The sequence below is a fragment of the Leptonotus elevatus genome, chromosome 20, assembly GCF_054856555.1.
Source record: "Leptonotus elevatus isolate MCC_2025b chromosome 20, RoL_Lele_1.0, whole genome shotgun sequence".
In the NCBI taxonomy this organism is placed as follows: domain Eukaryota; kingdom Metazoa; phylum Chordata; class Actinopteri; order Syngnathiformes; family Syngnathidae; genus Leptonotus; species Leptonotus elevatus.
The window spans coordinates 13,129,412-13,253,390 of NC_141258.1; the positions used below are offsets into that span (position 1 = coordinate 13,129,412).

At 38.9% G+C, this 123,979-nt stretch overlaps 2 protein-coding genes across 11 annotated transcripts in view; one reads left to right on the forward strand and one right to left on the reverse strand.

Annotated features, from left to right (window-relative positions):
* Positions 1-22,522: 22,522 nt before the first annotated feature.
* shisa6b (shisa family member 6b) lies at positions 22,523-110,413 on the forward strand. Of its 6 annotated transcripts, XM_086063838.1 has the most exons (10): positions 22,523-22,640; positions 22,942-23,820; positions 25,507-25,667; positions 39,937-40,035; positions 79,641-79,679; positions 92,115-92,177; positions 94,896-94,916; positions 103,221-103,373; positions 106,338-106,441; positions 107,768-110,413. In XM_086063838.1, the coding sequence occupies exons 2-10, from the start codon at positions 23,291-23,293 to the stop codon at positions 108,620-108,622; spliced, it is 2,025 nt and encodes a 674-aa protein (XP_085919964.1). In that variant the 5' UTR covers positions 22,523-22,640; positions 22,942-23,290; the 3' UTR covers positions 108,623-110,413. The 6 variants fall into 6 exon arrangements, with proteins under 6 accessions (XP_085919964.1, XP_085919966.1, XP_085919965.1 ...); XM_086063840.1 differs by lacking the exon at positions 103,221-103,373; XM_086063839.1 differs by lacking the exon at positions 79,641-79,679.
* Positions 110,414-122,519: 12,106 nt separating this feature from the next.
* Positions 122,520-123,979, reverse strand: part of dnah9 (dynein, axonemal, heavy chain 9) — a 180,119-nt gene continuing 178,659 nt past the window's right edge. For all 5 annotated transcript variants that reach the window (XM_086064347.1, XM_086064346.1, XM_086064349.1 and 2 more), the window contains one exon: positions 122,520-123,633. In XM_086064347.1, the coding sequence (XP_085920473.1) occupies positions 123,406-123,633 (228 nt within the window). In that variant the 3' untranslated portion in view covers positions 122,520-123,405. The remainder of the gene's footprint in view (positions 123,634-123,979) is intronic.

The following is a 123,979-nucleotide window of genomic DNA, read 5'->3' on the forward strand; positions in this document are numbered from 1 at the left end:
GTTACTTGGGATTATTACGTATGAATCCGTCAGTTGTTTAATTTGATCTTCCAGGGCTTTTTCTAATTTTTGATCCTGTTTCTTTTTATAAGATGAATATGATTATTTTAATAATTTTACCTCTAATTACCGCTTTCCCAGCTTTCCAGAGAAGAGATGGAGATAAGTCTGGAGAGTCCTTTATTTCCAAAAAGTCTGCCCACTCTCTTCTTATAATTTTGTCAAACTCTGTGTCATTTAGCAGTGAGATAGGATGTATTTTTGTACCAATTTTATCAGCAATAGAAGCATTTGTAAGAAAAAGATAAATTCTTGAAAATGACCGGTGCACCGCGGAAAAGAAGGTAAAAATTCCTTCTTAAATCTCCAGCTGTCGACGAGGCCAAAATCATCCATATATTCCCCTATTACTTTAGTAGATTGTAATCTCCTTATACATGTTGTATTATTAGAACAATCTATTAATGGATTTAAGACTGTGTTAAAGTCTCCTTCAATAATAATAGAGTTCGCTGCTCAATCAAACAGCTGAGAGAAAAAAATCATGGAAAAAGGATCATCATTATTAGGGGCATATAAATTACCAAATGTATATATTTGATTGAATATAGTCACCTGCATAATAATGTATCGGCCCTCTGGGTCTGTTACTGTATTATTTAGAGTAAAGAATAAATTCTTATGTATGAGTATACAGACTCCTCTTTGTCTACTATTATAAAGGGGAGAGTACACTTGACTAAAATTCTTGTCAATAAGTAATTTTTCTTCAGATTTTTGTAGGTGGGTTTCTTGTAGGAGACAAATATCTGCTTTTAATTTTAAGAGATGGTCTAAATTTTTTATTCTTTTTGCCTGTGAGCGAGCGCCACACTCATTCCAGGAGTACCAGAAATAATTTATGCATACAAACAACATAAACTCAGTCCTATGTATATATCTGTATAGGCTACTTGTTAATATTGGCATGTTATAGGATAGAATCAAAGTTGTTAGGTGGTATATGTGATTTGTGTGAAATGAGAGGTGACGTGTAAGTGAATATAACAGTGAAAAAATGGGGAGGGAGGTGGGTGTGAAGGAAATTGGCGGGGGATTAAACATGTAACAATACACCAGTAAATAAGCAAGATTTTTTGTTTAAATATATTTTAGATATAGTTATGTATTAATATTATATTTGTAATATAGCCTATACATAATAAGTATTCATATTTTAGGTTTTAAAACCACATATATATGTATACATCTAATAATCAAACAAAGTTCAGTTCCACCATACCAATTAGAACAGCCAGGGAGTGGAGTTGGGATTCCGGAATAGTTAGCCATCGATGTATATCTTATCAACGACCATCGTAGTCTGTTTACCCTCCTGCCTATTTTGTCTCATTATGGGAAACAGTATCTTTCGCCGCTCATTAATCTCTCTCGGGAATTGGTGATTCATCCCGAAAGAGGTCCTTTTAAGCTCCCGTGCTTTACTTATATTCTTTCTGTTTAAAATGCTCAAACTTAGCGATAATAGGACGGGGTTTGTTGCCCCTACGGGCTCCAAGCCGATGTACACGGTGAAAAGAGATATTATTTACCGTCTCCTGAGGAATTTTTAACAATGTCGTCATATTTTTTTTTAAATCTCGGCCTCTGGATTGTCAGCGGTGTTCTCGAATATGCCTGAGAATATTAAATTCTCCCGCATGCTATGGGATTGGACATCCAGAACCGTTTCTTTTAGCGTTTTATTCTCCTTTTTTTGGACCAAAATTCCTGATACTAAATAATTCGGTAAGCGGGAAATGGCAAGGTCGTGGTAGAGCCCGGCACTAAAGACAATCCAAAATGCTCAATTGATGAGATCAGTCTGACTCAACGACAGTCTCCTACAGTACTCCTCAATGCCACCACTTGGACGCCATTTTAGGAAAAGCCATGGATTTGACGGCCTTTACGTGGGCCGTCTTCTGATTGTCACACGACGCTGACACACTGCCGTGGTGGCTCAGGTCAAAATGGCAGCCATGTTGCTGTCAAAGCCTTGGAGGAGTCACTTCGAGTTTGTAAACAGTCCCGGCTCAAGTTCGAAAAGCACTTTTGACAACATCCATCAATCCCTCTGCTTTGCAAGCCACAAACAAGATGGACGACAACTCGTCCAGAACATCCAAACAAAGAAATGGTGACAAAAAAAAGGACAACAGTGAAAATATGACAAAGAGACGGAAATAAAAAAAAAAGGGGAAATAAGTACTGAAACAACAGAACATTGAATTAATACTAAATGTATACTGAAAAAAAAGGTGAAATAATAACAAAAAACTGATAAGAATGGTAAAACTTTAAAATATACACATTTCTAAAAACTTTTTTGAAAAACGGTTCTTTTGTGATCAAAAGTATTGATTTGAATCTTTATTAAGCTATTTTGTCAATAATTTTCAAATAAACAAAAAATATAGAAACTTTTGATTAATCCATATCAATTTCAATCCTATTTTTTTTTCTAATTTCATACTAAAATAAAAATACAGGAACGTATTGATGTAAGCCACACCCATTTGTGTTAAGCCACGCCCACCTCTGGTTAAACACACTCATTTCCAGTTTATGCCACGCCCACTCCGAATACAGATATACATAATTTAGATGGTCGAACAGATACAGATACAGATTGTGCTGTACTCGCTCATACCTAATTTACACCATTATAAACAATTAATATACATTTATCGCTTTAATTTTATTATTACATAAATGTAGTTATTTGAAATCGGTAACTTCACATAAACACAGCATGATTTATTTTGTTTAGACTGCGTGAACCAGAACAACAAACAATTTATCGGAATCAGCCATAGTTTGCTATTTACATTGTTACAACTGTGACAATCTAAGTGGGAAAAGAGCACAACTTCTACCTTCTTCAAATGCAGCACACATACAAGCAAACTGATGAGAGGAAAACCAGGGGCCTCTTCGGATTATCGTTTTTGCCAAGGAAATATACTTTCCTATCCTATTCGAGTGAGATGAGCCAGAAGTAGGCTACTTGGAGAATAGGATAGTTCTACAAAATACAAATGCTTAGGAAAGGTGCTTGACTGCAACCTTTTGCAAAGGTTACTCCTATCCAACTTTAGAAAAGGATGTTACCCACAATTCTTTACCCCATCAATATTTAAAGCAACAGAGCACATACATAGTTGACAGACTAAAATATTTGCCGCAATCAATTGATGACGTCAGACAGGAAAAGTGGAATCGCATTCATTTGAACCATTGCTGTCCTTTCATGTGCACGTAAGGAAGCACCTTTTCATCTCCCCTTGACCTGATGATGCAATCCAACAAAGGTTAAGGAAAGGTGGCATAAAGGTTAAGAGATATGACTTTCCGAAGAGCACCCTGGACATGACACGAATGGCTGGAGGAGCTGATTGGAAGGCCGGGTTGACGAGCACAGGTGGGAACAAAAAAAGCTAACAAGCAGGACAAGACATGAACCACAAGAACACAAGACAAAACATGACACACAATTACATTTAATCTAAACAAAAAAACACAGATCATGGATGTACTATAATATTAAATTCATAATCATGTTTACTTGTTACAAAGCATGAAGTGTGGAGACATAAGGTTTCTACCTTAGCTCCAGGCACTAAATCTATTCTGTATATACCCTCCAGAATGCCAGAATGTCCATTTCAGCTGCTGTCAAATCTGTTCTGTAAATCTCTGCTATTTCTAATTGAAAAGTTCCTGGGGCTGGCCTAAAAATATAGTTATTATGAAAACCTTTATGACATCCATCCTCACTTGCAATCCCTGCTTGGTCATTGTGGTGACATCATTTTCTTCCCTTACATCAATAAATATCTCACATATTCTGAGATTAAGTATCACTTCTGAAATAAAACTGCAATCCATTTCGGTGGAAAGGTGGGGTAATTGGTTAATGTTTTTGCCTGACAGCAAAAACAAACTGACTTCAAATCTCAGCTGTGCTTTCGGTGAGGAGTTTGTATGTGCTCTTCAGGTTCATTTGGGATTATTCCCGCTTCATCCAACATTGCAAAAACATCCATGTCCATAAAATAATCGAAATAGCCTATAGCATCCATCCATTCATCTTCTGCCGCTTATCTGAGGTCGGGTCGCGGGGGCAGCAGCTTTAGCAGGGAAGCCCAGACTTCCCTCTCCCCAGCCATTTCAACCAGCTCCTCGTCCGCGTTCCCAGGCCAGCCAAGAGACTTAGTCTCTCCAGCGTGGCCTGGGTCGTCCCCGGGGCGTCAACTGGCTCCTCTCAATGTGGAGGAGCAGCGGCTTTACTCCGAGTCGCTGCCGGATGATATATATAGCAGAGATTCTCAAATTGTGGTCCCCAGATCCTGGGATCCTGTGAGCTGTAGTTTGAGGGCCCAGAAAATAATTTGAAATTAATGATTATGTTGTATAATTAAAAAAAATATACAATAAAGAAAACATACAAAACTAATTAATCATCCCTACCTTAATGTTCCTGCATGAGAATTATATATATTTTTTAGAGCAAGATGTGCATTGCTAGAGCTATAAAGTCATTTTTTTTCCAAGTACAAAGGATGTTTTTTTGAGAACATAATCCTATATTTTTTAGTGGAAAATAAAATAGAATTTTATATATATATATATATATATATATATATATATATATATATATATATATATATATATATATATATATATATATATATATATATAATTATTATTTTTTGGTTGTTACAATATAACTTTCTACCCTTGACAAAATACTTCTACTAATGTTTTTCTTGCCTGTCAATGAGTGCATGCTTACCTGATCCACCACACGAGCATCTACTGAAATTTAATAGAATATACTTCTCCCACTGGTTACTGAATCGGTGGATGCTGATATCTGTGGATCTCACTCTGCCTTATCTGTCCTTCCTTCCTTTCGTCTTTCCTCTGGTCTCTTGAGGTCTCCCTAATCTGTTAGAATTTAAAGGTTTCTGGTGTTGGTGAAAGATTCTGGTTTTGTAACCATGTGAGTGATAGGCAGTGTCTGGTTGATGCTGGATTTCACTTTGTTTCATCTTTCTTTCCTTTGACCCTTCCTCTGGTCTCCTGACAACTTCACGACTCTGGCGGGACTGAACTATGCAGTTAAGGTGAAGGGTATGGGATTTTTAATAAGTTTTCAGGTGAATTAAAGACACGCCTGCACGCTCTCTCACCCCCCCCCCCCACACACACACAAAAAGAACAATGATGATGACATGTTGAATCGGTAAGACTACCGAATGAACAATACTGAGCCTTAAAAAAAAACAAAAAACAAATAAAAACCTCTATGTCATAAATCAGTGAGGATCAATGCCTCTTGTTCTGAAGAAAAAGGTGGCAATTAATTCATTAGTGTTCCACTGTATGCTCATCTCAGGTGTCTGGTTCCTTCAAAAACCTCTTAATGGTACTCACGCATAAAACATGTTAGATTACCTATTCATATGGAATGAAATTGTGTATTTCAAGAGCGATCACAATTCAAGAAGATTATCATAATCTGCCAATGATTGCATGGCATTGCAAGGAAGCTTTCAATCTCAATAAGTGCGTAACATCCAGCAGACTCTTACACTTCACATCAACAGCAAATCATTCTATTCTACAAAGCGGCGGTGCACTACAGTAAGAATCATTCATAATCTTAACCGTACTCAGAATATATAACCTGATCAAAAGGCAACCAGGATCTTCAAACAGACTCATTCAGTTTGAAGTCTGGCTGTAAATTACGGAAACATTCCAGTGTCTAGTTGTTGGTTCCACCACTGGGACTCGATTTCCAACAAACAAGGTAGTTATGGAAATTGATGATGCCACCATGTTAACAAACCCAGCCCTTTATTTTACGGATGCAGTTGGCACGCATACAGCAGAAAGCTAAAATAAAATAAAATAAAGGATTAAAAATGTTGTGATGTAGCGCATTTAGGTCCATTTGGCACTGGCGCACCAAAGACTGTCCTAACTATGATCAAGAAGCATCACTTCATCTTGTCCCCTTTTCCATGTTAAGAAAAGCTTTGTATCCCCCCCCCCACCCCCCCCCCCCCCAGTCTGCTTGCTCAGAGCCATCGGCTATAATTTGTAGCCCTGTGGGCAAAAAACAAAGCATTATCAGAAATTCTTGACAAAGCACTTTATGGAGAGGAGTCAGCAGCACGCATAGTTAACTCAAGGGGGCAGTTTCTGTTAAAAGCTCTTGTACCAGTCAGAGCTTTTTCTGCAATTTGGGAAGCACAGTTTTCAAAAGAAATTGGGTCATGGTAATGGCAGAACACGGCATGTATAAAGGATTGGCCCCTGGAGAGAGAGCAAAAAGAGTCAAGAACAATGGTGGCCTGCTCAGGCGGGGCCCACTTCATTTGCTTTGTCAGTGCTGTTACAGCAAAGTGTTTCCCTGCCTCGAGTCCCCCTCTCATTCAGGTAATGTGTATCATCTCAGGGTAGCATTTGGGCATATAACTAATATAAACCCATTTAATTTGCTAACTGTGCCCCATAGGCAACATAACGTCTCCAAAATGCTCCAAACATGAAGCATTTTCTGCCCATATATGCATAATAACAAGCTTGACGTTTTCTCTAGCCTCTAATGATTATGAGCTCCAGTGCTTTCTCTGGTGGTCATATGGAAATAGAAAAGCACTGTGAAAATGTCTCCACAGCCTTTATTCTGCATGACTTGTTATGATTGCTTGCTTAAAATTACTAAGAGGAAAAGTTCTAAGGCATTCAAAATTTTGTTAAAAGCCTTTATTCTGCTCAACTGGTCACCACAAAGTTGCACTAATGGCCCCACAAACACGAGCGCTCAAACTTGTTGTAGTACTTTGAATGTTACTTCTTAATGATAAACTGATCTTGTAAATGCATTACTAAAATAGTTGGCACACCCAAGACAAAATATAATTACCTCCATCCATCCACTCAATTTGCCAACAGTAAACAAATAGTCAACGGTAATGTATAACACAAAAATAACACCAGTAGGGATTACACCGGACAGCTGCTAAGCGCTACAAAGTCACAGAAGACACAACAATGTTGTAGTTGCTCAGCTCATAATTAAAAATAATGGCTAGATTCTGAAAGAAAGAAAAATGGTCCTACATGATAAACATAATGTACAAAGCCAGTTCCAGCTCCCACACACAACAAGCATTTTCAGCACAGCTGATGAAATGATGGGCAACTGCCCGATTTGGTCTCAAAACAAGTGGACAGTATAGGTAAAAGTGAAAATATTTAGAATATGTTCTTCCCCAAAATAAACGTATACACATAAATACTAATGCTGTGCACAAATGTGTGATAATTTGGACATTTGATTCGAGTGTGCGTGGCAAATTAATAATTGAATTGTAATTTGGAGACTGGCCCAAATGGTGTGACAACACCAGAACTGAGGTTTTGTTTGCATGGTAACTTAAAGGGGAAGTAACCCCCTCCACAAAAAAATATTGACAATAAGCAGCCCCACTAGTCTAAATACGGTATTTTGATTAATATTGCGTTTGTGGAATATGAGTTAAGCAGAAAAATTCAGCAGTTTTTATCGATATCACAAGGCAGCCATTTTGTCACTTGCCGTCAAATTAAAATTACATCACAGTTGCTCAGGTCTCAGGTAACAACCAATCACTGCTCAGCTTCAGAAAACAGGTGAGCTGTGATTGGTCGTTGCCTGAGCAACTGTGATGTCATCTTCAGTCGACAACAAGTGGCAAAATGGCCGCCCCCTGAGATGGATAAAAATGGCTGGATTTTGCTGCATAACTCATATTCCACTAACGCAATATTAACCAGAATGTCATGTTTAGACTAGTGAGGTCACATATAACATATTATTGTCAAGAAACGTTTAAGGTTGACTTCCCTTTAAGCACGAGTCCACTTTCTATGACAGTTACAGACATCACTTAAATCCTGTGCACAGCAAAATCGGCAGTGTTAGATTAACACTGAGCGTGTTAAATCTAATACTAGAAAAGTGTTTATTTGTGTCCTGACACTTTTCAAAATGTTACTTTTTTTGCACTTAACCAGTGCTACTCTAACACTGTATAGTGTTAAAAAATCTACAATGTTAAACAATGTGTAGTGTTGAAAGTACTGTACACTAGTGTCAGTGTTAAACATTGAATTCTGCCAAACTACAGTTTACTCTGGTGTTTAAACACTTATGAGTGTATTGCACTAGTGTCAGTGTTAAACATTTAACTCAAACTATACTTTACTCTGATAGATGGTACTTCATTTATACAGCTTTTTTCCCCTCTTTACAAGGCCCTCAAAGTGATTTACATTTCTACTGATGACACTGCATCAGAAGCAATTGGGGGTTCAGTATCTTTGTTCAAGGATACTTCAACATAGTCACACTGGCCTGGGATCAAACCCATGCTTTTAGGGTTGGGAGACGACCACTCTACCACTCATCCACGCTGCCCCAACTACGACAATTGGATGTATCGCTATTGAAATGTCGACAGCTTGCTCGAAAATGGAAAGTTTTACCGGAAATGAGGGTGTGGTCAATTCAACACTCAAGGTAGTGCTATTTAGGTTACACACATCATCCACAACAACACTCAAGGAAATGTACTCTGACAGTGTTAAAATAACACTGTGTAATGCATAATTGATCGAACACTGGAAATTTAACACTGACTGATTTGCTGTGTGGGAATGCTAGTTAACGCATCTTAAAAGAGAATTTGTAGTCCTTACACATGAAATCATACCTGATGTGTTGATCTCTGAGCTTTTTCTTAAAACGCCAACGGCGCAACAAGTTAGCAAGCTGCATAGGACATTTTGAAATGCATCGGGGGCTGCCGATCCTAAAGAAAAAGGAAGCAACTTGGAGAAAAACACATGGAAGATATGTGCTCATCAGCAAGCTCTTCAGAAACCTGATAATGATTTTTATGATATATTCAGTTGTGTTAGAGGAGGGGAAACCTCTAAAACATGCAGGACTGCGGCCCTCGAGGACCTAAGTTTGAGACCCATCCAAGCTAATACCTATGGTCTTCGCAGCTAGCTACTGTACCAAGTAGCATGAAGGCTAACCAATCCACTACTAGTATTCAGGATGTTTGCCTATGATGTTTGGACTGTTTCACAACACCAAAGTGTGCAATAACCGACCCGGATTCTACATGGGGAAGCATCTCTGTCGTGCCTGCTTAAAACACACAATATTGTACAATATATAATAAAAGAAGAATATAATATGAAAGGATTTGACAGGGTGCCAAGCTGTGATACTGCATGATGAAAATCTGAAGCGGCAGAGAATTATGTTCAACTAGTCCATGACATATGAGAACAGTAAGAAAGTGGTAAGGTGTGCCACTGGAGTGACAAAAGACTCCAAGGGGGAAGTAGGACTGGATCAAGGATTGGCTCTGAGACACTTCTTGTTTGCTAAGGTGACGGATAGATTGACAGATGAGGTCAGACAGGAGTCCTTGTGGGCTATGATGTTTGCTGATGACATTGTGATCTGCGGTGAGCAGGTGGAAGAGAACCTAGAAATGCACCGGAGAGACATGGAATAAAGGTCAGACGCAGCATGACAATGGTAAGTGTGTGACAGAAAGGGTTGTCCGTGGAATTGTGCGGTTAGAATGAGTGGAGGTGGAGAAAGTGCAAGGAGATAAAGTACTTGTGGTCAACTGTGCAGTAGGGAATGTGGAATAGGGTTGAAGAAAAGAATAGCCTACAGGCGGGATGGAGCAGATGGAAGAAAGTGTCAGGTGTGATCTTTATTGAAAGAGCAAAAGCTAAAGTGAAAGGAAAGATTTATGGGGCGGTAATGTGACCAGTCATGTGGTATGGTTTGGAGACGGTAGCAATGACCAAAAGTCAGGAAACAGAGCTGGAGGTGCTGAGATTGTCTTCTGGTGAGAGGAGGATGGACAGAGTCAGAAATGAGCTCATCAGAAGGACAGCAAACATTGAAACACTTGGAGAAAAAGATTGGTTTAGACTTGCAGAGGAGCGACACCGAATATATTGGGTAAAGGATGCCGGAAATGTCTGAAGTGGAATCAATCTTCGTATTTGTAGATGAGTATCACAAAACAAACAGCAAAAAGTCAGCTAGCATCGATATAATCACCCAATAAATAAAACACTATCAACACTATCTCTGTGTTTGGGAATCCTGCTCTAGAATAACAAATATGCTAATGAAAACAAATACATTTTAAATAGCTACAATATATATTTTTTCTAAAGCTATTAGCAGGGGAAAGGTACCAGGCCAGCTCGAAAATATCATAAATCTGTGTACTGTTTAATTCACACCCTTTGGAATGCATGTATAGTTCTATGGATGGATGTGATAGACTCCATAACAAAGTTGCTGTTTTTATAACATGACCGTAATTATGATACAATGATGATGATGATGATGCGTTGTCAATAACAAAGATACTTTCACCCCAGTCACAATTTTAGCCGTTTTCAATGTTAATATGGGGTTTAAATAGTATATCGGTGTGTGACTTGCGGAAGGCATAACTCACATTAGCGGTGTAGCGGGCTAGCAACTAAATCCGCTGTAGCAGGAATCCGCATGACTCTGACAGGTCAAATTATTGTTTGTAAATGTTATTTAAAGTGGAAGCCAACCTTAAATATCTCTTGACAATAATATGTTATATGTGACCTCACTAGTCTAAACATGACATTCTGATTAATATGACATTTTTGGAATATGAGTTATGAAGGAAAATCCAGCCATTTTTATCTATCAGGGGCGGCCTTTTTGCCACTTGTGTTAATGCAGGGAGACATTGAAAAGAGGCAGGACAGCGGCTCTTGAGGACCAGGATTCCCTACCACTGCCTTAGACTAAGAAACTGCTAAGAACATTTACAATAAATTATTCTATAGAATAATGGTAGGAGTGATGATAAACCCAAAGGAGACAAAGAAAATATCCAGAAGGCAACATCTGTCATTTTGAATGCAGGGACACAAATGCATCTCAAACATTTATGGCACATTATCCCAGTTGGTTTAAAAGTGAACCCTGATGTGGACAATTCTGGCTAAAGAAAAAGGAAAAAGAAAAAAAGAGTGCGAAAGAGCGAGAGAGGGCGCGCACGCGAGAGAGAGAGAGAGAGAGAGAGAGAGAGAGAGAGAGAGAGAGAGAGAGACATCAGCCTTATCATTTAGAGTGGTTGTGTCCCCAATTTCTTGTAGCTCCTGAAACTTGCTCATAAATTGTTGAGTGACAACTGTTATAACGTATGTTGTGCACTGTACGGTATATATTTTTTTCTGCTGTATGTGTGCTATAGTTTGATGCCCCCCCCCCCCCCCAGCCCTGATCCAGATGTCCCCAAGCACATCCATATCTCATAGTGGAAATCCCGGAGAATGGTTCTGTCATGAGTTTGAATTTTTCATTACAACGAGTAGGATAGCATCATAAAACGTGGTAACCAAGCAACTGCTCCTCAGCTTCCCAATCAGCATCGTTGTTGGTTTGCGATTCAGACACAAATATCATCACACTCTCTTTAGCTGCTCAGCGTGTCACTCGCTACTCACAATCTAATCCAAGTGAATGAATTTGGGATGTATTTAATCGTCAGGGGTGGGGACATACAGTGCTGCTCAAAAGTTTGTGAACCTCTCGAGCAATTTGGACTTTCCAATTGTTTCAACCTGATTTTGCTGCTCAATCTGAACCATTACATTTTATATGAAATAACAGGTGTAGGTTTATCAATTCAATGCATTGATCTTTTTTATTATTATTATTTATCAATTGTGTGGTCTAAACTTAATTAAAAATAATTTTTGGTAAATTTGTGTAAAAGTAAAAGTAAGTGAACACTGAGCTGCATTGCTTAAAACAGGCAGTCAAGTAGGATCAGGTAGGACCAATTGGTAGCTAAACTAACCACTGAACTGGACAAATGAAATGAGAAGTTTAGCTAAGAAATTGTGCATCACTGACTGAAACAGAGACAAAACCACATCACCTTAGTCTTACCCAGCTGAACCCAAACAGGTCAGTCATGCTGAGAGGAAGAGAAATCTCAGGGGACCTCAGGAAACGGGTAGTGACAGCACATCTGTCTGGGGAAAGCTAAAGTCATCTAAAAAAAATTTAGCTTCATCATTCCACTGTGAAGCAGATAATCTGCAACTAGAGAACACTGGAAATTACTACAATCCAGCCTAGAAGTGGACAACCATCTAAAATACCCCACAAGAAAAATTATAATTCAGGTTAAAAAGCCAACTTGAAATCACATCAAGGAATTTGCAGACCTCTTTCACTGCATCTGGGACACATATGCATGCTTCACCAATCAGAAGAAAAGTCAATCGACGAGGCTTTCATGGAGGGCTTGCTAGGTAGAAGCCACTGCTCACAAAAAAAGATCAAAGATGCCCATCTCAACTTTGCCAGAGAGTTCCTGGACAACACTGAAGCAATTTGGAAGTCCCTTCTGTGGACAGATGACTCCAAAATTGAACTGTTTGGTCACAACTAAAACAGTCATGTTTGGTGAAAAATCAACACTGCATACCAGCAAAAGAACCTTCACCCTACAGTGAAGCAGGGTGGTGAGAATGTTAAATTCTGGGCTGGCTTTTCATCCTCAGGACCTGGACAACTCCACATAGTCCAAGGAATCATGAATTGAGAGGAATATTGTGGAAACCTGGATCATAACCTGAAGCCGGGCGGCACGGTGACTGACTGCTTAGCACGTCCACCTCCCAGTGAAGAGGATGTGAGATCGAGTCCGGGCTTCCTGGGTGGAGTTTGCATGTTCTCCGCGTGCTTGCGTGGGTTTTCTCCGGGTACTCCGGTTTCCTCCCACATTCCAAAGACATGCATGGCAGGTTATTTGAGCACTCCAAATTGTCCATAGGTGTGATTGTGAGTGTAGATGGTTGTTTGTCTCTGTGTGCCCTGCGATTGGCTGGCAACCAGTTCAGGGTGTACCCCACCTACTGCCCCAAGCCAGCTGGGATAGGCTCCAGCGACCCCCGCGAAGAAAGAAAATGGATGGATAGATGGATAACCTGAAGCCGTCCTTTGTGAAGTTACAGCCTGGTAGACAATGGATCATGTAACATGACAATAATCTAAAGCATTCCAGCAATACAACCAAGGAATGGCTGAAGAACAACAACATTTATGTTCTGGATGTGCCCGGTCAAAATCCAGACTTAAATTCTTTCAAAATACTGTGGCGGAACCTGAAGCGGGCAGTTTACGCTAGACGCCCATCCAACCTCTCTCAACTGGATGCATTTTGGAAGGAAGAGTGTCAAAGATTCCCCCAAAGTAGATGTGAAAGACTGATAAGTCACTATAGAAAGTGTTTGGATGAAGTTCTCATTGCAAAAGGATGTGCAATGTCTGATTAAGTGAGAGGTTCACATACTGAAATCGGAGTTTTTCTTAAATCAACAACTTTTGTTCAACAATGAATGACAATATTATCATTCTTTTTGTTCAAGCCCATTATTTTTAATGTCAGCATTGTAGATTTAGGTATAACTAAACATTTAATAAGGTTATTTTAATATTTTATACAAAAAATCTGACCATGCCTGCAGGGTTCACAAACTTTTGAGCAGCACTGCAACTTTCAATGTGATCTCCTGAGGGACAAATCCCTTTCTGAAGTCCATCTATCATCTTGATTCTGATGTGCTAAGGACACAGCATAAAGCATTCAGGTAAATCTTATAAGAGAATATTTAACTTTAAACAAGGACCCACTACCCCAAATAACTGCAGTCATCATACCACTGGTGGAAAACAAAGATACTAATTCTTACTCTGTCTATTTTGTCTCTTTTCCAAACAAACCAGACTGTGGAAAGGTACATATTTCCTCGAAAACAACACAGACACAACAACTGCAATGCTTTTAGGCACTAATGACTCAGTGGTCATGTGTCTAGACTAGTTGCCATGCACGTCGTGGTTATGTAATGTTTAAAGTGGACAAACTGCTCCAAGCAGGAAAACATATTTGTGGTTCACTAAGGGTACTCTTGTCATGTCCTTCCATAATCCTGATGATAATCCTAATTCAGAGCCTACAACAGTAAAATAATGATGATAATAATGAATTTTTAGCAGATGCTTGATACACAATTTACATTTTTTAAGTAAGAAAAAAGTATTTAGAAATTACAAGAGATTTAATTGAATCTCTGTTGATACAATTTTAGGCCAATCAAATAAACATGATAAAGTGCTACAGGTAAACACTCTTGGATGTTTTTAATCTCGTATTGATACTTCTTCTGACTAGTGATGTAGAAATAAACCCTGGGCTTCAATCTTTAACTGGACTAGCCCCACAGCTAGCCAGACCACTCTTAGTACCATTTGGATCACTTCCTCTGTTAGCTGGGCTGATACCTCTGCCAACTGGGATTTTACCTCTGCTAGCTCAATTTCCACCTTTCCTAGTTGGGCTAACTCCACTATTGGCAGGACCTACAACACTGCCAGCTAGGTCTCCACCTCTGCCAGCTGGGCCTCCACCACTGCTAGCTGGGCCTCCAACTCTGCCAGCTGGGTCTTCACCTCTACTATCTGGACCTCCACCCCTGCCAGCTGGGCCTCCACCACTGCTAGCTGGGCCTCCAACTCTGCCAGCTGGGTCTTCACCTCTACTATCTGGACCTCCACCCCTGCCAGCTGGGTCTCTACCTCTACTAGGTGGATGTCATCCACCTTTTGCTAACTGGCATTCAAACTCATTTAGCCAGGCCTACACCCCTGCTAGCTGGTCCTTCATTATTGCTAATTGGGCTTTCACTACAATTAGCTGGGCCTCCCTCATTGCTAACTGTGTTTCCACCTCAGTTATGCGGGCCTCCATCTCTGCTACCTGGACTTCCACCATTGCTAACTGGGCTTCTACCTCAATTAGCTGGGCCTCCATCTCTGCTAACTGGGCTCCCACCTCTGATAGCTGGACCTCCATTTCTGCTAGCTCAGCCTCCACCATTGCCAACTGGTCTTTTACCTTAGTTAGCTGGGCTGCCACCTCTGCTAACTGGGCTATCACCTCTGCTAGCTGGGCCTCCAACTCTTCCGGCTGGGTCCTCACCTCTGCCAGCTGGGTCTCCACCTCTACTATCTGGATCTCCACCCCTGCCAGCTGGGCCTTTACCTCTACTAGGTGGGTCTTCACCCCTGCCAGCTGGGCTTCCATTTTTGCCAGACAGGCCTTCACCTCTGCTAGCTGGACATCTGTCTCAGCCAGATGGGCCGCCACCTCTGCCAGATTGGCCTCCACCTCTGCCAGCTGGGCCTCCACCTCTACTGTTTGGACCTCCACCCCTGCCAGCTAAGCCTCCACCTCTACTAGCTGGGTCTTAACCCCTGCCAGCCGGGCTTCCATTTCTGCCAGACGGCTCTTCACCTCTGCAAGCTGGACATCTGCCTCTGCCTGCTGGCCCTCTTCTGTGCGGGCTAGGTTTAGACCTTTACTAGCTGAACCGCTGGCTCTACCAGCTGGACCTCCACCTCTGCAAGCTGGGCCCCTACCACTGCTAACTGGGCCTCCAGACCTGCTGGAGGTTTCCCAACCTGACCTAGTACCATGTGAGTTTGGAAGAACGACTGGCATTAGGAATCTACCTACAGCATGGACTGAAGCCGACGTAGCACCTTCGTTGACAGGAGCGGTGGCTTTGCCAAAATCTGGCTACCGGTCTATTTCAACATTGATAAGTAAAGACAAAGCTGCATATTCTCTTTCTACTAAGTCTGAGAACCGCACAATAGCTGACTGTCACTTAATTTGGGGGAAATAGTGTCAAGCTAACTGCTACAACAATCAATAAGTGTGACAGGAAATGCCTAAATAATGAAACACAGGAAGTTGAAAGTGTTTCAGACAGTTAATGGTTCTAAACTAGTTTGGGACCCAAAGACAAAACCAAGTAGAATCCTATGTGGCCACTTACACATACGTAGTTTTAAGTCAAAAAGGGACCACATTCACCATCTTCTTACTGACGAAAATATTGACTTCTTCTGTCTCTGTGAAACATGGCTTCATGAATTTTCAGCTCCAGCAACATTGTCTATACCTGGCTATAAAGTATTTTGAAAAGATAGGCGGTGCTCTATGGAGGACCAAAAGTGCCTAAATTAAATAAATGAATACACCATGAAATAATTAAATAAATGTGTCATGAAATAATTAAATGTGTCATTTATTAATTAAATACGGAATTAAATAAACCAATAATTAAATAAATGTGTCATTAATTAATTAAATTACATATATATAATTATTTCTGTATTTATTTATTTCATAGTCCTGTGTTGCAGTGTTTCATGAATTTATTTTATCTGTCAAACTTGCCCGTCAAAGTTAGTGGGCAGGGCTAAAGGCTGAATCTCAAATCTTGTCTAATCGACTGCTTCGGCTTGAAGAGAAAATGGTGGCTATGGTGATGGATTTGGCTGATATAGAGTGATCGAGGCTTGTTATTGTGCAAAACCAACATAAAAATAAAAGCGAAATTTCTACTATTTGGCTAACGTACAGTTTTGACTTGTAGGTGATTCCATTGAAGAGTTATTTGCTTCTGAGGCGTAGTTCTCGTAATGTCCTGCCTCGACTCTCGTGAGATCTCGCAGTGCTTGTCGTCGGTCACGTCACGCTAACGCTCCTCATGCAACGTCACGAGAATAAATAGTATGGGTGTATGGAGTTGCGGCAACCTTGGCTCAATAAGACTTGTTGTCCCCTCAGGAAGCAATTCCGACACAAAAGCAAGTGGCCCTGTACTTCCTTTTCTTCCTTCCGGGTGGGGTCACATGACTACAGGAAATGCGAAAAAAAGTGACTTCCATTTCATGAGAGCGTAAATCTGAGTCTAATGGTAACGCACCTATTGAGGTCAATATTGCCATCCAGCCTATCGAATTGTGTTTACTAGCTTATCATTATTCTGAAATTGATTTGCCCTGACTTGGTGAGCAGGGTGACCATTTAGGTGTTAGGACCTGTCCACCAAACTTTGATGGGTGAGTTTGACAGATAAAATAAATTCATGAAACGCCGCAACACAGTGACCATGAAATAATTAATTAAATCGAGAAATAACTCTCTCTCTCTCTCTCTCTCTCTCTCTCTCTCTCTCTCTCTCTCTCTCTCTATATATATATATATATATATATATGCACACACACAAATAATCATAGGTAATTTCATTAATTAATGACACATTTAATAACACATTGATTTATTGAATTCCCTATTTAATTAATAAATGAACAATTTAATTAATTAATTACACATTTATTTAATTATTTAATGGTGTATTCATTTATTTAATTTTGGCACTTTTGGTCCTCCATAGGGCTCAAAGCACACTTTTAATTGTAATGCAATACATGTGGCACATGAAAATGGACTAGAATTTATTTGTATTAGCCACCTTAATTATTGTTTAACAAGTTAGTCTTAGGCCTCAACTAGCACAATGGAACCAGTCGGAATATTGTATAAGCAAGCCATCAAGGTTTTGGATTTAAAAAAAACAAGTCACTACCATCATGTAATATATTAGACAAATGTGGTTTTCTAAACTGGACTGACCTTCGTAAATTTGCAGACTTATGCTTGATTTATAAGATTACTCAAAATTTAGCTACAGCTCCATTATCCAAATTTACCATTCAGAGAAATAACTGACCGTGTGACGAGAGAATCTACGAGAGGAGACTTTGTTCAGATTAGATATTTAATAACATATAAGGCTTTTGCTAAACATTTGAAAAAGTGGCTTATTGATTCATATACTTGCCAACACTAAAAGACACTGAATCTGTTATGTGTATTTGTAATGTACTGTATTGTTTCTATTCTTAACAACATTGTGTGTCTGTGCTGTACTTATATATATATATATCTATATATAATTATTATTATTTTCTTAACATCATGGCCTTCATTGACCTCACTAAATCATTGAATGCCATTGACCATGCAATTCCATTTCATAAATTAATAAACCTGTTAAGATTTGACAATACGTCACCCAAATTGCTTCATTTATACCTGTTGACAGACTTAGGCTGTTGTTGCTGATGGTACTCAATCAATTATAATCACAAATGGGGTGCCTCAGTGACGTATCCTTGGACCATTGCTGTTTACCCGATACATAAACACAGTTTCTTCCTAACCAGTGCTTTAATGTCTTTTTTTTTTTGCTGAGGATTTCAATTTATATGCCCCATCCTCATGTTCAGACTACTTCAGAATCAAAATTGATTATTTATAAAGCATTGTCGTCCAATTATCTTTCTCATCCATTCTTGATTATGATGGTATCGTGTACTGACATTACCAATTCAACAGTTAAACCCAGTCCATAATGGTGCATTACATCACTTATGACAATTTTCTTATGCATCACTGTACACTGTATGAAAATGTCGAGTGGCCCTCTCTACACTCCAGAAGAAATATTTATCATGTTATTCATCTACAAGGCACTTTTTTAATATACTTCCGAATGACCTTACTTATTTGCGCTCACCTACCGAACACGATCCAGTGGCTATCAGATATTGAACCTATACGCACCATAATTGTTCCATAAATCCAGCTGTATTTATTATGCGCCATTCAAATAAAAGAAATTACAATCCCTCGAATTTGACTCAAGCATTAATCCAGGAGAGTTTAAATCGCTTTTGTTAGATTTGTCACTGCTAATTTTCTGTTTATTTCTGTTGTTATGTTCCCCATCTGCTGTTGTAAATATTTATCGTTCCCAATTTTGTATGGTAAAAGAGATTTTAATCTCAATGAGACCACATGGTGTAAAAAAGAAAAATGTATTGGTTAACATGCCTGCCTTTCTGTCAAGGGTTAGAATCTCGTCTCACAGTTTGCATGCTCTTCCAGTCCATTTCTCTGAATATTCTGGCTTCTTCCCACATTCCTAAAACATGAGGTATGTTAATTAAAATAATTTTTCATAGATTGAATTTGAGAGTTGTTTGAGTGTTCCTTGTGAGTGATAGAGAAGAGCAGTTCTTTAGGCTCGATTGCCTTAAAAGAGCCAGCTCTATTGGCTCCCAAGTGCCTCCTCATTTTTGTGCATGTCCAAATTTGACTTTTTACAATTTTTACTAGTTTTTTTATGCAGATTTTTTTCACCCTAGATAGTCGCTCACTAAGTACAAGCTCCCTCATTCTAGTTTCAATGTGCTGTGTGTCTACAACCTCCCCCTTCTTCCCCTTCTGCTTCGTGTGGACACTCAGTCACAATCACAAGTAGCTGTAATGGAAAAAAGATAGCATACATAATTTTCAAAAAATATAACCAAATATGATTCTTTGCCCCACAAATGGTGAAAGAATGCTCAATTGTCGGGTCACATTGGATCAATTATTGAAGCTCGGTAAATAGACTTGAAAGATTACTTTATTGCAAAAAAACATATCCTCATAAGACTGGCAAAATAAATGCAGCATTCTTTTTTGTGTCTAGTTTATGCTTTCTTTTGTTCACATCTGACAGGAGAACATATCTACAAACATGCTGTTGCTGCAGGTTAAAGAGATCCGTGAGGGTTTTTAACCTTAAAATAAGACAACACCTAAAAAAAAAAAGAAGATAAAAAGCACGATTGAGCCAGGTGAAATACAAAAACATTTGATAAACTTAAATTTTTTGCAGAAGGCAGCTCCATACTTTTGTGGTTGTGTTTGATTCCTGCCTTTCAGTAATGATCATACTGACCTCAAATTGTCAAACAACAAACTTCGCTACTGAGAAGACAACCGGTTAGTCAGCACTCCAGGCAAGCCTGAATCCCAAATGGGGTTTGCTGTGCAGAGGATACAAAGTCTAGCTCAGGGACATTTGTTGCCATTTTTTGGGGAGGCTGTTATTGTTTTTAATCGCCCTTCGGCATTTTCTAAAAATTTTTTTTTTTACATGTATCAGAATATTATTACAAGAATTAGGACAACACTGAAAAATAAAGATAACAGGCCCTGTTTTTGTGCACAAACCAAGTCTAGCACGAAGCACAGTTTAAGTGTGTGCCTGGGTGGAGTTTTCTTTCTTTTGGTATTTTTCTCGGCTTTGCACAGGTAGAATTGGGCGATACAGGGTGTTTGCGCCATTGTGGGATGAAATGCTACTGACTTCCGGCCAATCAAAGCAGCTCCCCTCATTCCCATTAAAATCAGGGAGGTGGGAGCACACAGCGCTTGGCATCACTTTACACAACCTGCGCCACAAGGTAGACCTCAGTTTACCGAGTCTAGTCTACCAAATTCACAAAGGAAACTAGGCTTGTCGCGGAATGAAAATGACAATGCGCCTGCCTGTGAAAATAGAGCATTTGGTATTCCCTATTTCCTCTGCTGGGTCCCTTCTCTCTAATACTTGGCTGAACTGTTGTTTATTGTATTGTTCTTCCTCCTATGTTCATCCTGCCTGTCAAAAACATCGTAAATAAGACCTATTGTGCACGATTGCCATTATGTTGCATGTTTTCTCTAACAAGGTGGCGAACCGCAGTTGAAGATGCCACTCTGATCCCGCATCTTTCACACTTCTCAGGCACTAACTGCTGACCGCCACACACCCTTAGTGTGCTGCCTTCTTGAAGTGTTGATTGCAAATCAAAAAGAGTGCACTGCACTTTCTCCTCAGCAACTGCATTTTGTTGCAGTCCCATGCAATGAAGCTGTATGATTTCATCTGCCAAAACAATGCTGCCTTTTCTGTTTGTTGGTTACAAACACTTGCTTTTTACTCTCTCATAAGCACAAATCAGCACAGAGGTCTTTTAATGGTCTCTATTTGGCTTTCAAAGATTAAAGGCCAATTATATGCAAAACTCTGTCCCTCCCCAATTTTATACAAACTTCAAATGAAGAAGAGCAACTTGCAAGTAACTCAGCACAGATATGTTCCAGCCTAGATTTTAATCACATTACATGACCTGATTTGTGGTCATCAAGAGAAACAGAAAATTATATATTGATGAGATAAGATCACTGGTACTGCATGTTCACTCACATAGATTTTTTTTTTTAAAGCTATAATAAACTTGCATTTACTCTTGTACCATTTTCACTTGCATCATGTCCATTCACTCCAAAAACACAGTACAAAGAGCCCTGACTGTTTTACTCTGACTGCACCTATAAGCTTTTATCTTCCCTTTATAGTAGAGTGTGTGGACCAGCACACTCCACAATTTTTGGGGGGAGGGGCAGAGTTTTTCTTACCTCATTTGAAGTCACGTCTTCCTTTGTCAACTGTGGCTGTCGCTTTAAGATCGTGCACATACTCGTACGCGCACCATGAACGAGCCTGACACAGATGATGCAGTTACACTTTGGGCCAGAGGTGGCAGTCGTGAGTAAAAAAGTGAGAAACTGCACAAAGAACCTTTAAATAACTCAAAAAGTTGGGTGGGTCCATTCTTGACCTTATTTGGGTTATTTTTGACCAAACTGTTTTTAGAGTGTATATTAGTTCTGCATCCTTCCATCAGTACATTGCAGTGCCAACGGGTGTCAAACCAAATTTTCAGACAATGCCTTTATAGCCTACTTACATGGCAAATGGTCTTTCACTTGTATAGCACTTTTCCACCTACAAGGCACTCAAAGTGCTTCAACACTGGCTCTTCATTAACCTACTGATGACGCAACATCAGGAGCAGCTGGAGGTCAATAAAGATGATATTTTTTTGCCTTGACCCTGGCGGCAAATATTTAAATCCAAGCTTAAGCGACACAAGAGAGTCAAGACACAGCTCTCACAACGATTGCAATAACAACAACATCAAAACATACTGCACTATTATTACCACTTTGACAGCATCAATCAACACATTAGCTTTAATAAGTCAAAATTGCTAATGCTGTACTGCATGCCATCAGGCTGTGTGAATGGTCATAAGTAGCTACTCTGTGTATTTAGCCACTGAAGATGAGCATACTGTGTTTTTCAATGCAGCAGTGCTGAAATTGACTTCTGCATTGCCCCATCATTTCTACTTAATGCCGCGGCTGCTCTGACTTGGCTGCAGACCAGACATAGAGAGCACAGTCAATTATGTATTCATCCTGCAAATGATGCATGTATAGAGGCGTGGGTCTCAGTGATAATGATGCGTGGCTTTCAAAAAAAGGTCGAGGAAAATTGTGAATGTAAATAAACATGCATGTGGTTGCTACCATGCAGCGGACAGTCAGCATCCTGACAAGCCATTTCATTTGGAAGTGTCAATGCAAATAAGCCGGCTTGCGAGAATGGATGGTGGTGCTTTGTTGCAGAATGGTGGGGGTCTAAATGAGGTGGTTGTGTGCAATTTGCCGACACTTGGCTGAGTTCTGACGCCACGCAGTGATGTAAGAGACTGGGGGGAGGGAGATGAGAGAAGTAGAGAGAAAAGGAGGTGGTCTGCTTCGCAGCTCTGTCGGTCTGCTTTACTTGCGGACCCAGACACAGAAGGACTCACATCGGGTCTTTTTTTATTTTATTTGTATTTTTTAGCAGAGGTAGGCTGGCTTTCCGCACCCACCATTTATAAATGCGTAAATTCAATGATTTTAATCAATTTGATAAAATTTACATAAATGATTGAGAATATCTGTCGGCTGTTAACCACGTGGATACTTTCAAACGCATTAGGAAAAAGTGTTTTATGTGCGGGTTAAAACGGTTCTAGTCGCGATTATAGCAAGTTGGATGCCTGCTTTTGTAGAATAATGTCATAATTAATGCATGACGTGCCGCTGACGTGGTGATCATACCAAATGAGCTCTACTTATGTCTCCCGTCTAACTTTGACTTGAGCAGAACGAACCCGAGCCCCCAGTCGTCAGCACCTCGGACAGCGAATCAGCGCCAAAGCACGCGAAGGGCGCTCCCGAACCTGGGCGTCCACAGGCGAGACTCCCCCCCAGCTCTGGATATGCGGCTGTCCCCCCGCCCTCGCATCATCATGGGCTGCAGCGGGCTTTAGTTCACTTCATGAGCAATGACAGCTAAGATATGCCCTTGAGTTACATTGAGCATGAAGGCTGCGAACGGGACTGAGCGAGTAGGCGAACGCTCGATGGCAAAACTTCCGTAGGACTGAATCTTCCGCAAAGCTTAATCAGAGTTGCCTTTAGAAAACCCCTAGTCTTGTTTTGTTCCGCGCACCATGGGGATAAGGCACCTTTTGTTACTTCTCATTTATCTGGATCCGCTGAGCGTGCTGAGCGCGGCTACGGGTGGGAAAAAGTCCAAACAGACGACCAGGAAGGTCCCCAAAGCCACATCGGCGGCGCCCACGGTGGCCCCGCAGCCGAAGACGCCGCAGCCCGCTCCGGCCAGCAACCACGACACCTGCCTGGGTTATTACGACGTCAGCGGTCAGTATGACAAAATGTTCGAATGCAACAACACGAACCATCGCTACTGCTGCGGGACTTGCTTCCTGCGCTTCTGCTGCGAGTATAAGAAAGACAGACTGGATCAAAAAGCGTGCAAGAACTACCAAACACCGGTGTGGGTGCAGACGGCCGCCCCGTCCCCGGTACCGACGGGGGAGACTTTTGAAGGCATGGACCAGACCAACACGGCGGTCTACATCACCTGTGGGATCATAGCCTTCATCATAGTGATGGGAGTGTCGGCCAAAGTTGCTTATGATAAAGCTACAGAACCGCCGCAAGAGATGAATATACACAGGTAAGCCTCATAAAATGTAATGACCATTTGAACAGTAACGCTATCTATAATCATATTCACGTTTGACTGACATAATCATGGCTGTAGTCTGCAGTGGTGTAAAACTGAATTCCATGACACTGAAAACGATCCTTAAATGAAACAAAGTGTTAGATTTGAGTAGATAACTCTCAATATGCTGCAGTCCATTTTTACATCACTAAAAATGGGAACAACTTCTAGCACATAATACTTCTCCGATAGCAGCCATTCTGAGCAAAAAACATGTTCTTTTTACTTTTAGTGCTTTGAAACACGTTTTCACAGTTAAAAATAAAATAAGTTCAAATTAGACTTTAGAATGTCAAAATAGTGTTACAGTCTGGCTTATTTTTTGTCCTTCTACAGTAATTTTTGGCTCCTCAGCTAAATGTATATTTCCAGAGCCAAAATAGGACATTTATCATCCATTTTGTAAGAAAAAACCCCATTGTACATGTACATCAATGTACTTAATATTGAAATGTAATATTTTAAGAAAAGTCCAATAAAAAAAAAAAGACTAATCTGAGTCATCATTTCAAAAATAAAAAATCTGTAAAGTGACTGAATGATTGATTTCAAATAACACGTGCCTTTCACATCAGATTCTATTAGCAGATGTTCCCCCCTAAAAGAAGTGTGTCAGAATGGAAGCCTAAAATAATTACAGCCTCAAAAGAAGCTCATTACTCAGACAGTTCTATTTGAATGTGCGTGCGAGTGTGTCTGTGTGGGAATAATCCTTGATAGTTTACACTGCAGTCAAACCCGTGCTGCATTTCCACCAATAACAGGCCGCATATTTGACTCAAGCTGTCAAATGTCACACCTTGAACCTCCTGCATATGACTGCGGTGTGCAGGGCAATTGGCATGAATGCTTAGCAGAGATGGGATACATATATGGCCAATGACCACATTTGATCCCCTCAGCTGGCTCCTGCATGCTCCTGCGGCTTTTCCATGTGAGAGTTATCATACATGAGTGGGCTGCAGACTGCGCCCACATCTGAAAACAAATGCTGACACACATTATTTCCTCAAGATTGAATGGTTTTATGCATTATTCAACACTTGAGCAGTCTTAAGACTGTGAATAATGGATACTGTTAATGTTGGGGTTGTACTAAGGTCGTGTGACATGCATGCACCAATGCACATTGAATCAAGAACAGGAAGACAAGGGGAGCGGAAATATTCATTTAAAAGCAAAAGGTTACCCCCAATGTTATATTTGATATACAAGAGCTTTGAGCCGGTGCAGCCGTGCAAAAGTAGTTTGATTTCCCCTTTCAAAGCGATGCCAGAACAACCAAACAAACACTTTTTGAACTTTCTTTCATCGCGGTTGCTTCTGCTTTTCTTGCTCGCTCCCTCTTGAGGGATTCATGTGCACCTGGCGCGGTGTAAAAAAACATTCCAATTCAACCTAATTAGATGAGATGCTCACACATGCAATGTTATTTCCCATTCATCATCTTCCCAGGCTTTTTAAAAACACACAAAACAGAGAAGCCCCAAATTATCCGTAATAGCACAACACTGTCTTAACAATTAGACGCTATTTAGTGTGCAGGAAACAGACGCATTATTGCCTCATATTTAAATCTGCACACGGAAGATGCTTGGAGTAGAATAACGTTTGCTCTTGACTTTTAATTCTCAGGGCCCTTGCTGACATCCTGAGGCAACAGGGGCCCATTCCCATTTCTCAATATGATTGTGAGAACTTTGCGGCGATGAACGGCTCGTCCAAAGACAACACACCAGTCAGAACCTCATCCAAGAACCACTACACGCCTGTTCACGCCTCAAAATCCAACCACGGTAAGAGCTTTCTTTTCATTTCACTCCAATACCCACTGGGTCAGGGATGGGCAACTGGTGGCCTGAGGGCGGCACGTGGCCTCCGACGACACTGATCAATTTTTGGGGAAAAAAATAAAAAATATGAAAAAAGTTTTATAAACACAAAAAATTCTTGAAAAAAAGCTGATGAATATTCATCCGATGTTTTTCAGGGAAAACGGGATGCAATTGGAGAATTCAATTACAATTTCAATTATTACACTTCACAATGACAAAATCGGCATAATCGTAAACAAAAATAAAAGATTATTAATACTAATTTTGAGTTGTTTAAATGTATATATTTACACCTTTTTTATTTTATACTTACTAATTAAAAAAATATTTTTTGATACAAAAGGAACTTGCATAATTATAGTGTTTCGAAGAAATGTATTTGTCTTAATATTTTTTACATGTTTAAACATTTTCTTTTTTTTTGTACCAAAAAAAAGATGGTCCTAATCGGGACTGCAATTATTACGAAATTAATCGTGATTAATATATTCTTTTATTTCCTCCCCTTCAAATTTTTCGTCATAATTAAGCAGTCCTAATATATATATATATATATATATATATACACACGGATGCGTATTGCAAATAAATTACACAATGGAACCAGAAACGATTGACGTGTTCTTTCCATATTAAGAACAATTTATTTTTAAACAAGAAGTAAATTGCGAACTCCTGTATATGTGCCCACAAATATATGCAGTATAATGTAATGTATTACTGCTAAATTGTGTATTAGTGACTCCTTTTCACAACGTTGAATGCTTTTACTTTGTTAAGTTCTCGGATGCGCTGTGACGCCGCTCTACTGCAAGCAAACACATCAACACTTTCACTTTAACCCATATGAGCTATTTTGTGGAGTTGCTGAGTAAAACATGCTTCACATCTAAAGATCAAGTGGCTTGGGGTCACCCCAAGTGAGAAGATGGTGTCCTTTCGGCTTGGCTCACAGGGGTGAGAGCCCATGGAGATAGAGCTGGAGCAATGGTTAGCTCGTTGCTAACGGCTAACCGAGTGCGTTCTTTCAAAGCAGGGAACGGGTGGAAGTGCTACGCAGTCCAAATGCCTCCTCCACGCTAACATTCTGCCCCTTAAACATTGTGTGTTTTAGCTGTAGTGCATTTATTTTGGGTAGTTTTGACGTTGACGTTTCTGCTACGTCGTGACTGGAATTCCCTTAGTTGAGGCTTTCCAAATAAGAGGCGGTCGTTAATCGAGCGTTTAAAAAATTAGTGCCGTTAAAGGCATTTTAAGTTAACAAGATATTAATTAGATAATTTTGACACCCATAATCTCTCTCTCTCTCTCTCTCTCTCTCTCTCTCTCTCTCTCTCTCTCTCTCTCTCTCTCTCTCTCTCTCTCTCTATATATATATATATCCATCCATCCACACTGGGCCGGCCTACGAATAACAAAGAACCCACGTATAAATGAAAGCAACTATAAACCCCCCAAAATTCTTCAAAAAACACTGATAAACATTGAATATAACATTTAATGTCTTATTTCTTAGAGCCGATCAAAGACATCATTGATCGATCGGGCAATTAAGACATTACAACCGATTCTGCATTAAATGCAAAATATCAGCCGATCCCGACGCAGCCGATCAGATCGATGTAAAGTCAAATTTTGTCAATATTTAAAATGGCATTTTTGTCATACATCTTGTTAGGAAGTGTGTGCCCCCCAGTTGACCTTATGAAAAATTGTGGCCCGCACCAGCATTAAAGTTGCCCACCCCTCCGCTAGTTGGTCAAATACAGCTGGAGGCAAATTCCAACAGTATGCAATTTTCCTCCATCCCTCCTAACATTGTGATATTTTAATTTTTAGCATTATGTTGTGCGTTTTCCGCCAAAGAGCGCCCACTGTGCTAAACCTTTCAGCTGCATAATCTCCAATGTTAACAACCTGTAATCATCACATTTGAGCAAGAGAGTGTGAGGGAGAGCGTAACAGAGGGAAAGGAAGCCAGCAACAGCAGATAATTACAGGCTGGCAAGGTAGCGCAGCCCTGCAGTTTCTTGACAGGATGGAAGTTGTGACCTCGCAGGCACACAGTGGGTGAAGGATCCGCTAACAACGTGTGATTTTATGTGACTATTCATAAAGTGGATGGCAGGTAAATCAGTACATTTGGTGAACATAGACATTTAAACCAGAGGAGAAAAATCAACTGGAGCCATAGCTACCTGTAAGGACCCAGATGTCGGGACCAGGATAATTGTTTGCCCCCTCAGACTTCTTTATGTGTCACTGTGTGCATGAATGGGCAGACTAGAGTAGTCATTATGTGTACAAGGCTCAATTTTTTATAGTATTTTTTTGCAGAGCACTTTTGCGAATCAATGATTTCATTTGAGCAACTTTCTAATTTTTGGGAGTTTTTTTTTTTTTCAGGTTAATCCCAGGGACCTAAAGCAAGGGTTTCATTAAAGGGATACCTTAACTCATTGAGCCATTTTCCGCAGTAAAAAGTTCATATTCTGTCCAGGATTAATTTGATAACTTTTGTACAATTAATATGTTGAAAAACACATTTTTCCACTTGCTGTCGACTAAAGATGACATCACCTGTGCTGAGGTAGTAGATAACGACCAATCATGTCTCAGTTTGCTGATCAAACCCAGAAAACAGATAAGCCTTTTCTGGGTCGTGCAAATGTGTTTTTGCAAAATTAATGTACAAAGTATTTTGATGTAAATAATATAGACTTTAACTGGGAAATCCGACTTAAGTTGAAAGTCGGGTTACATCGCCAGCATAGGAACGGAACTCTGCTGTAACTTGAGGACTCCGTGTAATTCCGGTATTAAACGCGCTAGCGTCAGTTTTAGGCTATCCTAGCAATTAGCATGGCTTTCCCATCTTTCCTCATCATCCCTTTGTGAGAATGATACTTGTTAGAAGAGAAGTGTAGCTTATTTACGGTCACGAACGTGATGATTACTGATTTAGAAGTGATTCTGCAACATATTTAGCCATAGCAATAGGCAGCCAAAGCTCGTTGCTACTTGTTGGCTAGTTGTTGCGCCGTGGTAAGTAGCTCCACTTTAACGCGTGCGTGTCCGGTCTAGCGAAATTGTCTGGACGTTTGATTCTCAGTTTTGCAATTCAGTGTGTTTTGATGTGGCACAAAATGCAAAATTTTCCTCGCAAACTGCGATATGACAGACTGATGCACAGTCATGAATCTGATGTTATTTTGAGCTCATTTTGCGGGAATTGTATGGAAGTTAATGTCATCCAGTTGGAAAAAAATCCTTTCAATGCTGATACAGTAACAATCAAATGATGCAGTACTCATATTTTGGAATTATTTCCTACTCAGCTGTTGTGCTCAATATACTTTAAATATTTTTGAGAAACCAGATTCCGGACAATTTGTAAAAAGCCAAATAAGGGCCAATGAAGTTCTGTCACAGCACAAAACTGCATGGCTTTGACATCCCCTGGATAGGACAAAAACATGCGCTATCGTGCATATTTTCAATATATTTTGGGTTTTCGTGTACATCATGTAAACTTGGTCTCTTTCTGCCACATTACAATCTGTCAGACATCTGCTTCCAGCATTTTCATTCTGCTTTTTGTGAACGCAGTCTGCAATCTTTCAGTTTTGCACTTCCTTCTCTTATTCGCTGCCTCTGTCCAGTTGTATGGTCAGTACGCACGCATATAAACTGATATGCAACTGTCTTCAGGGGTCACCTCAACTATGAATGTTGTAGGAGTGATCATTTAAAAAAAATTAAACAGAGAGATTTAATAACTTTTTAAATTAATTATAGCAAATCAAGTCCACGCCAAGCTCCCATCATCATTTAGCAGTCCCGACAGGGTTCAACATAAACGGCTATGAAACACGGTATGCAAATGGTGAGCTCCACAAGGGTCTATGTGGCACCCGCTTGCCTTCATAGAAAATTCATGTGCACCTACATGGCAATTGGGCAAAAAGGAAGGATGATGACGCTCTTAAAGCAAATTCCCATCAACTGAAGTTGACGCTTCAGGCGCTTTTTGTGCCACAGTCAAGTGTAGAGACCCATAAAAAAAAAAGTAGCTAAGTACTTCACTAACTTCTGTCAAGAGCGCCAGTTTTATTTAATTGTAAGAGCATTAATATATAATGATGCATAGCTGCTGTGTTATTCTAAAACCGAGAGCTCTATTTCAGTCTAGTGGCATGATGACTTATTTTCACATTACAGTCCTGTGATGACATTGTACCCTTGGTGCACTGCGAAATTCCCTGTGTTTTTGGAACAACATAATGTGTTTAAAAATATTGCGCTAGAAGCAAAAACTGTGCAGACAGCATAATATGATAGCATCGTTGGAAGTGCTGCTAGGCTTGTACACACACACACACATATATATATATATATATATATATATATATATATATATATATATATATATATATATATATATATATATATATATATATATATATATATAAATAAATGTGTGTGTGTGTATGTATAAGCCTAGCAGCATTTGGAAGACTTGATTCCCGATTCTAGATGCGAATGTAAACACTACACACCCTGCAGCCACAACATGGACTAGACCTTGAAAATGAGGAGCAGATACCTTTACAAGACTTTGCCTTCAGTCAAAATAAACAATAATCGCTTCTCTGAGTAATGCAGTTTTGCCGGCAGCTCTCTGAACTGAAGTTGATTTATTTAGCGCAGTCCAGAGGCAATGATTTAACTCTTTTTTTCCCCCTCTCCCTTGTTTCCCTCAATTGTTTTTCCTTCCTCATATGCAAAAAGATGAAATGTATAGTTTGCTAGCACTGGAAGTGTGAAGTACTGTATTTTACTTATTAAGTATGAAAGAAAAAATACAAGTAGTCTTACATAGCAGATTGCAAAAAGTATAATATGCAGATTATAAATATATATATTTCCATGCCTCTTCCTGAACATTTGGAGCTGTGCTATGTACTGTACTGTACTGTACTGTACTGTGCGTATGGAATCAACTGCCTGGGGAGGCACCCCAAAAAAATCAAGGTCATAAAAAATCATAATAATAGTAATTACATTATTATCAGCATGTAATATTTAAAATAAACGTTTGTGAAGCATAAATTGTGTGTTCCTCTTGCTTCGCCCAAATTAAGTGAAATTATTATTATTTTTGGACATACGCGCTTAAGTGGCGCTAAAGGCAAGTCGAGGCGAGAGCACCTGGAGGTGGGGAGTGAGAGCGTCTAGTGCACCGGATCGCTGGTTCGTCCCCCCGGGTAAATTTGCGATCCTCTCCTTGAGCCCATGTCGAGTGAAATTAAATAAATTCCTCCACGTACATGGAGCTAAAGGCAAATTGAAGCCTTGTGAAGCGGGGCAGAGAGCACCGTAGTCGGATCGATGGTTCTCCACTTGGGTAAATTTTCGGTCCTCCTTTGGAGCCTAAATTGGGTGAAATTAAATGTTTGTTTTTTTTAGGGAAACTTTCTGGTGCCATTAGGGAAGGTGAGAGTGCGCAAAATGTATTTTTTGACGTGATTTTGTTGCTTTTTCGGCCTAATTCCATGTTTTGCTCCCATGGTTGGCATTTACTGCGCCACACTGTAGTTAAAGGTGATATTGCATGGTTTAAAAAAAAAATGAAATTCATATCGTACAATCTATATATATATGAATCTATTGGTGAAGAAATTAGCTCATTACATATAATAATTACGGAGTTATGAATTACAAAAAATGTGTCCTGAAGTTTATGGCGAACCCTAATTATAAAGTGGTCTGGCTGTCATCAGCATCAATGGGGAAATTGCTCAGAAACTGTCATATGATGACCTGAAAGCTGATTTTGAAGCCTGGAAATGCAGACGTGTGCCTCTGTAGAACCTCTAACAACTGCTGCTTGAACTTTAAAATGTGTATTTAAAGATCCTTATTTAGGTTTATTTCCAGATGTTTATTTCTTAATAGTAGTGGCATTTCGTTTTTTATTTGGAATTTTTTAGTTTCATTTATTTGAATATTTGGTGCCATTGTTAGTCTTTTATAAAGACATAGTTATGATCATTTATCTATTATTTTTGTGAACGTTTTTGAAACATTAATATTGCCAATTTATTTTGTAAAATAAAGCAAAACTGACAAAACTGATGGTGTGGGGTGGGGGTGGGGGTGGCACCACAGAGCATTTACGCTTAGGGCATCTAAATGGCTATCGCTGGCCCTGACAGCAAGAGTAATAATAAATACAGAATTTTAACCAATGAAAATCAGATATTTATTTTGAATATCAAACATAATTATATATATTAAAAAATATCAAACATGCCTTGAGAAAAATGATTGTTCCCTTTTGTTCCACAACCTTTTGAAGGCAGTCACTGCAATCAAACATTTTGTTGTTGTTGAAACTTTCAGTGATGCCGATGAGCAAACCGTTCCTTTAGTCCTGATGACATATTTCAGCTACTTCCTCAGATGTTCAATAGAAAAATACTTCATATTAGTCCACCATTTTCCTCTTTGCCATTCTTGGGTGTTTTAGCTGTTTTTGGGTCATTATTCTGTTGCAAGATCTGTGACCAAGCTTACATATACTGGCCAGCACGTTTTTTGAAACCTTGAAAGTCTTGAATTTTCATTGCACCCGACACCGATTCCATACACTCTGTGCCAGATGCTTCATTTTTGGATCGGTGAGTATAGAGCTGATGAGCAAAAAGTTCCAGTTATTTCTCATCAAGCTTAGTGGCTTGTCAACACGCAGTTTGGCAAATTCCAGACTCACGTTTTTATGATATCAACAGTGGTGTCCTATTTGATCTCTCCCATGTAGACTGTTTTGGCTCAAATGACAATGAATGGTGCTGACATTGATGTAACTTGACCTTGGAGTTCACCTTTAACTTCTTTGTAGGTTGTTCTGGGCTTTTTGGTTATCAGTCGTATTATTGATGTCTTCAATTTGTCAACATTTTTTCTCCTGTGGCCACAACCATAGATGCTGCAGTCCTGTGGATCTTAATTTTCTGATGAATATGTGCAACTGCGGTTACAGGAACATCAAGCTGCTTGGAGATGGTCTTTTGGCCTTTACTTCTAAAATGCTTGTCTATAATTTTCCTACTTATCTACTGCGACAATTCTCCCACTAATTTCATCTGGTCCACGTTTAGTGTGGTGTACACAGTATAACCAAACCTCACAATGACTAGTTGTCACCCTTTAAATAGGCTGACTAATAACACAATTGAAGACACTTGTGATACTAATTAGACATCACACCTTGGTTGAACATGTCACTTTATTCATTTATTGACAGTTTTAATTTTCAGAGGGATACAAACAATTTGGTCCATTTATGAATTTGTGAGACTAATTTATTTATTTGTAAGTCTCTCTCTCTCTCTCTCTCTCTGCCTCTCTCTCTCTCTCTCTGTCTCTCTTTCTCTCTCTCTTTAATTAAATTAATCAGTTTTTTTACTAACTAAATTGAAGTAATCTATTACTTTTCAATCAAGTACTGATGCTTTAGCCTGCAAAAGTGGTAACAATATATTTTGATATTGCTTACCATATTTGTGCCGTTATCAACTTAAAGGTCAGTTGTTTTCTTTTTCTTTTTTTTTTATATACAATCAGTGATCTCTATAATAGCTTTGCACCTTTCGTTACCCCCCCAGCTGCGTTGACCTTTAGGTTGACGTGATTTTGTTGTTTCTTTTTCCTTTTGCAGAAATGAAAAAAAGAGCTACTCTTTTCAAACTTTTAAAGTCACACGCATACAGTATGTTGCATAGTCATTTAATTGCATTGCACCCGTTTAATTGCTGCTCTCTAGTTGTTGACCGATAGACCAATCAATATGTGATGACTGAGAATCCAAATTGAGGTTAATGCAAGATGGTGCCGAGCCAGCACTTACCTTTACATAACAATAAAAAGGGTCCACTTGAACAGTCCAGGTCTGCACCAAGTCAATTAATTGTAATTTTTCCCTACATTTAATGGATCTGCCCTTGAGTTATAAATAACTGGCCCTTGGCCTAAGTTACACCCCTTCGCAAAGTTTCACGACAATCGTGCTGAGAGAGACAAAACAACAGACGTGGGTGAGACTATATAACCTCCTCAGTCAGAGGTAATTATCATAACACACTCTTAAACGCCCACACGCATGGCTGTAGCCACCCTGCAATTAATACTGTGTGCGGGCTTACCACTGACTCCCACTTGCCAATATAATCAGCAATTGCATGTTAAAAACAACATTTCTCAAGCATCATCATTTTTAATATAAGCTCTATCATGAGTGCACCTGTGTTAAGCCACAACATCTGAGGGTGGCACCACATGTATAAATTCATTTTCTTTTATCTAATGCCATTGGTGTCCCCTGTGGCTTGGTTCATGTTCTCATATAGTGACAATTTAAGCATTCCCAAATGCGTCACCAGAAACCTCGTGCTATCACTCTCTTCTTTTAGTGGTTAAAAAATAAAATGAAAAAGGAAAAAAGAAAGCTTGCAATGATAAGCAAATAATGCAATAAGAACACACGTTAATACAGTGGAACATCAAGTTTGAAGCCGAAAAATGATAAAGTACAGTGTTCCCTCGTTTTCCGCTGGGGTTAGGTTCCAAAAAATACCTGCTATGAATGCAATTTGCGAAGTAGTTAGCTTTATGATTTATATTTATTATAAATGTTTTAAGGCACTAAAACCCCTCACCACATATTTTATACACTTTTCTCATCGAGGCATTTACATGTTCTCACATTTCTCTCAGATTTAAACATTCTCAGTGTCCAAACCTTCATAAATTTGATAAAATAGGTACATTACTGTAAAAAAAAAAAAAGCATGCAAAATTGCACACACAAAAAATCTGCGATACAGCGAGGGAACACTGTAATCCAAATGTACCCCCTTGTGGTAGTTGGAGAAAGGATAATGGCATGCAACTTGTTGCACTCATGAAACATGTTAGCACTTCTTTTTTTCACCTCTGTTTTAATAAGATGCCATTGATAAGTGCTTTACAAAAAAACAACTGCACAGTAAATTCTGTAGAGTCAATTTGACTTTATTTAAAGTGGGACCAAATAGACTCAGTTTTAGAGTAGGCTAATTGTTAACACTTGGAAGAGAGTAAAATAAAGAATTGAACAAATAAATAAAAGTCATTCAAGGGTTGAGGAACAAACTCACAGCTTGTGATACTGCCACGCTATCACCTGAGCTATGCCCCTCCTACTGTTTGCTTATCGATGTTTTTGGTCTTGGTCTCTGCTCTTGGAGTTAGGAAGATTCCAGCTGACCTGAGCTAACACACATCAGGAACTGCGTGGCTCAGGAAGTAGATCGGCTGTCTTTCAAGCTGATGGTCGTGAGTTTGTTCCTCAACCCTTGAGTGACTTTTTAAATTTTATTTTTCAATTATTTATTTTACTCTCTTCCAAGTGTAAATATTACTCTAAAACCGAATCGATTTGGTCCCACTTAAAATAGAGCCAAATGTACTCTACAGAATTGACTGTGTGTACTGTACAAAAATATGTTGAGCTAGTGCCTGAGTAAACAATAGCCATAGTTATGAATAGATACGACACTTACGACGATGCTAAGCTAATGTCTATTTCCATTACCCAACATGGCTGCCACGTGTCCATGTCCATTGGCCGATTCTCAATTTCTTGTCTATTCTTACGTCTCTGTGATCTTGTGAAACGTCGTCAGTTACATTATTGTTCCAATTGAACGTACAAATAAACCAAGAATGTGCAGAATACCCGGATGTCGTTCTTGTTAGCTAACTTAAACTAAAGCTGCATCAGTTGATACTTGTGAAGGTGTGGCTAGTGAAATATCCCAGGATGCATATTACAGAAATACGTCAGAGTCGGAAGGGAAGTTAGCAAGTACACAGCCGTTCCAATTAGGAAGAACGTTCTTGTGTATATTCTTAGTAAGAATCATACTTGTAAGAATCGTACTTGTTCTTGAACGTGTTCTTCATGTTGAGAAACAGCCATTGACTTTGGTGAGACTGAGAACATCACCACTGACAACAAAGCCTCAACATTGATGCATGTATTATCTTGCACAGAACTACTTTAGAAGGTTCTTTTTGAGTGGACTGGAAACGATCTGAATCTTGGGTCTGTTGTTTCCGGGTCCATTAAATTGAGGTTCCACTGTAGGTTTCCCCAATCCTGCTCCTCGAGGGCCGAAGTCCTACAGGTTTGGCATTTTGCCGCCCTCCAATCTCAGGATCGTTTTCAGGCTTCTGAAGACCATGTTAAAGAGCTAATTCTAAGGAATCAGGTGTGTTGGAGTATGGCAACATCTAAAATCTGCAGGATTCCAGCCCTCGAGGACCAGGATTGGGGAAACCTGTTCCACTGTATATCTGAAATATCTATCAGGCTACGCTTTAAAACTCTATCATATTATCCTCATTCATTGAAAAGTTGTTCTAAAATCAGACATTCAATCAAAACCAGGCAGCAAATACTCTATTGAGCAACATGCAAAGCCAAAGACGTGTCTATTAAGTTACAGGTCTAATCTATTGATATGTCATTTGTAGTTATGTCACCATAATGATTTTTAACCATGGTGGAAGCTTATCAACACCCTGCTTCATCGTGTTAGCTGCTCATGCTATCGCTAATGTTGTCGCGCACGCTACATCATAGAAGATTATTAAGGCACTCATCTGTGATCTTTTTATAAAACATGCAAACTGCAGTACAGTAAGTTTGGAACCAATCTGAGATCACCTCTTGCAAATTGCAATTGATTTGGTGCATGCCGTGTTCACACCTGTCCAACTGAACGACACCAAAGGGGGAAACTAACTAGAGTACACAGCCTGAGAGGCCTCCACTAATTTGTTTCCCTTCCTAGATCTAATTATTGGTTCTTATTATACAGCGGGAGCTTTGGCCCGCTGAGTGTGCATGTGCAGCACTTCCTGCATTCGTTTTATTGGAAGACAATAGCAGGGTGGGCTTCCATGTCAATGATGCAAAACTTTGTGAACATTTTGTGCACGTTTGCATGTCCATCCCAGCAGATCTGCTCTAAAATCAGTAATCCATGTATATAGTATTCCCGCATTGCTGTGTTCAATCTTAAATCAACCTTGGAGTTTGGTATACCTCCCCAAGGACAGCCGCAGAGTACCCCAGCCAGCAGGGTTTATAAAAAAAAAAATGATATCAATACTCACATTTTCACTCTCTCAAAGGTATTACAGAGCTACGGGTGTCCTGCGTGGAATTCAGATGAAGTAAAACTATATGAAACCACAGAGCAGCCACTTCATGCACTGCATGCTCGATTTCATGGCATTGTTGAGGTGAAAATCGTGATTTCCTTTGTAGCAAGGGCATTGAATTCATAGTGCGTAGCCCCTTTTGCCGCAGGCACACCAAGCGGCCTCACCTTAATAAGATGAGAACACGCATAGTGGGATGAGGGGCATTCCTTTTGAAGGGTCTTTTAGATTCAAGCGCCGCCGTAGTGGGTCGTGCAGTAGCCTACCAATGATTTGGGTGACATACGCCAATGACAACCGCCATCACACAGGGGAGAATCGCACTGCAGGCTGTCATTTTAAAGCCTTTAAATGAATAACTGTGGTGGGAAGATTTGAGTTCAAAGTGCACAGGTGTGTGGGTGGGTGAAAGTAATTGCTTGGATGCCATGCAATTCTGCGTGGCCAAATGCATAGGGTAGCATATATTTTTTGTTTGTTAAGCGTGTCGGAGGATTTAATGGTCCTACTTTGTTTTTATTGAGGATTGTAGTGGGTGGTAAGCTTGTGCTAAAGTGCATGAATTTGCAAGTTGTTGTGCGTATCAAAAATAAAAACACCTGCACGCATGTCTACACCTTCCATCACAGATATGGTATTCTATACAGCCATTGCTGGTCAGGATATTTGAGAAACCTGCATTATCAATTATTGAATTCGTCGACAATTATTTTAGTAATTGAGTAACCGTTTTGAGCCATTGTTAAACTTAAAATGGTCGGAATTTTCTTATTACAGCCTCAATAGTTTTTCTCTAAATTCTATAATTTTCTGCGCCGTTGTGGGAGAGGTCAAAGCCAACTTCAATCATGGCCAGTCAAAGCAGCTAATGGAATGGAAATCCCAATGAGTACCGCCATTAACGTTAATTGACGTCAACTATTTTAATATGTGGAAAAGTGGCATAACGTTTTACCATAAGAAAAAGTAGCCTAACGTTACTACAGAGACTATGTTGTAGCGTTAGTTTGTAAATGTTTAGGCAATGGTTATTTTGCCGTATACCGGCAAATCTCCCGCAAACATTATTTTGCTGTGAATGTCTCATATTTGCCTTGAATGCTTGTAGACATTCACAAGTGGTTATGAATAACACCAAATGTGCACATTTAGGCCACTGCGCGGTCGCAACGTGAAAGCTGTCTCGTCGAGACCACTTAGCGGCCGGTTAGCATCACAATGTCAGGTCAACTAGGTGGCGAGTTGCAAATTAACCACTGCGGATTGTATCTTGACAAAACAATACGCAACCGCTTCATATTACCCAACCACCGTCTGCTTTATCATATCTGACCTCTTGTAACCAAACAACCTCCACACGACAAATGTAGCTCCCACTTTAGGCACTAAAAATACACCAGTAATATGGTAGAAGGTGCACATCTCTTATTAGAAAGGATAGGAAGGAAGGTTAAATCAAAAATGTTAAACTTACATCTTTCCCGTTTGCAGTCATGTCACACTGTTGGGACCGATCCATTATGTTTAAACGTGTTGCAAATCCAACTCTCAACAGGCTTTCACTAACAAACAGTCCTTTGAGAAATGATGTCGGTATACGTCCTTCAAAAATCAAATTAATTCACTGTCTTCTCAAAGACTTGGGACGAAGGAAGCAACCACTTTTTCCTGGTAATTGTTTCCCCTCTCCACGGAGCTTTTGCGAGCAGGGAGAGACGAAGAAAGAAGCAGCCAGCTTCTCGAATTTCAGTGGGCGTGACAAACCTCTACCAGAGGTGGTGCCACTAACCCGAGGGGGCTGGGTCGAGTGAACTTCCGTGTCTTTTTGACGTCACTAAGTCACGGGAGTTTAATCTGCCCGTTTGAAGCACACATTTTAGAAAGGAGGAGAAAGCTAAAGAAGTCACGGACGGACTTTGTTCATACCTGGTTGGATTGTAGACAGGCCGGGGATGCATACTATTGATAAAAAAAAAACCCCACTAAAGTGCATTTTCATACTATGGGACCTTTAAATCTAATTCACAGAGTGACACTCAACAAAAAATATTAGTGTCAAAGTCACTGTTGTGTAGAAAATGTATCTTTTCACAAAAAGCTAATTTTCTCCTTATTTTTTTAAATTTTCGCTTAATTGTCACTCAAATTACCTATTTTTAAGTGCTGATAACTAAAGAACAGAATTAGGTCATACTTTTTTTTCTAATGAGAGAATGGAATCCAATCTTTCATATGGCATCCACCATGTTTATGTAGTTATAGCACACAATATTCTGTTTGCCTTGAAAAATGAGTGAAAATGCTTGAAATTGGTTGGCACAGTAGGGGTTGTCTTTTTGGATAACGTTTGCGGGTAAAAGAGTTAAAGGGATACTTTACTCATTGAGCCATTTTCAACAGTAAGATCATTTATCTATAATTAACGTGATAAAGTCACTATTTTTCATGAACAATTAATACCCTTAAAAACTAATTTTGCCACTTGCTGTCGACTGAAGATGACATCACCTGTGCTCAGGAAACAGGTAACGACCAATCATGGCTCAGTTTGCTGACCAATCACAGAAAACAGGTGAGGCGTGATTGGTTGTTGCCTGTTTCCTTAGCACAGGTGATGTCATCTTCAGTTGACAGCAAGTGGAAAAACTTGTTTTTATAGGTATTAATTGTTATCAAGTTATCAAATTAATTCTAGATAATTTATTAACTTTTTATTGCTGAAAATGGCTTAATGAGTCAAGTATCCCTTGCTATTCACATATTTATGAATGAAATTCATCGTGGCAGACTAGCTGTTTACTTTACCCTGTGCTGGTTTTAGACATGGTCTGAGCAGGTGTAAGGTTTAGATCGACTCTCTGCCACCAAATTGTTATTCCGCCTGGCCCATCTCTAAGACACCGTTTTTTTTAGGTGTTTACGTACAGTAAATGGTTCCACATCTGTGTCCAAACAGGTCACTATGGCAAAGAGAGTGTGCGAAGCAGTGGTGGTGCAGACCTTCACAATTTCATCTCCTCTGGCTTTGTGACTTTGGGGCGAGGTCCTCAGAAAGGTAACTAACTTTCTTTTCTTTCTTTAAACTGTATTTAGAATACTGTACAGCCCATGCTCTAGGATTGTATATGTACCAACTGTATGGTTCAACAGTGAGACATTCAAGGAAGTGAAATGTTTCCTGATTCAATTTCCCTCCAGAATAATCCCCATCAATTGCTGCCACTGTTGTTCAATTAAATACCATGCTAACTAACACAACACACACACAACTGATGGGAGAGAAGGTGATGCAAAGTGTTGGACATCCTTTCCGCGTGCACGTATGAGCACACAGCCATTAGTGAGGGACCACAGTTATCCCTTGGGTAATACATTGATTAGTATGCAGCCATGTTGGCCAAGCTCTGATTTATTCCCATCCATTTTGGCTCCAACAAATCAAACGCCCTGTGTGTCACCACATGGAGGATTGCAAGGCAACAGCCCCTTTTGCTAGATCCTTTTTTGTTTTGTTTTGAGAGAGCTCAGTATTGTTCATTCGGTAATCTTACAGATTCGACATGTCATCATCGTTGTGCGTGAGTATGGGCATGTGCGGGTGTGTGTGTGCATATGTGCGTGCGTGTGAGTGTGTGCTCATTAATTCACCTAAAACCTATTAAAAATCCCATACCGTTAACCTAAACCGAATACTTCAGAATCCCGCTAGAGTTGTGAAGTTGTCAAGAGACCCGAGGAAGGATCAAAGAAAAGAAAGAAAAGTGAAATCCAGCACCGACCAGACATCACCTATTACCCACCGGGTTACCAACCAGAATCTTTCACCAACCCCAGAAACATCTAAATTCCAACAAATTAGGGAGACCTCAAGAGACCAAAGGAAAGACTGAGGAGAGGAAGAAAGGATAGATGAAGCAGAGTGAGATCCACAGACATCAGCCTCCACCAATTCAACGACCAGAGGAAGAAGCAGCTTGTGTTTGAATTTTGGTAGATGTTGGTGTGGTGGATCTGCCATGCATGAAAACCTCTACCAAAGAGGGGAGTTGTCGACCCCGGCCAGGACAGAGCAAGCACAACCCCCCAGGGCCCCCCAGGCCGCAGCAGCGCCAAGGCACAACCCCCGGGCCCCCGCAGGAGAGCAAACCCAGGAGTCCGGAGCGCCCCCCACCCCAACACGGCCCGCGCCCCAAGCCCAACACAGCAGAACGGGGCACGGCAGGCCCACCAGGCACCCTACCGGCCCACAGCCCCCACTCCCCCCGTTACCCCTCACCCCCACCCGCCAGCCACCACAACCCAGCCCCCGCCGCCCCCAAACCCCCAGACACCCACCCGCCCCCTTTTGCTTGAGCCTGTTTTCCAAGGTTTGTTTGGAAATGTTTGTGCCACAGTAAGACTGCAGGTAATGTTTCATTGGGGCTGACTGGTATTGGTATTGGTATAAAAAAATATATATATAACAACAAAACGTTTAGTTCCTCTCCTCTAAAAGGCGCAGCTATGTTTGTAATCTGACTCCTAACTATCAAACCTCCTGATTTTCTGTTCATCTCTCCAATTACAAGAGCTGATGATCTGTCTATGCTTTAATTGATCGTCTTTAATTTATTACGTGCAGCTTACCATTGGTAAACGACCATTGGGACTAATGTTGGAACTTAGATTTTTTGCTTCAGGCAGATTTGTATGACTGGAACTTTTTTCTTTTTTTTCTTTTCAAAAGTCATCAAGGGATGTATATGTGGAGTTCGGAATGCACACAGAGGAATAGTGATGTAAACCACAAGTCTGCTATTTTAAATCTTTTAAAATCAATATAATTTTTGCTATACAGGTGAATATAAATTCACTAAGGGTATCAAAATTAGTACATCAATTTTAAGATTTAAGATTCCTTTAATGCCACAAATTTTTTTAACGCGCAATTAATGACTGCCCCTTACTTGGAAAGCCTGTACTGGGGGAATTCCAGTTGCAGCAGATTTAGCAGTAATACATTTAATAATTTATTGTGCATATATTTGTGGAGACTGGGGTCAAGTTGTATTTTAAGATTTTTAAAATGTGCAGAATTTCACAAGTTAGTTCATGTTAAAGATTAGATAGCTCTTAATATGAAAAGAAAAATGCCCTGAGCTGTCGCCGTCTCACAGATGCAATTATGCCATCTAGTGGCAGAAAAATGACCTCAACACAAATCAATATCACACTCGTTTTTTTTTACAGTACAGTACATCTTTTTTATTTTAACTCAATTTGATGAATTATTATGACATTACAATGTCAATGACTAATAGATGCAGCCATATTTCTATTAGTTTAACATTTGTTTCCACTTTTATGTTAACAAGAGTATGAAAACTTTGAAAAAAGTATTTTATTGTACATTAAAAACGAATATAAAATTTGTGATTAATCGTGAGTTAACTGTTGAAGATAAATTACGATTAAAAAATGTAATCGCCTGACACCCCTAAAATTCACACATGATAAATCAAAAACAATAGTGAAAATATGCTAGACTATTAAATATGGATAGGAAATACAAAGAGTGATATTGGATAAGACACAAACAAGGCTGGACTAGCCTGTGTCTTTTGGGTTCGATGTGGTGCTATTCAATTATTATTTTTTTCCATTTTACCCCAATAGACTGGCCCACAATTTAGAAGGAGCAGTAAACATCAATGGTGGAGCTATGTGGTAGCCAAGGGTGGCCAGGAATCGGGCTGGGCCAGCAGGCCTAAGTAAAAATACCGGGGCCGATTACTTGTGCCAGTCCAGCCCGGGACACAAAGCGTACATGTAAATAGCTAATAAAAAAATATATATATTTTGATATGGGCACTAAATTATAACTAGGCAGTTGGGGTATGTTTATACATACACAGTTTTTAAAAAAGGCACCGCAATTACACACTGTGCTAGTATTGGCACCAACTTGTCCTCTCTCTTGTATCCAGAAGTGCACTTAAAAACAAAACAAAAAAACGTTACTTTGTGCATATTATGTAATATGCCCCCACTGCTCACAGTAACTACAAGTGTTATCAAGCTCATTATCTTGAGAGTGATTGTGATGTACTTTGGCATGTGTTAGTCTCCACTTTTCGAAAATATGTGTTTTGGCTCTCCAAAGCGCAGGTGGATAAACAAGCCAAATTTTTCTTTCTTTATTTTTTAAATAAAAACAGTTTCATGGTGATCTGCAGCATGTATACCGCCTGGGGAAAAAACGTTAAATGAATGTGTAAATGTAATCAAATTTTGCACTATATTGAGGAATAGAGGCATCCCAATGCACAGCCATGTACAAAAGCACAGTACAAAGGTTTTCCACTTAGTTTTTAACTACTTTTTTGAATTACTTTTTTGTGTTAATTTTAGAGATGTAATGATATCCAAATGTCACAATGCAATAGTTATCACGATATGAACCTAATACGATAAATATCAGAATATTGTGGGGAAGTTGGCACTATAAAAAAAGCCCATGATACGGAATAGAAACACACGAAATTGTAAAAAAGAAAAAGAAAAAAAAAGCTAATTTTGAAAGCTAATTTTGAAGAAAACAAAGCACAACATTATGTTGTGACAAAGACTATGTAGTTGACAATGCTGTGTTTGGCAGAAGTTAGTCTGTTTTTTACAACAGAGATGTTGACAAATATTTGCTGTTATGACCGATTTATGAGAGTCATAATGGCCGCACTATGTCCGGTTAGAAAATAGTTTTGTCCATGTGAGCAATTATCAGACCAGGTTTTCTCTTTGAACTGTTTAATTTGCTTGTGTGGGTGTGGTTTCTGTAGAACCAAAAATACAAAAAAACAAAAACAACATAAGCAATTGCATGGGTTAGGGTTGTCTATACAATGCTAATTAGCTGCAGACATAATACATGTAGTTGAAATAGTACAGGCAACATTAAACTCAATGAACATTAATGACCATTGAAGCACTTGCGTGCTAATTTACGCACACATTGTAAATCAAGCAGACTTGTTGGGTAACTCGCATTGGTCTTAAATGTAGGTGGCCAAAACATGCCTAGTTAAAATTAAAGCCCCCCCAAATCCATGCTTTTAATTTGGAAGGCTGCTCTATATTTCCATTTCCTGTTTCACTGTCTCCGTTCATCATTCATCTCCTAGCAGTGCAGTGTCAATGACGATATATTATATAATATACAAAGATCTGTATGCACTTCACAGCTAATTACATTGTTGAGTACTACTGAAGACTTATGTGCTCTCTTACCAGAGCCCCCTGTGGCGGTCAATAAATGCAAAATAACCATTTCAGCCTTTAGTCCCTGACCAAAAATCGGCCACAAGATTGGGGGCCGTTACCAGTATTGATTTCTGTCACGAGTACCGATACCGTGAAATGGGTTCCGGTATCAGTATTCGCTCATTCCTATTTAAAATGGTGCTTGTTTTGTCAAACAAAACAAAAAATGGACAATTACTTTCATCATAAGACTTTTTTTTGTCTCCAGACAAACGATACCCATTCAACTAAAAACAAACAAACAAACAAACACTTGAACACAATTTCAAATTAGGTACAGTATGAATCATTGGAGCTTTACCTTATTTTCATATGAAATTTGTTGCTTCTCATACGCAGGCAATAACAGAAGCGGGGGGGAAAAAGCCTGTTGTTTTTCTTTACACTCAAACCCTTCTACCAGGAATGAATAACAACACAAAAACATGATTACGCTGTATGAATCATGTTTGTTATAAAGAAATTCCTCCCTCGGTACACATAATACAAAAGCCAAACTCTGCTCTTGTCAGCAAGGGGCCCTTGTTAGCATTTAGCTTACAGTATGAGAAGCGAAATCTGCCAGTAGCCTTTGATTCTGCTTCACAAAAACAATAAAAGAAAAAAAAATGGTAATGTATTTTCTGGTGAAGAAAAGGATGTCAAGCTTTAGTAACAGCTTTCAGCTCTTTGGCTCTTCTGTGTAAGATCTTGCGCCTCAAGGCAGGTATGACTGGATTGAATCCTAAATCAATAAAAGACTCTTCTCATCTGTGTATCTGTTTCACTACATGCTGGAAGAGGGAAACACTTTAACAAAGTCTCTCCTCCACTTTGCTTTTTATTTCTCCTGTGACCGTCTAATCAAAAATAAAATCATTTATCTGCCTGAGTTTTATGATTTGGAAATTGTGTGTAAATGACTTTATCTGTCTCTGGGTTTATCCATTTATGCATCCAGATTAGGTTTAGGAATTCTATCATGCATCTATCCTATCAATGTGGGTTGACGTGGACAGTCGGTAAGAGATGAAGTCAGAATGAGGTGAGCACTAAGTAAGCAGTCAGGTTGAATATAAATCATAGTGGAGCTTCATTATTTTTTGAAGAGGTTTGCAGAGCTTGTTTTTCTCTGGCTGAGGCCAACAAAACTGGAAAGGCAAAAAAAAGCAACTGCATATCCAACGCCACAGAACCATACACTTCTTCTGCTTCCTCCAGTTTTTTTTAAGCATGTTATAGTGTTTATATTTGCCACACTGACAGAATCAGGTTTTGTAGGCATGATGTCTTCTTCTGGCTTAGTGTATGTTTGTTCTGTTAAATTATACAGGCTGATAGAGAATGTGTTTGGTGTGTGAGTGTGTGTGAGGCTAGATACCCCTCAGGGAGGACAGGTGAGGTCACCGGGTGTTCCGAAAGCATCATGACAGCTGGATGCTCCACATCTGCTTGCTGATATACAAAACTTGCACAGGATACTAAAAAAATAGGTTGAGTGCTGGTGAGGGGGTGGGGGGTGGGGGGTGGGAGATAACTCCAATTTCAAATCTGGGAGCTGCCTCCCTTTAGCTCCTGTCAGCCTTCCTGCAAGCATATCTCGTTTATTCTACTTCAAAAAGTTAGCTGTTCTCAAGGATGTTTCCCCAAAATCGTATTATATCACAAATAGGCAATACACTCTGTGGCTACACGTCGTGTTAATTTGGTTAACGAAAACTAAAAACTAAAATATTTTCGTCAACGCACATTTTTCACCGGACGAATACTAAACTAGCCTAAAACCCTCATTAATTAACAATAACCGGCTTCGTTCCTCAAACAAATCTCGTACACACCAAAGCATTTCAAGACTTGCTTGTGTCCAGAAGAAGACGCTGAGGACGTTTAACGGCTGTAATGCATATGCCAAGTCTGGAGTGGCGCTGTAGCGCAGCCACAAGGAGTTAAATGAAAGCGTAGAAGAAGAATCAGCGACAAACACTTTTTTTTCCTAACTTTATTGCAATCTACAGAACAAACATGGCTTTGCATGTATAAAAAAAAACATGAAAAAGACAAACACAGGAGAAGTAACAATGGCGGCTGATTCAAGTACAACACCGTGTGAACGTGGGAATAAAGAAGCAAAATATTTTGCTACAAAAGCAAAAAGCAAGCTAAGGAGGCTGCGTAAAACGACTACGACACGGCTATCCGCCATTGTTGTTGACAGAAAGGCGGTCACGCGGGAATTGGAGCATACGTCATCAAATAACGACAATGCGTCGTCATCGAGCTGCGACCATTACATCATCACTGGAGGAATATCCTGCATAAGGTGTCCAGGCGGACGCGTACGGGGCGCGTTTTGAAATCTTTCCACTCTGTAGACCGGTTTTAAAAGTGATCGGTTTCAAGCTCCGAAACCGCGCCATTGTGTGGACGAACGGCCTAAACGGTAAGAAACTTGTGAGGATACATTGAAACTGGCTTTCGTGTGGACGGGGCCTAAATTAGTATGCATTTCCGTTGACTAATGAAGACAAGACGGAAATGTACTTCACTTAACCCATTCAAACCATGAAACTATATTCTAATGCTAATTGCTGCAAAGACAGATACAAATATAGGTTTTTTTCTGATAAAAGAAGAGACTCTAATCCCTTTTTTTCATTCCTTGTTTTTATAGCAATAGAACAGAATATTCTGTGGGCCTTGCAAAATCAGTCCAATCCACTAAAACAGCCGTAAGCGAAGGGGCTTGCTTCAGTAAAAATGGCTAGGAGTGAATGAGTTAATAAAAAAGTAAAATCCATGGACATTTTAGTTCATGAACAAAGACGAGACGAAAATTATATGATTTTACAAAATCCTGTCTCTGAAAAAACACCCTTGGTTCTGCTGTTGACCAGTGTATGGCGAGGGATCCTGAAGGTTAAAGTAAAGTAAAAATGAAAACATTTCTGTAGGCTGAAGCGGCTGATCAAATTGTATTTTTCATTTTTTGGACTATGACGTGTTTTTGGGCAAAAGTACAATTAGTAATGCATTCAAATGGATTTGGTGGGTAAATGGTAAATTAATATGTGAACGTGCATATGTTGTACAAGTCCAGGAATTATTGTTCATTATTGTTGTTTTACACTTTCACTATTGAAACTGCTGCCTCGACATTGCGACGCCATTTTATTGTGTTGCTGCCTGGGCCACAAATTGCTCACAGAGTTGATGACATGATATTCCATATTCTATTCTATCACTAGCGTTTCATACATAATACTTTGTGTACTACTACCACTCATACAATTGAAGTTGGTACCTAACAAAAATGTGGCAGGAAATGTCACAGAACATTTTGGCAGCTGCAAAACTGCCTCATTCCAAACTGAGCTAAACTTTACTGCTTGGTAGACATGGACTTTGATAAAAGGCATCAAAGTTTGCATAAATTAATATTTTCCTTCTGTTTTAAGGAGGAATTAAAGGCAGTGCTTTTCGGGGATGGGTTAAATGCAGAGAAGCGGTTTTGCTGTACAATTTATATGTGAGATATACAGTAGGCTTACCTTACCTTTATATTTCAAAAATCACATCCTTCCACTATATTCAGTAGTTAAAAGCTACTCACAATTATATTAATATTGTATTTAATTTGCAGAACACCCTAGGGGGAAAAAATTAATTACCATTGAGTATTAATTTAAATGCACATTTTAGTTAACGAAAACCATTTGTTGGTCACAATTTCTATTTATGGGATAACAAAGTGCACATATTGCTGATGAATTGTCAGTTGATGCAAATCAAAAATTAATTCTAGCATTCAACAAATACAGTAGCTTGTCTTTGATCTGAAATGTGATATTTCATGGCTGCTGGCACAAAACTCCAGCAGAGATGTTAGCTGCATGACTCCTTTCAAAGCCACCTGCTACCGGCTAGTGTGACTTTATTATTATTATTTTTTTTTGGTGGCTTCGACCTGTGCTATAGGCTGTTTTTTTCCAAAGTGATACTATTAATTACGTAGAATTTTATTTTACATTTACAGCTATGTGCTTTGCTGTCCAGCAGTGTGGATGGGTATTCACCTCACCCCCACAAATAAATGTTAAAAAAAGAAGAAAACAAGAATAAAGAAGAACAAAAATATGGAAATATAGAAAAAAATAATGCAGTCTCTTAAAAAATAGAAACAGATAACACCTGTCTTACAAGGTGATGAATCGCACTACTCGTGTCTTACCCATTAAATGATTAGAACACATTATTGTGATTATTGGGGCTTTTTACTGTTTGGGATCCATCCCAGCACAATTATGGTAATTTAAGGTGTTTTAGTGAGCCAATACTTCAAACGTCTGGTCTACTGTGCTTCCCTTTAGAATTATCCGATAAGAAATTAGGTGCTGTAAGGGAAGAAGTTTAAACAAATGCCACAAAATTCTGGATCCACACTTCAAGGTTTTCATGAAGTTTCCTAGATGTTGCTTATGGAGATTAATCCTGAAAAAAAAGTAGTAGATAGAGACCTAGGTGATGTCATCTTAAACCTGCCTGCCTCACTCAAAAACAAACAAAACGAAACAAAAATCCTGATGTGCTTGACCATACCTGTTGATGGTGTTAATGCGCATTACAAAATAGTTGCCATTTGCCACACTTAGCTTGAGTGTCAGTTAAAATAAATAAATAAATAAATAATACTGTATGTACTTTAATTTTTTTTTAATGAAGTCTTATTTAGTAGGGCTGGGTATTGATTCTAATTCCCTCAATCAATCGGTTCGATTTCGATTCACTAGAGTTTGGTTCGATTCAATTTTGATTTATTTTTTTTTCTCCCCCCAATTTGATTCACTCCACTTCAATCGATATTGATTAATGATGGAACAACAATTCTTCTTAAATATCAAGGACATGATAAAAACACTACAAACATTAAATTCAAAATGTTTTGCAAAGGCAGTAACTGGTTAAATGATTTAGTTCATTAATGAAAGTAACTCGTCTTATAATCACTTAACTGTTACCCATGCATTGACATCAGCAAGGATAAGATACAAATGTTTTCATAATTGTAATTCAATAATTGTAAATATAAATTAAAAAGATTCTGAATAGTCTTAAAGTGCAATAAGTCAGGTATTTCATAAATGTAAGAAAATACTCAAGAAAATAGTCAAATAAAAAAAAAGCGGCCTTTAAAATCCTATTTTCTTATGAATTTATCATGGGCAAAAAAGATATATTAAAATAATAGATTCATGGTTTTATGAATTGATATCAGGCTCGAAAAGGAAAATTGATTCGATACTGATTAATTGATTTTTTTTTTTAAACCCAGCCATATTATTTAGTATTGGCAAAGAACAATTTTAATGACACAACCAACCACAAATAATGATCAAAATCTCTAACCTTGTGACTTTCATGTCTATATATATATATATATATATATAGTATAACTTTTTTCGGCAGTCCAAGTTCTCACTCACTTTATTTACTCTGTACATATGCAAACTAAAGCCCAATAGCGGGATTAAATTAATTGTTATTGTCACAGAGGAAGTGCAGTGTACTTTTGCATTCACTCACTGTCGAAAAGCGAGACTCTGCACTGTAAATCACTGTCACATTTGCACACATATTTCTCTGCCCTGCAGAGTGTTTAAAGAGAGCAAAGCTGTGTGTGCAGATGGATGGAGAGAGAATTCTTATGACGGATGTTGTTAGTTTCCAACTCGCATGCCCCTATTGATCAAATGTTTCTACCTTGGACACAGTGAAGAGTGGTTTGACAGCCAGCATGCAAATGTGTGTTTAAATATTCTGCTTGCCAGCTGTTATTGGTTGAATGTGTCCATTTTAATTATTTCCCCATGTGTCATTCTTGTTGATAGGGGAACAGTGCCAAGTTTTTACACTCTGAGAAGTGATTACTTTAGATAAAAGCTATTGTCCTTCACTTGGCATGTGCCACACTTCATTGCCTTGATAAGGCCAACTTTTTACCTGCTCACTAATTGGTTTGAATGGGTGGAATTAGTTTACTGTGCAATTTCAGCATTCAGTGACACTAATTGGTTTCTGTGCAGGATGTAACCAAATGACTAAAGGTAGTTTCAAGAAAAAATAATGCATCAAACAAAACACACATAAAGGTACTGTTATCTAGTGGCAGTTCCCGAGAAAAACAGTTTTCAATTTCATCTGCCCCTCTTGTTCACCATGTTGTTGAAATACTTGAGGTTTTTTTAATCAAGTAACAGTTGCCTTCTGCCATGTACCTCTAAACAGCAAGTCCAGTGCATGTAATCAACACTGCAGGCAGTAAAATGAGGAAGATGAAAACATTTGCCAATGTTGTATTGTCTAATTGGAGGGAGGGGGGCCAACCACAAGCAAGGACAACTAAAGTAGCCTTTTCCAAAGGCAATATCAGACAACATAAGCAATTTTAAGCTAATTTACACTAAATATTTATTTTTGCAATCAAGCAAACATTGCAGATTGACATAATTGTGTAGTCTGTCATTTAAAATGAAGCACAAGAACAAACACGAGGCAAAGATCAAGAACATTAAAACTTTCAAAGGACATTAAAATACCAATAAGGTGTGTACACGTTTATAATAATTTGACTCGGTAAGCCACTCGTGATATAACTTAGCTATGGCCATATTTACATTGTATGTCTCAATGAGATTATGTTCTTATTGGAATGAATACCTATATTGTTGTCCGTGTAGCTTATTCAAGTGGTAATTTGCAGAATGTTTATGATTTACCAATAGAGTGAAAGTATTTGGCTCACTGTTGGAGAATTTAGTGAACAACCAATTCTTAATAAATATAGTTTTTTACATTCACATTTAATTTGTACAGAAGTGTGGAACTACAATGTGGAATAAACATTCTTAACGGCAAATACATTTGGACGAATTTACAAAAACGTTCAAATGTACTTGTAGGCTGAATGCTAAAAATGTAAATTACAAACAAAAAATCCCATAATGCCACAGTGGATTGACTTGTGCATGCTCATATCCAGGTGGTATGGTTAAAAAAAATGCTGTTATAAATCACAAAAAATATGAATAAACAAACATATTGGTAGAATGTAGGCCAAATGCTAAATAAACAAACAAAAAAACCCTCTTTAACACCAATAGTAGTAAGTTTTAAGCATTTAGCCTACAAGTTTGTTCAAATGTATTTAATTCATTTGCTCCCAAAAATGTAAAAATATGTTCTATTTTAAATATTACCCGGCTCCAAAGACGTATTTATAAGTTTTTTGTTTTTTATGCTCGAGCAAACAGAAGGCTTTGATGCAGCCTCTGAACTGAAAAGAATGTTTGAAGCAATGGTAGTTATTACAAAAATGGCCAGCAGGTGGCAGCAGAGTATAAGAAACCAACCAAGTCAAACTGGGAAACAAGCCGTTTACCCCACTATTTGAAACAGATTTATGAATAATGATAAAACTTAGACTATATTCTAATGCTAACTAATTGCTGCATAACGTAAACAGATAGAAATATACTTGTTTTTCCTGATTAAAGAAGAGACTCTAATCTTTCTTTCTTTCTTTAAAACAGCCGGGAGTGAAGGGGGTTGCTTCAGTGAAAATGACTGGGAGTGAATGAGTTAAATGTCTTCGAATGTATTTGTAGATACATTTAAACGTATTCGTGAATATGTTAAAATATATTTGCCAGTCAAAAATGTTTATTACACACTGGCAGTTCAACGCTTCTGTATATTTAAGATGCTTTTCACCTTTAATATTGACTAAATTTCAAAAATGTAACCCACCAAACCTGATTTTATTTTTACGATATATTGGCCAGGACTCCCTTGGAAAATACGTTTTTAATCTCAATGGGACATTCCTGGTTAAATTGAAAAAACAACAACTATCATAGTCAATCTTGTAATGAACCGTGGCGTCTTACAGCTGGAACGATAGATGGGAGTAGATATGCGGTTTCACCCTCCATAAATTATTTTCAATATCTTGATAAGTCTTCATACCCGTACAAACCTGGTATTGCATCAGCAAGCCGCAGGGTTGCTAAAATCTGTTTCAAATACCGAAACATGGTCCAGTTGCTCACCTGGCTAATATTTTTGATTGGCAGCACACTACAATGGGGCACGCTATAGCAGCTCATACAAATGGATGGCAGGGTTTATAAGAGGTGGCCAGGTGACCTGCTGGCTCAGCATTCTGTGGAATAACCACTAAGGAAGTGCTAATAAGGTCCTGTTGAGAGCAAAACCAGGGTCATGGCATTCATTAGCAGAAACGAAAGATCAAGGCAGTTTTTACTAAAGCAAAATTTGAAAGAAAAGACAAGATTCTCTGGTCCTTGTGTCTCTGAAGCTCCGGCTACTGAATATGCAAGATAGATCAACAATTAGGATGAAGGTTAAAAGGGTGGGAGCAGCAGTTTTTCCTTGGTAAGCACGCGGCCTGTTCACTTGTAAGTGGGAAATATCAAGTAGGTTTATGTGGACTAAGTGGGCCTTAATAACCACCCCAACAGACCTACTCGCTGTTTCTCTTCATTCACACAGCTCATTAAGGAATCCTTGGTGTCCTTTAGCCGAGAACCGAGTTTGACAACTTCCCTGCCTTGCAAAATTAACACAAGCCTCGCAGCATTCTCTATAAAAGCTAACAGAGCACAAACGTGGAGGTCAGTGAATGACAAGTAACCCCACAATTCCTGACACGCCCCATGGGTATCCTGGGGAACAATAGCACTTCCAGACACACTCCAGTCAATTACAGTGATGTCAGATGTGTGGGAAGACAGAGGAAATGACAGTTCGGAGACAGCACTATTATCATTGTCCTTCTACAGTGGCCACTTTGAAATAAGTAGTTATTTGTCGGGATGCAAGCTGGAAGGAAGACGAAGAGGCCCTTCTGAATGGGACTAGATGGGAACGTAGCCAAGAATATCTGATTGCTGTAAAGCAAGCAAGCTGAAGGAGAAAAGCAGGTGCAGTCGAAGCTCTAAGGTCAGAACTATTCTGGGCCATTTTGGGATCGGTGTGACCTCCAAAAAATCAGTCAATATCATGAAACTGAACTGTTTAGGCAATATTTTAACTGTGGAGATTTGATATAGCGTTACTGTTTTCACCCAATAACATACTATGTGCACCTTCGTTATATGGCAAAAGTGCAAGTTATGTACTGTAGTTAGAATTACTTACACAGTAAATTTCAGAAAAATTTCAGAGAAAATTTTACTCTAAAAAAGACTATATTCGGTCCCACTCTAAACAGAGTAAATTTTTATACTTGGAAGAGAGTAAAATACAAAAAGAACAAAAACAACAACAAAACATTCAAGGGTTGAGGAACGATCTCACAACCTTCAGCATGGAAGACAGCCACTCTACCACTTGAGCTATGCTAGACTTATTGTTAGCTAACATATTGCTGATGTGTCCCAAAAAATACCAAAAAATGGAGGTATACGAGTATTCCACCTGACACCTGCGATATATTGACACCGAGTAGTAATGGCATGGGTCAGTGGTTGGGTTGGCTGTCTCCCAACTTGAACGTTCTGTGATTGTTCCTCAACAGTTTTTTTTCCTGGTGAACATTTGACTCTCTTCTGAGTATAAAGTTTACTATGTTTAGACTGGGACGAATTTAGTCTTTTTCAGAGTAAAATGTACTCTACAAAATTTACTGTGTAGCCTGCTTACTTACCCCTACCACGCCAGTGTAAATGTAGCTAGCTAGATATGCTACAACAGCTCAGTGTCATTACTTGAGTGTAATTTTTTGTGTGTAATTCAAGCTCCTATCATATGTTGCAACTCAAAGCACTCTGGTTATCTAACTACTGTGCTCTACTCTACATGTCTGTCATGTAAGTGGAGTCACAGGCTGGATAATGTGTGGCACCGCTTTTCTTGTCACTGTTATGTGGTCCCACGCACTGACAACACCAAGCGAGGAGGTGACACCAAGCGAGGAGGTGACGCCAGTTAGCTCACAAGCTAGCTGAAATAAGGGGCTATGGCTACATTTAACTTGCGACAGCAAACAAACACTGACAAGGATAATAAACCAACGAAGACTGAATGAAAGCAGGGGACTAAGGCATCGTCCACACGAAAGCCAGTTTCAATGTAGCCTCACAAGTTTCTTACCGTTTAAGCTGTTCGTCCACATGACGGAGCGGTTTCGGAGCTTGAAACCGATAACTTTTAAACCGGGCTCCAGAGTGAAAAGATTTCAATATGCGCCCCGTACCGTCCGTACCGTCACTTGCCTATGATGCAGGTTGGCGTGGGTTCGCTTCCCTGCCTGGGAGACCATGTTTGTATGTGTGCGAGTTTGTGTGTGTGAGTGCAAAAATTCTCGCGTGACTGAGCGTGAACCGTGAGTCTGTCAACAACAATGGCAGATATCCGTGTCATGTTCACTTTGCGCAGCCTCCTTAGCTTGCTTTTGCAGCAAAATATTTTGCTTCTTTATTTCCACGTTCAACAAGCGGTGTTGTACTTGAATCACCCGCCATTGTCACTTCTCCTGTGTTCGTCTTTTTAATGTTTCGATACACGCAAAGCCATGTTTGTTCTGTAGATTGCATAGTTTAAAAGCATTTTAATTTTATGTTTTGAATCTCTATTGGTTTATATTATTCATTCTGACCATAAATGACACTAGCTAATCGGGGGACCATATTACACAGGGGGGGAAAAAATGTTTTAATGGTGATTTGTGGTATTTGGGCGTATTATACACAGGTGCGTGTTCTTTATGGCATTTTACAGTAACTACTACCAGGAGTTATGTGTGATGGCAGTTCAAAATCCAATAATTTGCACAAAGTTGGAGGTGTGGGATGATTTCCAAATCATATGACGTGCGGGTGTTTTAGTTTTTGACAGTACAAAGGAGAGAGAAGAGGTAGTCCTCCGTGCATGCATGACACTGGGGACATTTCTTTAAAAGGCTGCTGTGGCGTACCGTTTGGGGCCTGTGGAAAGCTCTTAATGTGGAGCATCAATCAAGTTGCTTCCCGCCGCACAGCATGGGAACTTTTATCTTAGCTCATTAAAGTAAGTGCAGCTATTTTGTGCATCGGCTGGAATGCAGGGACTTTTTCCATGCTAATTCCCCACATTTAGATTTGTTATTAATCATCTTTGATCAGCAGGGTTCTGTACACTAATAAATTGGAATGGAGGCAGCGTGCCTGACGACTCTTGGACTCATTCCATGCTGAAGCATCAACAAACTTATGCAAGGTTGCAGCTGTTTCATGGAAATATATAGGGTGTCAAACCTTCCAACAGCTTTTCAACCTTAGAGTTAAATGAAGCACAGGATAAAGAAACTGTGCTATCCTATTAAACGCAGAGTCAACAGAAACAAATAGTGTGGAAATCAAGCTCGTCTTCCAGTTTTTTCCCCAATCTCAGCTAAAAAGAACATTTAGCATCTTTAAATACACTCCATCCATAACCCTCGTATACGACTGCTGAACAATGTAGTAACCCGCTCTGAAATAAAACGGATTTTGCCACAAATTGTCCGACACTATCGACTTCTATTTCCTCCGCATGGATCTGTAAACAACAATGACGCAAGATACAGACCTCCCTCAAGGCAGAGCAATCTTGATTAGACTAGTGCTGTCACTATCGATTAATCTATCGATTGTTCAATCGCTGTAATTCATTTAAATTTTGCATTAAACTGTATTACAAAAGCATTTTCCCCGCTGATGACTGTTTATTAACCAGTGGCTGGTGTTTATTTCGTACTTCGTATTCTTATAGTGCTAAAAAGGGTAAAGACTACAGAAATCAGTAAACAATTACTTTTGATATGCTGAAATCAGAGGATTTGGACCATTTTTTATTAAAAAATGCCTCCAAACAACTACTCGATTATTAAAATAGTCCATTAATTTGATAATCGAGTACTTGTCAATTAATCAATTAATTTTGACGGCTCTAGATTAGACACCATAACCAGCAAATCTTTTACCTATGTTACCATACGCACAAGATATATAAATCTGCAAACCTATTCATTATAACTCATTTGCTCCCAAAAACGTATTAAAACTTTCTATTTTAAATATTGCCATGGTCCCAAAAACGTATTTATACATTATTTTTTTTATTTTTTTTATGCTGGAGCATACAGACGGTTTTGATGCAGCCTCTGACCTGAAGAGGTTGCTTAAGGCAATGGTAGATAAAAAAAAACGACCAGCAGGTGCCAGCAGAGTATAAGAGATCAACAAGGGCCATGTTGCAAAAAGCTCTTTTCCCCAAGTGTTTTAAACAGGTTTGTGAATAATGATGAAACTTAGCTATATTCAAATCCTACATACTTTTTTTCCTGATGAAAGAAGAGACTTGAATCTTTATTTTGGTAGGTACCATGTTTTGTTGTTGTTGTTTTTTTTTTGTGTGTTTTTAGCAATAGACACAATATTTTGTGGGCCTTGCAAAGTAAGTCAAAATCCAGTAAAACAGCCGGAAGAGAAGGGGGTTGCTTCAGTGAAAATCGCTGGGAGTGAATGAGTTAAGCACCTTGATTAGTAACAGTTAGCTACTACCCAAAACTGAAAAAGCCCCACAAATGAATAGGCTGAAAGGAACAACCACTGTGGGTTGCAGAAGGGCCAAAGATCAAATTAGAGCACGGGGGAACTAAGTTTTTCTGCCGAAAGCTATCATGAGCTATGGTGGCCCATAAGTGATTTAATAAATAAATAGTCACCTAGGGCAATGGCACGGCAAACATTAAACTTTGATTTTTAACTAGGGGGTCACAAAATATCATCCTGCGGGCCGCAAATGGCCCCCAGGCCGTACGTTTGAAACAACTGAGTTAGAGCCAGCTAATATAAACTGGGACCTTGGAACGAAGGGAAAATACATAAAGAAAACAAACTACCCTCAGTAAATCACCATACCCAACAAAAAGGATGGCAAAACTCAGAAGAAAGTCAAAACATTTGTATTGTACTGTGGAGGAGAATCTATTCATCGAAGCAATTCATCATATTGAAAAGTCAAACTGTATATTAAACAGCCATGTCCTTGTTTGTTTGAGTGATAAATCATCTGTTATAAATAGTCCTGCAGGCATTTTTGAGGATGCCTCTGTAAGTGTTTTAGAGGGACTGGTAAAAGACTGATCTTGGCTCTGCCGTGTTGACCTCAAGCAGCTTTCTTTCTATCCACCTTCCCTGCAAGGCAAACTCTTGCTCTCATCTCTAATCTATAATTCATAACAAAGAGGCTCAGACGAAGACTGGCAAAGGCAGATAACTTGGTCACTTTTGCTCCTTCCTCCCCCAGCCGTGTGACTATTATCCAGGGGCCATTGTGCGGGAAAACAAATGGGAAAATTGCCTTTCTGTGTGTAGGGTATTAGGAATTGTGTATTCTGCGCGGAATTTAAATGTGGACTTGCCATTCAGAGCACAGGGTTTATGACCGTCTATTACACTGTGCAAATAATGAGGAATGGGAGGGATAAAATTCCAATTAATCATCTGTAGATTGGGATTTATCTCCAAAATCTAGTTCTAGTATTACAAATTAAAAGGGTTAGACTTTTTTTTCCTCCTTGCTTTTTGGTCTAATTTAAAGTGGCTGGGTGAGTCTTTTAAGGGGAGATGGGTGTTTAATATTAGTTCCATCTCCAGTCAAGATAATTTTATGGTGTAGTGGCTGATAAATGACTCCTGCTTTGGTGGTAATCTGTAATCGTTACCAATTTACAATGGGCAGTTGTTTACTAAGCACCCATTAATTTGCTAATTCCACATTTACAGATGATAAACTATGATGGGAAACCTTTCATTTGTTGTTCCCAGTGAATGAATGTTTCTATAATCGAATTCACTGAATCTAAACCTTCAAATGTCTTTTTATTAAAACCGTAATATATTTAACTACATCCCGTGTCTATCTGCGCCTGTCAATAAAGCAGGTGGCGGCTTCCCTGGGCTTCCATTTCACACTGTTGTTCACGCGGCACACAAGCTTGAGGAATGACAGATCAACACCTTGTCAAGCATACCATTAAGGTCCAATTTGGAAATTCTCGTGGGATGTGAAAGACTTGGCGTGCTGAGCGGAGCTTTGCTGGGCTGCTGAAGCCAGTCCGTGAGCAAGAACGCTCAGTCAGCCATGTCTACCACCTCTTTGCTGTCACTTACTTCACTTCATCACCATCGCCCACCGCACCTCCGGCTGGGTTATGAATTGTGCTGCAAATTGCCCCCGCATTGTTACCACTGCATCTTCAGTTAACCCCTTTCTTGAATTATTATTGATCAAGGTTATAGGTATTTAATCGACAATACCGGACCATGAGGTATAATTGAAAGAGCGATAACGAAATTACGTTTTCCAAGAGGCCATTAGTGGTTGGGAATGGGAGTATGTCAGGTGGTGGAAGGGATTCTTATACACAGCAATGCAGCCTGTTAGTACCCCGCAGAGAAAGGCCTGGAGGGACTATGTTACAGGTGTGACAACAGGAAGGGAGACACTCAAATAGCTTCATTACAAATCAACGAGAACTGGTCTGTGTGTGAAATAACTGTGATATTACACCTAAATGAAATGCTATAAACTATAGCTATCACTATTTTACTACTAAGGAAGATCACATTTTACACTCAAGAATGTCATCAACCCTTAACTCATTCACTCCCAGCCATTTTTACTGAAGCAACCTCCTTCGCTCCCGGCTGTGTTATTAAATTTTGACTGATTTTGCAAAGAATAGAGTCTCTTCTTTCATCAGGATTTTTTTTTTAATTTGTAGGCCTATCGGTTTCAGTTTTGCAGCAATTAGCATTAGAATATAGCTAAATGCTATCATTATTCACAAATCTGTTCAAAACAAAGGGGGAAATAGCTCTTTGCAACATGGCCCTGGTTGATCTCTTATACTCTGGTGCCACCTGCTGGCCGTTTTTGTAATAACAACCATTGCTTCATGCATTCTCTTCATTTCTGAGGCTGCATCAAAGCCTTCTGTATGCTCTAGCATAAAAATAATAATAATGAAAAAACATATAAATGCGTCTTTGGGAGCATTGTAATATTTAAAATAGAACATATTTATACGTTTTGGGGAGCAAATGAGTTAAGTAGTTTTTATATGGGTCCAGGGGGAAAAAATCTTAGAATCTGACCACGATCTAATTCAGGCTACGTTTATATGGTGATGAGACAGGAGAAACGAAAGTGGTGTCTCATCTCCACTTTTTTTTACGTTTACAAGAGCATTTATTAGAGAAACTATGCAGGCATATGGTCCCTTTTTCTCTGATCTGTGTTCTATGTCAATGATAAAACCAAAATGATGGTTACTTTTTTTAAAGCATTGCAATTTTTATTTTATTTAACAATTTTTTTTTTTTTTAATATTTTGTGAGTTTTCGTTAACTATAATAACCTTGCTTACTGAATACATGTTAGGTTTAGAATGTTAGCAGTTAGCATGTTAGCACATTAGCACGTTACAATTAGTATTTGATAAATTGCTTAAAATGTCTGGTGTGTTGTCCACATATAAAATAAATAAATAAATAAATACAAAGTTGAAGCCAAATTTTGCTCCATATGTTTATTATTCCTGTTTCACTTGCTAGTCTGTACGCTAAACATTCCAGTATTGTACTTTTTTGCAACCAATAAGAGAAAAGGGGAATGTCGCCCGGTTTGTCGTAATGAATTTGCTTGGATTGTGAAACTGACAATTGACCACCTTAAATAAAGGGTCAGACGTCTATCATTTAGTCATGTGGTACAATTTTGTAAACCCTTGTCAGGCTAGTGTCAAGTTTGAACTTTCATAAAGGGTACATTTAAAAACTTTTAAAGGCTGCACCAGTAATAGTGTTAATAGTAGTTTAAGTTTTGGTATCAGATTGAAGAAAATTATTTTCATTTAACTTTTCGTTTCCCCAAAGTTTCACAAGTCATTAGTACTGGATATGCACAAAGTAATTGTTACATATTTATAAAATAACTTTCAAATCAGGCCAAATTGGCCGCATGCTGCCACTGCTGACAGACAGGAGCTTTTATTGTTCTTCCCAGCTGAGTGGAACAGTTTCCATGTCTTAATTACCTCACTTTTGGCACAGTGCAGCACTGCAGAGCGAGCAGCCACCATAGGGATGATAAGGGGGTGGGCTCAGCTGAGACGGACAGCGGTTGGTGACAGAAGCTAGGGGAGAACGCAATGGAGAGAAGGCCCCCAGCTAGCATGCCTAGGATGACAGATGTGACAGTGGAGGGGGCCTTGAGATCCCTAAGGAGGAGCAGAAGAAAGAGCAAGATCTATCTCGGAGAAGTCCCGTATGCCGTATAGCGGAATTGAAAGAACTAAAAACCACATTGAAAAAAACGGAAGAATGCAGATTCAAATTCAGTCTGTGGCTCTCTATTTAAAGGTTTTGTTTACCGTCTGATCTATTTTGTTGCAAGTACATGCATTCCCCCAGGAATGGCACTTTTTAGATGTTTCTGACGTTATGCTGTAATGCATTACAATGTTACTGTCAGTTTGTCCTATAGACTATAGGTGCAATGAAAGAATCACATAAATAAATGAGTATACATGAATATATGAGAAGCTCTACTCTTCCAAAAATGCCCTACTTTCCTGGCCTGACAGGCATTATGACACTGTCACAGAGTGGGTACTTTAACATCCAATATGAGAGTTTCTGCAACTTTTTTTTTTTTTTTTTTGTACAGCAGCACGGACAGCAAAGCGATTCACGGCTGAAGTGTTAGTTTTTATTGTGTTTTGGTGTGAATGATGGAAAGCAAGACATTTTGCTCAGTGCAGTTCAAGACAGGAAGACTACCCCCTCTGGCTGGGCAAATTGATTAAAAGTCTGATATACATAAGAACATATTTTAAAAAGATTACAAACTTTTGCTTAACCCACTTGTTTACATGATAACTGTGTTTTGGAACACACACATTTAAAAATAGTTTCCAGGTGGAGGTTTCGGAACGTAACAGCTGAAAAACACAGAGGAAGCATTTGTTCCTATTATGGCTCTCCACAATTTACATCATAGCTCACTATGTGCTGCGTTTTGTCATTCTCAAGCGCACAATGTGAATGTGAATCATCCAGTTCAGTCTCTTTATTCTTGCGACATGGCATTGATCTGTCTGCTCGGGGCAGTCTCTGCCAGCCTGGCCAGCGTCATCAATATTGCATCAGGATTCAGTCTAAACAGTGCGGAACTCTTTAGCAGTCCATCAAGAAAAGCGTAAAATGGAGGTTTGTCTTTATTTCCTCAGCAGGGAACACCACATGCAGCTAGTATCAGCCTATAGCTCTGCGCTGAATAGAGCAGAATTTCGATAGCCTTCTTTTATTGTATATAGTACTATATATTAGCTCATTCACTCCCAGCCATTTTCACTGAAGCAACCCCCTTCGCTCCCGGCTGTTTTACTGGATTTTGACTGATTTTGCAAGGCCTACAGAATTTGTGTTCTATTGCTATAAAACATGGAACCTACCAAAAGAAAGATTAGAGTCTCTTCATTCATCAGAAAAAAAAGTAAATTGTAGCAGTTTCCCCTTTGCAGCAATTAGCATTAGAAAGTTTCATCACTATTCACAAACCTGTTGAAAACACTGGGGAAAAGAACTTGTTGCAACATGGCCCGAGTTGATCGTTTTTGGGAGCAAATGAGTTAATACACGTGCTATATAGATTCATGTAATTAAACACCTTAAGTATGTCGGCCAAGTAAATAAATGTCATTTTTGTACCTTAATTTGAAATTTTATTCTCACTAGAAATATGATAGGATTGTTGACTGATAGTTCTCTAAATTTAATACAAAGAAACTACATGAGGACTAAACAAATAATTCATATGTCATAGTACAGCATTGGATGTAACCACAGCAGAACTTTTAAAGGTCAACCCATTTCAGAAGACTGATTCCTTCTTAATTTTGAAACAGATTCCTGTAGAAAATAATGGGAACTGAAGTCACTTGGCTCCAAGTAAAAGTGTTTCCGTTATTCATTTTTCAACACACCATTTTAAGTAAAAGACCTGAAATTTCCATGTCTAATTTTTAAACTTGAGGGGTGGGTAGGAATTCCAGCGATCCAACTGTTTATTTACAAACAAGTCAATTTACCATAATTTGTCATGCCACACACACACACGCGCCCCCCCCCCCCCCACCCGCACACGTACACACACGCACACACACACACATCGGTGATAACACGGAAATGGCTTTTTCACAATCCAACAACTTTACCGTTGCATTGTGCGATAAAGTGGTCATTATCTGGCTCGCAGTATCCATGGAGAATTTAACAATGTGTAGTCCCGCAGCGTGACAGCATGATGACATTTCATGGTAGGGAATTTATTTAGTCCACAAAGCATCAATAAACACAATCACCAGTGAGCTCTGAAGGTGGAACCTGAGCAGAGACTCGATGTCTGGGACCCGTCTTGTGTCTTTGCTTGTGTATCTTGTAATCGCTATATCGCTTATATTACATACATGCTGACATATTTCAACATCGTCTTTCTGCTACGGCTACCCGAAGGAGAAGACTCAACGGGTTGACCGCCGCTTAGCTTCCACAGCTGGGGCCTTCCGGTGGTCGTTGCTGAGTCCTGTGATTCGAGCTGCCACCACTTATCCCCTTCTGCTTTGCTCTAACTATTTACTAGCTTCTCCCACGGGCCACTCTTGTTAGCTACTCTAGCTAGTTCTTGCTAGCCGCTACAGTTAGCTGCTCCAGTGAGTTCTTGCTAGCCACTCCCGCTAGCTCCTGCTCGCTGGACTGCTGGCTTGCTCACTCCAAATAAGTATTGGTAGTAATTGGTAGTAGGCTTGCAAAGTGTGGTCTCTCTGAGGCATTCTATTAGTTCACCACTAGATGGCACTAAATCCTACACACTGTCCCTATAAGTGTTTTGGGGTGTTGACAAAATCGTGATACAGATGTGTTTAACTGAATCACACACAAAAAATAAGGTAAATCCAACTTTGTTTGGAGTCTGGAATGGATTACAGGGAAACATCACCTTAAATTGCTAATGTTTTGGGTCAAAAATGGAATAAATTAAATCCATGCATACTGTACATAACGTTGAGTGCAAAAATTAAATTTCCCGTTTTATGGTTGTTGATTTATTTATTTTCTCTCAAGACTAAGTTACCAGATTGTTGGACCTTGAACAAACTTTTGGGGTTTTACTGTGTGATGCAGCTATACTCCCTTGGGTTTGATTTTATGTTTTAAATGCCGTTGCCTTTCAGTAAACATTTGCTACATGACACCATATGCACCAGGCCTAGAAAAGCAATTGAGTGGCTAACCCGAATAAATGATCAATCGCACATTTTGTCCTTTGAGTAAAATGTAACCTGTTCAGCAAGGATGCTGCTGTTAAGAGCATTAAAATGAGCGGAAAATCATACCAAGATTTTTTCACAATATCATCAATGTTTGTGCTCACATGTTGGTCCTTTCGGTGTGGTTAAGAGAAAATGGAATGCTTAAAAAGCGTGTATGAACAAATATTTACTGATTATAACTTCATTTGGATCATTTTCAGAAAAATCTCCACGGAGAAGTAAGCAAGATTTTGAACCAAACTCAATCAGACTTCATTGTTCCCTTGCAGCTCTCCCTTCACCACTGTGGACTGTGTGGCAGACACAGCAAATAAGAAGATATTAAATGAAACAAAAAGGAATTAGCTTTGCAGTTTCAGCAATGCCTCCTAGGAAATATACTGGTAAATGGAACATGTTTCAAGAGGGGGATATCTGCAGTGCTGGCAACTCATTGACTTTAGTCAGGCCTTTTAGCGCACTCATTAACCTTGCATGTAAGTTGTTTGCATATTTGCATGCATGGCCTTTTGGGCTTTGCGTTCGATTTTGGGTTAGAAGACAGGAAAGTATAATTAATTTACATTTTAAACTTTACATTTTATAATTTAAAGAATAATTTAAGTTTAGAGAACTTGTAATTAGAGTGTTTGCAGTATTTGAAATCATCTTATTAACTTGGCTTCAGGGCATAGGGCAGAGGTGGGCAATTAATTTTTCCAAAGGGGTATATGAGAAACTGGAACAGTTGTTAAGGGCCACATCATTCTAACCTCAATTGTATCTAATATGAATTTAGTTTAGCAAGAGTAAAGTGTATACTTTTAATAAGATGCCACTGTAGATATGGCATATGTTATAATTAGGAATTAAAATTCCATTCATCCATTTTCTATACCGTTTATCCTCATGATTGCCAGCCAATCGCAAAGAATAGTGTACGGCATCACTTTCAGTAAACCTTTAAAAACATAGCGAGATTGTCAAGAAAGAAGCAGGTCACCACAAATAAAGAGTGCGGCAGTGGTGCGTTGTTGTACCTTCCGCAGGGTTATCATTAAAAATATTCCCCTATATATATACTTTTGGGGAAAGGCATATTTTTCATAATACTGACCAGTGACCACTCTGAGTCTCTCTGTCTAATGCTTGGCAGCTGGGAAGAAGAGAAAAGCTCAATATGTGTTCTTGTACTTTTATGAAACATCATCAGTCGCGGCTCACGTACTGTTCCAATTGAAAGTACGCATAAAGCATCACCGTACGGAATACTCAAATGTTATTCTTGTCAGATAGCTTCAACTAAGGACGCATCAGTTGTTGCTTGTAAATGCTCAGCTATGGAATTATCCCAAGACTCCAGAGATTCCAGAGTTTGGGGGAAGTTAACAAGTACACAGCAGTCCCAATTTGCAAAGAAAATCAAAAACAAATAAAAAACAATGCATGTCTTGTTTTGACACATCAATAGTGGCCTAATGGTTTATTATGCAGGGTCTTGAAAGACATCAGAATTCCGGCGGCCCTTTTTTTGTTTGTTTAGCCACGAGAGCAAAAGGCACCAAACAAGGGCATGGCCTATTTCTTAGGGCTTTGTGGCTGAGCTAACTAATGATCTGATCAAATGCAATAATCTATGCTCTAACATTTGTAGGACACTAATTGAGAAAATGTGATCTCCCCTCCCCAATTCCTTAAGGCGTTTCAGTTTGATAGGTTTTGCACCTCCATATCAGAATAGGTTTTAAATAGACACGTAATACTGATTATCAGTTTATGATTTCACACAGGTATTCGAAAACTCAACATTTACTAGTAATGAATAAATCAAAGGTTAAATAATGTCTGATGGGAATTCAACTTTGAGAATTATAAATCACCTTTGAACTCATGGGTCACATTGGTCTAACAGGGTATTTAATCTTTTAATCTGTGTGTCAACGCTGCTGCATTCTTTATTACATCAACGGTTTAAAATGCTTGGTAGGACAAAAATAATTAACCAGGTGAATGCACAGTGCATGAATGTGAGTGTACAATAACATTAAATAAAGTTCACTTGCTCTGAATGTATTTCAAAAGCACCAAAGGAAAAGAGTATATTTTTCCCAAGAAAAACACAAGCACAGATAGCTCACATAAATGGAAAAATAAAGATGAAAAGGAAGATTTCAACAAGGAAATCCCACGATAGTCTAGGCCAAATCATCTTGCTGGGATTTTAAAATAACTTTTCATTACCTCAATCAGCATGTCTTCTTCTACTGCGCTGTCACAACCTAATCTGCACCTCTGTGGGAGATTTTTGATCATCATTAAAATATATATTATAAAAGAGGAATATACATCCACATTTAAGGGAGGGACTGTCCAATAATACATATCAATTATGATAAGCAATTCTAACTGTCTCTGATTTTTACATATTCATGGCTATCATATAAAAAAAAAATCTTTAATCACGGTCAAATTTATAACAGAAAAACTATTCGGTAAAAGTGTATCTTCTAGCACCAAGAGGACTGAAATTCTTTTGTCCTAACAAGATTTGTTGCAACAACCGGACAATTGGGACTTTTTTAAATTTTATTTTATTTTTTCTTTAGTCACTAAAACAAACACACACAGATACAAACATGGTCTCCCAGGCAGGGAAGTGAACCCACACCAACCTGCATCGTAGGCAAGTGATGGTACCACTCCGCCATCTGGAGCCCGACATTTGGGATTTAAAGGGACAGTAATGTGAAAAATCAACTTTTAGCCATGTTAAAATGCTAATTCATTACCAAAAACATCAACACAAGTGGTGTTTTCCTCCATTTGCCCCTCTATGAGAAATTCTAGGTCATTCTGCTCTCCAAGCACCAGCCCCTCCGAACCCGAGAAAAGGAGCGGGTACTCACTCTATGACATCATCAGGTGCGGACCCACCCCCGCACCGCCTATGCGGACTAAACACACATCCACTTTCTTTGAGACCTCCACGTTCGTGGGATAGTGATAAAAGTAGCATTAAACCGTAAACGTAAACGTTCTGTCCAAATGAATTCAAAGCAATCAATTATCCTTCACAATTGCAATGACAAAGTGCAATGCCAATTGGCCATCTTAAATTCCCAGGTTGTTGATGACACTTGTGTAAACTACAGGTAGAATTTCTACGTTTTTGAACATAACTGAACGAATAGTGCAGTGGTTAGCACGCTCACCCTGTAAGCAGAAGGTTAACTGTGAAGGGCTTAAAATACCGAGACACATTCCCTTTAACTATACGGTTTCGCACATAACATCAGGTAGTGAGACAAGTAATATAATAGTTTCTTATTTGAGTTCAAACTCTTGACAAAATGTTGAGCAAAATCATCCGTGCTAGATAATGTTTCTAAATATCATCATCTTCCATTGGCAGTAAATCATCATGTGCATAACAATAAACCGTATGAAGAACTGAATGATAAAACATCGATCTTATATTGAAAGACATGCTTGGCAACTTCAAGGTTCTGAGAGAGGCAATTTGCAGTGACGGCTGTTAAGATGTATTGCATGTCTATAATTGGCTAAAGCACCTCAATGAGGAGAAGGCTCTTTAGATCACATTATTTATCCCTGTAGATTTGAAGTTTATATGCTTGAAGGGACCCCCTTACCCCCCTCAAAGTTGGCACAGACGTCTCTCCCAAAATAACCTTCAGATTAGCCACAGTGACATCCAGGGGACAAGATTTGAGTGATATTTCTCAAAGTCTTCTGTCCTCTGTCAAAAATAGCTCAGCTGCCGTCCGTCCTTCAAGGCCGTATGGCACTCATAGGCTGATTGATTGGAATGTGCATAATCCATTATTTTGGCTCATTGATTGAGCCCAGCAATGAGAGATCAGTGTTATGGCTGGTAACCGGACCCTCCTATGAGATGTCTGTGTCACAGAGGCGCAAGCAGAGGTGTCAGCCACTGGCCTACTAATCACCCTATGCTGTGAGTAATGGCTATGAAAGCAATCGCAGGGGAAATGCATCATCTCTACACACCCTCGATCTATCAACCTGCCTCGCTTTCATTTGACTGAAATGCATGCCAATTTGAAATATGACACTTTGTAAGAGTCAGTGGGAGCATGTTGGCTCCAGAACCACAGAATGTAATAATTAAACACAACCATAAACATCTATTGTATTTCATCTATTGACGTGTACGTGTTGTGCGTTTCAAGTTGTTTCCCTGGGAGAACATTTCAAGCATGGCTTTGATGCATAATTACAAAAAATACATGCTTCACTGGTTTAGACAGAGTTACAATATACTACAGCAGTTATTTTCCACTTGACTCATCTTTCAATTTGTCACCCTACATGATATGAATCTGTGACTCACTTACACACCATCAGGAAACAGTTTGGCAAAAGTTTGATTTGTCACTTCTGCAAGGAACACAGTGAGTAGGTGTTCATGGGTAACTAATCTTTTTAGAAGTTGAAGTAGGAGGGATTCCCTGGTATTCTTTACAAATCCACAGTATTTGTAATTTCAACCAGTAGCTGATGCGTTTATACAAAGGACAATTTACAATTACCCTGTAATCTGATCTCTGCCTACCACTTCTCAGACATGCTTCTGCTTATAGAGCATGCTGCTAATACATTTCCTCAAAGAACACTACAACCCTTAGATCTGGTATAAATAAATGCAGTGAAATCTCGATTTAACGGACAGAAAATAGTGTCCAGTCAGTACAGAAGCTGTCAAAGTCTGTTAGCTATAGAACTAGCCACAATTAGCCACAGCATCGTTTCCTGATGCAATCAACAGACAGAGACTGATCCATGTGTTTCTGGGCTGTTGTCACAGATATATACATTAGTAGAATCAAGCAGGGTTACAGATGTGCCAATGTGGCGGTCATGTTGGTTGGGGCGACTATCCCATGGACATTAGCTTAGCATCGCCGTAGGCACGTACCTCAAAAGAAGCGTGTCATATCTACCTACCGTCATGTATGTGTCTCCTGAACATGTTATTTTTGGTACAGTTATACAGTTGTTTTTGTTGTCAAGCCCATGTCTATGGAATCCAGTCATAATAGAGGTGAAAAAAGGAAATGCTGTCACCCCCAAGCACCAGCGAGGTAAGTTTGTATAAACCTTAAATTGTGTCTAGATTTTTTAAATTCTTAATAAAATAATATATAATAAAACCTTTTGTAGTGGGAATTTGAAAAAAGTACAAAATAAAAAGTACTGGATTGGGATGGTTTTAGGTAACTTTGCTCTGCAAATTGAATTCTCGTGGTATTTGTGAGTTCACAAACTCCGGAGAATATATCTTGTACCAAGCTCGTTGATTTTCACCGATTCCATCCGATGCCCTAACAAAAACAAACTTGTGAATTTAGTGTGACTGCTCATCATTCAGAACAGTGATGGTACATAAAACCTTACATATACTGCTCACATTTCTTTTATGCAGACTTTTAAAATTCCAGTGAGCATTTGACATTTTCCCATTTTGAAATGGGCAATTTCAAAGTGGATTAACCTTGTATACCCAAATTTGATCCGGCTCAATGGGGTTTACTGTAAAGGACTAGCATCAGCACTAATCAAACTTAATCTAAAATACATAGACCAATGGCAAAATCCATTGCCCTTCAGTGATATGGTATATATATTTAAATATATTTAAATGCCTACATATGGTACGTTGAAGGTTCATCACGTTCACACACCCTAAAGCTGCCTCCAGTCTGATCTGGCAGGCCACAAAATTAATCACCATTGCTGCTGATGCGACCAGTGGCGCTTTTGTGAAATGTTAATAAAGCTGTACTGAATAAGTCCATAGCCTGTGGCTGCTCACTAAATTTCAATGACTTCATTAGCTCATCACCGTGAGTCATGGCACATGGTGCCAAAAGCAATTAAAACACAACAGAAAATACAGTCCATGGGCTTCTGCGTAGCTTGTGACACTAATACGCTCTGCTAGTTTTCACATAATAACTGACATATCAATAGGTGCAGGAGTGTGTTGAATCAATATGCAGATTTGTCACACCCATCTCAAACGTATAGCAAATTGTGCACACCTCATCAAGTCATGTAGGCTTTTGTGCCTATGTAGACACTCCCTTTAATGCTGATGTTGAGCAGGATATTATGGCAGTCAAGAATTAATTACCTGCCACAGATTTTTTTCCTCCACTAATAGCAACATAACCCTCTTTTCATATGTGTACACCTGGAAACATTATGAAACAAAGATGGAGATGGAGTGAAAACAGGAAAGGTCACCAGAATAGACTGCTTGGTATTCAACCAAATAATTAAAGGTTTTCTATTTCTCATTCAATCAAGAGGCCGAAGGAGACAGAAAAATGTTGAATGATGTCAGTATTTCATTCAATTCTCTGCTTTGTGTTGAAACATTTTCCATTCATGAAGTCATTCCTCCATATATGACACTGCGTACTCATGTTTCCTTTGTTAAACTCTACAATGGTAATTAAATTTAAAGTGTGGGCTTTTTCCCCCTATGTGCATTTAAAGAAACCTTTATCTTTGCAAATGAGTGACAGTTGATTGAAAACCTGCATTTCTGTCTCTCATTTCTGCATGAAGGCAAGTCCACCCACACATTCTCCTTATTGTTATAGCTCCATTATTAATGAGTTTTGAATTAACGGGCTGTGGAATGTCTTCAACTGGAGCCCTTGCTGAGTCTGATAGAATACATTTAATTGCAAATAAAGAACTTAAAGTGGCAGCAAGGAACAATTTTTTTTTCTTCCTCCATGGTGCCCTCATAGTTTGAACGTGTAATTTATGTTAAATACAAACTTTACAGAGGTAAACATAGAAGAAGCTACTATACAAAGTAATAGCTAAGACGGCTAATGAGGACAAGCAGTGTAGAAAACGGATGAATGGGTGGATATCTTAAAGAATTATCCATGGCTAGTAGATTATACATGGTTGCTGCGGCAACAACACAAGCACTGTTTTCCTTACCATTCTGTGTATAGTCATCAATTTATCCCTACATTTTCAGAGAGCGTACATGACATAACATGACATTCTGATTAATATTACATTTGTGGAATATCAGTTATGCAGTAAAATCCATCTGTTTTTATCACTCCCAGGGGGCGGCCATTTTGCCACTTGCTGTCGACTGAATGTGACATCACAGTTGCTCGGGGCTGAGGCATTGACCAATCACAGCTCACCTGTTTTCTGAAGCTGAACTGGGATTGGTTGAGCAACTGTGATGTCATCTTCAGTCAACAGCAAGTGGCGAAATGGCCGCCTTCTGATATTGATAGAAACTTTTTTGGGGGGTTGACTTACCCTTTAAAAAGATAACAGAAGGATGCTACCTTCAAACGTCAAGTAGTTGTAAATAAATTGTAACCTTTAAGGTTGTAAACAATCCATTTCAATATGCTGTTGGCATAAAAAATATATTTCCCCTTGGAAAATAATGGAAATTGAATGAATCTGTTCCAGATTCAAACTGTCAGCATCATAAAACCTTTATTAACCTGACAGACAATGCTTAAGCAGTTTTTCATTCTTACTACCCCAGAAAAGGAAAAAAGTAAATCGACTGTGCTTAAATAAAAAAAGCCAAAGTTAAACGCCTTTAACGTTGATGATTGGTCTACGAACATGTTGGACGAGTTTACTGCTTCACATAAAGACGACATACAGCTCACTTTCTGGTGAACATCTTGGTCATTTTTCTTTTATTATTATGGCTTATTGTAGTCTACCGTGCAGCAAGAACTGATATTTACACATCACTTTAATCCTTTGTCATATAAACTCTCTCTCTGCAATAATTTCCATTTATATGGATTTATGGCCATCATCACATAATGTAATTTGTCGCAAAAACACAGTACTTTCACAAGATTAGGCTCATGTCTCACATGACGTCAAGATAAAGGTAAATGCTCTCTTGCTTGTCACACATACAATGTACTGATTTTAATGCATGATGAGCAGTGGTCTGCAAATCTGTAGTGCACTGGGACCAAATTCAGATTTAGTTTCAGCACTGGTTGAAGGACGTGGTTGGAAAATAAGCAAACACACAAACAAATACACAACTAGCATTTAGAGAATCCAGAGAAAACTCATGTAGAACATGTTGGGATGTTGCGTCTTGGTGTAATGGTAGGTTATCTGGGTAACCGGGTGATTGCCCAGTGGGCCGCGATTCCAGCGTAAAAACAACAGAAGAAATATCATTATTAATTTCTTCTGGTTCATAGATTAGTTTTGAGAACAGCAAATACAGTGCTTTTGTGACGTTTACATAGAAATATACGACTAATACTTTAATTGATACTGGTAGGCCTTGTATTACTTACTGTAACTACATAGCTATATTACATCCTGTCTGTACAAAATAACAGTCACAAGTGCAAGAGCGCTAACAGAGATCTTGTAAGCACAATTAATTATAATTTTGATTTGTGATCAAATACAATATGAATATCGTTAAAGGAAATGGTAAGATATCTTACATTGCTACGCTAATAAGGCTAAAATAGTAAATTTTCATAAAAACTTTGTGAACTTAAGTGGGCTGGTCTGAGCCATGATACCCCAGGGTTGGTTATAAAATCACTGTTTTTAATTTTGTGTACACTACACTGTATTGTACAGTGTACTTTGAATTTAGTTCTTCCTTATGCTTTCTTTTTCTCTGTCCTAAAGCACAATTCTCTATAACAAGCTTGTGCACAGGAGATGAGATATGATTCTTGGAATTAAAACAGCATTTGCCCCTTTGATCATGTGGTACTATGGAACACTGAAATAAGACTCGCCCCTTCTTTATCGAATCTTTGCACTCGGTCTCATAATCTTGTTTCTCCTGTGCACGCTGCTCTAACTGTGCTTGGAGGATCGCTCTTTGCAATGACGAGTTAATGAAGAAAGCTTTTCTTCCTACAAGAAGGAAAAAAAGTCAGTCAACTTTGTACTCAGGCTTTGTTAATTGCGTCACAAATGGCTTCCATGCCCAACAATGCCAAATACCGAACCAGATCAGCATAAATATGTAACACAGATTAGTATGCTGCTTTACTCATTTATAACGTTGATTGAACAATTTCCACATTCATTTATTTTCATTGCACTATTTTATTGGAAAAATACTCTCACTCACTCACAAACGAGTATCCTGGCCCTCATAAACTGCAAGTGAGAAGCACCATTGTCAAATAGCCATGTTATCATCTAAAATAGAGGCCGACGTGGGATGGTGCTGCTGGCAGCGTGGTTATGTAAGCCGCTTTCTCAGGGACTGATAGCAATCCAATACACCCAGCAGGGGAGCAATGGTGTGTGTGCGTGTGTCTCAGTGTTGGGGATGTGAAACAAATCACACATTTGAGTATTACACCCAGTATTTTACCACAGGTACAGAATGATTCACTCCGTCGTGCCAATTGATTTGTTAATATGCTAATGTCACTGTGATTAGCGAAGCATACAACGCCGGCGAATCTTTGCTCAGTGAGGTGTTGATTAAAAGAAATCAAAACGTTGGGTGACATAGAAATTGTCTTCTAGGGGAATCAAAACTTTTCATAACGGCTGTAAAAAGACAACACAAATTTACACAATACTTATTATCACATACTGTAGGCCTATAATGTAAATACAAGGGCGTGTTACTCCTTCGTTAGGTTTGGATTTGGAATTATTTTTTGCCTTTAAATAAAATGTAGATTAATTTGTTAGAAAATACTACTAGGTTGCTAGTAGAAAATATTTATATTCAGCACCTGAAGAAGAAATATGTTAGCATGATATAATATGTAATCACACCACAGCAGAAAAGCAACTGCTAATGTATTTTCGTTGTAGGCTACTGCAGGCAGACTATATTTCTTTCATTATTGATATCTTAGTGAACTGTTACTTTTGTTTCCCACAGTAAAATAAATAAAAAAGCTGGGTGAGATAGAAATTGTCTTCAATGGTGAGGAATTAGCGGTTAAGAAAATGGATGGATGGAATCAATGCTTTCCACAATGGCTATAGAACACGACATACAATGTACACAATACTCACATACTGTATAAGGTGGATGAAGGTTCCTCCTTTGTTATCTTTGAATCCTGAGTTACTGTTTGACTTTAAATAAAACATAAATGGAATTAATATGTTGCTAAAGTTGCTAACTGAAAATGTCTAATAATTGACTGCTGAAGCTAACCATGTGTCTTTTAGTTGTACTGTCAGCACCATGTTGGCCTTTCATCACTGATACCTTTGTGAACTAAAAGACAACAAAAAGGCAGTTAGCTTTAGCTGCCAATTGTTTAACCTACTTACTTGCCCTACCATATGTTAGCATGTTTCGTCTTCAGATACTGGATATAAACATTTTATGCAAGCAACCTAATAGTATATACTAACAGATTATTTTATGAAAGGGAAATAAAATTGACACTATCAAAACAAAACAATCAAATACTGTAATAGGCTATATACTGTACAAGTTACCTTACATAATCATGATACTGTGGGACTTTGACTTTTTAATTGAAATTAAATTTACAATAGCTGACGGTTTTCTGTAAAGAAATAGCTATCCAATATTGGCAGTGTGAGGTGCATCCATACAACTTGATAAATTATGGAACCTATAAATGCAGACTGAAATAACTCTTTGGCTCATCGCATATCTTCATTTCCATTCACATACATACACAGATAGTGTAAACCAAAGCTACATCACTGCTCAGGGATGGAGTCACCCAATTTATTTTGCTGAATTTTCTGGTTCAGCAAACACACATACAGTACTGTACAGTTGTATACTGTATGGAATGGTACAATGGTACATAGACAAGATTGGCTAGCCTAGCAGATTCAATTTGTAAGGGAGAGGTTTATGAATATAGATGGAAATGCAGTAGCACCTTTAGGTTGGTCTGAGTGTCTTAGCTAATGTTTCCTATTTGAATGGCAACCTTAGAGACGAGTAGGCTTGCATTGGGTTAGGGAGTGCTCACTTGTTTGCTGCTCTTACAGTTGTCTATCCCTTTTTGTTATGCAGCAATGGGTGTCTCTGCTAAGGCAACAAGCCCACTATGTGAAGGTGCCTGTAACATCAAAGTGCTGTTCCAATTAAGGAGCACTACCAGGCTTGTTTACAGTGGAGCCTCCAATAAAATGTGTGCCATTTGTAACCCAGCCTCAGAAGTCTGAATTTTATGAATTTCATCCCTCTGCAGTCACCTTTGGATTTATCTCTACTCTCTGGCTTTCTGGAAAATTACATGTCAAAATAAACGACTGCTTTACGTGGCAGTCCTGTTGAAATGAGACGATTGTTTGTTTCTGCAGAATTAAAGTAAAATGTAGAATCTTCCTGCAGCGTATCTCAATAACAAGGAACTATTTGCTGAAACGACACACATTGCAAATATACTGTTTACTACTGAGATAGGAGGAAATGATTAATGTTTCTTATAGGCGTAATGTGAGTAATAGTGATGTGTCGCTCACGAACTATCTACTTCTTAGAGGAGGCTCTTGGAAGTGAACGATGGAGCAGTTTCTGGTTGAAAGCCAATTTGTTGGTTTGAATTGTCTTCTTTCTGGAAAAGCCTCATGATCGGTCAAGATGTGTGTCGACACAAAGCAGAAGGGCTAAGGGGAAGGTTACAGACACACAGCAGTCTGAGCACACAAAATGGAGCAAGAGAGAGAAAAAAGAGCACTGCTGAGACACTGCATGCTGCTAAGGTAAAAAAAAAAAAAGTGTCCAAATTTGGACATTTGGGCAAGACAACATTTTTGAATTTTTATAGACCAGTACAAAAAAAATTGTTAAAAAGCGTATATTGCAGCAGACACATTGAGGATCCAATTGGGAACTGAAAAAGTCAGCTCTTTTTAGACGGTCGAGCGTAAGGACAAAGTGTCGAAATTGACATCACTCTCTCTCTCGAAAAAAAAGAAAACTAAATTTATAATCAATAGTAAATACTGTAATGTGGTAAAATAATATGTAGAAGACAAAAACTGGATCAGTAAGTCATGTAGTCTGCTTAAATTTGGCATATTTTAGTTAGTACATATCCTATCCTATCCTATCCTGCAGGGATTCCCTGTCCCCTTTGTTCCTTTTGATAAAGCCACCAGAATTGAAGACGGAGCAAGCAAAGAATGCAGGAAATGGCAAGGTGTCTTCTGGGAAAACATTTTGCAACTATCAATACTTTATCCTTGTTCTAGTATTATATTATTTATATCATTTTTTTAAATCATAACAAGGCATGAATGGATTATTGGCTGGAATAGAATAACAAAGTGAATTTGCATTTTGGCTTGAGTTCTGCGTCAGTTGGCACTCTATTGTGTTTAAATGCAATTGATTCCAGGAAGCTGATATAGGTCCAGGACTTGCACCCCAAAGTAAGCTGGGATACTCTCCAGTTATCCATGTACCCTAAAGCGGACAAAGGCAATTAATGGATGGACAAAATTGAGAGCTCTATTTTTGTAGATCTGTATCGGGGTACAAATGCCAGCGCACTGTGATTTTCTTATAAGTACACGATTAATTTTGTGTGTTTTCCCATTTGGCAGACTGATCTCTGCCAAGCTGGGCGTGCCGCTTCAGCAGAGGGCATGTTGTTGGAGATGCGCCTGGCGGAGTGACAATTTGGTGGCAGAAAGTCAATCTAAACTGTATGACACATGAGACAAAATCACCCAAAAATAATGTATAAGAAAGAGTAGAAGTAAAGATAATTTCATAAGTTGCTCGATCTGTCTTTATTGTTTAATTGTAGGAGTCTCACAGTGCACAAAAGCCAAGGACATATAGTAGTATTTAATGCAGAAAAGTCACACAAAACATGCCTCATAATTTGATCAATCTTGTAGACATAGTACAGAGTCTGATTGTATTATACTGACAGCTAAGCTCAAATGGATATGTAGTGTAACAAATGAGGAGTGAGCTTTACCATCTTTAAGTGTTATGGATTGTCCGTATTTTGTTATTCATCTAATAACCAGTGTTACAACCGGTGCTGGTCGTTCATTAACAGTGAAGCTATCAGGTAGTAAATAGACGAGTCTTTCGCCAAACGTCTTGATGCTAACCACGACTGCTGTTATTCATATCAGACAGCGTTACACCCAGTATCCCTGAAATAATGCGTCACAGCTGTCACTGGTCAGTCATGAGCAGCGAAGCTAGCGAGAGTAGCATTGTTAGCTAATGGCCTGATGCTAACCTAACCACAGTGAGTGACTGCCATTCATATCAGACTGCAGAAAATAAGGAAAGTCCAAAGGTCCACTTTTTTAAATCCTGTCCGGGCGTACGGTGGGTTTTATACATTCATGAAATTGTCCGTTTTTCATTTCGCGACTTATTGGAGGTGGAGTGCACCGTGTTACCGCGACTGGTAGATCTCAAAGCCAAACTGAGTGTGACATACAGTGAGAAACAGCGAGAATGCCACTACGCAGATTTTGTGCAGGTAATTTAAAAATAATAAAATACTGATTATGTTTTGATTCGATGAGCTGTTCGTTTTCTCGTGTATATTGTATTGTTCACGAAAACATATTAAAATTCATCCTAGTTGTGTCTCTTACACTTTAAACCTGCTCAGACCACGTCTAAGTGCCGTCGCAGGATGGATCGCTAATCTAACGCAATTTTGTTGAATTTGATCGGGGTGCAAACAGATAATGAAGTCTTCAGAAATTTTTGGTGGGAGTCAAATGTATTTTATTCATAAATACGCGGACAGCAGGTGTCAAGGTTCCAACGTATTTCATAGGACATAAATATACCATTAAAGTGTATCAACAAGCACAGTATATTAGCAGTACTTGAAACACAAACACTAGCAAAACCTGTAACAACACATTGGTCACAGATTTAACTTGAATCTGACCAAACTAATAGTAGATTTTAAAAAATGTAATGAAAATTAACCAATGAAAATCTGATATTGCTTTTTATTTGTAATTCAAGCGAAATATTTTCAAAACACATGAAACAGGCCTGGACAAAAATGATGGTGCTCCTATAAAAGATTGAAAATAATTTGTCCGTAAGGACATGTTCATTCAAGGTGTGTCTAATTAGCATCACAGGTGTCTTCAAACTTGTAATCAGCCAGTCGGCCTATGAAGAGGATGACAAGCAGTCAGTAGTGGGGTTTCCATCCACCCATTTTTATTCAAATTTTCAAGAAATGCGAAAATAAAACTGAATGAAAACGTTAGAAATTTGAAAAAGGGACCAAAATTCGCAAAACAAGTTTTTACTAGAGGGGGTGGATTTTGAAGTGTATCGTAAAAAAGAAAATGCGAATTTTGGCTATGGAAACAGGTTTTGCGCTGACAAGCCCGGATACACACATTTTGACCTGATATTACGTCACCTGTACATTTGTAGTAACAAAGCAATGGCGGACGATAAAGTAAGGTATGTTTGGAGGGATGACGAAACATAAATCTTTTTTGAATTAATTAAATAAGCGAATATTAATGCAATTTTAGAAGGAAAAAAGCACAGAAACGCTGCGGTTTATCAAGAATTACAAAAGCAAACTCATACGACGTCATCGCACGGAGCAGTCGCTTCCTGCTTTTAGTACTGGTGGATCACATCTCTATGGTGTGTACCGCCACCTACAGCGGCGAAGTCCCCTCTCAATATTCACAAAAGAAGAACAGATGGAAACCGGCATAAATCGCATGTCTGTTTTGCGCATTTTCAGTAAATTCACATCAAATTTTTAAAACAATTGGATGGAAACCTGACTACTGTGCTGCGCTGACATGGTGTGTACTACACTAAACATGAAAAAGAGAGAAGGAGAGAGTTGTCTAGGGAGATTAGAAAGTAAATAGATTTAAAGATTTGTTTTTTATGAGTTAAATATGCCATTTTTATCCAAGAAAAAATTTATGCTCCTATGTGACTGTAATTGAGGTCTATAGCTGAATTGGAGGAAGATAAAGAGTGTATAGTTACATTACAGTACTCTCTTGGCATGCACCAATCCATTGTGTGCTTTTACATTAAAATGCTGACGTGCTGTTTGAATGTTTCTCTCACAAGGGATTCCATAAACCTCCCACTCTTATCAGTACACTCATGTGTAAAATCTGAAATTCATGCCTATTTGCAGCACTGCTTTAGTTTCTCAACACGCCTACCTCCTCTTGTCATTAATGTAGCAGTTTATTTGGTCAGTGGGTTTAAGGTGCGTATTGTTCGGAGCCGGTGTTTGGGAACGCCTCTCTTCTGTGTGGGAGGAAGGCAAAATGGAAAAACGTGATGGCTAATCGATAAAGACGGATCAAAGTACCGCATGGCTGGAGCCGTGTTGTGTCAGAAAGCATGGACGTCACTCACTTTAACACCGCCTCCATTTTCTTTGCGACTGTGTGTGTGGTAGGTGGGTTGGATAGGGAGAGAAGCGAGAGAGAGTAAGAGCGTGAGACGAGCTAGCAAGCAGAAGAAGTGTGTGCTTTTCGTTTCGTGAATAAGGATGGCCACTTGATGCTGTGTCATGGTGTCAAGTGGTATCGGCAAAATTAAATCTTCACATACAATCATCATCTGCATCACGCTCTTTTTACATATTCTGATTAAATGTACTTTACATAGGATTACTAAGGAGCACAAAATGTTCTTCAATATTTCTGTTACATTTCTGAAAACTTCCAATGGGAAATTTGGATTATTTTTTTTTTGGAATAACTGTTGAATGTTTGATGTGTTTGTTATTAGTTTTTGCTTATAAAAGATAAATACAATTCTTTTCAAATTTTTTTGTGCAATTGTGTTCCTTAACCCTGTTTTTAAATACTCTCTGTTAAATGTTATGATTGTAATTGCCTGTTTAATTATCGTACACACAGAATCATCTAATAGAAAAACGCTTGGTTCTGTTTTCTAGGAGAAAAACATTGGCCCGTCCGCTCCCAGAGTCAACATGGTAGGGATGGCTGTTCTTTGTTAAACGGTCAAAGTTGCCTCTAATCACTAACTATATACATTATTCTTGAATCTAGCCTAAAAGTGTTTAAAACTAAAATCCCCAACCTGAATTTGGGATTCAACCTTTTGAGAGTGTTTGGAGGCAGCTTATACCTGCAGTGTAAATTGTCGTGCATTGCCGCTAGCCTACTGTGTGTATTCCTAGCTCTCCTGTCTGTATGATAAGGATGAACATGTGAAAGCTTTGTCCCTGTGCTCTTGTTCTTGGGGTGTAACCGTACATACGCTACTAATAAAAACCCTTCACTGGCCATTTTCATTAGCAGAGGTTAAGCCAGAACCTATAATTCTTCTTACAGCTCAACACCATCTTATTACATGTCATTAGCAGTCCAGCCCACAGTACCTTTGTACTCCAAAAGGTTGACATATACTATAATAAAACATCAAATGACACACGTTTATCATCGCTGTCAGGTGGTCCAAATTTGATCAATTTCATATTCGATAGCGTTGGTCACGCTTTGGTTTAGCTACGTAAGTACATAATAGCTACCCATCCTAACGTATAATATACAATATATGGATATATTTTAATTAATATATTATTAATTACTCATAAATAAATATTGAATAAATAAATAAATAAATAGGAGAAATCGTCAGCGGCAACATTAAAAATATCTTACAAGTAATAGAGAAATGAGATGAATGACAGAATACAGAACTGCTATCAATGATTATGTGTAACCGCCATGAAATTAGTAAATTCAGTCCAGAGGTATAATTGGTCAAAAAAGCTACCTGTATTTCAAGAGGAAAAATGCATTATTGGTTGAAAAGTAAATCTACTACAAAAATGTTCATGTTAAAGTGACATTTTGAAGGTCAAACTGAATTCATTCAGTGACATTTGTCGCTTGCAATTGTTGTTTTCTCTAAAACAGAATGTCCTGTAGGAAATAAATTTCAGGGTGAAACGGCTATCGTATAACCTTCTATTGAGCGTACACTTTTAAGTAACATTACATCATCCTTAATGTCGGAGTATCAACAAAAGTTAATTCCTGTCAATTTTGTTCATGCAAAACAAAACACTACATCTTAACTTTTGAAATGGCATGGGGGAATGCAAAGGTGAGTTTCTTTGCAGTTGCACTTCATACATCACTTTATTTTTATTGGCACATAAGTATAAAAAGTTCACCACTGTTAATATTACATACTAAGTATAATACAATCTAATGGAGTCTTATGCAAATGCACGCACAAAGGCAACACTGCGGAATCATTTGGGGGGCAAAATCTGTTGAGTTAGATTGCTATGCTGATTAAAATGAAAAAATGGCATGTTATAGCAGAAAAACTTGACATAAATATAAATACTGAGATCCGTTTTGGATTTGGCACCCAAAAATCAGTTAAAATCAGCTGTCAGAACAAATTCAACAAAAACTGTGTTCCACAGTGTAGATGCTGTGTACTTTGCCTAGTTCTTGTGTTTTAGTGGACTGAACTCTGAAAACTGTGCAATATTTATTTTGCGCCAACATTCTGGTACAAATTATACAAAAGGTGATTGTCATTGTTGTTTTTAAACATGGAGTCTTTAATGACCTTGACAAATTTGATGTTTCTGCAGCCATCAAAGTAGACCACTGGACTGTTTGTATTTCCTGCCATTACTTTTGAAGTGATTGCAAATGTGCGCTGTTCACGCACTGTAATCTAAAATGCGTGCAAAGCGACAATGCTGTTCTTAAATACACATATGGTATGTACTGTTACACCACTATGAGGTTCTGTTTCAGTCAGTGACCTACTGATTCGGGCTTGTTTTGGAAAAAAAAACTTTGTGATGAATACCACCATAATAATTTGTGTTTGTTTCTGATAAAAAATGCCTTTGTGTAAGAGGCTAATTAAGAAGCATCTCACAAAACAGATAAATGAAATGCAAATAATACATTGTATCGCTTGATGTTTGTTGCAACTGGCCTACATTGTATTTTTTTTTTCATCATGTTGTGCCTTAAAACCCAACGGGTCCCTTTTCACTGCTCTGTACGCGTATATATGAGCTGTATGTTTTTGATCTGCTTAACTGGAGTATTTTCTGTGTAGTCAACTTGAAATGACTGTCCTAACCGCAATGGTGTGTGCGCTCTACTGTGCATCTCGGTGGAGAGGAGGTCTGGTCTATGAAGGCATGGATAAAGGCAGTTTTGATGATGTTACTTCTTTTATTTTAAGAAGACATCAGATAAATCTGTGCTTATCCTTGCTCACGATATACGGACCCTCCTCTACCTCTTCCTCGTCCTCCACGCAAAGGACGTCTGCTTCTCAACAGTCCGCAAATGAAGTCTGTTGGTATGTCAATCAACTGTTGGAAGGCATAACTTGTTTCTGAATATGTACAGGTCTATACGGTATAAGAACATTTATCCAACAATAGAGATCCGGATGTTGATATCACGCGTCCCAAAATGGGCGTTATCAAAGCCATTTTTGAAGCATAGAAAACGCGTCTGGCACTTTGCATAAACGACAAACGCCACACTTAAACAATGATTGACAGCTGTTGTGGACCAGGTGCCACAACAAGAAGAGGCAAAAAAAGGATCGAGCATGCTCCAGGATACCAAAAGAGGAACCAATGCATAGCCAATAATGCACTTTGTACATGGTGGCTAAATCAGCAGATGCTGTTACCACACGCAAAATGTGGGGGAAATAATTTGTTTCGTGATTTGTGCTGCTACGGTTTTATAGATATTATACAGTTGAATTTAATAACTTACCAAGACCACCATACAGAAGACTTTTTACAGTACCTCAATAACACTGCAAGACTTATATATTATTTCCTTTTAATCAAAGTCACTGTCAATACTCTTGGGCGGAAAGTTGACGGATAAATGCTAGCTTTAGCCCTCTTCACCGATCGAGTCCATTAACACATCGCTGCTACTTTACTGCCGCAAGGGGGCGTGTTCAGAGAAATAGTCACGTGACGTACGGTTCTCTATGGCACATCAGACGACAATATCACAGTGTCACACTGTTTGATTTCCACAAAATATCATTACCTGTACAAAAAGTGTGTCACTTCAGCTTTGAGGTGTAGGAACAGAGTGAAAGCATGCTGTCTCTGTATGAATCATAAAGCTTGGCTTCAATAAAATGGATCTCTTATTGCCTTGTAACATACAGGGTCACACCAGACCACATGGGTTCAGTGCGAATCACATTTCAAAATGAACTGGTATGAAGTCCGCCTCAACCTCTTGCCCTTGCCCATCCCTGCTGAGACTATCAGAGTGCATTTGTCAAGATTGAGAGGCATGGCTATGTCAAGTAACCACTTGGCCTGTGGTGTCTTGGGGGTGATTGTGAGTTATGAGGTAAAGGGCAATACTTACTGGAAATGAGTACAGAAACAGGCCAAAGTGGGATTGTATTGCACTTGGATGGCAGTGAGAGCATTGCAATCTGTGGCTCATTTGACGCTCATTACAGAATGCACTTATGAATGCATAATGATATCGGAGTTGAATAGCTGTTGGGCTCATTTAGAATGTCTGTTCATTGCTTTTTTTCATTAGTAGATATGAGTGTTAGATAAACCTAGAAGCAGAACCATCTGGAAATACTTTATATCTACAGATGATCAATGCGCTCTGCTCAGGATATCAATCAGGAAGCGCAAGCTGCTACTACCCAGGGGCCTCAGGCTTTGTCCCCCTCCAAACTGACGCTATTATGGTAGTTAGCATTCTGCGTTAAAATGTGGAACAGTCTTTGTCAGTTGTTAAATGTCAAGCCCATGGTGGTTTCCCTTTCCTTTTTCCTGCGAGAGGAGGCCACGGGTGTGCGAGTGTCACTAGGCTGTCAACAGAACCAGTGGGACACAGGCAACCACATTCATGCTTTACACACTTTAAACACACACTGTAAAAGCTCAGTAAAACCTCCACCTTCTCTGGGCCGTTCAGAAACCAAACAGCTCCACTTGACAGAGCTAATGGGATGGTAGGGCTGCGGCTTCTGGAGACCCGAGCAAAGCTCTGATAGATCTGAGATGAGCACTGAGGAATCAGCCTGAAAGGTGGTCACTGGCCCACAGTTGCCCCTTTGTCTTATTTTATCCTAGCGCTCCACCATATTCTGCTTGTATGTGCCATAAAACAAACAAACACAGTGCTTCACAATTTTTTTTAACAGTTTAAAAGAGGTGTGTTCTCAGAGATGGTTCAAGGGTCATACGTTTAAGGATGCTACATACAGGTCTATGAGTGCTACAAAGACCATAAAGGGGTCCAAAGCAGAGGTGTGAAGGGTGAGGTGGATCAAATGGTGGTGATGGTGTATTTTTGTCAAAATATTATAAAAATATTATAAAAATTTGAGGGAGGGAGGCACTTTAGGGGTGTTTCAGCACCCCTAAAAGTGGGCTAGACACACCTCTGGCTCTAGTATTGTTTTTCCTTCAGAATATTTTTTTACCTTGACCTAACTGCCATTTCTCCATTGTTGTTATTACTGAGACAGTAAGCCTTTAGAGTTTTCATTGTGTTGCGCCTCTCTGTCCTCATCATCGTTGTTTTGACAATTATATATGGCCTACATCTGAAAAGCAATAGAAGCACTTCATGCATATTCAAATCTTAAAATCTGGTTCACAGGATTTACACTGTTACAATACTAAATATTAATATCATACCTTGAGGTGAAACTAAAATAAAATAAAATAAAAACATTTTGGGGATTTACAGGCCCCCAGGGTTTTAAGTAGGCCAGTAAATTCAAGCTTGACCACTAATGAATTTGTCAGCTGCGTTGGAAAACCCTTTTTCAGCTGTAAGCCAGTGTGGCAATTTATGGAATTGATAGACATTAACAATGAATTGTGGCATTTAAAAATAGGTGTGAAAGTAACCTAAACTTTTAAAACTTTTTATGTTTTCAGCTCTTTACACATACGACAGATCACTCCATTTGATTATTTGACCGCAAATGCATCCAGAGGCAGGCCGTCTCAGAGTGTGTTCACAATCCCTGTAGAAAATATGTTTCATCACACTGATGGACCCCGCCTTTGACAGAACACCTTTACACTTTGCGCAAACTATTGCATTTCAAAAATATCTTGAAACAACTTCAAAAACAAAAAAATACACCTGACAGGCAACAACTCAATAGAAAGTATTAAAACTGGCAGGCTGGGGAGATGACAAAGCTTTACAAAGGTCACAAATCAAGTACGATAAAAAGTACTGAATATAAAGAAGAAAAAGTAACTCATCTTAAGGGCGGGCAAGGGCCTGAATTGTTTGGAACAGAGATGGAGACGGTGGATCTTACAGTGAACTAACTAGTAGGACATATATGGAAGCGGGTGGTGCTTACAAGATTCAGATATGTTCAAAAGTGCTTAATGTTCACATTTTTAATCTCCTCATATTATTTGCACAATTGCACAACACATTGGCTTTTAAATTAGACCTCAAGAATAAAAGTACACCGTTACAACAATACAACAGAAGAGGATTAGGGCCAGTGAGAAGAAAAAAAAAAGGTTCTGACTTTATTCTCAGAATTCTGACTTTAATCTCAGAATTCTGACTTTAAAATCAGAATGACTTCTGACTTTAATCGGAATCTATTTACTTTAATCTCTGAATTTTCACTTTAAAGTCAGAATGACTTGAATTCTGACTTTGATTAAAGTCAGAATTCTCACTATAAAGTCAGAATTCTCACTTTAAAGTCAAAGTTCTGAGAATAAAGTTAGAACCTTTTTTTTTCTCTCCTCACTGTCCCTAATCCTCTTCCGAATTTGCTTGGTAACAAAAATAATAAGATGTTATTACGTCTCCATATGACATTCAGAATATTTTTAAAATTTTAGCAAGAACCGTGGAAGGTGACACAAAATAATTGCTGGCCCCCAGACATTGAGTTTGACACCTGTAATGTAAACGGTCTGGCCCTGGTTAAAATCTGGTCCTACAAGCCTCTAGCTACTACTACTACTACTACTACTATGAAAATGCTACTCTTTTTTTTAATGTATTTTTTTATTATTACTTCAGGACTTCCTTTGCAATATCTCCAAAAGAACAATAATGCACACCCACACATTTGAATCGTCAACACCAAGGCAAGCTGTTTGTTTGAATGCAAATTCCCAGATCAATGATCTGGTTTCCGCAGTACCTTCAAGCGTGCTGTTATAATCAATTCTACAACCGCGTAGTTAACCTTGGCACAAGGCTAAAGGTGTTTCGTTGCCGGCTCAGCGTGCCTCCCAAGTACTGTATATAGATGTGATGTGGAACAAAATAGCACATAAAATGTCAGATTACTGAGTCACTTGTGTGCCATCTGGATGCTATTATGCAAAGGCGGTTGCAAGAGAAGCGGTTATACGTAAGAAATGGCATGAGTAATCATTGGGTGATGCTACCCAGTGGAACACCGGAACATCGCCGCCGCGCCATGATAGGTTTACAGTTAATTCAGCTTCTGCATTTTGACTGACACCATCTGCAAACACACAGCTGCGACCTAAGCGAAGTGATAGAAAACATCCATTTAGCAATTTAGATGGCGACCCTGTTTAACCCAACAATCTGGAAAGCACGTCAATCACCATTAATCAGCTATATGATTAAACCACAGCCATTTGATCTAATGATGATGATGATGGCAATAAGTAATAGACACAGAGGGACACCGGCCTTCATGCTTAGCCTCTTTTCGTTACCTTCATGCGGGTTGACACAGGCAGCGTGAAGGTGATTTTCAAATGCCAGCTCAAGGAGGCAGCCATGATGTATCGAGATGTTAAGTAACCTTATGGCTTTCAGAGGTCAGGTGTTATGCAGGCACTCATACTGAATACTGTATATCGAATTAGACCCCAGATTACAGCAGGGCTGAACATGGCTATTCAGGCTGTTAGTGAGACATATTTTTTTCTGGAAGTCCCTTCTCTGGATAGCCAATGAGCAAATAGTGGCATCTTAAAATCATAAAATTAAAAATATATAATTTTTGGGAGTTTGAACAAAAGTGCGAGCAGACACACTGGCCTAAGCATGCACAATTCATTCACAAATTGAGGCGTAACTTTTCAGTTGACTCTTCAGGGTTCTCATCATGCCTGCCAGTCTTTAACCAGAGCCGCATTTCCTGTATATACGTGTCCGCGGAAATGCTCCCACACAGTCAGTCAAGTGGAGTGCTTACGTGAAAATACGGTAAATGGGGCGGCAGGTAACGACTTTAGTGTAGCATAATATAGCTGAGTAAGAGTAGTTTTTCTTCTTCACACATCTACTCAAGTAAAAGTAAAAAGTATTGTGTGGTAAAACTACTCTTAGAAGTACATTTTGTTTCAAAAAGTTACTCAGGTAAATGTAACAGAGTAAATGTAACTCGTTACTACTCACCTCTGATAATCTGTAACACACATTTTATGTTCTTAATGAGGATGTGTTAAGAGTAAAAAAAATATGTTCCAAATAGTTATCGGATTTCTCATTTTCATCAAAACGTTTGTATTTATGTATGTTCAAAGGGATTCAGAAGTCTGAGCTGAGATGATGGAAAGCAGGCAAGTCTACTAAAGAAATATTAGAGGTTCTGTTTGTCACATCTATTGCAGGCCAATCAAATCTACAAATCGGCTTTTGTGTCTAGATTACACAAGGCGGGCTAGACAAACAGCTTACACAGAGAAGAGTGAATTTGCAGATACCGTCAAGTGTTGGTCTTTGCTGCTTCTATAATCTCTATCAGACGTAACCTTTATTCACATACTTGCAGTAGCTTTAGAGCCAGCTAAAGTGCACTGCTAAACTGCCACTTACATTACATTACACTAGGGAACAATTTGGAGAAAGACAAAAAAAATCTATTGGATTGATTTTGATGCTGATTAAATCTAAAATTGACATGCGGATTCCAAAATTGCAGCTACTTTTTTTCTCGCACTTCAAGTTTTTTCTCCACAGCTTACCCTTCAGATAAGCAAACTTCCACTTATTGGCTGTAGTAAGACTGTAGTAAGGAGAGCTGATTATGAGTGTACTCGTCTATAGTATATACTTGTTTGTGCAGTCACAATTAGGCAAAAGTGGTGAGTGGTGTGTGCAGCTTCCAATGGGTCAGTACTATTAATATCTGCAAACAGAAAGCTAGCAAAGTAGGAATTAAGAAGTTTAGTGCTGCATTTGACTCTTGACCATCCAACCATGGGCATAACATTGTAAGTTTATTTTATTTTATGCAGTTTTTTCTTTTTCTTTTTCTTTTTCAAAGAGTGTAACTATTCCACCTTAGTGTTTTACTGATATGCATAGTACATACCGGTACACATTTATTTCAAAATATTTAGGAAAGCGGGGATTCTATAGCAAAAAAAAAAAACTTGACGTGATAGAGAAAAACTGATATCAGTTTTAGATTCCGCACCCAAAAATTAGTTAAAAACAGACTTAGGTCAACAAAAAATGCCCTATTAACTGTACGTATTTGTAATAGTTGAGTTCACATACAATACAAATCAGATAAATTGGTCCAATAATATTAAGTAACATTAACATATCACTATGACCCTAGTGGGGATAAATTGCTCAGAGAATGGATATTTAATGGTTGTGTGCACTGAAATTTCACTCATACAATGACCTCTAAATACAAATATATAAACTAATTTATAATTAAAAAATTAACTAGCGAATCAACATAGTATACAAATAATAACAAATAAATGAATAATAAATGTCAAATATCCTTTAGCTTATTTGGGCAAGTATATAATGTTGTGTAGGTGGACAAAATGGCAGTACAGCAGGATAATTTGTTATGGTTAAATCCCATTACAATATACTAATATGTATGACTAATGATAATACTTATTATAATAACGAGGGTAATATATTTATGATGTCTCCAAAGAACAATAATTATAATATTAAAAAAACATTTACTGTTGAAGCTGGGAAACTCAATGCATGCTTGTAGAAAGGAAAATATATTGTTGCTTTGTTTTATATGACTTTTGCATTCATGTTGAGTATGGTTCTTGCATCGTATGAAAAATATCATCTTCTGTTCCTTCAACTTTTCCAAATTTGTTGTAGAATATATTTTGCTACGCTATATATAGTAACCGACAATGACATTCTAATTCTGCACCCAAATCTAATAATCTCTTCTATGTAAGTTTCAAAAGGGGGGGAAACAGCAAAGGAGCATTATGAATCCACATGCCATCTATCTCCAAACACGGAGCAAATATTGAAACGCATGATATGAGAGCGCCTGGCTTCCCTTTCCTCTGTCACTTGTTTGACAGATGTAAATGGATGTTTCAGCACTTGGCTCTAATGTATTTTTAAACAGGCACAGCAGCAGATAGCAAATGAAGTGTCGCCAGCGCAACTCTCTACAACGGGGTCCTCCATCTATCTGTTCTCCCTCTCGCTCAGACATACAAACCTACAATGGCAAGCGTGCGCGCATTCCTACACACCGCTGAGAATAACTGTCATTCATCAACTTTCTTAGAGCAATGGGCTTGCTAAAGGTCCCATATTTCATTCTAAAGCACCTCCACTCTGCGGTGTCCAGCCGAGCCTGCACTCTGCCTGTTGACTGCAAACCTAGTAGGACGATGGATGATTTAGGGAAACCGTTGTTTACTCTCTAAGTGCAAATTAAAGCCGCCGTGCTTCCCACACGGCAACACAGCAGACTGTTAGTGCTGATTATACTGTTGCCATGTGTGCAGAGTAGCACAGGGAGAGAGGTAATGATGTACCACTCTTTAAACAGTAACTTGCTTAGTAGACAAATAAACACATTTGGCACTTGTTTATTTTTGCATAATGAGTACTAATAAGGTTTTTAATTAACCAGAGATACAGTCATGTGCTATACTATATATACACGTACTACTACCTTTAAGATAATATCACAAAATATTTGGGTCAAAAGTAATCCAAGTGGGATGAAATAGCTAACCCAGTGCACTGGGTAGAGGATTTGACCCAACATGTTAGGGCTAGATTATGATCCAACAAGGGGGTAACTATCCATACTAGTGAGCTAAACATGCATTTTTTAAATATAAAGGTCTGGTAATTGCTAATTATATTACATAGGTTGCGCTGACATGTTTCGTCGCCATCTTTCTGCTACAGATACCCGACGGAGAAAAACTTCATAAAAGTATTAAGCCTCTGTCGGTCACTGCTTACCTTCCACAGCTGACGCCTGCCAGGTGGTGGTCACTGAGTCCTGTGATTTGGGCTCCCGCTTGTCTCCTTGTGCTTTGCTCTCGCTAGCTTCTCCCGATAACCACTTGTTAGCCGCTCAGGCTAGTTTTTGTTAGCCGCTCCAGCTAGTTCTTGCCTAGCCACTCTTGCTCGCCGGTCCCACTGCTCCTGCTCACCGGGCTGCTCGCTCACTACAAATAATAATTAATGGTAGGATTGTGAAGTGTGGTCTCCCTGAGGCACCGTAATGTGCGTGATTAAAAATTATTGCATTCTATTAGTTCACCACTATATGACACCAAATCATACACATTGCCCCTTTAAAAGATAAATGAAAATGGCAATATACAGTAGGCCTACATGAAAACATATAATTAGTTTTTAATTTATTTAAAAAAAAAACACCCAATTTAATGGCCGTATTTTGTAATACAAGGTGAAAATAAGAGAAACAATTGTAATTGCAATTTAAAAAAAATAAGAAGCACTATTGGTGTATAGTAATATCTTCAACATCCATTTCTCGGTCACTTGCGGCTGTTTAGCAAGAAATAATGTCATATTTGATTGCTTTCTGCAATTGATGTGAAAACACTACCTTTTACAATATAAGCACTGAGCAGAGACAATTAAACGCTAAGCTACTTCTTGCTGAGTCAGGCCTTTTTTTTTTGTCCTATGTTTATCTAACATCATATCTAATATATAAGCAGGTAAAGTACTACACTTTTTAATGGAAAATATCCCTCCAGTAAGAGATAAAAAGTGTAAAGTCATATAAAAACCCAAATTGCAAGATACAACAGATATATCCTTGTCAGCACAATTTAAAAAAAAAAAAAGTAAAATTATGTGGGGACAAAAATGGTGAAAATATTACAGTGAAAAAAGTAGTAATCATTATTATTTAAAAAAAAAAAAACATTACCATAAGCAAGTGTTGTCCATACCACCACCAAAGCAACGTTATTCCTGTAAGTTATTCTATTTAAAAATAAAAATAAAATAAAAAATTCTAAATGAGTATTTTTATAGATTTTGAATAAGATCCATCACGAGATGCCTGGGGAAACCCGGAACTGGATGTCATAACAGAACATATTTTTTGCAAGTCAATATTTTCCTCCCTACCAATCCATCATTGCTTTGACTAACAGACGTTTCGTCGACATTATCGTTTTCAGTGGGGTTCTCTTTTTTTAATGTATATTTTAAGTGATTATTATTATTATGTTTTCCTTAGATGTTTTAAATCAATCAATCAAAATCAATCAATCAAAATCAATCAATCAAAATCAATCAATCAAAATCAATCAATCAAAATCAATCAATCAAAATCAATCAATCAAAATCAATCAATCAATCAAAATCAATCAATCAAACCTCTTATATTATGTATAACTTGTTCATTATAAAAAAATAATGCTTGGGCAGTTTTTTTTTTTGACGGAATGCCCACCTCTGTTTAAAATAGTACCAAAAAGTGCATACAAATATAATTGATATTATTATAACACTGTATAATGCCAGCATCCTCGATAATCATGTATGCCTGACAGAGTTGTTCTATTTGCTGTGTTTCATTGGTGTTTCCATGCTCTTTGAGATTGTACATTCATATTTGGACTTGAAATTCATAGTTTTTGAATAGCTTTGTGTTTTCTTTACTGTTATATTTTACAACGTTTACGATGTTGCAAAACAGAAAGAGCCAATTCTTGTTTGCAAGCCTCATCTTTTGAAACTTTTCTTTCGCCTGGAATGGTTTCATGTTCGTAACCTTGTTTTGCAGGATACTTATTGTGGACTCTGCCTTTTGCAGATATACACATCTTGCTTTACTTTTTACGTTTTTATTTTGTGTCCATGACTGTTTTTTATTTTAAAATTAAAGGGATATTTCACACTCTAATCAAACAACTGTGAAACATTGCTTTGGCATTTTAATGACTTATTTTTTGAAATGGTGAAGGAAACCCTATTCCATTTTAATTCACCAAAACAACACTGGTAGCCTGGCATATTTGTTGTGAATTATCTCTTTCATGTCATCCTCATGCTTCTAACACTCTGTATTAGCTTCGATACAGAGCATTTTTCATGAACACTGAACAGATCTGTCATTGCTTTTGTCATTGCAGGTACCCATCAGCACAACTATAACCATGTGGCTCTTGGTAGCCCCATACGCACACCTAAGAATGGTAAGACAAACTAGAAGGGGATGGGAATATTCATGTCAATTCACAGCTCACTGTCTGACATAAAGGCAGGGGCCTGGCCATTAACCTGATTACAGTGCTTGACATGGTTGTACAGAAAAACTGTTCGACGCTGCCCTCCTTTCAAACTCCACTGTATATCTTTCTATGATTGAAAATAAGGTCTTATCTTTGCTGGAGTGTGGAATTGTTGAAGCTTCCCATCCTAGTTACGAGCAGGAAGCAGCCTCTGACCATCTCGGAAAATAATTGGCTCGGGTCAGCTCGTCCCCTGGCTGACAGGCCGTATGAAACCTTCAACATTCCCTGCTGTTATCAGAGAACAAAAGTTATCACTGTAACCTCATGCACCACTGCAATGGGCATCAAGCTAAATTGTTTTCTATTACAGCTGTCACTCACATGTTTGTCCTAATGGCTGCCCTGTGGTCACTAATTGGCTGTGTTGTATAAGGATACACAGTGGAGACAGAGGAAAGCAGGAGTAAATCTCCACCAAGTCAGGCAATATATATATTTTTTATACCTGTACTAGCAAGTAAGCTCATACTTTTTTTCCCTGGTGAAAGAAGATACTCTAATCTTTCTTTTGGTAGATTCCATGTTTTTATAGCAATAGAACACAATATTCTGTGGGCCTTGCAAAATCAGTCAAAATCCAGTAAAACAGCCTAGAGGGGGTTGCTTCAGTGAAAATGGCTGGGAGTGAACACAGTACTTGAGGCCTGGGCTTCACAATTCATTTTTCCTTTTAAATCATTCCTACACTGTACAAAGATTAAGGTTGCAAGAGGTGCAAGAATAAGGTTTTAATAAAGATATATATATATAAAACATTTTTTAATGTGATACCGTAAAATCCCGTGCATAACATTACACATCCATGTATAATATACACCACCCCAAAATCACCCTTAAAAATGTGTTACTGTAAAATCCCATGTATAATACCGTCCCCAATTTGTGGGTATTTTTTATTATTAGAGTGAGTAATATGAATATACGGTACCAGGGCTGGGCTGGCACAAAAAAAATGGCCCTGGCATTTTGATTTAAGCCCACCGGCCCGACTCCTTACCTTACCTGTCTAACACATTATTCTGCCACTGATATTTTGACTAATGTTGGTTCAGTTTACTGTCTACAGTATATTCAAAATGGATTAATGGACTAGTCCCACTAAATTGTGAGAAAGTCTCTTGGGGTAAAATGGAGCAAAACATTAACTAAAAAGCACTGCATCAGCCCCAAAAGACGCTGGCCCACCGGGCATCTGCCCTGTATGCCAGATGGACAGCACAGCCCTGTACAGTACACACACACACACATCTCATTTAATGTGTTTGCTTTATTCTCATTACTATTTATATTATACATTCTCACCGAAGGCATCAAAACCAAGAATGAAAACGTAGAGTTATGTACTTAACACAAAAAGGTGAAATAACTGAAAACATGTTTTAGATTTTAATTTCTTCAAAGTAGCCACCCTTTGCTCTGATTACTGCAACTCATTGTTGTCACGGGCCACTTGGTAGTTAGGGTTTTCCGCAGAGGGTCATTATGGCTGTGAAACCATACAAATGTTTAATCTCCTCATATTATTACATATTCACAAAAAACTGATGCGAGTTTTGACGTTGGACGTCAAGGATAATACTATAATTTGCTACTATTGTTTACTGTAAAAGGGATAGCAAATCGCTTGCAATATTTGTATTTTATGATTTATACATGAGACATTTAGAAGTTTTGGTAGAGATTTAAGCAAGAATCATGGAAGTTAGTGGCGGGCCACAACTGGCCCCCAGGCCTTAAATTTGACACCATTAGTTACAGTGCGTGAAGCTGATTTAGTTACAGTTGAAATGCACTACAACTCAGTGCTATATTTATTTAATTTTTACGACACCTAGGTACTGTCTAAGTACTGGCAAAAATGTGTGTGGGGGGGGGGGCAGTTTATTTTTAAGCCCTCTGTATAATTACCCCCGGACCCCTTGATTTGGGATCTTTTATTATTATTATTTTTAAATGAGTGTTATACACAGGATTTTACACTAGGTATTTATTTTTTCATTTTACAAAAATATTTAATTATGTTGTTAGATCCTGCATTTGCTGTGAACCTCATATCCCAACCTTTATATCCCCTTGACTATCAATAGGTAAAAGCAAAGATGCTCAGTCAAAGGCTGAATTGTCACTATTTGGTTTCCGTCACTAAAATCAATTTTTGCAAATTCAGATTGACTATTCTGGGTAAAGTTTAGATTTAAGGGAAAGGGTAACAGACACAATAACACAACCCAGTAACCAAAAGGAAAATTCATTTTACTTGTATGTAAAAACTGAAAAGTCAATTCCAACAACACATCAAATACAAAAACCTTGATAGAAGACTCTCCAACAGGCTTCAAATTTAAGCACTCAAGGTTTTTTTCCCCCAGATAAAGTCCACTGCCAAGAAATCCCCAGTGGCCTGTGACAAACATGCAGGAAATAGCACAGAAAATGCACATCATTTGCACTTCCTTTATCACAAGCCTTGGAGATAAAAAAAAAAAAAAAGTGATTAAATTCCTTTTTCTGAGGGGCGACTCGTCGCAAGCTGTGCTGAATGCTGAATATGAAGTAGCCTCTGTTTGTGTCATCATCAACATGTCACTGAACTTATTTTTTTCTACTTGGTTTTGGTAGCCCACCGATCATTGAGGCGTGGTAAGTTAAACTGAAATGGCATTTGTGTCCCCATACACACCACATGTGTTCTTCCACTAAATAAAAATGTGCTGTTTGGTATGGATGCACGCACGGTGTTTATGTCCGACCCAGGGAACCAGATGAATAATGTAGGCTGTAGTGCACAAGCCAAAAAGCTTTCAGACGAGGCAAGGGCAGTTTTCAGATTGTTCTTTTGGTTATCAAATCCCACAAAAACATTTTCTCCTTCCCTTCTTGGTGTACACTTCCATGAGTAACGGAATTCATTTGGGATACTTTGAAAAAAACAGATTAAGGCAACATATTGTTACCAAAAAAATGACAAATTCCACCTTTAAAATAAATTAAACAAACAAAAACAAAATCTCCATGGTGGTATTTTCAAGCCTCGTTTCATCTGTGGATTTTGGGTCACATTTGTTTCTGTCTCTTCATGTTAGCCAAACTGCTTGGATGATGTAGGGGTCAGGTCTCTGTGGGTTTCACACCATCTGTTTCAGGATTCATTGTTCTTGTCATAGAACAAGCCTTTTTACACATCTGCCTGGGAGTTCGGTAGGTTTTCACATGCACACTGTGTGTTTGGGGATGAGACATTGCAGTGTGATAGGATAATCCTGTTTGTTTGTGTCTTTAATGTCTAATTTGACCAATTTGGGAATTCCATTTGCTGTGGGTACAAGTAGGTTTAGTTCAACAGGTAATGTGCACAGTTGCGTAACTAAAAATAAGGCAACAGCAAAAATGATTAGAGCTGGACGAGACTGGCTGCCGGTTAGCAGTTAGCACTGAGCAACAGCTCTCAAAGGGGTCTGCATGGGCACTTCGAGTGCCTTTTGACAGCCAAGAGCTGAGTGTATGCCCGCCTTGCCACTTGGAGCGACTCCAAGTCATTTGCTCTTTAGATCTGAGTGTGAGGCGCCTTTTATTGAGCAACTCCGAAAGATAGTTAATGTAACATCACCAGCGTTATTTCTGGTTCCTTTGCAGGAAAGCTGCGTCTTTGTCGTGACTGTGGTCTAGTTGTAATTTACAATGAACAAAATGTGCAGGAGTCCATGTAGGAGTTGCTTCATGTCCTAATAAATTTTGCTCTTAATTTGAAATGAGAAATGCATTGTTCCTCTCACCAACATCCAACATGAAACGCTAAAACCACCTAGTGGCAGAAATATTACCGCAACAGAAATTGATGACTCAGTGTTTTACACTTTTATGTACTCTTATATTGTTGTGTAGTACATCTTTTTAACTTCAAATAACTTTCATGAATTACTATCAAATTACGGTTTCAATGTCACAAGATACAACCATATTTGGTAAACATATTTGTCTACTTTTATGTTCTTAAAAACTTGAAAACAATATTTTGTTGTACATTTAGAACAGATATAGAACGTGTGATTAATTTGCAATTAATCATGAGTTAACTATGGATATAACTATGGCATGCTTATTTTTTAATATGGTGACAAGTACATTAGCTTGTTACATCTGTATTGTTTCTGGATAAATAAATAAATAAATAAATAATCATGGTTCAGGTTGCACAAAAAGATTAAACATGAGCAAAAATAGTTGTCAGATATTTGTGAAGTGTTTGACAAAAACTGCAGACACTTTGAATCCCCACATATCCAATCATGGAAAAGAGCCCTGATGCTGAGTGAGAATGTCGCTACGCAAATAGACAACAGATGAACACCTTAGCCATTCACAATGGGTACTCCTGAAAGCCTCTGGCCAATAGTTTTCAGAATGGATTCGAGTTTGACTTTCCCGCCCTACGTCTGCAGATGTGACGTCATGTGTGTGTTGTGTACTTGAAAAAGGGTGTGTGCAGTTTCTTTTTTCGGCCAAAGCTGGCATTAGCGATTTGAAATTCAATTTTCATCGTACAGCAGCTTTAAGGTATCCATACTCATGGCAGCAGCCGTTTTTAGGAACTATAAATTAAAAGTTAAAATAGAACATTGCACTTAATTCCATGTAATTTTAAAGAAAAATGCTATATTGGAATATACTGTATATATCTCATTGTTTTTTGGGGGAAATTGTATGTATCAAAAGTACAAGCGCTATAAGTATTTGATATCGGTATCAGTCACTACTTTAAGAATTGAGTACTCGTAGTGGTATTGGTCTGCAAAAAGTGATATCGAACATCCCTGATATTCAACCCAAAACTTTTTTTTGCCGTCATCTTAAAATACTCCAATAAACATTTGTAATACTTTCTCTACGCAAACATCAGGCTTATTTCTATTAAATGTGATTCTGAAAAAAATTATATATTTATATTAGATATTTGATATAGCAATTTGATCCATGTCTTCAAATGTCATGTCAGTCTATGTGTCTGTTGTGATGACGTTTTGAAATAGAGAATTCAAATCATCCCTTATTGATGCAGTCCACACACATCCTTCACAGCCCTTCCGGCTCCCGGGACCCCCTGTTGTTGCCCAACCAACCCCCCGTGCCCCCCGTCCGCCATCCGTGCTCAAGCTTTCCTCCTCATTTCACTCTTTTTTTTCTCCTTGTCATCATTTTGCTGCCCCTTTATCCTTTTTTAAAGCTTTGCTTATCTCCAATGTCTTCCTCTCTTGCTCCCCTCCATCATGCAGCAGTTACCAAAGCTGTATTTTTTATCTGTTCATTGGAGGCTGGTCTGAGGCCGCACCCATGACTGCGGCTCTGCACCGCTCCACAGACTCGCAGGCTCACATGGGAGAACCAGATAGAGCATGAGCGAGTGAGAAAATGAGAGTAGGGTCTTGTAAACGGACAAGAAAGAATTAAGGAGCAAAAGTGGGTGGCAGCATGGTTGGATAGATAAAATTGACAGAGCGTGGAAGTCTGCAGTGGATGGGGAGGATGGCGAGTACGTGCATTTGTGGCAAGGCGCGATAAAAGGAAAGATGAAAGTAGAAGTAACCTCTTCTTGTTCGTCTTTTTGGCATCATATCACACCACATTCAATCGGAGCTGTCTGACACTGTTGATGACATCTCACAGTACTGTCACAAAGCCGGGTCACTCTCCAGGCGCACATCTGTTGTTTGTGGTCTTGTCTCGATCTGTTTTCCTTTTTCCAATCTGTTGGACACTGTTTTCTCCCATCAAATCCTGTCACTTGTCAAGTCAGTCCTGCGCCAAACACCCACCGAGTCCCTGATATTCGTACAGTATGACCCCCCAACTTCCCTGTCACTAAAGCTAGTTGGAGTTTTTAAACCTGCAGCCATTCCTCAAGGCAGATTCACTTAAATTTAGTGGTTAAGCTGAAGCCAAGGCAAAGAAACAGCTTCCTTGAGTAAGTAGACGGCAAAGGCAGGTGTTAAGCTGAGATAGCCGCACAAGGTCTGAGCCATGCTGTCACTCCAGTCCCATCAAAGCAACAATATTACGACTCATTGAGAAACAGTTCTTACAGACAAAATTGTTCTTAAAGCCTTTTTTCGCCCTCTTTTAAGATTATTTGAAAATTAAACAATATTTCACCTCTACAAACTATCAGCAGTCTTTTGACACACTCTTAAGTGCAGTTGGTGGAGTCGAAAAAAAGTGTTAGTTTTGGATTAAACAGTTATTATCAAGAGTTTTTACTGATTGTGTTATGAATTTTACAGTGTTTTCATTTCAGTCTCCAGATTGTTGCAGTAGCCTGTTTTTTTTTTTTTTTTTTACTCTTAACTGTTTTTACCCTTCTTGTGTTGGGCAATAGCCACATGACAAAAGTAAATACGGGTCTCCCCCATTATTGATGTTTGTAAGCTTTACACAATCAGGATTTTTCATCTGATCACGGAGTTAGGGGGAAAAAAACAATAACCTATCATCGATTGAATCAGAAGATGGACCAATAAATCTATTTAAAAAAAAAAAACTTTTAAATGTACTCTACAGTACATTACATACAGTACTCTACTCAAGGAGACCGGGGCTAGTTGTATTACTTTTTATACTATTATATATTTCTTGGAATCAATACATCATATATAAACAAAATGTGTACTAGATGAAAGTCCAAATTCTTAGGTATATTTTTTGTATTCATGTTATTTTCATACTTCGTGTCAGTGCAGAGTTATAAGCCATCAAATAGCGGTAGTGAACATATGACATGTTACCCCACCAACGGGTAAGTTGTCACACTATGTGGGGTAAGATGTCACACTGGATTTTGCAACTGATAAAACAAGGACAAACTCATCCTTGTTCTCCTGTTGTTGTTTTTTGTACAGCCAGATACATTTTTTATCATTGATCTAGAAATGTTATGTATATTTCATAGTCATTGAGCAAACTTTAACATAAAATATTACAAAATTGATTAATGGCATGTTATAGCTCTCACATTTAAATGTGTTTTTCCCCTCCCTTAAACTGGGAATTTTAGATTAAATAGATTTTTTTTTTTAATGAAGCATTTCAGTTAATGCATGGATGGATAGATTAATTTTCTCACTCATCAGATTCTTTCATCTGAAGAACAATTGTGGCACACGTAAACCGAGTTGCCAGAGGTGCATTTGAGACAAGTTGCCAAACTACCATGTTGGCTAATACTTGCTCTTGCCCTCTGGTGGAGAAGAAGAATTGCAATGTGACAACTTACCCGTGATACAACTAGCTTTAATATACGTATAATTGATTCCAATTTAAATGAGAAAAAAACAAAATCTTCAAAAAACGCTCTTAAACATGAAATATCACATGTAATGTCTTATTTCTCGAAACTGATCAATGACGTCATTAAGACGTGATACCCGATCACCGATTTTGCACAAAATGCAAAATATCATCCAATCCCAATCCAGCCGATTCAATCAGTGTAAAGTCTAGTTGTTTGTATTGTCTATTATAACACACTCAATGTGGTGTGGAATTCATTGTTTCAGTTCTATTTTTAAGTGGCAAACCGATGACCACAAACACACAAAGAATTGTTCAGAATCAGATACTTATCACAAATAACTGACAAAACTTGTTTCTAATGCATCCATGCAGTTCCATGGCACTTTTATTTATTTATTTATTTATTTACACAATCGGACGCTGCTTCGTAGATTGGGTTGTTCCACTGCGCAAACCTGGACATTGGATAAATGCTGGGCTTTTCCCCGCTCATCGGACAATCAGCGTCTCTCGGGGTTTATGGAGCAGTAGGCCAGCCCAGACATACTACGTGATGATTGGATGATTTATCTGAGGCTTTAATAAAAATAAAAATAAATGAGTGCCCCCTCATTTGAATGACTAGCAGCCAGCAATGGTCTGTGCTGTATTGACCTTTTGCACGTGACATCACAGCCCTCATGGGAACGCCCCCTAGGGGACACTGGACAGCAAAAGAGCCACTTGCCTGTATTGTAACCATTTAGGTCTCGTACAGCGTAAAGTCCTTTATCTAATCGATTATCTTATAAAATGGTCATATCTTGCTTTGCGGTCGGTTGTACAGACAGACAAAGGAGTAAACTAAATGTTGCTTTTTATCGCATACCTACTAATGAAGACAAAATATGTTGATTGATAGCAGCAATCAACAGAAAGGACTGGCAGCCCACAAAGTATTCACGGATTTGCAGCGATCATTTTTTGCGAGGTTAGTAGATGAATGTTGTAATAAGTAGATAAATGTTGTCATACATTTTACTAGTAAACGTACACTCTAACAAAGATTGTAACAGAAGTGTCGAATTGCGTGTTTCAAAGCACATTAACGAGCCAAATAGTTAGCGTCCACTCCAACTGCACGAACACACAGCTTAGTTTTAAAATGCACCTTCTTCAAAACTATTAAGTGCATTTGACTGTATAATAATGGGGGATTTTGTCTTTGTGCTTGGAGTTTTTCCACTATGGAGCCGGAGTCATATTCATGAAATTACTGCATAGCTTGCCACTACGATAGTCATTTGTTCCATGCTAGTAAACATAGTAACATAACATCATCACATCCTTTCAATATAGAATGGACTATGTAAAAATAGGTCAGTTAGCATGATAAACACGTTTTACCTTTGCATTATAAAGTATATTGTCCCCCGGCGTGAGCGTAGCATCTCGCCCCAGAGACTCAGCCAGCGACAAGCTTTTGAATCAGCCCCGATTTAAGGAGAAGAGACAGCATTGACTACCTAATGATATAGGTCGTGCGCTGTGAATTCTGGTAAAGTTGACAGCAGGCAACAGAAGGTAAGGGGCTATTTTCAAACTAGCGATCTCCAACTAAAGTAAATATTGCGCTCTATGAGTCCTGACTAAATGTGCAACTTCAACTGACAGGCGAACTTCGGTTGAAGTAGTAGATTTCATGGCTCTGTGGGCAATAATAACTTTTAATTTGCAAAATAACAGTCTCTAAGTCACTAAGTCGCTCATAGGGCCGTCCGTCATAGAGCAGTCACGTGATCACATGACGTCGGTGAAAATGGTCAATAGTGGACAGCAATAGAGATCCTGACGTTGACGACACACGTCCCAAAATGGCCGTTAGCGCAACAATTTTGGCAGCATAGAATACACATCTGCCACTTTGAAGAAACGGCAAACGCTACACTTTAACAATGATTGACAGCTGTTGTGGACCAGCTGCCGCAACGAGAAGAGGCAAAAAAAGGATTGAGCATGCTCCAGGCTACCAAAAGAAGAACCAATGCATAGCCAATGTTGCACTTTGTACATGGTGGCTGAATCAGCAGATGCTAACTGTTACCATACGCAAAATGTGGGGGAAATAATCTGTTTTGTTCATTTGTGCTACTACGGTTTAATAGATAATACACAGTTGAATTTAATAACAAACCAACACCATAAAGAAGACTTTTTATGGTATAAATTACGGCGGCCGCGGCTGATTTAGCAGTTGCTAAGCTGCTATAGTACCTAAATAACACTGCTAAGATTTAGGTGAAACTGCTAACTTCTACGGCATTTTGAGCACACATAAAGGGGAAATACAAACTTGTAAAGCCTTTGCATGATCAGATTTGAAAGCACTCACCGGCAAGAAGGATGTAATTCCACGTAGCAGCGTCGCCAAGTCGAAAAAAAAAAAAACTCCTGACACTTCATCGGCAATCCAACATGTCTACCTCGCGCATGTATATCATGTCCTTTTCATCAGAATAACTTTCAATGCTCTTGGGCGGAAAGTTGACAATTAAACGCTAGTATTAGCTGTCCACGCCATTGTAGCCCATTAACGCTGCGCCACTACTTTCCTGTCGCAGGGGACCTGTTCAGAGATATAGGTACGTGACGTCAGGATCTCTATAGTGCATCTCTAAATGTCAGAATTAGAATCATCATCTATATTGGCCAAGTGTGTAAGACGCATGAGGAATTTGTCTACACGGTCACATCCTGTTCAAGAAACGTGAAAATAACAATGACCAATAGAGAGATACAGAATATGAAGCCTGGCGGGTCAGTTTTAGCGCCCTGAGTTTCTTAGATGAAATAAGAAATAAAATAAGGTAAGAGGGAGGGAGTTGGGGTGGGTAAGCGTTGGCGGTAATTTCTGTGATGTATTTATTCTTTTAATAAACTCAGAATTTGGTAAATTAAGAAAATAATCATAATCCTACCTCTGAGTAGCCCAGGAGCCGTGTGAAAAATGGTCGAGAATTTTGGCTTTTTGTCAATTTGGCCCACTTTTATTGGTTACTTTGATTGGTCTGAATGACAAAGCTGTCATGCAGCAAATTGTGTCATCAAGAACGCATTAAAGTCTTTGTGAAAAGGGCAATAAGGAAGCTGATAGTAAATTGCAAGTATTTACTCGGCCGAGGTTTAAGAGGTTCAAAAGGAAACAATCCAGCTGATTATATTATGCTCTTGGTTAAATTTCACCACACCATTAACTTGAGCTGCAGGATTCTTGGATAATACTCAGCCTGAGTTTTTGTATAGAATTAAAAAACCTTCAAATTCCAAGAGAGGGGAATGTTTGCATCATCCAGAGTCAAAATAAATGCAAATATACCAAATGCACTTCCTCTGCTCAGTGAGTACTGCAGAAATCCAACCATGGATTCTAAATATTCATGCCAGCGAACACCGCAAGATTGGTTTACAGCAAATCTGCCTCCAGGAAATATTTGTAGGACTAAGAACTCCAGCTTCAATCTTTGCTTTTTCGTCTCAGCGGGTGTTCTTCCATAGTGGTTGCCTGTGGTCTCATCGTGTTTTTACTATTTTTAAACGGGGAGAAAGGTGCGAAGGAGAAGCCAGCACTGCCCATTTCTTTTTCCCTCCCATGTGTCTGTATATGTATGTACGTGTCTCTAGACAACAATCGGATAAGTGGCATCCTGACCTCGCAGACGGAGCCCTACGACCTGTCTTTTTCACGCTCCTTCCAGAGTCTGTCCCACCTGCCGCCCTCCTACGAGGCGGCCATCAAAGCCGACCTCAACCGCTTCTCGTCCCTGAAGAAACTGAGTAGGTCAAAGTTCACAGCACTAATGCAAGAGCAGGATCCCTGATGTCATGCATGATTTTTGTGCCGTGATCGACGGGACCTTGAGCAACTTTTTCGAGGCTATTATGAGAGGGAACTTTAGTGAATGGAAAATCACAAGACCAAAACTATAACCAGTTCAAATACAAGTTCAATTTGTGAATATGGTGGAACCTCTTAAGTCGAACACAATCTGCTCTTAAGTGTGAATTGATCAAGTGGATCAAAAGTAAACCCACTGTCCACCGTACATTCCGGGTTCGAAGCCCCGCTATTTTGCGGATTATTTTGTGTGTAATTCCACTGTTGACCACTAGATGCTGGCACACTTGGGTTTGACAATGTGCACATTTGAAAGAAGAAGAACAAAAAGAGAAAGAACATTCAGTTTAGCCTAGCTTTTACTGAAGATTATGTGTCACATCCTTTTTAATCATACTTTATATTTTAGGCTTCTTCTTTCTCAGACAATTGATTTTTCCAGTTATGAGAAATTTCTTGCCTTTTTGACAGTTTTTGCCAGCATTTGTCAGATCTACAACCTACAAGTTTAAATAAAAAATAAAAAATCTTTACAGTAATATTTTCTATATGGCCCCACAAGTCTAAACATGTTATTCTGATTAATATTGCATTTGTTGAATATGAATTAAGCAGCAAAATCATGCCATGTTTATCTATTTTGCCACTTGCTGTTAACCGAAAATGACATCACAGTTGCTAAGGGCTCATCTTGCGAACGTCACATGACCAAACCCAGAAAACAGGTGAGCCTTGGTGGTCGTTACCTGAGCCCTTAGGCACTGTGATGTCATTTTCAGTTGACAGCCAGCAAGTGACAAAATGGCCGCTTCCTCAGTTGGATTAAAACAGGTGTATGTATTTTTGTGTTCAAAAACACAAAAAGTTTAAATAAAATAAAAATAAATATTTTTCACAATATGTTCTATTTTGTCCCACAAGTCTAAACATGTTATTCTCATTAATATTGCTTTTTTGTTGAATATGAATTAAGCAGCAAAATCCTACCATGTTGATCCATGTCAGGTGGTGACCATTTTGCCACTTGCTGTCAATTGAAAATGACATCACAGTTCCAAATGACCAAACACAGAAAACAGGTGACCCTTGATTGGTCGTTACCTGAGCCCTTAGGCACTGTGATGTCATTTTCAGTTGACAGCAAGTGACAACTTTCACTTGTTATGAGGGTGTTCTGGAATGTAACCACGACGATGTAGGCGGGATTACTAATGTAATATTGACATGCAAAAACAAACCTAAGATGGTTCCAATTCCGCAATTTTTTTAGCGACCTTAAATTTTTGTTGAATTCCAAATTGTACGACGACATGAGCATTCAACTTTAGACGTTCCACTGTACAGTCAATTTCATCCGTGTGTGTATCTCCAAATGCAATGACTCATTTTCGTCTTTCTCTGTTCCACTACTCCGCTCTAATCGTACGTTTAAGCTGTCTTATGCCTTGCCCGGCTCGGTATTGATTTAGTGGTGCTTTGGTGGATTTCTGGAGCACAATGTGGTCTCATCTCATGACATTCTTAAAGTGGAACACAAATATTCCTTAAGGCTTGTGTAATTTCATCATTCCTGCCTCACTTCACTGCTGGCTCCCAGTCAAAGGGAAGGGAGCCTTCCATCCGATCTCACTCCGTACTGCTCACAGTTGTTTGGCTGCCAGGCACGAGTCTAGCAAAATGACAAGGTAGCAAGATGCACTTCCTTTTACTGTTGTTGAGAATAAACTTGCTCTGGTGGGCCATACTAATACAAATAAGACACAATTTTGAATATCAAGAGAGTGCCTTTAAAGCAGATGATTGAAAACATAAAGGATGATCCTTGAGTTGTCCTAACTGATCAGTTGTCAAAACAAAAGCCCAAAAGGTACTCGGGTTTATTTTATGTTACGCATTTAATGTGTGCTTTGTGCTGGGATATGAGCCGTTTTTCGGTGTCGGGATATAATAAGAGCTCAAATGCAAGAATGCTAATTAATGCAAATTGATATCAAAATGAAAGACAATATACTAGTACATTCCAAATGATTTTAGTGGATGACAATATGCTTGACGAGTGCATTAAATTGGACAAAAGGAACATCTTGTTATCATGAATGGTCATTATAAACTGATTTGCGGAAAGCAGCCGTGACAGTCCGCTGAAGGGGATTTTGGCGGTGAGTAGCCTTGACGAGTGGCATAAACAGCACCTCACACATATAGCTCAGACTCAAAGGTCATGTGTGAATTCTCAAAAAGGCTAATGTTTGCTCCGGTTTTAAATTACACCCCACGTGTGAGGTTTTAACAATTGTGCCAGTGCTCGGAAAGGGAAAAAAAAAATCAAATAAATGTTATCTAACTATTGATGTAGGAATGTCAATTAATGCAATATTTAATTTGCATTTGTTTGCATGGTTTCTTGTGGCATGTTCTTGGTGCTACAGTGCTTTCTCTATGACTTTCTGGAAACATCTTTTGGTCTGAATGCATGTTTAATTATGTACTGTGTATCCATGAAAAACAAGGGGGGATCATGACATTGAAGAATGCACACAACATTGTGCCGTGTTCCTCTATGCTGTTTAGCATGTACTGGATGCCACGTGTCTATGTGATATGACAATGTTTGAATCTCCTTTTGTGTGACCTTTGAGAAATTTCCCCCCACAGCCAATAGCCTCCCGTAGGCTTCCCAATCTGTATATGTGGATATTATGTGCCTGGCATGTAATACAATGTGACTGCAATTCTCTGTCTCTTCTTTCACCCTCAATTCAATGATCTTGTAAAAGTGACAGTCTGTTCTGTGAAATCTATCGGAAATGATCTTCATTCTTCCCTTGCATTCCAACAACAACTGTCTGAATATCCTCTTCAACCTTTTGCATCTGTTTTACCCCTCCTTATTTCCTCTGCAGCAGATAAAGACGTTGAGGACTACTACAGCCGTAAGCGGCACCTGCCTGACCTGGCAGCAAGAGGCACGCTTCCTTTGCATGTTCTCAAAATCACTCAAGACCAGGTGGGTAAACAGGTGCTCATTTTCTTCCATAAACCAGATGAATGAGTCTTTTATCTGAGTCTTGAAAGTCATTCTGGATTAACATGGGTTTTCCTTCCAAATAGTAATGCATTTGGCTCTGATAGTCATAACACTGCATTGCAGTAATGGTCAGTGTAAATTAACTAATTAACTAATTAATTAATAGTTTCCACTAAGTAGTGCGGTATAAAAATTGACCAGATAGCGTCTAATTCATAAAGCACACGTAGATGGTGAAATGTGCCGCTAACTGAGATGTGCCTTGGCACGTCGGTACTATTTGCGTGTATTTAAATGTGGCAATATGCATATATTTGGCAGAGACCAGCAGAAGCTCCAACATGAACAGCTTAGGGTATTGCTAACAACCTTCTTGATGCAACATGTATCACAATACAGGGCATAATTATGATACGATATGTATCACGATACACTTATGAATACATGACTTTCAAGGTGATAGTTATGTTATAGTACTTATTTTATAACAATTTGCCTAAAAATATCTTTACAATAGCTTTTTTATTTGACCATATATGACTGAATTAAAAAAAAAATAGATTAACATCTTATCTGTTCATAATGGTAACTCCTGCAAGCCTCTGGCCAATACTTTTCATTTTCAGACAGGATTCGGGTTTAAATTTCCCGCCGTCCGTCTGCGGATGTGACGTCATGTGTGCGTTGTGTATGTAAAGAGGGGAAAATGCTATTTCATTTTTTTGGCCACAGGTGGCAGCAGTGATTCGAAATTAATTTTCTGCATTCAGTAGCTTTGCAAATTCAGTCAAAATACAGTAAAGCAGCCGGGAGCGAAGGGGGTTGCTTCAGTGAAAAAGGCTGGGAGTGAATGAATTAATATAAGTAGTGGCTCAGTTGGTAGAGTCCCCCAACCTTAATGCTGTGGACTTCATCCTGAGCCGCTATGAGTATGTCGAAATGTCTTTGAGCGAGATATTGAACCCCCAGTTGCGCACATGCTGTATCATCAGGAGGTGAATGTGAAGACAGTGATAAAGTGATTTGAGTATCTTGTAGATAAAAAAGCGTTATTTAGAATATTTTCTTGTTCAATAATTATATCACAGAACTTCCACCAGCTGTCATTAATCCAGTAGGTTATAATTATGCGACAGCAATGATGTAATTAATGGCGCACCATGACTGATGAGTGAATGATATAGTCAAGTATATAAAAATCCCTACATCATAATAAGGGACTATGCAATTATGGAATGATTAAGAACAGACCCCATGACTAACAATTTCCTTTTTCTGCTCTGCTCCCTTTAATCTGTTATGCAGCATCGGGAACAACAGCAGCTTCAGAGTCAGGTTCCTCAGTCTTCCATCTTGCAATCAATTCCCCAGTCACAGTCCTCTCAACAGCAGTCCCAGCAAAGACAGAGACCCCGTCGCGTCCAGAGAGCCATGTCCCAGGATCGGGTCCTGTCCCCACAGAGAGACCCACAACAGGATTACAACACATCCTCTGATGGTATGTCCCCATATGGAGGCCGGATCCTCTCAGACGAACAGCTGCTGTCTGCCGAACGTCTTCGATCCCAGGAGCGCCTCCTTCCGCATGACCGCCATACTTCCCAAGACCGCCTGTACACCAAAGACCGCATGTACTCCAAGGACCGACTTCTCTCACAGGATCACCTCTACTCAAAAGACCGCCACTACTCTCAAGAACGACTCTACTCACAAGATCGCCTGTACTCACAAGACCGCCTTCTATCCCAAGATCCTCTGCTCTCGCCGGACAAGCTGATGATGTCGCTGAAGCGCGGCATGGTCAGCAGTATCTCCGGTGGATTTTACGGAAGCGACAAGTCCATGTCCCGTGCTATCTCGCACACAGACGTCTTCATACCCACCACGCCTCTAATGGATCGCTACAAGATGACCAAAATGCACTCCCATCCCAGTGCCTCAAACAACAGCGGGGGCGGAATAGGCGCCGGGACTCCAGGAACGGCGGCAGCCCCACACTCCAACACTTTAGCAATGAACCAGACTGTATCCAAGCGGCAGGCGTTTGCTGCCAGACGGACTCACACTGTGGAGCAGCTCCACTACGCCCCACAGCATCACCAGCAGCAACAACATCCACAGCACTACCGCACAGGAAGCAAGACTGAGGTGACTGTGTAACGGCAACCAAGGAGTGCCTGAAGTACACAGACAAAAACACAACTGCGTCATTGGCCTACGTTGACCGGTGTGTGCACTACTCTATTAGAGTCGGACAGTAGTGATTTCACTTTACTTTGACCCATGTTCCAGGACCAAGAACATCCACTAGCTTAATCTGAGAGACCGGTAAAACGTGCTACACTGTACACTACATTCAGATTATTTTAATTTAGGAGGAGCAAAATTCTCACTAGTGGGGTTTCCATCCACCCATTTTTATTCAAATTTTCAAGAAATGTGAAAATAAAACAGAATGTAAACGTTAGAAATTCTAAAAAGGACCCAAAATTCGCAAAAAAAGGTTTTTACACTTGGAGGGGGTGGATTTTGAAGCGTATCAAAAAAAAAGGAAAATGCAAATTTTGGCCATGGAAACAGGTTTTGCGTATGACAAGACCGGATGTACGTCACACGTTTTGACCGGATATTACGTCACACACCTTTGTAGTTACAAACCAATGGCGAACGATAAAGTAAGGTATGTTTGGGGGGGACGACGAAACATAAATCTTTTTGGTATTAATCAAAGAAGCAAATATTAATGTTATCTTAGATGGAAAACAGAAAAGAAACGCTACGGTTTATCAAGAATTACAAAAACAAATTCATACGACGTCATCGCACAGCGCAGTTACTTCCTGGTCTTCTTCTTCTTTTAAATTACTGATGGATCCCATCTCTATGGTGTATACTGCCACCTACAGCGGTGGAGTCCCCTCTTAATATTCTCAAAAGAAGAACAAATGGAAACAGGCATAAGTCGCATGTCCGTTTTGCGCATTTTCAGTAAATTTGCTTTAAAAAATTCAAAACAATTGGATGGAAACCTGACTATTTTCATACGCCGACTAACGCTCCCTCCGTCTTCATTCTCTTATTCATACACAGGCCCTGGCCTCATTCCGTGTCTTTTCAAGTCTCGACTGATACCCTTGTCCAGCCAATCTACGATACCTATGAACTTCTCTGGCAAAATTTAAAAGGGCTTTGCACAGTGAAACCCATGGGCCAAATTCCTCCTTGATTTCTGATGTACAACACATATGATGAGCTTGGATGAACCTGTAATAAGATTATAAATATATAAATAAATTGATTAAAAGCATTTGTGTACCCTGTCCTACTCATAACTATAAAGCATCTCAAAGAGAGAAGCTGAAATGGATGTTATTCGCACTCTCAGGTGCCTCTAACAGATGTTCCATTTCTAAAAATGAAGTGGTTATGTGGGTTACGAAGCACAATCATTACGGGAAAATAATGTTGTTTCAGAGTTTTTAGTGATGGCTAGCATTTATTTATTTTTTTGCAGGCAAACCATGACAATTCTATATTTGTGTTTGTTTTGCTTCAAGTAGATGATTGTAAATAAGCTATAATAGAAACATTATCCTGGTCATATTTGAACTGAATGGACTTCCTATTAGACTGTCTAGTTTAAATAGATTCTTTAAAAGAAGAACTAAAAATGATCACTGTTTTGTGAGTTCAGATTAGATACCCACTTAACCAACTATTTGACAGGTAAAACTACTATACTGTGTATGTCTTTGCAAAACTGTTTGTAGGAAGAAAGGAATAACTGTATGATGATGAATATATATATATATATATATATATATATATATACCACTGTTCATACTTGGATGTGTACCGTGTTCCATTGACATCACCAAAAAGTTGAACATTATGGAAAGGATTATAATGCTTGTAGGGACAAATAAACATTCATATTTTTCTAAACATTGATTATTGTTACTTCAGGATTATTTGTGTTGTGTATCTTTTGCACCACATGACCACACATTGTGGTGTACAAACATTAGTGGGTTTTAGATACACTTACATTACATTCATACTTATCAAAGGAGGCTTTTTTTTTATTCAGTAGAAGCACAAATGATTTTATATTCACTCATAATAGCTTTAGTCCTTTTTTTATTAGCATACAAATTTTTGAAGAAGTGCTGCGTCTGGGGAGTTTTTTTGCCATCTATATCCATATAGCCCCCCAAAAATTATGAATTATTTTATGAGTTAATATATAAACGGATATTATCAAATGAACTACAAAAAAAGGAGAATAAATAATAGTAATAAATTCAGACTATTATTTTAACAGTGCATAGTCTTAAACTAGAACCAAAACTTCCTGCTCTTGACCTTTCCTAGTAGCATGAAAATGTCATTCCTCAATACTTACAGTGAGTATACCACCCCCACCTACGATGGCTTTGGATGAGCCTATTAAATTGTTTTAGTTGAAATGAGAAGCATAGACAGAAGCCATACAGGTCTCTTATAATTCAATTGAACTTTTAACATCCGGCGTGCGTATCATGACTAATTATAATGAATATACTGTGCTGCATGAAATTTGGCATTTAGGCTGCATGGGTGCGTTGGTGGATGAAAAGTTCAAATATGGTCGAATACCTGAAGAAACATATCCATCCATTATCTGTACCACTTATCCTCAATAAGGTTGCTGGAATGCTGGAGCCTATATAATAACCAGTCATCCACTGTGAAATAAATATATATATCAATTAGGGGTGTTAGAAAAAAATTGATTCGGCAATATATCGCGATATTACACAATATATCGCGATATTACAGCGCGCAATTCTCGAATCGATTCAATATGCGGCCGAATCGATTTTTAAACATCAAATTTTTATGGGAATATTCAACAAAACGTCTTAGGGATAGGATTCACACATTAAGCATGGAAGAATGTTATATTAATGGAACATTAAGCCTTAATATTTTATTTCAGTGGTGTTCAAACATGAAACAGACTGCAACTTGTTTGTTAAATGCAGTGGCTCAGTTATAAGCCTGAATTTTCAGATAAATAAACAAATATTCATACTAATCTTACAGTGTACATGTACAAGTTTACTGATTAGTATTTTCTAAATTTGAGTAAAAAAAGAAATCGCAATAATCAATTTATAGATTTGGGATTCATCGGTATCGAATCGAATCGTGACCGATGAATCGTGATACGAATCGAATCGCCAGGTACTAGGCAATTCACACCCCTAATATCAATATATATAAATATATTACAGATATTATATTAACACCATAAGCGTATATGTGCCGCCTATACATGTATATACGCTTACGACGTTAATATAATCCAAAATATTGCGAGTTTCATTCTAATATTTTCAGACTACAATTATCACATGTCTACAAATTCTGCTGAAGATTGGTCAAATTTTTGGGACATTAAGTGATTTAAGGCCACTAGGAGAGGCAAACGTACGGCGTGAAGAGAATAAAAATATTGCTCGTTCCATTCTAAAATATTCAAACTATGATAAGCACGTGCTTTTCTACATAAATTTTGGTGAGAATATATCACAGTTCTCATACTTAATGCTGCGTTCATCAGTCACTTCCGCAATTAATGTCTTTTTTTTTCTTCCTCGACGGAAGACTATGAAACATAAGATGGTTAAAAGTGCCATCTAAATTATGGTAATACTTTGCGATGCCTTACAACATTTTTATAGCACAACAGACCAGGAAAAGAGTCCAAAATGAACAGTGCGGTGTTATGCTCGCAACATGTCAGGTGATGACGTGCACTGGACAAAAATTTGCAATATGGCAGCATACAGCATATGTCAACATTTTGATATTTAATCTGTTTAAACCTTTTCAGTCTTGTTTTCCTTTAAATTAATTGACATCTATATGACTTGTTTGGGTCTGCTTGAAAATGAAGGTTATACATACATGTACAACATACAGTGAGAGCTGTGAAAATACAGTTTTATGTTTCAGGCACGTTTGGTAGTACAATATCATTATATGAAATAGTTGCTACCAAAAACAAGATGATAGTCACATACGCAGGTGTTGTTGAGCTTGTAATTGAATTAAACTGTGAAGGCCATCCATTAAATCCAGTCGCTAAAAGATTGACGTGAGGGTATTCGAGCTCAATATATATTTTGAGCGAGCTTAGCAAGAATGAGAGTTCACAGCTAATATTTATCCATATTTAGAATTTTGCCGGAAGGCAGGAGCAGACTCACCCTAGAACATTTTCCGAACTGTTGAGTTGACTTGCAGCTCTGCAGCTGTCAAATGCAGAGTTGACGTCTCACTAGACCATAAACCAAGAGGACAGATAGGAGCAGAGCCTTTTTCAGTCAATAAATCAAACCAACATCTGCTGTCATATTTTCTCATTTAAGTCAGGACTTGATTTTTTTCCCAGTTTGAATGAGACAATCTGCAAAATACGACAGCGTATTAGGGCCACTTATAAATATATGTTTTTTTAGAGGGCGGGGGCAATATTCCAAGAAAAAAACTCGTAAATTTGCGAGTTTATAAAGTGGCAAATTTGCGAGTTTATAAAGTGGCAGATTTGTGAGAAAAAAACTCAGAAACTTACGAGAAATACACATAGCATAGCTATAGTCTAATCATGTGAGGATTTGTTGGTGGTTAATTGGACACTGTTTATAAAATGAAAAGGCAGGATGGAGACGGATTCATTCTTAATTTAAACTTTACTCGTCATTCACCGCAGCGAGAGCAGCAACACTTCTTGATCCCCTATCATCTGACTAACGCTAACCAATCAAACTTTAGGTAAATGCTAGTAAAAGATGGAGAGCAGCACATTGGACACATCAACTTAGCTACTTGTACAAAAAAAATAACAAAATGTATGAATGTGTAAATAATAATTCTGGAAACATAAATGTACAAGTAAATATACATTTTAAGGAATTAACTTAAATGCTTAATCGTCCGGGTGTGGACCTTTGCAAAGTGAGGCGTCTTTGTCGCTGGCCAGCGGCCGTACACAACGCTTCAAAGAGCGAATGCTTAACATCATATGGTTAATCTCTGCTAAAGCAATTACTATCTCCTTATTTGGAAACCCGACCGAATATTATTGGCACAAAGTCGAGAAGTACGCTACGTGTAGTTCTCGTCTTTCTGAGTTTTTTTCTCGCAAATCTGCCACTTTAAAAAGTGGCAAATGTGTCACTTATTAAAGTCGCAAGTTCACAAGGGTTTTTTTTCTCGCAAATCTGCTGCCACTTTATAAAGTCGCAAATTTGTCACTTTTTAAAGTAGCAAATTTGCCACTTTATAAAGATTTATTTTTCTCGCAAATTTGCCTTTTTATAATTTGCGAGGAAAAAAAACTCTTTATAAAGTGGCAAATTTGCGACTTTAAAAAGTGCCAAATTTGCGACTTTATAAAGTGGCAGATTTGCAGTTTTTTTTCTCTGAATATTGCCCCCGCCTTCTTAAAAAATATATATTTATACGTGGCCCTGTATACGCCGTCGTAGCAAAATATCCAAATGACATTTTTTTTTTAACTTTTTGTTGCTGTGGTACTATATGGTACCAGATCAGGGGTGCTCAAGTTCGGTCCTCTAGAGCCCCTAAAGTCTGTTTTCCATGTTTCCCTCCTGCAGCACAGCTGAATCTAATAACGATCCTGATCATGAATCAGGTGTGTTAGTGGAGAGAAACATGGAAAACAGGCTGGATAGGGGCTCTCGAGGATCGAACTTGAGCACCCCTGTACTAGATGAACAGCATTGGGGACTTCCAACTAAAGCAAAACCTGATATGTGAAATAGCAGTCATTCTTGGTGTGATGGGGATTAGTTTAAGAGTCCTTATAAACTCCAAATAGGAAGCCTCTGATTTTAAGATAGTAAGTAGTAGTCTCATTTTGTCCCAGTATTGTACAACCAGCGCTTGGTCTTTATCTAAATTTCAATTTGACACATGGCCCAAATTTTTAGGCCAGCACTGCACTCGGATCGTATAATCTGAATTAAGACTTTAAGGCTTTAATGTTGGTCAGCGCAATTTTCAACCTCCTTTAAATTGATGGAAATCTGTGTGTGTGAACAGCAATCTCACAGCAAACACCCACTGAATGGAGAAGCTAGCTTCTCCAATTCACACAGACTCTGAACCCATCAGCATTTAAATGAAAATACGGATTTGCAATCAAAGAGAATCTATTGATGGGCCGAGGCAACATGTAGAAGAGGTTGACAGGCCTGGGACAGCCTGACTGGCATTGCAACTCAAGTTATGAGTTGGCAGAGATTGAGGACACAAATGCAAGGAAGCAGGTGAAACCAGGCACAAGTGCAGGGTGGGCTGAACAATATTTATTAACAAAGCAATAGCGAGGGTACTGAGAATACAGCCAACCTAAAAAACAAAGTACTAATGACAATCAAAATTCAAAGTAACAAAGAAACACAACACTCGATCACCAGTTCAAGGAACAGACTGGCGACATGCGTATTAATCGCTAATGCTAAATGCTAAATGCTATCTTGGTTGACTGTTAAACAGTGCTACACAAGTTAATATAGTGGACTCACCATTATTAAAACGTTTTGCCTCGGTCCGGATAGCTATTGGAAACTGGCTGTGCCGTTTACCTTGTGCCGGTCACACATTGTAAATGGTAGTATACCACTGGAAAGCTCAGCTTGCATTTTAGTGACTGACCACAGTAGAACTACATTTTCCCAAGATTCTTAGATGCAAAGACAGGAAGTAGTCACTGCCCGCTACGCACGGACTTAAAATTGAAAACGCCGCACAGAGATCAATGTATTTAAGCTATGAGCAGGGCCGTTTCTAGCTTCATGGGGGCCCAAGCAAGATGCTGTTTGGGGCCCCTGGTTTGCCAAACTACAATAAGCCCCCAATAAGTTCATTTTGGATGACATTTCCAAGATGGCTGGAATGACTGAACTGGCTACTTTCAACACGTTCAATGTGTTGCTTCATGACGTGATCAAATTTAGCAAGAAGCTCCACCTATTAAAAAACAACAACATTATTTTGTTGGTGTAATGTGTTCAATGACCCTCTCAATGCAAGATTTCTCTCAGCTAGAGATTGTATGATGGATATTAAGCGAGTCAGGACATCTCTCCTGTGCCACTTTTAAGCCTCCAATAGTGCCCTTTCAGCTTCATCTGTTGTCTTTCCAGTTTCTAAACACAGCTCCAAATCTTTGCATGTGTGCTGTATGTTGTGGATTGCATTTGTGACTTTTCAAAAGTATGCCTACGTTTTTACTGTCCGTCAGTCCTTCTGTCAATAACTTATGTTCCTTTTATCAAAATAACTCACAACAAAAGCAGTAAAGGGCATTGTTTTTTTGTTTTGTTTTTTGAGTCGATAAGCCAAGTCCGCTTTTTTCTCAATTGACTAATGTTTTGTAAAAATAATCATGATGGAAGCTTCTGCCATCCTCTTTTTTGGGGAATGTGAAATCTGAACTAATCTGAAGTGGCCCTTTGCCTACTTCATCTGTCCTGAATGAATCAGAGAGAACGGATGTCCAGTCAGCAGGATCTACTGGGTTACCAAAAACAGACCATGTAAATATGTAGAAGAAGATGACCTTGCTGCATCCTGGTCAGGAGATCCTGACAAATGTGGCTGTCCTGTGGCTTCCTGGTCGGGAAGTTCCGAAGATCCCTCTGGAGCTCCAAAATATTTTAGAATTGCACCTGGAAAGACAAAGTTCCTTAGGTTATCAAGCAAATAGACCATGGGTGAATATTCCTATTTATTTATTTTTAATTTACAATAATCTTGCAGTAATACAGATTATTAAAAAATTGTATATAAAAAATTGTGATGTAGTGTCTTTTTAAAGCTTGTACCAAATACAATTTTGTCACTTTTAAGCATTTTCTACAATAATTTACATATACTACTAGTTAAACTAGGGGCTGGCCAAGGGAAGGCTAACATCTAATAAATAAATACCCGAGGCTAGCGAGTTGGCTAGCAAAACAAATAAATAAACTTGTTAAAAATAGAATTGAGCTTTGCCTCCAACTATCAATCGCCTCATTTGACCGTTATTTTTCCTCGCCGCTGAGACAACTTCTTTTTGATGGCAGTACGGTGTTTGTTTTGTTTAGTACTCTCGCTAACGGGAAAGGTCGATTGGTTACTGTCAATCATTCTCACGCAGTTAGTGACGTCGAGGCTCTACCTCACTAACTGTGTGACACAAAAACACCAGACACTGCTTATCATCACTGTTTATTTTGTTTATAGCCTATGTTTATTTTTTAAGCATAAAAGGGATGTAATTAACAAATATTAGAGACAGATTAAAAACAGGACATTTTAATCGTCCTCAGGTAAGACTACACATAGAGCTCGGGGGCCCCCTGGTGGCTTGAGAAAGTGGTAACGTAAGAAGGCCGCTATAGCACTTCCGGTCCACTCATATATAAATTTGTCCTGCTACCAACAGATTAGATGCGGATGAAAATGAGAAATCAAACGTGGATTTGGAAGTAAATAGTAAGGAATTTAACAATTAAATTCCCTTTTAATTGGTTTATCGTATGAATCGCTATGACAAGTGTGCGATTGACATACACATGGCAAAATACGGGACGCCGGGGAAGGACCCGAGTAATAGTGGGACAAAACAATGATTTGGCGAAATTAATTGGGACCTGGGACCCAAGGCTCTAAAATCAGGATTGTCTCAGGCAATCAATCCAATCAAAACCAAAAACAACAAACACAGATCATGACAGTACCCACCCCTACCCACACACACACTCTTAAGAGACGTCCCCAAACAAGCATCACAAATAGTCCAAAAATATAGTGGGTGGAAGGAGGCCAAGAGGTGGGAACATAGCCTAGTGGGCGTCCCGGACGCCAGAGGCAAGGTGCTTTGCTCAGCCGGTCAAGAGGACAGCAATGCAGGGACCCCATATGAAGAGAGGGTGGCAGGGCTTGCGCCTCCAGAGCAGGGTCCGGTGGCATCCGCGGAATGTGCGCCTCCAGAGCAGGGTCCGGTGGCATCCGCGGAATGTGCGCCTCCAGAGCAGGGTCCGGTGGCATCCGCGGAATGTACGCTGCCGCAGGAAGGTTGGGTGCCACCGGAGCATTTTCCAAAGTCACGACATAAGGCTTACAGCGCTGCATGTGGATTTAGAGCCATGGGTGGCCGAACCCTGGTCTAGGCGAAGGTCTGCTCATGAACGAGAGTTATTATGGGTTTTTTTTATATTGTTTTTCTCTTTTGGTTATTGCTCCACAACATATTGCGTAGCTATGCACAGCTCATTCTACAAAAAAAAGTTAATGATGGAGTAGTATTATTGGCTCTCTCACTGATTTCCATTTCCAAAATGTCATCAGTCAACAACGAGTGTATTCTTTTGGAGATAACAAAACAAATCTGGCAGCAACCTCCTTTTTTCACACAACGACAGGAACCGTACAAGTCGATTTAAGTGTGTTTAATTTATTCATGGCTGTCGGTAGAGTTAGCTTTGACAAATTTAGCATCCCTACTTCCGTCAGACAGGGCAGAAGGCTTCCATCACCCATATTTTCATAATGTTATTAATTTAACTTAAAATCATCACCTAAGTGTGATTAAGTGACTGACATTGAGACAGCCAAAGTGAATTGGTTATTTCTCTGATAAAGTGTTTTATCCCAAAGTAACTCATTGAAAATTAAATAATTGTACATTTTATTTAATAAATAGTTAGGGGAAGTAAAAAAAAAAAAATGACAATAATATGTTCTATGTAGCCCTCCCGATCTAAATACAGTATTCTGGTTTATATTGCGTTAATGGAATATGAGTTAAGCAGCAAAATCCAGCAGTTTTTATCAATATCAGAAGGTGGCCATTTTGACATTTGCTGTCGAGTGAAAATGACATCATTGTTGTTCAGGTCTCAGGTAACAACCAATCCCAGCTCAGCTTCAGAAAACAGGTGAGCTGTGATTGGTTGTTGTCTGAGCCCTGAGCAACTGTGATGTCATCTTCAGTTAACAGCAAGTGGCAAAATGGCTGCCCCCTGAGATTGCAGCTGGATTTTGCTGCATAACTCATATTCCACAAACGTAATATGAATCAGAATGTCATGTTTAAACTAGTGAGGTCACATATAACATAAAGGTTGACTTCTGTATAGTATATCTGGTAGCCTAATCTTGACTGGTTTAACATTTAGAAGCCAGCATAGTTGTTGGTGCCGCCACTAAAACAGCAACACCAACAAAGTGAATTTGCCCATGCAAAATCACCTGAAAATGACTCACACAACAAGCACAAAATCTTTTCCATTATCTTTCTCCACATTTTGATTCCTGAATTCAAATGACATCTTCATGCATTCAACATTTAAATGTATGAAGAAAATTCCAAGATAAAAACAAAACAAAACAGCCAAACATAAAACTTCCAGTGAGTGTCAGCTCGAATGAAGCCGAAAAGTTAATCAGTGCCATTATGAGGTGCAAGTCTGCCAACATGGAAGTGCTTTTGCCGTCAACTAGTTTCTGCCCGAGTGCGTAAAAAGAACTCTGAATTCACCGTTGTCTTGCAGTTTATCTCCCCACGTGCAGCACCCAAACTGAGCTATTTGTGATAATCCACTGATTGTAGGCCACTAACAGACATTTGTTTTACGACAGATGCCAGATTCGGATAAACATTTAATTAGCAACTCATCAGCTCTCTCAAAGCTAATTACCTCCGGCGCCAGACGCAGCCAAAAGCAGCTCCTTGCGCTGCTGGTCTGCGCTGCTGGTCTGCGCAGCGGCGGTGACTCTACTGGCATAACTCCGGGCTGCGTGTATTGTCCCAATATTGCGATCTAATCCAGCCATTTTGTCACAGTCAACGTTTCTGGGTGGGAGCAGTGAGGAGAATGAGTGAGCATTACAGACTGAGGCAACATTGTGCCATTTATCGGCACTTTACACGCTTATTATGAAAATGACTGCTTGCTACATGTTCCTCCTCTCTGAATGAGGTGTGTGAAGTTTAGGGTGTGTGTTGGACACCTCACAAGTTGTTTCTTACAGAGACAAATTAACCTCTTAATCTTCACCATGTTTTGCAATCCAAGTTAATTAAGCAATAGCTCAGTAAAGACATACCTGCTACAAATTGCTCAATACATTTGACTATTTTAAAATTACACTGCATAAATGAAAATTGATTTTTCAGAGTTGAAGCAGCCACGATTTTTCATGCCACAACTCTTGCCTCTTCTCACGCACTGAATGAAGCAAATATCACAGGATGTCTGGGGACGAACTCGCAGTTCAGAAAATTGCAACGTGAATTAAGACTTTGGACGTCAACTATTTTCTTCTTCAGCCATGGCGACGTTGGACTATTCCACTGAAGGCTCTGGCCATTCGGCCTCTGGGATGATTTCTTCTTTCATCAGGAAAAAAAAGTACATTTGTATCAGTTTCCGTTTTGCAGCAATTAGCATTAGAATAGAGCTAAGTTTTGGAAATATTCACATTCCTGTTGAAAGCACTGGGAAAAAGAGCTTGTTGCAACATGGCCCTGGCTGATCTCACGTTTTGGGGAGGAATTTAAAAACGTGTTTACACGTTTTTGGGTTTGAATGTGTTAAAGGGAAAACTTGTATTTTGGGTTTGAAAAATCTTACATATTTTGTGACACCAGTACAGCCATGCAAGGCCTTTTCGGTAATGGTACAATTTCCATTGGGGGCTTATTTTCAGATGACAGCATAGCCAGCTCTCATATAGGGTACTTGACTTTACATATAAAAATGATAAGAAAAATTGAACGAGCGTAAATCTTGAATAAGTGTTATCATCATCATGAAGATTACATTTAAATTTGGCAAGGGTGAATTTTAAACAGCAATGTCTCACACTCACTAAAGGATTTCACATTAGCAGCTTCACAGGACTGACCAGTAACCAAGCAACCACCAAATGTATTACACGTATATGGATGCTTAAGAGGCCCCCGGCCCCACCCCCACACTCATCAGTGACGACCATGAATCAGGGGCAGGGGCTGGTGCTTGACTTGATCTAACAGTCATTATTTCATTTTTTTCCCCAATATTGCTTAAAACAGTTCAGAATAATTTCTATCAAAGACTAATAAAATGTTTGCTAAAATTTGCCATATGAAGTTGAAGTTTGAACATTTGTAACTTCCTGTTTTCCTTCCATCCATTCCATGCATTAGAACCCAGTGTTCTGTACATGGAACTCATAAATAGATTTGTCTTCTTTACCCACATTAATATTTGTCACACAACCCAGGTATTGTCATGTCAAAGGGTTTGCATGGTGGAGTTAGGTAGACCCAAATGCAGGGAAGCGGGGAGGAAAGGCTCTCAAAAACAAAACATTTACTTCCATAAACAAGACACACACAAAAACAAGTTGAGAGAGAGCGAGAGAGAGCGATAGAGAGCGAGAGAGAGCGAGAGAGAGAGAGAATGAGCAAGAATGAGAGAGAGAGAGAGAAAGAGAGGAAAACAGGGAGATAAGTTGAGAGTGGGAGGAGAAAGAGAGAGTTAGGAGAGAGAAGGAACTAAATAGAGAGAGATGGGAGACGAGAGAGAGAGGGAGACACATGGAGAGAAGTTAAGAGAAGGAGGAAGAGAGAGAGGGAGAGAAACAGGAAGAGAAGGAAATATATAGAGAGAGAGGGATGGGAGAGAATGAGAGAGAGAGAGAGAAATGAAGACGGAGAGAAACCGGGAGAGAAGGAGAGAAAAAGGGAGAGAAAACATAAAAAGGGATATACACTGAGAGGGAGGAGAGATATTTGAGAGAGAGCACGAGAGAGAGAGAGAAACCGGGAGAGAAGTTAAGAGAGGGAGGAGAGAGAAGGAACTATACAGAGAGAAACGGGGAGAGCCAGAGAGGTTGAGAGAGAGAGAGGTTGAGAGAGATAGAGAGTGAGAGGTTGAGAGAGAGAGACAAACAAAGAGAAGTTAAGAGAGGGAGGAGAGAGAGCGAGAGCGAGAGCGCGAGAGAGAGAGAGAGAGAGAGAGAGAGAGAGAGAGAGAGAGAGAGAGAGAGAGAGAGAGAGAGAGAGAGAGAGAGAGAGAGAGAGAGAGAGAGAGAGAGAGAGAGAGAGAATAGTATAATGCCACTTGAATCTGTATTATGGTTGTTCTACTTATATTCTCACCCATGTATCATCCGTTCCACCCCCTTCTCACCTCCCTGTCTCGGAGTGCATTATTAGAGCTCTCCAAGTTCTGGATGAAAAAGAAACTGAAAAGTGTGTCAGTATTTATTGTACAGGTATGTATCTGCTTGAGTTGCTTTAGAGATTGTCGTTTCTTTAATTGTTCTCAAGGAGGGAATGAGTGAAGGCGAAGTAGCGTAGTCAGTGTTTGGTCTCGCCAGGGGTGCAATTGGGAGATCAACCGTGGTAGGTTGGGGAATGACTGGGAATTTATCTGTAAAAAATCATATTCACGTAGGCAAAATCAAATCAAATGTGCAGTCTGTAAAAACCTTTCCAGATCAATACGAATGTGTAAATTAGGATAATGATGTCTCCGGTTTGTGGGCGCTACCAGCGAGCTAAAATTGTAAAAAAAATGTGAGCTAAAAATGCTGCCGGTAAATCTTCGCACCTTATTTGAATGCTTATTTGGATGATAGGCTGACCAATACCAATTGCGATCGACTTATCGATCGGGATCGACGTATTCAGCACCTTTGTCCTAATTGGGTAGGACACACAAACCACTCCAACACAGTAAGGCTCAAGGAGGAGTCTTTATCCATTTAAGTACTGAAAATAAAATATTTTATGACACCATGCGTCTTGAATCACAAGAACAGAAAAAAAGAGGACACTTGAAAAATGTGGTCACTAAGCTAAAATATCCAAGTTTGTCAAATGATTCAAGTAGGCTTTGTTCGTATAAAAGCGGTTTTAAGCATAGCGGCACATTAGCCGCAGTTTCCAATCTTCATCAACAGGCAATGTGGTTAAGAGTAGATGAACAAGCAACAAAAATAAATTTTCTTGTTTATTGGTGTAGAAAAATCATAAAACATTTTTGATCTACAAAAATAGTGAGGACAAAAATCCATGTTGATTAGCATATGACATCTTTTGACAGAATACAGAACTTTTTCACAAACTTGAAGTTCATGAACAGTGATGGAAGCCAAAGATAAAAGTAAATCAGAAAGAATATGGAATTATGTGAATAGAGGAAGAACTTAAAATGAACTTTTAATTAAATTTGCAAATTTACACAGTAAATTCTGTAGAGGAAATTTAACTTTAGAGTGGGACCAAAGAGAATCAGTTTTAGAGTAATATTTACACTTGGAAGAGAGTAAAATATATATTTTTTTAAATAAACAAATACAACTCACTCAAGGGTTGAGGAACGAACTCACGATCCTTCAGCTTGGGAGACTGCCCCACTACCACCTGAGCTATGCCCATCCTACGTTTTCCTTATATCCAAGTGGAGACCATTTTTGGTCTCTTGGAGTTACGAAGATTTCAGCTGACACGAGCTATTTACACAGCAACAGCTGCGTGACTCAGGGAGTAGATTGGCTGTCTTCCAAGCTGAAGGTCGTGAGTTTATTCCTCAATCCTTGATTGACTTTTATGTTTTTCAATTCTTTATTTTACTCTCTTCCAAGTGTAAATATTACTCTAAAACTGAGTCTATTTGGTCACATTTACTCTACAGAATTTACTGCATATGTCATATAATCACTATCAGTGCAGTAGATTTACAAAAAGTTTTCTGAGACTTCAGAAAACGATTGATTTTTCTTTTCAAAATAAAAGCAAACACAATTGGCATACGGTGTCGTCAGTTAAAAGGTGAGCCGATCCTTGACCCTGTTGTGTTTATTAAAGCTACTGAAAAATCCTGCTAGATCTGCAAAAGCAAAGCAACTCCAGCCATGGTCCACTTGGATGGTTTTTCTTTGGTCTTGAGGTTAAAGGTCCACACATATGTAGGCCCCCTTTGACGGGTCTTGTAAACCGGACACTGGTACATGGTCCTGTTCTCCTGTTTGTCCGTAGGGACGGCCCTGATGAAGATGACGGGCATGAGAGGAGTAAGCTCCTTTAGGCGTGCGTCCACAATCAAGCCGGTCTGGCAGAGAAAGATGAGAGGAGATGACAATCCAGTCAACCACATATTGACACATGTCAAAGACCTAAGGGAAGTAATTAATTAGTGTAAAGTGCAGTGAAAGCTTGTTAATTCGGTCAATTTTTCTTGCCACTGAGGCTGCGTTTAAATGTTGGACTAATCCTAGTTGACACGAGCCATGTGGGACACTCAGCGCATACAACATCGTCATAATCTTGAAGTGTGTTTGAAAGTCAGCAGTGTTTGAGACAAAGTCAAAAACACATTGAAACAGGGAGGTCTGTCTCGCTAATTAATCCTCCTACATTTAGTGCCTGACAAACTGAAGTCTCACCATGCATGCATA

Excerpts from the sequence above, each read along its gene's own strand:
- shisa6b (XM_086063838.1), top strand. The coding sequence starts at position 23,291 with ATGGGGATAAGGCACCTTTTGTTACTTCTCATTTATCTGGATCCGCTG. Across the intron at positions 79,680-92,114 it reads CCGCTCCCAGAGTCAACATG|GTACCCATCAGCACAACTAT; the intron begins GTAGGGATGGCT and ends TTGTCATTGCAG. Across the intron at positions 103,374-106,337 it reads CTCGTCCCTGAAGAAACTGA|CAGATAAAGACGTTGAGGAC; the intron begins GTAGGTCAAAGT and ends TTTCCTCTGCAG.